Raw genomic sequence first — 144179 nt, 5'->3', positions numbered from 1 at the left:
CCAAGACAGAAGAGAATGGCAAGAAATAATCCAAGTAATGAGAACCAGAGGCCTGAAACCACGACTACTTTACCCAGCAAGGCTCTCAATCAACATAGAAGGCCAAATAAGAAGCTTCTCAGACAAAAGAAGTCTAAAAGAATACACCTCCACTAAACCAGCTCTGCAAGAGATGCTGAAGGGACTACTTTAAGGAAAGAAAGGAAAAGAGAGAGTGAGAGAGGATCACACGTACATAAAAGGCAATGAATAAGTACCTATCAATAATAACCTTAAACGTAAATGGATTAAACGCTCCAATCAAAAGACATAGAATAGCTGACTGGATAAGAAAACATGACCCACACATATGCTGTCTACAAGAGACCCACCTCAGGATAAAAGATCTGCAAAGGCTGAAAGTGAAGGGCTGGAAACAAATTTTCCAAGCAAATGGACAGGAAAAAAAAGCCAGGGTAGCAATACTCATATCTGACAAAATAGACTTCCAAAGAAGGACCATAAAGAGAGACCCAGAAGGTCATTTCATAATACTCAAGGGAAGAATCCATCAAGAAGACAGAAATATTGTAAATATATATGCACCCAATATAGTAGTACCCAAATACATAAAGAAAATCTTGGAGGACTTCAAGAAAGATATGGACAGCAACACAATTATTGTGGGGGATTTTAACACCCCACTATCAAAAATGGACAGATCTTCCAAACAAAATATCAACAAAGATATTGTGGCATTGAACAATACCCTAGATGAAATGGGCTTTACTGATATTTACAGAAGCCTCCATACCAAAGAAGCTAAATACACATTTCTTTCAAATGTACATGGAACATTTTCAAAGATTGACCACATGATAGGACATAAAACAAGCCTCAACAATTTCAAAAAAATGAAATCATACCAAGCATTTTCTCGGATCACAAGGGACTGAAACTAGAAATCACCCCGAAGGAAAAAAACCCAAAACACTCAAATTCATGGAGATTAAATAGCATGCTATTAAACAATGAATGGGTCAAGAATGATATTAGGGAAGAAATCAAAAGGTTCTGGAAACAAATGAAAACAAACTCATAACAACCCAAAACTTATGGGACGCAGCCAAGGCAGTCCTGAGAGGGAAGTTCATAGTGATACAGGCCCACCTAAAAAAGTTAGAAACATTTCAAACAAACAACCTAACCCTACATCTACAAGAACTCGAGGAACAACAACAAAGACAGCCCAGAGCAAGCAGAAGAAAGGAAATAACCAAGATCAGAGCAGAATTAAATGACATAGACACTAAAAGCACAATTCTAAAGATCAATGAATCCAAGAGTTGGTTCTTTGAAAAGATAAACAAAATCGACAAGCCTTTAAGCAGACTCATCAAGAAAAAAAAGAGAGAAAGCCCAAATAAACACAATCAGAAATGAAAGAGGAGAGATTACAACACATACCACAGAAATACAAAGGATTGTAAGAAATTACTACAAAGAGCTGTATGCCAAGAAATTTGAAAACCCAGATGAAATGGACAAATTTCTAGAAAAATATAATCTTCCAAAACTCAATAAAAAAGAAGCAGATAGCCTGAACAAACCAGTAACAGCAAAAGAAATTGAAGCAGCAATCAAAAAACTCCCAACACACAAAAGCCCGGGACCAGATGGTTTCACAGGAAAATTCTACAAAGCATTTAAGGAAGAGCTAACATCTATCCTTCACAGACTATTTTAAAAAATCCAGAAAGATGGAAGACTCCCAAACTCTTTTTATGAGGCCAACATCATCTTAATTCCAAAACCAGATAAAGTTGCAACACAGAAAGAAAACTACAGACCAATATCGCTGATGAACATTGACACTAAAATCCTCAACAAGATACTGGCAAACTGCATCCAACAGTACCTTAAGAAGATCATACACCATGACCAAGTGGGATTCATTCCAGCGATGCAAGGATCGTACAATATTCGCAAACCAGTAAATGTAATACATCACATAAACAAAAGCAAAGACAAAAACCACATGATCATATCAGTAGATGCAGAAAAAGCATTTGATAAGGTACAGCACCCATTTATGATAAAAACACTGTGTAAAGTGGGAATAGAAGGAGCATTCCTCAACATAATAAAGGCCATATATGAGAAACCTACAGCCAACATTATACTCAATGGGCAAAAATTAAAATCCTTTCCACTAAGATCAGGAACCAGACAAGGCTGTCCACTTTCACCACTTCTATTCAATATAATACTGGAAGTTTTAGCCACAGCAATCAGACAAGAAAAAGAAATAAAAGGAATCCAAATCGGAAAGGAGGAAACAAAACAGTCAATGTTTGCAGATGGCATGATAGTGTACATAGAAAATCTTATAGACTCCACCAAAGCTTGACCTAATAAATGAATTTGGCAAAACAGCGGGATACAAAGTCAACATCCAAAAATCAAAGGCATTTTTGTATACCAACAATGAAACAGCAGAAGCAGAAATCAAGACAAAAATCCCATTTGAAATAGCAAAAAGAAAAATAAAATACCTAGGAATAAACCTAACCAAAGAGGTAAAAGACCTATACTCAGAAAACAACACAACACTAAAGAAAGAATTCAAGGAGGACACAAACAAATGTAAACATATACCATGTTCATGGATTGGAAGAATTAATATCATCAAATGTCCATACTACCAAAAGCAATTTACACATTCAATACAATACCTATTAAAGTACCAGTGGCTTATTTCACAGACATAGAACAAACACTTCAACAATTTATATGGAACCATAAACGACCCCGAATAGCGGCTGCAAATTTGAGAAAGAAGAGTAAAGTAGGAGGGATCACAATACCCGACACTAAAGTATACTACAAGGCCACTGTAATCAAAACAGCCTGGTACTGGCATAAAAACAGGCACATGGACCAATGGAACAGAACAGAGAGCCCAGAAATAAACCCAAGTCTCTATGGTCAATTAATATTTGACAAAGGAAGCAGCAACATAAAATGGAATAAAAATAGTCTCTTCAACAAATGGTGTTGGGAGAACTGGACAGCTACGTGCAAAAAAATGAAACTCTAACACCAACTTACACCTTATACAAAAATAAATTCAAGGTGGATAAAAGACTTAAATATAAAATGTGACACCATTAAAGTCCTAGAAGAGAACGTAGGTAGAAAAATCTCAGATATTTTACACAGAAACTTTTTTACTGACTTGTCTCCTAGAGCAAGGGACATAAAGGAAAAAATAAACAAATGGGACCTCATCAAAATAAAAAGCTTTTGCACAGCTAAAGAAAACAGTATCAAAATAAAAGGAGAACCAACTGTATGGGAAAACATATTTGCCAATGATACCTCAGACAAGGGTTTAATCTCCAAAATATATAAAGAACTTACATGACTCCACTCTAAGAAGACAAGTAACCCAATTAAAAAATGGGCAAAGGACTTGAACAGACACTTCTCCAAGGAGGACCTACAGAAAAACCAAGACACATGAAATGATGCTCAATATTGCTAGCTATCAGAGAGATGCAGATTAAAACCACAGTGAGATATCACTTCACACCAGTCAGAATGCCCATCATCAACAAAGCAACAAACAGCAAGTGTTGGAGAGGTTGTGGAGAAAAGGAAACCCTAGTGCATTGTTGGTGGGTATGCAGACTGGTACAACCACTATGGAAAGCAGTTTGGAACTTCCTCAGAAAACTAAAAATGGATCTGCCTTTTGACCCGGCAATTCCACTACTGGGACTCTATCCTAAGAATACTAAAACACCACTTCAAAAGAACCTATGCATCCCAATGTTCATAGCAGCACAATTTACTATAGCTAAGTGCTGGAAGCAACCTAGGTGCCCATCAGTAGATGAATGGATCAAAAAACTATGGTACATTTACACAATGGAATTCTATGCAGCAGAAAGAAAGAAGGAGCTCCTGCCCTTTGCAACAGCTTGGATGGAGCTGGAAAGCATTATGCTAAGCAAAACAAGCCAGGCAGTGAAAGACAAATACCACATGATATCATCTTTAACAGGAACCTAATCAACAAAACAAAGAAGCAAGCAAAATATAACCAAAGACACTGAAATAGGGGACAGACTGACAGTGACCAGAGGGGAGAGAAGAGGGAATTTCAGTGGGGAATGGGTAGGGTTTACAGGAACAAATTTGGAAGACACATGGACAAAAACTAGGGGTGGGGGGTCATGGGGGGGAAGAGGTGAGGGATGGGTGGGTGGGCTGGAATGGGAGTAGGTGGGAGAAAACTGCACTTGAACAATGATTAAAATAAAACTTTAAAAAAAGTAGCTAAACAACATGATATTAAACAATGAATGGTTTAATAATAAGATCAAAGAAGAAATCAAAAGATACCATGAAATAAATGAATATAAGAACACCACAACCTAAAATCTCTGGGACTGCAAAAAAGTACTAAAAGGGAAATTCATAGCAATTTAGGCGGACCTCAAGAAACAAGAAAAAGTTCATGTAAACAGCTTAACTTTACACTTAAAGAACTAGAAAAAAGAACAATAAACAAAGACCAAACTGTGTAGAAGATAGAAAAGAATCAAGATCAGAATAAAAATAAATGAAAGAGTCTAACAACAATGCAAAAGATCATGAATCCAAGAGCTGTTTCTTTGAAAAGGTAAAGAAGATTGACAACCATTTAACCAGACTCATCAAGGAAAAAAAAAAAACAGGAAGGACCCAAATAAATAAATTCATAAAAGAAAAACAATCTCATTCACAATTACTTCAAAAAGAATAAAATACCTAGGAATAAATTTAACTGATAATTAAAACATTCTGTACTCAGAAAATTATAAGACATTGAAGTCAAAAATTAAAGAAGATACAAGTGGAAGCATTAATATCACTAAAATGTCCATATTAACGAAAACAATGTATAGATTCAATGCAATTTCTATCAAAATACCAAAGATGTATTTCATGAAAGTAGACCACATATTTTTTAAAATATATAGAATCACAAGAGGCCTCAGATAGCAACAGTGATCTAGAGAGAGAAGAACAAAGTTGGAGGAATCATGCTGCTTAATCTCAAACTATACTATAAGGCCATAGTAATCAAAACAGCATGGTACTGGAAAGAAAAAAATGGACACATAGATCAATGTAACAGAACAGAGGGCCCAGAAATAAACCCACACCTTTCCAGTCAGTTAATATTTGACAGAGGAAGCAAGTGCATACAATGGGCTAATGATAGTTTATTCAATAAAATGGTGGTAGTAAAACTGAACAGTTGCATGCAGGAAAATGAAACTAGACTACATTTTTATGCCACACACAAGAATACACTCAGAATGGGTTAAAGACTTAAATTTTAGACCTGAAGCCATAATCCTAGAAGAAAACATAGGCAGCCAAATCTCAAACATTACTCATAGCAGTATTTTTTCTGCCCTATCTCCTCAGGCAAGGAAAACAAAAGAATAAATAAACAAATGGTACTAGATCAAACTAAAAAGGTTTACAGAGCCATGGAAACCATCAACAAAATAATAACACAACCTACTGAATGGGAGAACATATTGCTGATACATCTAATGAGAGGTTAATATCCAAGATTTATAAAGAACTTATAAAATTCAATATCAAAAAAACAAACAATCCTGTTAACATATGGGCAAGAGACTTGAGTAGACACTTTTCTAAAGAGGACATACAGGTGGCCAACAGACATGTGAAAAGATGTTCAATGACACTAGTCCTCAGAGAAATGAAAATTGAAACTATAGTGAGGTCTCACCTCACACCTGTCAGAATGACCACCATCAATATCAGCAAACAAGTGCTAGTGAAGATGTGGAGAAAGGGAGAACCACAGTGCACTGTTGGTAGAAATGCAGATTATTGCAGCCACTGTGGAAAGCTGTGTGGAGTATCTCACGAAATTAAAGATCAAACTCCCTTATGACCCAGAGATTCCACTACTGGGAATTTATCTAAAGATGTGCAAAACACTAATTTGAAAAAATACATGCACCACTATATTGTTTGCAATGTTATTTACAATAGCAGCCCAAGTGATCATCAGTAGATGAGTAGATAAAACAGTTATGGTACATTGACATAATTGATTAGTACTTGCCTATAAAAAAGAAGTAAATTTTCCTCTTTGAGACAGCATGGTTGTAACTGGAGAACATTATGATAAAGGAAATAAGCCAATCACAGTAGGACAAGTACCATATACTTTCATTCATACGTGGATTCTAGTATACAAACTGAACTAACATGCAACATAGACACAAACTCATATACAGAGAGAAGGCTGACAGCTCTGTGGGGCAGGGAGTGATTTGGAGTTTGGGGGGATCGAGCCAAAAAAATAAAGAACTCATAGACATGGACAACAGTGTGGTGATTGCAGGGCCCGGGGCTGTGTAAGTTGAAGAGGGTGCAGGGAGATAAATACTAACTGAAATAAAATTAAAAATGAACTTAAAAAAATGCTTCCCTCACTCTTGCAACTAAGAGTGGCTAAAAAATGGAGTTATAATAAAGGTAACCCCTGGGGAGGACACTGTTTTTAAATAATAAATCAACTACTTTAAAAAATATATATTTCATGTTATTCCAAGAGTCTGAATATATTAACATTACAGAATAAATAATTGTATCAGAGACTTTGGAAATTGCTCTTCCCAAAGCATTCCTTCCTCGGCACATAAAATTGATACTCATTCATAAAAAGGAAATTCTGAAGATGACTAGCACAGTTCAGTGACAAGTGTGGGGTAGACAGAGAAATGGTGTAGATGCAATTCCTACCCATAGATACCTGTCATTCCACTTGGAAAGATAGAATGTAAATAAGAAAATTTGTGTGAAGAGTAGTATAATAAGGAAAGGCCACCAAGCTAGAAAACATCCAGCAGGGATCATAGAAAGTATCTCGTGCCATTGACAAATAAGTGAGACCTGAAGGATGTGCAGTAACAGGAGGAAGGAATGGGGAGAGAGGAAGACACAAAAGGTAAAGCAGGAAAAATAACACTGACAGTTTCCAAGAAGTCTGAGTTTAGTGTATGAGAAAGAAGTTTAAAAATGAGGCAAATGATGCTGGAGAAGTTAAAGATAAGTAATTATAAAGATTTTGAAGCATCTAATGAGAGCATTTGTGAGCCAATGAAAAGGAGAAAAGGGAATAAAAGGCCGATACATGATCAGATTTCCTTTTTTAAAAAGCCCTCAAGATGCAGTCACTGGATTGTATTCTACGGGGACCAGCATGGAAAAGCAAAGAAATAGGAGTTTGTTAAGATAGTTCAGACAACAGACAATGTTAAACTAGACATTAAAGATATGACAACATGCCCTGGCTGGTGTAGCTCAGTGGAATGAGTGCCCACCTGCAAACCAAAGGGCTGCTGGATCCATTCCCTCTCAGGGCACATGCCTGGGTTGCAGGCCTGGTCCCCAGTAGAGGGCACTCAAGAGTCAACTACACTTTGATGTTTCCCTCTCTTTGTCCCTCTCTTCTCCTCTCTAAAAATAAATAAATTAAACGCTTTAAAACATAAATGAAGATATGATGTCCCCAACTCTTATAATACCAACTTCATATTTATTTTCAACTAGAATATTTAATGTATATGAAACACTTAACCTATCTTTGGTACAAAGTGACACAGAAGTAACATAAAACTACTGTTATTATAGTTTTTTATTACTGTAAAGAATGTTATTAATAACCTAATATATATGACTATGATTCCTTATTTAATAGCAACTGGTTTCCAATCGATCAAGATTATATAGTCTATCAAAAGTCATAGAGAACATATATTGTGAAGAACTTAAATGTACATGTGTAAATAATTTGGTATTTACTAATACCAAGTGAAATTTTGGTATTGCTAATGAAATTTTATAAATGTTCAGAATCTTCTCCAGTCCACTAGCTTAAAGGGAAGACCATTCCTCAACAATATGAATGTGCACCCCAGCAACACTGGCAGCCAAACCCAAAGTTTACTTGCCTTCAGTACAGCATTTAAACAACTATTCATTGAGATCCCAGGAATTTTAGATTTCTAGCACATAAAAGACACTTTCTTATTACAGCAGGAGTTTTCTGCTATGAAAAAAGCTCCTATGAAATCTCAGTAGAGATCCATTGGTGAGATCCACAGAAATAGAGATCGCATAAAGACTCGTCAGTGGAAAGGGGGAGATGGAAGAACAGGGAGAGATACAAGGAATAATGAGCACAAATGGTAGGTATGAAATAGACAGGGGGAGGTTAAGAGTAGTATGGAAAATGGAGAAGCCAAAGAACTTATATGTATGACCTATGGACATGAACTAAGGTGGGGGAACAATGGTGGGAGAGGGTTATAGGGCTGAGGGAAATAAAGGGGAGAAATAAATGGGACAACTGTATGGCATAATCAATAAAATATATTAAAATTTTTTAAATCCCCTAGGGAACATGGTTCTTCCCATAGTAGCTGCCTGCCAAAATGATCAAAGAGAAAATGTACACTGCACATAAAATAACAGACATAAATTCCGTATATATAATAAAGTCAAAACAGTTTCTACCACTCCTTTCTGAACACTGTTCATAGTTTAAAAATGCAAAGAATTCTGTTAGTATATACTGTACAGTGTATTCTTTTTTTTTTATTTTAATCACTGTTCAAGTACAGTTTTCTCCCTTTTACTCCCATTCCAGCCCACCCACCCATCCCTCCCCACTTCCCTCCCATTACCACCATCCCCCTAGTTTTAGTCCATGTGTCCTTTATACTTGTTCCTGTAAACCCTTCCCATTCTCCCCTGAAATTTCCTATTCTCTCCCCTCTGGTCACTGTCAACCTGTCCTCTATTTCAGTGTCTTTGGTTATATTTTGCTTGTTTCTTTGTTTTGTTGATTAGGTTCCTGTTAAAGATGATATCATGTGGTATTTGTCTTTCACTGCCTGGCTTGTTTTGCTTAGCATAATGCTTTCCAGCTCCATCCAAGCTGTTGCAAAGGGCAGGAGCTCCTTCTTTCTTTCTGCTGCATAGAATTCCATTGTGCAAATGTACCATAGTTTTTTTGATCCATTCATTTATTGATGGGCACCTAGGTTGCTTCCAGCACTTAGCTATTGTAAATTGTGCTGCTATGAACATTGGGATGCAAAGGATCTTTTGTATTGGTGTTTTAGTGTTCTTAGGATACAGTCCCAGTAATGGAATTGCTGGGTCAAAAGGCAGATCCATTTTTAGTTTTCTGAGGAAGTTCCATACTGCTTTCCATAGTGGTTGTACCAGTCTGCAAACCCACCAACAATGCACTAGGGTTCCCTTTTCTCCACAACCTCTCCAACACTTGTTGTCTGTTGCTTTGTTTATGATGGCCATTCTGACTGGTGTGAAGTGGTATCTATTTGTGGTTTTAATTTGCATCTCTCTGGTAACTAGCAATATTGAACATCGTTTCATGTGTCTTTGGATCCTCTGTATGTCCTTTTTGGAGAAGTGTCTATTCCAGTCCTTTGCCTATTTTTTAATTGGGTTACTTGTCTTCTTAGAGTGGAGTCGTGTAAGTTCTTCATGTATTTTGGAGATTAAACCCTTGTCTGAGGTATCGTTGGCAACTATGTTTCCCCATACAGTTGGTTCACTTTTTATTTTGATACTGTTTTCTTTAGCTGTGCAGAAGCTTTTTATTTTGATGAGATCCCATTTGTTTATTCTTTCTTTTATGACCTTTGCTCTGGGGGAGGTATCAGTAAAAAAGTTTCTTCGTGAAATATCTGAGATTTTCCTACCTACGATCTCCTCTAGGACTTTAATGGTGTCACATTTTATATTTAAGTCTTTTATCCACCTTGAATTTATTTTTGTATAAGGTGTAAGTGGGTGCTCTAATTTATTTTTTTTGTACATAGCCCTCGAGTTCTCCCAAAACCATTTGTTGAAGAGGCTATTTTTATTCCATTTTATGTTGCTGCCCCCTTTGTCAAATATTAATTGACCATAGAGGCTTGGGTTTATTTCTGGGCTCTCTGTTCTGTTCCATTGGTCCATGTGCCTGTTTTTATGCCAGTACCAGGCAGTTTTGATTACAGTGGCCTTGTAGTATAGTTTAGTGTCAGGTATTGTGATCCCTCCTACTTTACTCTTCTTTCTCAAAATTGCAGCCGCTATTCGGGGTCATATATAGTTCCATATAAATTGTTGAAGTGTTTGTTCTATGTCTGTGAAATAAGCCATTGGTTCTTTAATAGGTATTTCAATTGAATCTGTCAATTGCTTTTGGTATTATGGACATTTTGGTGATATTAATTCTTCCAGTCCATGAACATGGTATATGTTTCCAATTGCTTGTGTCTTCCTTGATTTCTTTCCTTAGTGTTATGTAATTTTCTAAATACAGGTCTTTTACCTCTTTGGTTAGGTTTATTCCTAGGTATTTTATTTTTCTTTTTGCTATTTCAAATGGGATTTTTGTCTTGATTTCTGCTTCTGCTGTTTCATTGTTGGTGTACAGAAATGCCTTTGATTTCTGGATGTTGACTTTGTATCCCGCTGTTTTGCCAAATTCATTTATTAGGTCAAGCAGTTTTTTGGTGGAGTCTATAGGATTTTCTACATACACTGTCATGTCATCTGCAAACAGTTACTATTTTGTTTCCTCCTTTCCAATTTGGATGCCTTTTATTTCTTTTTCTTGTCTGATCACTATGGCTAAAACTTCCAATATTATATTGAATAGAAGTGGTGAAAGTGGACAGCCTTGTCTTGTTCCTGATCTTAGTGGAAAAGATGATAGTTTTTGCCCGTAGAGTATGTCGTTGACTGTAGGTCTCTCATATATGGCCTTTATTATGTTGAGAATGCTCCCTCTACTCATACTTTGCTGAGTGTTTTTATCATAAATGGGTGCTGTACCTTATCAAATGCCTTTTCTGCATCTATTGATATGATCCTGTGGTTTTTGTCTTTGCTTTTGTTTATGTGATGTATTACATTTACTGATTTGTGAATATTGTACCATCCTTGCATCGCTGGAATGAATCCCACTTGGTCATGGTGTATGATCTTTTTAATGTATTGTTGGATGCCGTTTGCCAATATTTTGTTGAGGATTTTAGCGTCAATGTTTATCAGTGATATTGGCCTGAAGTTTTCTTTCTTTGTTGTGTCTCTATCTGGTTTTGGAATTAAGATGATGTTGGCCTCTTAAAAAGAGTTTGGGAGTCTTCCATCTTTCTGGATTTTTTAAAATAGTCTGTGAAGGATAGGGGTTAGCTCTTCCTTAAATGCTTTGTAGAATTCTCCTGTGAAACCATCTGGTCCTGGGCTTTTGTGTGTTGGGAGTTTTTTGATTGCTGCTTCAATTTCTTTTGCTGTTACTGGTTTGTTCAGGCTTTCTGCTTCTTTTTTTTGAGTTTTGGAAGCTTATATTTTTCTAAAAATTTCTTCATTTAACCTAGGTTTTCAAGTGTCTTGGCATACATTTCTTCATAGTAATTTCTTACAATTCTTGTATCTTTGTGGTATCTGTTGTAATCTCTTCTCTTTCATTTCTGATTGTGTTTATTTGGGTCTTCTCTCTTTTTTTCTTGATGAGCCTGCTTAAAGGCTTGCGATTTTATCTTTTCAAAGAACCAGCTGTTGGATGCATTGATCCTTAGAATTGTGCTTTTAGTCTCTATGTCATTTAATTCTGCTCTGATCTTGGTTATTTCCTTTCTTCTGCTTGCTCTGGGCTGTCTTTATTGTTGTTCCTTGGGTTCTTGTAGATGTAGGGTTAGGTTATTTGTTTGAAAAATTTCTGTCTTTTTTAGGTAGGCCTGTATCCCTCTGAACTTCCCTCTCAGGACTGCCTTGGCTGTGTCCCATAAGTTTTGGGTTGTTGTGAGTTCCTTTTCATTTGTTTCCAGAAACCTTTTGATTTCTTCCCTAATTTCATTCTTGACCGATTCATTATTTAATAGCATGCTATTCAGTCTCCATGATTTTGAGTGTTTTGGGTTTTTTTACTTGGGGTTGGTTTCTAGCTTCAGTCCCTTTTGATCTGAGAAAATGCTTGGTATGATTTCAATTTTTTTTAAATTATTGAGGCTTGTTTTGTGTCCTATCATGTGGTCTATCTTTGAAAATGTTCTGTGTACATTTGAAAAGAATGTGTGTTTAGCTTTTTTGGAATGGAGGGCTCTGTATATATCTTAAGTGTATTTCATCTAGGTTATTGTTCAATGCCACAATATCTTTGTTGATATTTTGTTTGGAAGATCTGTCCATTTGATACTGGGGTGTTAAAATCCCCACTATAACTGTGTTGCTGTCCATATCTTTCTTGAAGTCCTCTAAGATTTTCTCTATGTATTTGGGTGCTCCTATGTTGGGTGCATACATATTTACAATATTTATGTCTTCTTGGTGGATTCTTCCCTTGAGTATTATGAAATGACCTTCTGGGTCTCTCTTTATGGTCCTTCTTTTGAAGTCTATTTTGTCTGATATGAGTATTGCTACCCTGGCTTTTTTTTCCTGTCCATTTGCTTAGCAACTTTATTTCCAGGCCTTCACTTTCAGCCTGTGCAGGTCTTTTATCCTGAGGTGGGTCTCTTGTAGGCAGCATATGTGTGGGTCATGTTTTCTTATCCATTCAGCTATTCTATGTTTTTTGATTGGAGCATTTAATGCATTTATGTTAAGGTTATTATTGATAGGTACTTATTCATTGTCATTTATGTACATTTGTTCCTCTCTCTCTCTCTAGTTTCCTTCCTTTCCTTAAAGCAGTCCCTTTAGCATCTCTTGCAGAGCTGGTTTGGTGTAGGTGTATTCTTTTAGACTTCTTTTGTCTGGGAAGCTTCTTATTTGGCCTTCTATCTTGACTGAGAGCCTTGCTGGGTAAAGTAGCCTTGGTTGCAGACCTCTGGTTCTCATGACTTGGGATATTTCTTGCCATTCTCTTCTGTCTTGGACTGTTTCCATTGAGAAGAAAGCTGCTTACCTTTTTGGGGTTCCCTTGCTTGTTACTTCCTGGTTCTCCCTGGCTGCCTTTAAGATTCTCTCTTTGTTTTGAAATTTTGCCATTTTAATGATGATATATCTTGACGTGGGCCTCTTTCAGTTCCTCTTGATTGGGACTCTGTGTTTCCTGGATTTGTGTGACTTTTTCTCTCATCAAATTAGGGAAGTTTTCCTTCATTACTTTTTCAAATAGGTTTTCTATCCCTTGCTCTTCTTCTTCTCTTTCTGGTATCCCTGTTATATGGATATTATTACGTTTCATATTGTTTTGCATTTCTCTTAATCCCTCTTCATTCCTTCTTTGCTTCTTTTCCTTTTCTTGCTCTTTCCGGGCGTTTTTTTTCTACTGTGTCCTCCAATTCGCTAATCCAGTCTTCTGCTTCATCATTTCTGCTTTTTATTCCTTCTACTGTGTTCTTCAGTTCAGAAATTATATTCTTCATTTCCTCTTGGCCCTTGTTGAGAGTTTCCATTTCCTTTTTCATGTCGATATAATTTGCAGTGAGATTTTTGTGGCTTCCCTGCAGTTTCTGGTAGCTCATTGTGAGTTCGTTGAGCTTCCTGATAATCATTGTTTTGAACTCAATATCTGATAGTTGAGTTGCCTCTATTTCATTTAGCACTTTTTTCTGAGCCTTCCTCGTTTCCCTTCATTTGGGGATTGTTTCTTTGTCTTCTCATTGCTCGTGAGACTCTTCTTGTTAGCCTCTGTTTCTTAAATTGATCTGTTCTGGTTCCCTGTGATTATGGTGTGAACTTCTGTAGTAGAATACCTGTGATATTCAGTGGTGCAGTCTCCTTCAGGTATCCTGGTGTTCACCGCTTCCCCCTACTCTTTTTTTGATCAGTTGGAGGGGGAAGGCAAAATGGTTTAAGACAGCAAGACAGTATTCTGTGATATTTACAGTAGCAGCCAGTAGAGAAGAGAAAGGAGGTCCTTTGGCTACATATAATGTTAACCATGATCTTCCACCCCACTAACCACATTTTAGAAAGGATAGAAGAAGACTCTTATTGGGGATGAAAGGATTGTTAGTTGGATCTAGAAAGCTGTGAGGCTGTGGGAGGTCAGATTCTGAGGTAGGGTGGGAATAAATATTAGTAAATAGGAGTAGTGTGTAAAAGAATAGAAACAACCCCCACAATAATTAGTTCAGGAAATTGTGAAGTGGGCTGAGATCAGGGAGGGGTGTTGAGTAGTATTTACAATTGTATGAACTAGGTCTTATTTACAGTAATATTAAAACAGCAATCATGTGGCAGAATCTATGAGATCTAGATAACAAGAATAAGGAGTATAGAACCTTGAGAGTTGTACTAATGGAACAGAAATGAAGGACAGTAAATTATCAACACACTGTGAGTGAGATAATGGGGGAACCTATCAAATGACAGTATAACCAGCCAAGCAAAGAAGATTATACAGAAAGAAAAAGAATAGCAAAATACTATTAAAATAAAAAATGTCAGAAAAGTGAGAAAAAGATAATAGAAGTTTGCAGTAACTTGCAGACTCAGAAAAAAAGGGGAAAAAGCAGAAGATGGAATGCAGGAGAGATAAATTTGGAGTGGAAGGAATAATACTAGGATGAAAGGAAGAGAAACATATGGAGTTGAGAGATATAAAAATAATAAGAATTAAAAAATAAAAAGTCACTTAAAAAACAAAGTCAATCAAACAACAACAACAGCAAACAAACAAACAAACAAAAAACCTCTTGTTGGTTTCTCACTGGCCAGACCAGTTTTTCTGGTCTTGAGGGGCGTTTGGAATGCTTTCACTCTTCCCACTCAGAACTCAGTCAGTCTCTTGGGTACTGTCCCCAGGGCCAGCAGGGCTCTCTCCCCAGAGGCAATCCAACGTCCCCCCACAGGACCCTGGGTGTGAGTATGGACGCTCCCAAGCACGCTCTCCAGAGCTCACTGCTGCGGTCTTCCGGGCTCCGGGACCCCACAGAGCTCCTGCGTCTTTTCCAGGTTCACAGTGCAAGCTCTGGGAATGGAAAGGGGTCTCGCCCTTCCCCCAAATTTCACTGAGGCGGGCTCTATGTTCTCAGGAAGCACCTCCATCTTTTCTGGATTCATGGTGCAAGCTCCAGGGATAGCAAAGGGGCTCGCCCTTCTACCAGTTTCCCGGCTGCAGCCTCCAGGAACCCGGGAAGCGCTGCATCCCTTCCTGGTTCACAGTGCGAGAGTCAGGAATCCCAAAGGGGTGCGTGCTCCCCTGAGTTCACTACCACAGGCTCCAGAAACCCGAGAACACCTGTGCTCTTTCCTTGTTCAGGGCTGCGGGGTCTGGGTCTTCCACAGAACTGCACTGCCACCGGGCTGGTGGCGCGGGCTCACGTCCAGGCCGCTCCTGGTCTCACAGGCTGGGGGCACTCACCCCTCCCAGGGCTGTGCGTCGTTGCCTGCAGCCCCTGTGTGACTGTCTCCCAGTCCAACTCCCCTCTCTGTGCCTTCAAGCAACAAGGCCTCCCCTGGTGCTGCTCAATCCCTGTTGTCCAGGGAAGGAGCGGTGACTCTGCTCTCCCTGGTGCCCTGAGGCAGACCCGAGAGCACCGGGCCTGGGGCTGCAACCACCCTGGTCCCGGAGCTGGTCCCTGGGTCCCTATTATCCTGAAGAACTCTCCTTACCATCTGGTTTTTGAATGTCCACTATGATTTTTGGTGCCCTGTTTTCATAAATGTTGCGATAATCTAGGCCCCTTGCTCTATTCCTCCACAGATCCGAAAGTGTCTTTCCCCTGCATAGAGGAAAGGGATTACGCTCCCTCCAACAAAGCCGCCAACTTCCTTCTCCAGGGTGTATTCTTGTGAGAGAAAAAAATCTATATGCTTTAAACCAATAAATAATTAAATATTTACTTTCTAACTTTCACCACCTCCTCTTGTCAACAGGATTCTGCCTATGCAGCCTCTCTCTTGTACGGAGCTCCTAGCCTCAAGTTCTCAGAAAGAGAGAAGGAAACAGTGAAGAGACTTTTTAGTAATAGATGATTGTTTTCATACATTATCAGTGGGGAAAACAGAAGGATTTACCCACTATCTATCTATCTATTATGATAGATAAATGATGATGATGATAGATGATAGATAGATAGATAATGGATATCAATATAAAATGACTTTTCTGTGAATCAAATTGGTTAGGGTAGTGTGTGGTTCCCAAAATTTTCTGCATGTTAGAACCACCTTGGGTACTTTGAACAATACTAATGTGATGCCCAGTTCCATACAAACAAAAGCAGAATTTCTAGAGTCTGGGCCAAAATTTAACATTTGTGAGTACTTCCTAGGTGATTCCAATAAGCAGTGGAGTGTGGGAAACACTGATTAAGGTCCGGATGAGCAGAGAATATGGTTATCACTTTACTCAAGAGGCATAATTTATAGAAAAATCTGGGGAATGGTTTAGTCAATCAAGCATCAGGTATTCTGTTGGTGTCTAAACTAAATATCAACTCCCTGTGACTTTAAAACCTACTAATAAGTTTAACTAAATTTGTGAAAATAAGTAACATTTTATAGAGACTACTTCCAAAGTATTATTACTGTGCAAAAGAGTGGCACCACCTTGCTTCCATGTCATTAATTGGTACAAATGAATTCAGCTACACTCTTGTTTCCTCATTCACTGGGCCTGATTTTGTTCATCTTATCTAGTCCAACCACGGCACCTATTGACCAGTGCAGGAATGAGTTTACTTAATATTTCTTTCTAAGAAACAACTTTCTGTGATAAGTAGAGGTAAGAATATTTCACCTCTGTAGTCTTTTCTACATTTCAAACAATCTTATTCGTGAGTGACCAGTGTCTCTTTAAAATCTATCTGGGTTTTCCCCATTTTCTGCTTTCTGGAAAAACAATAGCACTACTAAGTTTCAGCATTATTATTCCTTCTTTTAACTTCATTTTCTACAAATGTGCTACTAATACTATATTAGTGATTTAATAATAGCTATCATTTCATATACACTGTAATTTACCAGGAAAAATGTTACATGAATTTCATACACTAAATTATAATTGTAAGTAATTCCATATGATTGATATTGTCATTGCTCATTATAAATAACATTAATAAGCTCAAATGTCCTTGGAACATGCTAACCTGGGATTTCAATTAGCATATCAGCATATTAATCATTAAAAAAATTACATAGGAAAAACTTAGGCCTTATACTTGGATATCAAAAGCAGCTTTTCTACACTGCCTACAATTGAATTCTGCATCAATTTCAAGTATAGTCTTTTTAAAAATAATTTTAAGATATATTATTCTGCAATTTTGTTTAATCACTTATTTAAATCTGCAGCTACACTGTTTTCTACAATCCTTCAATAATTACATATTGAAATTTCACAATAGTATCACTTAGGCAAATATTTATAGAACAAGTTGTTGCTATAAAAAAAGAGTCTAAATTCCAGACTGCTAATATATAAACAAACTTTTTGGCCATGTCCACATCAGCTGCTAGCTGAAAAACAGAAACTGACAAGTGTTGACAGGTATGTGGATGTAAAGGAACCCTATTTACTGTGATCAGGAATGTAAAATGAGTCAGACTCTATGGAAAACTAATTGGAGGTTCTCCCAAATATTAAAAATAGAATTGCCATATGATCTGGCATTTCCACTTATGTGAGTTTATAGTCAAAAGAATTGAAAGCAGAATACTGAAGAAGTATTTGCACACTCATGCCCCTTGAAGCAACATTTATAATAGCTGAGAGGAGAAAATAACCCAAATCTCTATGAACAGATGAATAGATGAAGACAATAGGGGCAGGTACATATATAAGAACGTTTTTCTGCCTGAAGAAAGAAGAAAATTATGTCATTTTCTATAACCATCATATATATATATATATATATATATATATATATATATATATATATATATATAAAGAACCATCAAGAGCTAATACTGCCCTGGCTGGCGTAGCTCAGTGGATTGAGCGCGGGCTGGGAACCAAAGTGTCCCAGGTTCGATTCCCAGCCAGGGTACATTCCTGGGTTGCAGGCCATAACCCCCAGCAACCGCACATTGATGTTTCTCTCTCTCTTTCTCTCTTTCTCCCTCCCTTCCCTCTCTAAAAATAAATAAATAAAATCTTAGAAGGGATGAGTGTCTCATTATAAAAAAAAAAAAGAGCTAATACTAAGCGAAATAGACAAGTCACAAAAAAGTCAGTAGTAAATTAGAGTATGATTCTTCAAAGAATACATCTACCATAACCCCAATATTAAGAAAACACAATGAGAGAAAATATTCTGCTTAAATAAACATTCATATAATCTAAAAAATGAAGAATCCTAACCATCATATTTAAACATGAAAGGCATGGTGGTGGGCTTTTTTTATACCCAATTAGAATTACTTTTACTTGTGTTTAACTTGAAGCACTTAAATTCCAATCTTCGAAATGTAGCTTTTAGAAAATGCTGGGGTGCTCAAAGACAAATACCATATGGTATCACCGTTAATAGGAACCTAAACAACAAAGAAAACAAACAAACAAAATATAAACAAAGACACTGAAATAGAGAACAGGCTGACAGTGACCAGAGGGGAGAAGAGAAAGAATTTCAGGGGAATTTCAAGGGAAAAGGGGAAGGGTTTACAGGAACAAATGTAAAGGACACATGGACAAAAACTAGGGGGGTGGAAATGGCAGGGAGGTGGGGAGGGATGGGAAGGTGGGCTGGGATGGGAGTAAAAGACAGAAAACTGTACTTGAATAATGATTAAAATAATATTTTTTAAAAAAGAAAGAAAATGCTGCGTAGCTTGAGCTGCGTTGTTCAATATTATTGGCCTTTAATATCAAAGCAGCTACACTCAGTCTCAAACACTGCTACTGGCAGGCCGTCCAAAGTTCAGCCTCGTTAACTATCAACTGGATGAGAGGTCAAAGCATGAAATACACTTATCATAACTCTGGAATCTGAGCTTCCTGTGCTTGGGCAGAGCTCAGGTTTAGTTACATCAAGATCTTTTCAAAAGAAAAACTAAACTGACTTGAGAGCTTCCACTGGGATGTAATCTAATAGGGTCATGACAAATGTTAGATAACAACTCCTAGGGTATAAATGGAAACACCCACTCATATAATGTTATACTCATACTTCAGAATGTCTATACTTAAGAGTATTAAAGTAATTATAACAATAGAGGTATTGTATAATATATTATATCAATACCAACCTACAGGAGGAAGACCTGAAAACCTCAATTTTTATAATAAGTTTCACATTGTTGGTTATTTCTCATTCAGTAAATTGTGGAGGAAAGAAGAGATTTATATTATAGTAATAATGTTTCTCTTTGAAAAAAACAACAAAATTGTCCTGCTAAGTCTTAAACAGAACTGTTTCCAATTTTTTCCTACCCAGAAACTACTACTGGCATCATGTACATAAAGATTGATCTTCTTTATTCAAACCACGAAAATCTCACAAATTGCTTAACAACAAAAATATACCTACACTGATAGCTTTTCTCTGAATGCATTCTGTAACATAACTTTGTAATAGATAAGCTTCAAACTTCAATCACCAACACATTTTATTTATTATAAAGTTTCATATAGCTTCACCATATCTGAAATAAATTCTCACTTCAGCTTTTCTTTGCTGCAAGAAATTCTGATCTCAAAAGATCTCTGGTTTTCAATATAATTCTTCATTGTAACACTTAAAATTTGAAATTATGTTGTAGCTAGAGTTTGCTCAATACAGAATAGAATAGACTATTGTTTGATAAATTAAGGAATAATCTATCTTAGAGACTTGGTTCAAATTTTGTAGTTATTAAAATATTGAGAGCTAGGCAGGTGATGTCAGCAATTAAGATAGCCGAATAAGAGATCCCTCACTTGTATCTACCCACAGCAACAATAATTTGACAGCCATCGAAGGACAAAAGTTTTGGGTTGTTGTTTTGTTTTTTTTTTTTTTTTGCAAGTTTTGGGAACCAATATGAAGCCTGTGAAACCCAAGAGTGGATGGAGCCCAAGACTGAGAAGAACCATTTTTAAAAGGCAGGCCTGCACCAAGACTGACCAACCATGATCCTAACTACAGATCTCATATGCTGGTGGATGTGACTAGAGCCCTGACTGGCCCTGGTTCTGCCTCCAGAATCAGTTACAAAGGAACCTCAGAGGAACCACACCTGCCCATGCCTTGGGAAACAGACCTGCTGACCTTGGTCTCTGAAGGGGATCTAGAAGCAGCCCTATAACTTAGCTCCAACCCTCTCTGCTGTGGTCCAAGAGCACTCCTGCCAGCATAGGAGTCCAGAGGGAAACATGCCCATTTGTACCCCTGGAGGCAGGTTCAAGGACCTCGGTATGACTGCAGGCCCTAAAGCAACCCTTTGATTCTGATCCACCCGTTCCTAGCCACAGTCCCGGAGCTGGTCTGCCTTCCAAAAGATCTGGCTGAAAGACATCTATCATGTCCCCGAGGCAGGCCTGCAGACCTGGGACATGTCTCTGGACCTTCAGCAGTGCTAGGACTTGATTCTAGCCACTCAGCTGTGTTCCAAATCTAGTCCTGCCTGCCCAAGGACCCACCAGTGACCCAGTGGGAGTCCTCCCAGGGACCTGGGGAAGGACATGCTCATGCAACACCTGAAAACCAGTCTGAGGACCCAACTGTGACACGTTATAAAACTATAACATTTAGGACAATATGATATCACAGCAACTACAGGCAGATTAAGCAACAGAACCAAATGCAAGACCCAGAAAAATACTTATGCACGTATAGATGTTTTCTCTCTGATAGAGCTTGTTGGAGGCATCAAAGGGGGAAGTCTACACATTTCATTGGAACCATTGCTTACCTATGTAGAGGGGAAAAACTGCCTGGCCTCTGGCCGTTTGGTCACAGCATACACAAGAATCAACCCCCAACATACTAAAGATAAAAATTAGAAAAGAAAACTACTCACTATTTTTAAAATACATTATAGATCAACGTTTTCATAATCTCAACATAAGAAAAAACTTTGAAAACAAGACAGTCACAGTGCTAATAATAAAAATGATAAATTTAAGCATGTTAAAATGCAGAACTTCTACTCATTAAAGACACCATAGAAAGAGTGAGTAGATGAGGCATAGGGGAGCACAGAAATTTGCAGTGGGTTTTTCACTCAGAAGTAGCTTCCCAGTTGAAAGGTAGAATGGCTTACTGATGACTAAGTTACAACAACACCTGGGAGGCAAGATCCTGAAAGGATGGGGTATATGATGCTAGGTCCCCATAGCCAGAATACATGGGTGTAGGATCAAGGTGTAGAAGTATAATTACACTATTACACATATAGAATGTTTACTTCCCATTTGGAAATGTATCTTAATCTTCAGTGGAAATGCTTCTAATGGGGACACTATAATGGTTCCATGGAACTGGAAGATGAAACTACCTCCTTGGCATTTTGAGCTTCGTATGTCACTGAACTAACAGGCAAAAAAAAAAGTTAATCTAGGTATCCAGGTGAATCTACTGTGTGGAGTGATCATTCTGATCACTGAAAAGTTTAGTTGTTACTACACAATGAAGCTGATAGAACTATGTCTAGAACCCAGGGGATTCCCTGGAACGCCTCTTTTACTTTCATGCCACATTGTAAATGTTAATGGAATACTAACAGCAACCAGAAAAAGGCAGGATGACTAAACACAGACCTCTCAGGATTGGAGACTTGGGTCATTCCACCAGGTGAAGAACTGTGATGTATTATAAAACTATAACATTTAGGACAATACGATATGACAGCAACTACAGGCAGATTAAGCAACAGAACCAAATGCAAGACCCAGAAAAATAGAAGTAACTGGTTCAAAGCAAGGGAAGTATGATGGGTCTAACAAAGGAAGCCATAGGTTCAACTATGACGTGGCCAATTTACAGAAATGAGGACTCCATTGGCTTTGATATTTTCTCTTTGTTCATCATATGCACATGTTATTTATATACACTGATTATTTTCTTCTTCTTCTTCCATTTTATTTCATGCAGAAGTACTTAGAGCTTAACTCACAATTCAATCTTTGGATAACAGAATATTTGTTGGGAGTATGGCTAAATTTTTGGAGGTTTTTTGGTGACTGCAGTTGAAGGGTATTTTTTAAATGTCAATTTGGGGAAATTTATACCTTCAGAAGACAACTATTTATATACATTTGAATGTAAAATTTAAGTGAACAGAAGCTACTGTGCAGAATAAATAGAACAAGAACAGTATACGCTGAATAAGCCTAATTTAAAAAAAGCTGTTACCTCTAATGATTAATTATCTTGGTCACACATATCCATTTTGGAATCAGATGATCCAACTTGTAACAAGTTCTCCGATTTTAGGCAGGATACTTATTAGTACCTATAAAATATGCATGGCTTAGCATTGTTATGATGATAAAGTGAGATGATGTACACAAAGAACTCAATTCAGTGAAATGTGTAAATACTCAATAAATGTTATTTTTTGCAATTTATCCAATAATTAATGTATTCATTTAATTAATTTATCATGCACTTACACTGGGGTAGACAGTATGGTAGGTACCAATGCCTCTTTTAATGGAAACTAAGACTATTGGGGAGGGGATGACATATATTTAACTCCCATTTCAATGGTTTTTACTAAACTTCTCCCACTTCTCCAACTCTGTTTAAGGCACTTGTGATCATTTTTGCTTTGGGTTTTGCTTGTTTACTTTTTTCATCTTCCCCTGAGACAGTGAACTCAAAGAGAGAAAGCCTCCTTCCTGACTTGTGTTCTCCTATCACCACAGTACAGAGCATATTATAAATACTATCAGCAATTAAAGTACTTAATATCGAGATTTGAAAATAAACAAATGATCATTCTAATACATAAGTATAAATTTTAATTACTACTCTAAAAGCTAATAACTAGATACTCTAAAAAATAATCACCAACAGAAGCAACAAATGAGAAAGAAAAGGAATAAAAGAAGATACTGATTTTCCAGCCCAAGGGGGAAGTTGGAAGAACCAGTTTTAGAGTTCAGGTCTCCCAGAGGAGCTATTACTCAAGCAATGGCAAGGCTAAATACAAATGTCTTGAAGGTTCATGGAAGTGCTGTGTGCAGCTTCACTATGGAAAATCTCCTGCTGTTCTATGAACACATCTAATGGTTGTTCCTACCAGTGCCCAAATGTGGCCTTTGTTACATGTCCCATCTCTCTGGTTGGGCACTTCTTCACTGTATATAAATTGAAGGAACAACCACAGCCAGTGTCCAAGCAAAATAGGCCTGGAGTGAATAACCAACAGGAGAACAAACCCAGGCACAAAGACAGAGCATCTGATGCTATGGTGTCAGACAGTAAGTGCAAAACATGTAGAAAAAGTTTTGTAGATAAATCTTCTTAAATATTCACATGTGGACACATGACATGGCTGTGTTTAAATCCAAAAGAATGAGTTCAGCTCAGAAATGCCTACTGATGTCCATAAGGAAACCTCTATTCACATTGGAATGAAAATTTTAAAAAAAACAATTTTGTTACAAAATGTTGGCAGCATAACAGAGTTAACAGTACTATGTAGGATGTTGCAGTATATTCTTTCAGCATATCTTCATCTGATACATGTCTTAGATGAACATTAAAAGAATATTTGGGGTTAAAAGAGCTTATATATTGTATATCATTAATGAATAATTTTCTATACTCTTTGTTACATATTCATGTCACGATTTAGTAGAAAATGTTTTCAAGGTTCTTTTTGTTAACTGTGTGTTTACAACATAGTCCTTAATAACAAGAGCAGTTCCTAAATTCAAATAAACCAATTTTCATGTTACAGATATTAATGAGTGAAGTAGTTGTAGGCTAAGAAAATGCCTTTGTTAGTGTTTTTAAGTTTTAGAATGCGCTACATAAATTATAGGTGCCCATGCATCTCAAAAACTGCACAACTTTTAATTACCTGAGCACGGCCCTCACTGTGCACAAAGCAAGAGAGTGCACATTTCAGACACAACCACAGTATTAAGTTCCTCACACTTGCTTTCAGGCCAGAGCAGTGTTTAAGCAACTTTGCAAGTAGTTTCTTTCCCAGGGTTAAATAAAAAGTTAGGCCCTGAATCTAGTAATGAATGTGGATTTCTTTAACTATGCTCTCTTATATCCGACTATCTTCCTCACTTCTGTCATAGTGCTGTCTTTTTAAGGTGACATGAGAAGACACCACTACTTCTCTTTGGTACACTATTTTATCAAATTGGGGACATTTCGTAGTACATGTAATTTTTATCTGTGTATATACAGAATTTCTATATACAAAATTTCTTTTTTAAAAGTCATAACAACTTTCTGCATACACCAAGGCCCAGCAAGGGAGATAAAGCTGAGGCTACTGATAGCTCCAAACAATTTGTCCACTGCCAGTCAAAGCAGCATCAAACATAGGTTTGCATCACTGTCCCTCCAAAGAGGCCAGAACAAAGAGACCCAGGGGTCAGCTTCAGACAACAACATAACAAAATCCAAAACTCTTCACAAACAACATGTCCACAGGGGGATCTCAGCAGGCACCAAATCCTGCTGAGGCTCATTGTGCTTGTGTGGTCAGCATCTGCTGCACAACAGCTTGCACACTGTGTTGGGACTTGAGCCTCATAGCCAGCCTGGGGCTTAATCCCATGCACAGAAGGGCCAATAGCAATCAAGACTCAATTAAAGTAAGACAGCCCACATAACATGCACAAGGGACATTCCTAGAACACCCAGCTCAGATGATCAGGGAGATTGCAGCACTGGGTCCCACATGATGCCTACTACATAAGACTATCCTGCCGGAACTGGGATTCATAGCAGGTCTACCTAATACATACAAACAAACACAAAGAAGCGGCCAATATGGAGAGACAAAGAAATATGCCCCAAATGAATAAAACAAGAGAATCCTCCAGAAAAAGAGCTAAATGAAATAAACACAATAATTCATCAGATATAAAGTTCAAAGTAATTATTACAAGGATGTGCAACAGCATAAGAGGACACAGAGAGCAAAAAAGACAAGTCAGAAATGAAGAATGCAATATCTGAAATAAAGAATACATTGGAAGGTTAAATGTAGCAGAAAGAAAAATCAGAAATTTGGAAGACAAAGTAGAAAAAACCCAACCGATCAAAACAGAAAATTGAAAAAAGAATTTTAAAAAATGAGTATAGCTTAAGGCCCATTGGGACAACATGAAGCATAACAACATCATCATAGAGGTATCAAAAGGAAAAGACAGATAGCATGCAATCAGGAAACTCTTGAAGAAATATGGACCAAAAACTTCCCTAACCTGGTGAAGAAAAATGACACACAAGTCAAAGAAATACAGAGAGTCCAAACAAAGAGGCAACACAAAGGCATATCATAGTTAAATGCTCCAATCAAAAGACATATGGTAGCTGAATGGATAAGAAAACAAGACCCATGTATATATTGTCTTTAAGAAGCCCATCTTAGAATAAAAGGTACAAACAGACTAAAAGTAAACAGATGAAAAAGATGTTTCATGAAAAAAGAAAGAAAAAGAATCTGGGGTAGCAATACTTATATCTGACAAAATGGTACTAAAACCAACACTGTAGTAAGAGACAAAGAAGACACTACATAGTGATAAAGGGAACAATATAACAAGACAATATAACTTATAAATATTTATGCACCCAACATTAGAACACCTACTATGTAAATCAAATCTTGATGAACATAAAAAGAGGAATTGACAGCAATACAGTCGTAGGAGGGAATTTTAACACCCCACTGATGTAAATGGATAGCTCTTCCAGACAGAAAATCAACAAGGGGACATGGCCTTAAATGACATGCTAGATCTAATGGATTTAACTGATCTCTTCAGAGCATTTCACCCCAAAGCAGCTTAATATTCATTCTCTTGATGTACACATAGCACTTTTTCTAGGACAGGCCATGTGTTAGGTCACAACAAAAGTCTCCATAAGTTTAAGAAGATTGAAATCATATTAAGCATCTTCTCTGACTATAATGCTATAATACCAGAAATAAATCACAAGAAATAAGACTGAAGAACACAGAAAGACATGGATGCTAAATAACATGTTACTAAACAATGAATGGATTAACAATGAGGTCAAGGAAGAAATCAAAAGATACCTTGCAACAAATGAAAATGAGACCACAACAACTCAAAATCAGTGGCACAGAGCAAAAGTAGTCCCACAAGGGAAATCCATGGCATTAGTAGCCTATCTCAAGAAACAATAGCAACAACAACAGCAACAAAAAGCTCAAATAAGTAGCCTAACTTTACACTTAAAGTAACTTGAAAAAATACAGCAACAACCCAAACCCAAAGTGTATAGAAGAAAGGATATCATATAGATCAGAGCAGAAATAAACTAAATGATCTAAACAGAAAATACAAATGATAGATGAAACCCAGTTGGTTCTTTGAAAAGATGAACAAGTTTGGAAAACCTTTAATCAGAGTCATCAAGACAAAAAAAAGAGGGCACAGTTCAATAAAATCAGAAACAAAAGAACAGAAGTAACAACTGCCACCAAAGATATATAAAGAATTGTAAGATGAATTCCTTTAACTTAACCTTATCTGGGAAGCACTTTATCTCCCCTTCCATTCTAAATGATGACTTTGTTGGATAGAGCAATCTTGGATGTAGGTCCTCACTTTTCATGACTTAGAATACTGCCTTCCAGCCCCTTCATGCTGGATTGTTTCTTTTGAGAAATCAACTGTTAAGCACATTTTAATATCCCTGTGGGCCATTTTATGTATTCTATAAAAAATGTTTATTCAATTCCTCTTCCCATTTTGAATCCAATTCTTTCTTGCTATTGAGTTGTATTAGTTCTTATTTTGGACATTAACACCTTATCACATATAAAATTCGCAAATAGTTCCTCTTATTCTGTAGATTGCCTTTTCATTTTGTTGATTATTTGTCTTGCTGTACAGAATTTATTACCATATTTCTCAGATGATAAGATGCACTTTCCCCCACAATTTGGGAGGAAATTGGGGTGCATTTTATAGTCCAAATGTAGCTTTACATTTACATTGGTGAAATATTATGTTATTTATGTTATTAAATATTTTACCACATTTTCTGTTTCAAATTTTTTTTCTTATTTTTCTCCTCTAAAACCTAGATGCGTCTTATGGTCTGAAAAATATGATAGTTCGATATGGTCTTTGTTTATTTTTAGTTCTGTTACCTGTACTTCTGGTGTCATTTCCAAGAATATTACCAGCAAGACCAATACCAAGAAGCTTTCACTATGTTTTCTCTAGAAATGTTATGGATTTGGTGTTATGCGTAGGCTTTTTCCATTTTCTGTTCATTTTTATGAATGCTGCAGTATAGGGGTCAAGTTTGATTCTTCTTCATGTGGTTATCCAGTGTTCCGACCCCATTCATTGAAGATATACTATCCCTTCTCCATTGAGTATTCTTACCTCCTCTGTCAATTTGACTGAATATTTGAGGCTTTTTTCCTGAATTCTCTATTCTGATTCATTGGTCTATGTGACCATTTTTATGTCAATATTATAATTTTGATCATGACAGTTTTGTGATAGAGATTGAAATCAGGAAGTGTGATGCCTTCAGCTTTGTTCTTTTTTAAAAGATTGTTTGGGCTATTCAAGTTTATTGTGTCTCTATATAAATTTTAGGGTTGTTTTTCCTATTTCTGTAAAAGGCCTTTAAATATGTATTTGGTTTGTATTTAACATAGTTGGCTTTGGGTAGTATGGACATTCTAACAATATTTTTCCCAAATGTCATCAGTTTATTGTTACCATGTTTTCATTTACAATTTTTATTAAATATTATTTTGTATAAGTTTCAGGTGTACAGCATAGTGGCTAGACAATCACGTAATTTACCATGTTGCCTTTAATATTTCCAGTACTCAACTAGCACCTCATGTAGTTATTACAATATTATTAACTACATTCCCTATGCCTTCTTTTATATCCCAATGACTATTTTGTAACTACCAATCTTATGTTTTTCACCTCCTTATATTTTTTACCCCCTCACCTAGCCAGCTTCCTGTCTAGTAACCACCAGTCTATTCTTTGTATCTGCAAGTCTGTTTTGATTTGTTTATTCATTTATTTTATTCTTTAGATTCCACATATAAGTGAAATCATATGGTGTTTGTCTTTCTCTGATGACTTAATTTACTTAGCATAATATCCTCTAGGACCATCCATGCTGTTGCAAATCATAAGATTCCATTATCTTTGATGGCCAAATAATATTCAATTGTTCATATGTACCAATGCTTTTTATCCACTCTTCTGTTGGTGGCTACAAAAGTTGTTTCCAGATCTTCACTATTGTAAATAATGCTGCAGAGCACATAGACGAGCATATGTTTTTCAAATTAGTGTTTTGTGTTTCTTTGCATATAGAGTCAAAAGTGGAATCACTGAGTCATAAGGCAAATCATTCATTTTTAATTGTTTTAATAAGTTCATACAGATTTCAAAGTGGCTGCACCAATATGCATTCCCACCAACAGCGCACCAGGGTTCCCTTTTCTCCACATCCTTGCCAGCACTTGTCATTTATTGTTTCATTAATGAGAACCATTCTGACAGGTGTGAGGTGATATCTCATTGTGGTTTTAGTTTGCATTTCTTTCATGATTTGTGACATTAAGCATTTTTTCATCTGTCTATTAGCCATCTGTATGTCCTCTTTAGAGAACTGTCTACTCAGGTCCTTTTCCAATTTATTATTATTTGGATTGCTGAATTTTACGAGTTCTTCATACATTGTGGATACTAACCCCTTATCAGATACATACTTGGTGAATTAAGTGGGTTTTCATTTTATTTTGTTGATAGTCTATTTTTCTGTGCAGAATGTTTTAGCTTGATATGGATGCATTTGTATGTTATTTCTATTGTTTCCCTTGCCCAAGGATATATATCAGACATGATATTATCCTAAAATATCTGTGATTTCACTATCTATATTTTCATTTAGGAGTTTAATGGATTTGCATCTTACAATTAAGTCTTTAATACATTTTTACTTTATTTTTGTATATGATATAACTATGATCTAGTTTCACTTTTTGCATGTATCTGTCCAGTTTTCCCTGTACACTTTATAAAATATAGTTTCTTTACTCCATTTTATGTTCTTGCCTCCTTTGTTAAATATTAATGACCATAAATGTTTGGATTTATTTCTTGGCTCTCTATTCTGTTTCATTAGCCTATATGTCATTGTTTGTGCCACTACGATGCTGTTTCAATTACTATGACCTTGTAGGATAATCTGATTATCAGGTAGTGTGTTTCCTCCAAATTTGTTCTTCTCTCTCAATATTGCTGTGGATATTTGAAGGGTTTTGCAGCTCCATATAAATTTTGGAATACTCATTCTAGTTCTGTTAAATATGCCATTGACATTTTGATAAGAATTGTGTTGAACCTGTAAGTTGCTTTGGGGAGTATGGACATTTTAACAATGTTCTTCTTATCCATGAGCCCACAACATGCTTCCATGTGTTTGCATTTTATTCAGTGTCTTTCTTCACTGTCTAATAATATTCTGAGTGCAAGTCTTTGACCTTCTTGGTTATATGTATTCTAAGAATTTTTTAATGCACTCATAAATGTGATTGTTTTCTTAGTTTCTTTTTCTGATAGTTCATTATTGGTGTAGGGGACCAGTTTGTTTCTGTCTGGCAAATGTGACTCAGCTATGTATGGAAAACCTACAGAAGTGAAGTGGTAGGCAAGAGCCAGACCTTCAAACTGAGTTTTCCCATGGGAATCAGGCCTAGAAAATGCATACTGACTGTTATGGCTTGCTCTTGCTAAAACTTCATCACCCTGTTCTAAAAGAGCAAATGTGTATTGTCTATCTTCAGGGTAATTTCCAAAGCCTGTGTGAATTTTCCCAAGGACAGAGCTAAGCAGCTCATCATCATTCCCCTCTGCATGTTATTTTCATTTCCTTGATTGTACCTAAAATATAGACAACAATATTCTATGTAATATAGATAATAAATCTTTCTCTGATGTAAGCCCGAGAAAAACAATAAAAGCCTGTCTAGGCAAAGGTCGGAGCTCTCCTCTTGAGAGAGTGGCCAAGGTACTCATAGACACTCTACTCTCCCTTTGAGAGAAAAATAATGCCATTCCCCTATTCTCCACCAGATTGCCGTCACCTGTGCATTTATTTTCTCTTTCAGCCACAACAGGCGGACTCTGCTGACAGGCAGAGTATTGGTGTATAAAAATGCAACCAACTTCTGAATATTTATTTTATATCCTGCTCTTTTACTGAGTTCATTTATCAGTTCTAGTAGTTTGTTGTTGGAAATTTTAGGGTTCTTTATATATAGGATGAAGTCATTTTCAAATAATGATAGTTTCACTTCTTTTCCAATTAGAATGCCTTTTCATTCTTTTACTTGCCTAACTTGTCATTAAGACTTCAGTCCTATGTTAAATAAGAGTAGTAAAAGTGAACATCTCTCTCTTGTTTCTGATCTAAAAGAAAATGTTTTAGTTTTCCACTATTAAGTATGATGTCAGCTTTGGAATTGTCATATATGGCCTTTAAAGTGTTGAGATGTGTTCCCTTTATTTCCATTTTGCTACATGTTTTTATCAAAATGGGTACTGTTTTGTCCAAAAATATTTTTGTATCTATTGATATAATCATATGTTTTTATCCTTCATTTTCTTTATTTGGTGCATCATGTTTATTAATGTGCAGATATTGTACTGTACAAACCTTGCAATTTAGGAGTAAATCCCACATGATCATGGTGTGTGATCTTTTAATGTATTTGTGGATTTGGTTTGCTAATATTTTGTTGAGGATTTTTGCATGTAAGTTCATGAGGGATATAGATCTATAATTTTGTTTCTTTACAGTGTCTTTATTCAGTTTTGAAGTTAGGGTAATGCTAGCCTTGTTAAATGAACTTGAAGCATTCCCTCCTCTTGAAATTCTTGGAATACTTTGGGAAGGATAAATGTTAGTTGTTCTTGGAGTTTTTCCTAAAATTCACCTGTGAAACCGCCCAGTCCAGGAATTTTAACTTTTTTATTACTATTTGAATTTCATTAGTTGTAATCTGTCTGTTCAGATTTTCTGATTCTTCTTGACTCAGTTTTGAGAGATTTTATGTTTTTAAAATTTATTCATTTCATCCAAGTTGTTCAATTTGTTGTCATATAGTAGTTTTTGGTATATTCTTATAATCCTTTGTAATTTTGTGGTGTATCAGTTATCTTCTCCATTTTCATTTCTGGTTTTATTTTTCAGGGTCCTCTCTTTTTTTTTCTTGATGTGTGAAAAGTTTCTCAATCTTCTTTATCTATTTAAAGAACCAAGACTTGATTTAATTGATTTTTTGTTTTGGTTTTTCATCTCCATTTCATTTATTTCTGCTCTGATCTTTATCATTTTCTTTTCTTCTACTCACTTTGGGTTTTGTATGCTGTTCTTTTTTAGTTCCTTTAAGTATAAAGTTAGGTTGCTTATTAGAAATTTTTCTTGTTTCTTTAGTTAGGCCTATAATGCTATATTTTCCTCTTGGGGGGCATTCGCTTTATCTCATAGATTTTGGGCTATTCTCATTTTCATGTTTTAAGATATCTTTTGATTGCCTCCTTGACCTCACTGATAACCATTTGTTGTTTAGTTATGTAATTTAGGATCCATATCTTTGTGTGTTGTTCAGCTTTTTTTCTGTGATTGAGTTCTAATTTCTTACCACTGTGATCAGAAAAGATGCTTAATATGATTTCAATCTTAAATTTATTGAAACTTGTTTTGTGTCCTAATATGTGGACTTACCCAGATAATGTCCCACATGGACTTCAAAAGAATGTATATATATTCTGCTGCTGTGGGGTGAAATGCTCTGAAGTTTTCAGTGAAATCCATGTCATCTAGTGTGTTACTTACATCCACTGTTTACTTATTGATTTTCTATATGAAATATCTATTCATTGATGTCAAAGGGGTGTTAAAATACCTTACTATAGCTGTATTACTGATGATCTTTCCCTTTATGTCCATTTCTCCTTCAATTTTAAGTGAGAGCACTGCTGGGAAGATTAGTCTTGTTTGTAGGTACTTGCTTTTTATCACTTTGAATATATTCTGCCAATCACATCTGGCTTGAAAAGTTTCTATTAAGAAATCAGCTGACAGTCTTATTGGAGTACCCTTGTAAGTAACTAACTGTCATTGTCTCCCTGCTTTTAAGATTCACTCTTCGTCTCTACTCTTTACCACTTTAATTATGATATGTCTTAGCGAGGGCCTTTTTGAGTTTCACTTTTCTTCAGACCTCTCTGTACTCTCTGGACTTGTGTATCTTTTTCCTTCACCAGGTGAGTGTAGTTTTCAGTCATTACTCCTTCAAATAGGTTCTCTATCCCTTGCTCTCTTTTTCTCCTAGTACCTATATAATGTGGATGTTCTTCCATAGGTACCTTAAATTGTACTCTTATTTTGAAACACTCATTGTCAAAGTATATTTTCTTATGTTTCTCAGTTATCCTATTCTTCTTTCTCCCCTTTATGCCCTTCTTCCCAGTACAGCCACTCCCTCCAGCATTCCCCTCTCTTAGTTCATGTCCATGGGTCATACATATAAGTTCTTTGGCTTCCCTATTTCCTATACTACTTTTAGCCTTTCCTTTTCTAGTTTGTACCTACCAATTATGCTTCTTATTCACAGTACCTTTTTTTTCATTCTCTTCCTTCTCCCTCCCTGCTGATATTCCTCCATGTGATCTCCATTTCTGTGATTCTGTTCCTATTCTAGTTATTTGCTTAGTTTGCTTGTTTTTAAAGTTCAATTGTTGACAGTTGTGGGTTTGTTGTCAGTTGTACATTTGTTGTCATTGTACTGTTCACAATTTTGATCTTCTTCTTTGTCTTAGATAAGTCCCCTTAACATTTCATATAATAAAAGCTTGGTGATGTTGCACTCCTTTAACTTTACCTTATCTGGGAAATACTTTATTTGCCTTTCCATTCTAAATGACAGCTTCAGTTGATAGAGTAAATTTGGATGTAGGTCCTTGCCTTTCATGATGTTAAATACTTCTTTCCAGTCCCTTCTTGCCTGAGATGTTTCTTTGGAAATCAGCTAGTGGTCTTATCGGAACTCCTTTGTAAGAAATTCTCTCCTTTTTTCTTGCTGCTTTTAAGTTTCTCTCCTTACCTTTAATCTTGGGTAAGTTAATTATGGTGTGTCTTGGTGTGTTCCTCATTGGGCCCAATGTCTTTGGGACTATCTGAGCTTCCTGGACTTCATAGAAGTCTATATTTTTCTCCAGATTGAGGAAGTTTTCCTTCATTATTTTTTCAAATAAGCTTTTAACTACTTGCTCTTCCTCTTCTCCTTCTGGCACCCCTATGATTCAGATGTTGAAACATTTGAAGTTGTCCCAGAGGTTCCTGAGCCTCTCCTCATTTTTTCTGAATCCTTGTTTCTTCATTGTGTTCCAGTTGAAAGTTTACTTCTTCCTTTTGTTCCAACTCATTGACTTGAGTCCCAGTGTCTTTTTCTTGACTGTTAGTTCCCTGTATATTTTTCTTTATTTTAGTCTGTATAACTTTCATTTCTTCCTTTATTTGGTGCCCATACTCAACCATTTCTGTGAGAATCTTAATTAACAGTGTTTTGAACTCTGCATGTGTAATAGGTTGGCTATCACCTTGTCACTTGGTTCTTTGTCTGGAGGTATGATCATTCTTTCATTTGGGCCATATTTCTTTGTCTTGGCACACCTATTACATTACAGAGGGTGGAGCCTTAGGTATTCCCAGGGCAGAGGCAACCCACTTCTCTGTGTTGTGGTGCTATATGTGTGGGAGGGGTCAGGGAGGGAATAATGCCCCTTGCTCAGGTCTCCTTCTCACCACATTTCACTTTCAAGTAACTTGCAGTTTCTCCTGCCACCACAACCCCCACATATTTTTACAGCCAGAGGCTCTGAGGCTTTATTTTCCTGATGCTGGGCTCTGGGTTGCATGATCTGTCCCACTCCCCAGTTGTTCCTCCTGGTTTATCTGCATGTGAATGTGAGACCACTCAGTGTGCCAGCTGCCACCTCACACCCTGGTCCACCAGACATCACTTTGCCACACATCCTCTCTGCCCTGGTTGCCCATCTCCACCCTGCCTACCAGTCTGAATGAATATTTCTTCTTTAACTCCTTGGTTGTTGGACTCCCATACAGTTTGGTTTTCTGGCAGTTGATTGTTTTTTTGTTTTTACATTGGTTGTTTCCTTCTTTTGGTTGTGTGAGGAGGTGAAGCATATCTACCTACACCTCCATCTTGGCTTGAACACCAAAATGTGAAATTCTGTTTTCTTATTGTTGTTCTGATTTGGCATTTTTTGCTACTCTGTTTTCCAACTCTTGATTTTATCCTCTTCTTTATCTAGTATGCTGTTGAGTTGTTTTAGTGTATGCTTCATTTAAGTTATTTTTCATTTCTGACTAGTTATTTTTTATGGTTTTTATGTCCTTTATTATGCTGTTGATCATTCTGTGGAAGCTTTCACTGGGTTTCTCTACTCCCCTCAGCTGTTTGAGCATCCTTATAACCATTGCTTTGAACTTTGTACCTGAAAGATTGCTTGCCTCCTTTTCATTTAGTGTTTAGTGTTCTTTCTCTTTCTTTTTTCCTCCCTCCCTTCCTCCCTTCCTTCCTTCTTTCCTTCCTTCCTTCCTTCCTTCCCTCCTTCCTTCCTTCTTTGATCCCTCCTTTTCTTTTATCCAAGACACATTTCTTTGTTTTCCTATTTTGACTGCCTAAAACTCAAGCCTTAAAACAGCAACCATATATTTTGTTCACTACCCTGCAGATAGGCAATTTGGGTTAGGCTCAGACCATCTTTCCTCTTTGGGACTTGCCTGAGCTCGTTTCTTATTAGGCTACAGTTAGCTGTCAGCTTGGTTGGGGCATAATAGTCCAAGAAAGACTCACATCCATGTCAGGTTTGCCAGATTAGCAGGACACTGATTCTCACTTCAGGTGAGCTCTCTAATAGGCAAGTTTGGACTTTTTCATGTGATAACAGAATTCCAGAAGAGTTTCTGTGAAAGTTCTAGGCCTAGGTTTAGAAGTTACACAGTATAACTTCAGTTCTCTTCTACTAGTAAAACAGGTCATGAGGAAAGCCCAAATTCAAAGAATGAAGAAATAGACCTCTTGAACATAGGAGTTGCTAAGACTATACAGCCATTTTCAATATGCTACAGAAAGAAATTTTATTTAATATAGTTATAAAATCAAGTGAAAGTCAGTGATGAAGAAATAAAATTTTCAAACCTGGCTCTGTATAAGAAATTATGATGCTTTGTGAACACTTTATATTTATTTGCCTTCAAAATTAAGTCTATGAGCTCACTGGTAAGGTTTATTTTGAATTTCAGAATGAAAGTCTCTAATATCTCTCTTCTAGATTCAACCATTCCTCTAGTCTAATATGTCTATAATCTGATATCTCTATTAAGGAGGAAAATTGGATCCTGTCTGGTGTGGCTCAGTGGAATGAGTGCTGGCCTTTGAAGTAAAGGGTCACTGGTTTGATGCCCAGTCAGGGTATATACCTGGGTTGCAGGCCAAGACTGCAGTCAGGGGTGTGCAAGAGGCAATTACACATTGATGTTTCTCTCCCTCTCTTCTTCCCTTCCCCTCTCTCTAAAAATCAATAAATAAAATCTTTAAAAAATATAAGGAAGGAAAATTACTTATCTGTAAATGAGTTTTCTCTGGCCGTTATCTAGTATTACTCCTTTGTTCTTAATGTATTAAAAGTCATCCACTAAGTAAACCTAAAATTTACTTAGAACCAGAAAGCAGAATTATCAGGGTCTGTTTTCTGATTCTGCAATCACTACTGCTGCTAGGATTAAAAATGAAGCAAAATGTGGAAGTCTAGTGTGTTCTTCATAATTGAATAATTTCTAATCTTGATACTGTAACCACACTTATTCAATTTCAATACAAATATTTCATGAGCATGTTCTACATTTCTTATTTGCAGGAGGCAGAAGGATACTAGTAAACATTTAGTGAAAATTTACTCTGTTCCAGAAAATCTTCTAAGTCTTTTATCACACAGAGATCCTTTTTATAGTCACTATTATCCTCCTCATTTTATGACTGTGGAAACTAAAGTATAAGAATTTTAGGTAACCTGCCAAAGTTTTCATTAGGAAGAAGTAATGAAGTTGGGATTGAAACATAGCAGTCTGGCACCTGGACCTATCTACTTTGTATGTGGCATTACTTGAAAGAGAAGAGAGAGACACTAATTTCAAAACTCCACATATTATTTGGAGGGACACTATGCTAAGCACAAAATTTACTAAAATATAGAAAACCAAGAAAATTAGTTTTTCTTTATCTGAGTAGTCTTTTAAACAGACACTTTCCATAACCAAAATATGTGTATTTTGCTCAACTAGCCAACTTATCTTAGGCAAAGTGATGTTTCTTTATTACCATCTACTCATATATATAAAACATTTTTATGTCACTATTGTAAAAAATTCAAAAACATAAAAAAATATATCCTTTTCACATGGAACTTAACTATTCTTAGAAGAAATGTCAGAATTAGTCTCAAGGGCTAGGAAAGGTTAAAGGTTAATTTAAGATTATAGAGGAAATAAATTTTTGAGTTATAAAAACAATCTTTATATATGTAAATTTTATATTTATATACATTATACATAAAGAATAATATATATAACATGTGTATATATTTTATACACATAGACAAGGGCAAAAGCAGGAAGTAGCTTAAAAATGAAACCAAGACCAAAGTCTCAAAAATAAATCTGTTAAAAATTAATATAATAAAAAATAACCTCTTAATTTAAGTATTCAAGATACAACATGAAGGTAAACGGGGCATCAAATGGCAAATAGGAAAAGTACAAAGCTGGTTGGTGAGTGAAGGGGGATGGTGAGTAGGTCTTTCCAGAATAAGATTAGATACATAATCCAAAGACCAATGTTTCTAAGATAATAATGTTAATAATTAATCAGAAGTCATAGCTCATAGAAAATAAGCTCTTAGATGAGATGGCATCACAAAGGGTATGAAAGGTAACATGAAGAAAATAAGGCATCAAAGTGGCAAACGATCAGAGCAGAGAGCTGGAGAGTAGGTAGGGGTGGGTGGTGCATAGGTCTGTGGCAAATGAAAGCCTAAACCAGTAATCTAAGAACAAGTTTTTACTGAATCTGCTAAAATTGATCAAGAATGATAGGTGATAAAAAATAAAGCCTTAGATGAGATAACACAGTAAGCATGTGCACTGTGATGTGCAAAGAAGGCATGAACTGGCAAACAAAGTAGAAAGTCAGGCAGACAATGGGGTAGGTGGGTGGGTTGGTGGGTCTGTGGAAATATAACACTAAACAAATCATCCAAAGTCACAAAGAAGCTTAGGATCCATTTTAGGTAAAGAATGCAACAGAAGTGCAAGAGATGGATGCAAATAGACTTTTATAACAAAGTCCATTTTCCATCTTGACTTTCTCCAAGTTACTCATCACAGCATTGCTGCTTTATTCTAGAGATAAACTGACAAAGATCCCTTGGCCAATTTATAGAGAATTTTCAGCTTTTGCTAGTAAATCTCCCTTACCATTTCCCACACATTTTGGAATAGGTTAGTGTTTCTAATATTTATAACATTTTGGAGACCAGATACACAAATTTAAGTATGGGGAAACACCTGAGGGACTGAATTATGGTATAGTTCCTCATGTCCCCATTCTTCCCAATCAGTTAATCAAGCTGCCTTCCTTTTACATTCTATTGTCATAGTCAATGTTTCAGAATGTTTCAAATTTACTAGGACAAAGAAAAATGACATGGAGATGGTGGTAAAGAGATATTATACTCTGGCCGGTGTGACTCAGTGGATTTAGTGCTGGCCTGCAAACCAAAGGGTCACTGGTTCAATTCTCAGTCAGGTCTCATGTCTGGGTTGGGGGCCAGGTCCCCAGTGGGGGAAGGTGCAAGAGGCAACCACACATTGATATTTCCATACTTCTCTTTCACCCTCCCTTCCCCTCTCTGTGAAAATAGATAAATAAAAATCCTTAAAAAATGCTAACATGTCTCTCTCTGGCCCCAGAGAAGCTGTAGCAATGAGTGTCACATCACAGAGCACAGCAGCTGCAGCCCTGAGAACTGGGGAGGCAGAAGCAGTCCTTCCTCAGCCACAGGCACTCACACTGCAGCTAATCCCTCTAACAGGGGTGGGCATTCAGAGGCGTGTTAGCTGAGGTCTGGCAGCTGCCATTACTGGGAGGAGAACAAAGGCACAAACACAGGAGCCAGCTTCTCTTAACCCACTCTGCCCATTGTTAAACTTTCTCTCCTTTATTGAATTGGTTTTAATGGACCCGCTAAAAACTTTAGGGAGACTCACTCCAGTACTTATTAAGTGAAAGGCCACTCATCAGACCTGTGGAATCTGGGCAAGAGCCTGATGTAATCATGATATTCTTTTCCTCCAGAACATTTTGAACTATTGATCCCAAACTAAATATTACAACACCATCCTCTCCAAAGCTATTATTTATATGTACATAAATGAGAACCCTCAATTTATAATCTGCAACTTTTTCCTGGTATTTTTTAAAAGATTTTATTTATTTATTTTTACACAGAGAGGCAGAGAGGGAGAAAGAGAGGGAAAGAAACATCAATGTGTGATTGCCTCTCACATGCCCCACAGTAGGGAACCTGGCCCCACAACCCAAGGCATGTGCCCTACTGGGAATCAAACCAGTGATCCTTTGCTTCACAGTCCAGTGCTCAATCCACTGAAGCATACCAGCCATTAACTGATATTTCTCATTCCTAGAACTGACAGGCTTCCTAACCTTAAGCTTAAGCTATGGCTCTGTTCTATTAACTTTTTCCTGGTGACATTACATTTATTAACTAAGACAAAAGTTTCAAACACACAATGACTTATTAAAATAATTTTTCTTTTCTTAAAGTTGTATGTCCTTTTTCTTTGTGCCACATGCTCTGATAATATTGGTATGTATATCAATCTCATCTCTATTACTGAAATAGTTTTTCAAAACTCTCTGTAGTTTATTTCTTCCAATTTTCATAGAAAAAAAAAGTCCTGATAAAATTACCATGACATGTATTACCATTATTTTTATGCAAAATACTTAAATCTTCAGTATTTGATTCCACTTCTGATCTTGACCCAGATATTTTAAGGAAGCTAAAGTCGTGATTAAAAATAAATGTGACACATTTTGCCTGTAAACTCTGTATCTTAGGTGGATTCTACTCCATGAGAGTGTGATGTATTAGGTAAAACAGCTGATAAATCCACCATATTTTCTGTTTGAATGACCTATCCATAGCTATCAATGGGGTACTTAGGTCCCTTGCTATAATTGTGTTTTTGTGAGTTTCTCCCTTTAGTTTGTTAGTGATTGCTTTATATTTTTGATACTCCCAGGTTGGGTACATATTTATTAATAAGAATTATGTACTATTGATGTACTGTTCCCTTGATTTTAATAAGATGTCTGTCTTTGTCACATTATCACTTTTATCTTAAAATCTATTTTGTTATATAAGGAGGGACCCCCAAATAAACAGAATTTATTTCTAAAAATTATATATTTATTTTTACATGTTTAAACTTCAGTCACCTTCATTTGATTCAATACATTTATTGAGACTTTTTCCCACTGTTCAGAACAGTTTTTGAACTCATTACTTTGATGCCTTTTAGTGTTTCTGCTATTTTTGCTTTTATCTCTTCACATCAGCAAAACACTTCCCTTTCAGGACTTTTTTCATCCAGGGAAACAACAACAAAAAATGTCATTTAGGATGAGATTGGGTGAGTAGGGAGGGTGGGACACAGGGGTCAGGCAGTTTTTGGTCAAAAACTTCTGAACACTTAGTGAGGTGTGAGCAAGTGTGTTCCTAAACCACCCATCATAAAATGGGCAAACATGCTGAAAGAGTCTTCAAAAAAAATTCACTGAAGCCAAACACAGCATCACACAACACCAGCTGGTACATTGATACAGATGGGGTCCTAGAACCCTTACCTAGTGGGGAAATCCTGGACTATAGGGGGCCAGCCTTCCAGAAGATAATTCCATTTTGGGGTGTTCCCCCTCATGTATGTAGTATGACCACACCTGCTTTTCTCTAGATGCCATTTGCTTTGAGTGCCATTTTCCACCCTTTCATTTTGAGTCTATGTTTGTCCTTTCTGAGATGTGTCCCTGAAGCAGTAAGTGCTTGGGTTTTGTTTTTTGATGCAATCCACTACCCTGTGCTTTTTATAAGTGAGTTTCATCTATTTTCATTTAGGATGAATATTAATATGTGAGTATTTCCTTTTCAGGTAGTCCTCTGTCTTCATTTTTTCTCTTACCCCTGTATTTCCACTATTTAATTTGGCAGTATTTTCTGATTTTTTTCCCCTAATTTTCTCTTTCTTGTTATATATCTCAGTTCTCAATTATTTTTTCATGGTTACCATTAGGTTTACACAAAAGAAAGTTTACATACAGTAGTCTTTTTTTCTTCTGAATGGGTCTTTATTCCTCTGTGCATATTCAGACCTATGCCCCACCCCTTTCATGGTTTTCTTGTCACATTTTATCCTTTTTTATGTTGTGTTCATTTCCAAACTGCTGTGACTATGGTCTTCTTTTTAAAAAAGAAATGTTCTTACTGTGTTTAATCTTTATGTGATATGTAAGTGTTTAATAAACTATCCCAAATGAGAGTGGCATCTTCTTGTTTCTACTTGTCTGTCATTCATCTTACTTACAGTTTTGTGTCCTTTTCTTTTTCTTTCATGTAGCAAAGTACCTTTAAGTATTTCTTATCATTCAGGTCTTGTGCTGGTACAGTCCCTCAATGTCTGTATGTCTGGAAAAGCCTGTATTTCTCCTTCATATAAAGGATAACTTCATTGGATAGATTATTCATGGCTTGTGATCTCTCTCTTTCAATAGTTTGAGTATTTAATTCCACTCTTTTCTAGCTTGTAGGATTTCTGCCAAAAAATCCAATGATATTCTAATGGGGTTTGCTTTATAGGTTACCATCATTCTTTCCTTGTCTGCCTTGAGAATTCTTTCTTTATTGTAATTTTTTACAGTTTTTTATTTTTCTTCAAGTTCAGTTGTCTGCATTTTCTCCCAACTCCCCCCACCTCAGCCATCCTCACTTCCCACCCTTGATCTTACCCCTCTTTGGTTTTGTCCATGTGTCCTTTATACTTTTGACAGTTTCGATGTAATGTGCTTGGAGGGTCCTTGTGCATTGAGTTAATTAGGTGTCCAGTTAGTTTCTTGGATTTGAGGATCCTGTTCTTAGCACAGATATGGGAAGTTCTCACTGATTATTTGCCATATGTGTTCTCTGTTCCTCTTTTCCTCTGTTCTTTCTTGTGTATCCATTATTCTTATTTTGATTAGAGACAGAGTTCTCATAGTGTTCCTTCGTTTACCTTTTTGACTCTCAGTTGTCTCTGTTATTCCACCTGAATCATTTCTAAATTTCTGTCTTCTAAGATGTCACTAATTCTTTCATCCATCTGGTCTGCTCTGCTTTCTAAGCCTGCTAGCTCACTCTTCACCTCTTTTATTGAGTTCTTCAACTCCAGAATTTCTGTCCAGCTCTTTTTTATAGTTTCAGTGTATTTGGTGAAGTACTTCTTTTGCTCATCAACTTTACTTCTGAGATTGTTGAATTGTCTTTCTGAGTTGTTTTTCTGAGTCTTTCTGAGTCTTTCTCAGAAAATGCAGTCTAGAATTCTCCATCATTTAAGTCACATATTTCCATGTCTTTAATTTTATTTTTGGAGATTTTTTGTTTGTTTTCTTTCTGAATTCCCTTGTTATATACATTGTGTTCCTGAAACTTCTGGATCTCTGGGGGGCTTTGTTGCTTTGGCAATAGAAAATGCTCTTACTCTCCAAGAAGTGGGTGCCCCCTTCACAAGCTGGTCACTTCGGTCTAAAAGCACAACTCCTGTGATTTGGAAGGGGCACACTATTGTTCTCCCATATGTCACTAGTGCTGCCTTCTTTCCTATGGCCAGAAGTCAGGGCTGTTCCAGGTTGACCCAGCTGCTTTTGCACAGCTATGCCTGCAGAGTGGGCAGGGGGAAGTGACTTCACACATCCATGGTTCTGCCCTTACTTGTGCTTTTAGCCATGATGAGTTCAGGCCACTTAGGCTGAAGAGCTCTTTTTCTGCCCTTTTGCCATCTGCTGAGTGAGGATTTTACTGTCCTAGGGAGGCAAAGAGAGAGGTGCTGGGCAGATTCCCCAACTGTGGAATCCTTGGTCCATTGCTGGCAGCTTAGAAGCACTGTGATTTTTTTTTCCAGTTTCTCTGCTCCTGGCGCTGGGCCCAGCCTCCATGTGTGCCAGCCAACCAGGCCCATTTGCTGTCTCTGCCCCTCCAATCTGGTCTGTCCAGTGAGGGGTGCACACCAGTCCTTCACTGCTACCATGTCCACTGAGGCTGTAGTCAGCACAGGGCTATATGTGGCTTCTTTCACTGTCCTTCTCCCTCCTTGTCTCCTTGTTCAGACCTATATGCCCACCTTGAGATATCTCTCTGCACAATGTTTCACACACATTTGTGTGTTGAGTAGGAAATTCTCTGTTAAGTTATAGCTGTCCAACTTCCTGTAACTTGAAGAGGATAGATATGGTGGTCCCCTTATGCCACCATGCTGCTGACATCACTCCAAAATGGAATTTTGAAAAAGCCTGAGTTGGTGTGTAAAGATTCAGAATCTCCCTTCAGCTCCTTCTCCCTCTTTTCCCGTGATGAAAACAGTATGTATCTTAAAACTACTCTTCTAAAAAAAGACCAAGAGAGAACCCTGGGCCTCCCTGATTCTATTTGATGTGGAACTGTGGAAGGAACTAAAGAGCAGGCCCACATGTTCCAGGCTTTGTTTCCTGTTACAGCAGAAAGGGTGGTAGGAAGGAAGGGACACAACAAGCTTCGACTTCAGGGGCTCCTAGTCCTAACCATTCAGTAACCTGGTCCAGTCTGTATACTGTTCTGCCCAATTGCTTTATAAACTACATTGTCAGGGATGGGGAAGAAGGGAAAAGTAAAAAACTAGAAGGTGTAGGTAGATTTAGATTTTGCAGAAAAAATGTAGAGAAGTTTTCCCTTACATAAAACTTGTGAAATTATAAGGTCAATCTGAGCTCTCTCACTAGTTGTGAACTACTTACTACTTTTAGGCATGACCTAAACTACCCTCAAACAACCCCGACTACTTTTATCTCTGAAAGCCTGGGTTCAGGCTAGCACTGACAGGCTATAGACAGCCACCCACCATTTAAAAAATATTACTCCACTAACCTGGGATTCCTTGGAATTTCATCCCATTGAGAAGTGAAATTTTCAGCATCAGTCACTACTTAGGACTGGATATAGCATCTTTGATGCATGAGTCATTCCAAAATTTAGTATTTTCTACTTAATAAAATGAAATTAGATCTCTTAACAGCACAGACTGATAGCTTTTCTATTTTAGCATACTTTGGTCAATAAAAATTAATATGGCATTCTTAATTTTTTAAATTTTGTTACTTGTAATATTATCAATTCTGCGATTCCTAGCTTTATATAAACATATGCAAAACTATGTATGAATACTGATGCCTTTAGGAGAAAAGTACCAAGATAATGTCTTAGAAAATTTCTACTTAAAAGCTTTTAGGTATTCAGCATTTAAAAAAGAATGAAATGTTGGGATTTGCAACATGGACCTAGAGGGCATCATGCTGAGTGAAATAAGTCAGAGAGAGGAAGATATATAACATATGACTTCATTTATATGTGGAATTAAAATAAAGAAAAACAAACAATAAACAAAAACTGGCTGATGGAAACAGAACAAACTGTGTTTGCCAGAGGGGAGGATGGATAAATGGGTAAAAAAGGTGAAGGAGAAAAGTAGGTACAGACTTCCAGGTATAAAATAAGTAAGCCACAGAGATGTAGTACAGAGAACAGGGAATATAATGAATAATATAATAAGAACTTTGCACAGGGACAGAGTGTTACTAGACTTAGTGTGAACCACACTGTAAGGATATAAATGTTCAATTGTTATTCTTTATACTTGAAGCTAATATAATACTGTAGGTCAATAGTGCTTTATTAAAGATTTTTAGCCCTGGCTGGCATAGCTCAGTGGATTGAGCTCGGGCTGGGAACCAAAGTGTCCCAGGTTCGATTCCCAGCCAGGGTACATTCCTGGGTTGCAGGCCATAACCCCCAGCAACCGCACATTGATGTTTCTCTCTCTCTCTCTCCCTCCCTTCCTTCCCTCTCTAAAAATAAATAAATAAAATCTTTAAAAAAAAAAGGACATGTTTTGGAAAAAAAAAAGATTTTTTAAGATTATATGTAATTTAAAACAATTTCTAGTCCCCTATAAGAAGAAATTTTATCCCTTTGCTCCAAGTAGAAGTATAATATTTCCAACAATATAAAATAGATATAAATTTTTATCAAAATGTTTTATGGAGAAGGTGAACAAGCAAATTCTCACATATTCCTTTCAGAAAATGTTGAGCAAGCAAATTTTTTTCTAGATTAAATCTACAAGTTCATTATACAAGATAGCTGCATGAAATAAAATTGCAAAAATTTCTGTTAACTTTGTGTTTACATTAGTTCTGATGGGTTTGTGAGGCTTTTAGCTATTAAATATGTCATTTACAAACTATTTTCTCAACTCTTTAGAACTAATAATAATGTGTTGTAATATGCTCTATAAAAGATAGTTGACAAATAGGTACCAACACTTTTGGTACTTAAATTTTTTTTAAACTATTCAATACCGCTCATTTAGTATTTCTTGTCAGGAATGCCCAATCTGTTAATTGGAGGAAGCTGGGCAAGACGACTTTTTGAGATTTTTTTTTAATGTTCTTCATGGAGAAAAACATTCCTTTTATCTTTATAGATGCTATGGGGATTTAGTAGAATGTGACCTGATATAATATGACCCTGTACACAACTCTTTAAGTAGTTCTCACAGAATAATCTTCGTAAGATTGTGGCAAACAAATAATAAAATTCTAAGAGAAAGTCTGAGGAAAAACAGTGGAACTATAATGTAATATAATATTTGCTTTTGAAAACATCAACTCCCAGCGCTAATTATTTCTCACCTGTAAATGTTCTGTAGCTTCTTGGTTTGTCTCCTTCTGTCCATGCTCTTCTCTCTCAGATATGTCTCTCACTGTTGTTACAGTGCTTTTCTCTAACATGAGATAGAAAAATACTACTTTTTTTGAACTTTCAGTGACTCACATTGCCTGATAAACGCATCCAAGAGAATACAAAATATTTTGTTTCAATACATCTATTATTTGTCCTTTATTTCCAAAATCCCATGAGATACTCCATGTATTACCAGAATGAATACTCTCTATACTCTTAAAACACAACATTTCTGCACCTCTGTTATTTTGAACATGATGCTCTTTGAATCTGGATTCACTCCCGCACTTGTCTACTAGACAAAACAACCCCACACTAACATCACCCCTTATGTAAAGCTTTCTCTCATTTCTTCAAACAGACTTACTTTTGAAAGCCACAAATGTTCATATGATTCATGAGCAAAGGAATACTATTCAGAAAATATTGCCTTCTTTATTGGTCTACACTGCCCACTTCTATTTTCAACAATGGATTCAAGATTCATTATTTTCACTGATCTCTTTTGTAGGTCACCCCAAAACCAACTTTATCACTCATGGTGGTGGGAATGGCATCTATGAAACCATTTACCATGGAATTCCCACAGTGAAACCTGTTGTGTTCATTGATCACCCTGATGACATTGCTTACATGGAGGCCAAGGGACCACCTGTTAGACTGGACTTGAACACTATGTCAAGTATTGATTTTCCCAATGCACTGAAGACTTTCATGAATATAACATTCTTTGCCAGGTAGTAACTATAGGTAAGGTCTCTTTAGAAAACTGATTGTGAGTTTTGTCTCATTATTATGAAGCCAACTTTGAAATAATAAAAATGACATGATCAATATAAAATTCACTTTAATATTCAACCAGTTATTTTAAAGTTGCATTTTAATCCCATAGATATAATGGGGAACCAACTAGTGAAACAATTTTCTATGCAAAAACTATTTGAAGTTATATATAGCTTACTGTAAGGAGCAAAATTTGAAAGTGTGACTAAATCCACAGAAAGACTGATGAACATGAAAGCAATGCCAGAAAAATATTTTAACTCAATACTTAAAATTTCTGAAACTATACAAATATTTTGTTAAAACTTATTTTCATTAATATCATTATTTTAATGGGGTATATAGTGAGATAACTTACTAAAAATTCATCTCTTTAGAGTATAAAATTTCAACATATTTAGTGTTTACAGTCATGAAACCCTCACCAAATTATCATAATTTAATTTTAGAATGTTTTTGTCACTCTCAACATACATTTCATATCATTAGAATTCACTTTCCATGCCCCTTCATAGCCTTAGGCAAGCTAGATTGATAGATAGGTACAAAACTGAGAATACACATTTCTCAAAAGCATATATCATAAAATACCAACATTGACCACATGGTTACCACCCATAAACCAAGACTCAGCAAATTTGAAAAGTTAAATAATTTTTTGATAAATAAGTCAGAGTCAATGAAGATATCATCATGGACATTTTAACACATTTAATTGATGATCATAAAAATTAAATGTATCAAGGTTTGTGCTGTATTTCAAAGGAAATTTAGAGCCTAAAATGCACATAGATTTAAAAAGTAAAAAGACTAAAACACAGTGAACTAAGCTGGCATTTTAAGACCTTAGAAAAACAACAGCAAATTTAACCAAAGTAAAAGGAATTAATATTAAAGGGGAAATGAATTGATATAATACAAACACAATGAAGATGATCCACGAGTCCAAACACTGTCTCTAAACAGACCAAATAAATAAACTCCTGACAAACTGGATCAAGAAAGAAATAGATCAGTGCAAATTACCAACATCAGAAATAAAGAAATAGCAGAGCCATCAGGCACTAAAGCTTTTGTTATCAGTGTATTAGGTGTAATGACATAAACAAAATTCTCTATAAAGAAAAAATTAGTATAAAACACAATTTATACAAAATGACACAATAATAAGCAGAAATAGAAATTTTAAATTGCCAAATAATACCCATTAAAGAAATTGAATCTTTGTGAAAAACTATTAAAACTTTCAATTGAGTCCTTGTTAAAACTACTAGAACTACCAATAAAGAAAACTCCTAGCACAGATGCTTTCACCAGTGAATATTTACAAATACTTTAAAAAGAAATACCCCAATCTTCCACATACTCTTCTAGATAGTGTGGACAAAAAGAGGGTCCACACCCTAAACCTGACAAGCTCAGGGAAGGCCTGTGTGGAAGGCCTTACCAACCCAGTGACCAAAAATAACCACATAGGATGGTCTGAAAGGAACACTTCCTAACTAAAGAGGGTCATGGCAAATAGTCATGTCCTAGTCCATTATCTTTCTTGACAAAGGCCAGTCTTTACCTTAACTGAGACTGTCTATGGTCCTTTTCCATCTATGGTAACATACCTTTGAGATGTCAGTTTAATTTCCTTTTTTGAGACCCTGCAGGGAACAATCACTGCTCCAGAGCAGAAGCCACAGAATCCCATCATTGGCATTGCTGTCATGTTCATTGTAAACTGTTAACACCCTAGACCCACCAATGTAAAAGTAGTATGTGTCACTCTGGCCAGGTGGCCCAGCTGGTTTGAACATTGTAATTGTTTATTACATTCTAAACATTCATTTTAAGCATTCTAATTGTTTATTATTGGCATATAGAAATGCAATAGATTTTTATGTAATAATTCTTCTGTATTCTGTAACTTCACAAAATGCATTTATTAGTTTTAGTAGTTTTGTGCTGGTGTCTTTAGGGTTTTATATATATATAGCATCTAGTCACTTGCAAACAATGAGATTTTTATTTGGATTCCTCTTATTTCTTTTTCTTACAATTGCTGTGCTAGTGCTTTCAATGTTACGTTAAGTAGAAGTGGTGATGGGGGGGCATCCTTGTCTTGTTCTTAATCTTTTAGGAAAAGCTTTCACCTTTTCACCATTGAGTATGATGTTAGCTGGGGGTTTGTCATCTATGGCCTTTATTATGTTGAGATATGTGCCTTATATGCCCACTTTGCCGAGAGTTTTAATCATAAAAGGATGTTGAATTTTGTCAAATGCTTTATCTGCATCTATTGAGATGATCATATGATTCTTTTCTTTTCTTATTATTAATGAGGTGTATCACACTTATTGATTTATCATAGTTGAATCATCCTTGCATCCCTGAGATAAATCCCACTTGGTCATGGTGTATAGTCCTTCTGAAACTAATTTTGTTAAGAATTTTTGCATCTATGTCCGTTAAGGAATTTGGCCTCTAATTGTATTTCTTTGTAAAGTTTTGTCTGTTTTTTTTGTATCAGGATAATGCTGGCTTCATAGTATGAGATTGGAAGCATTCTTCCCTCTTCAATTTTTAAAAGAATTTAAGAACAAGTATTAATTCTTCTTTAAAAGTTTGGTAGAATAACCTGTGAAGTCAGCTGGTCATGGGCTTTTGTTCATACAGAACATTTATTACTGCTTAAATTTCTTTCTTTTTCTGACAATAATTTTTCTTTTGTAATTACAGTTGACACACAATATTGTATTAGTTTCATATGTACAACCTCCAGTAATTAGATATTATGTAACTTACCAAATGATAATCCTAATAAATCTCATACCCATCTGACATGATACATATTTATTAGAATATTGACTATATTGCTTCTGCTCTGTTTTACATTTCCATGACTATTCTGTAACTACAAGTTTGTACTTCTTAATCCCTTCAGCTTTTAAACTCATCCCCTCAAGCCCATCCCGCCAGACAAGCATCAATTTGTTCTCAGTATCTATGAGTCTGTTTCTGTTCTGCTTGTTTGTTTATTTTGTTTATTAGACTCAATTGTTCATACACATACTTTGCCATCTTATTGTTCATACTTTATCTTTTTCTCTTCTTTTTTTTTAAAGAAGACTATTTAACATTCATGTGATACTGTTTGGGTGGTAATTAACTCTTTTATCTTCTTCTTGTCTGGAAATATCTTTATACCTCCTTTGATTCTAAATGATAGTTTAGTTGTGTGGAGTACTCTATCATGTAAATGTTTGTGTGCTTGAAACTGTCCCAGATCTTCCTTATACTACTCTCATTTTTGAAATTCTTTTTCCTTTTTTGCTGTTCTTATAGGGTGTTTTCTTCTTTCTTGTTTTCCAAACCTCTGATTTGATCCTCTGCTTAATCATTTCCACTCTTAATTTCCTATAAAGTATTCTGCATTTTAGTATAGTCTTGATTTATGACTGGTTATTTTTTTAATTTTATTTTGATCATTGTTCAAGTACAGTTTTCTCCTTTTTACTCCCAAACCAGCCCCCCTCCCAACCCTCCCCACTTCCCTCCCATTACCACCCTCCCCCTAGTTTTTGTCCATGTGTCCTTTAAGTTTGTTCCCGTGAACCCTTCCCAATGTCCCCTGAAATTCCCTCTTCTCTCCCCTGTGGTCACTGTCAACCTGTTCTCTAAGTTTTTCACTTAGCATAATGCTTTCCAGCTCCATCCAAGCTGTTGCAAAGGGTAGGAGCTCCTTCTTTCTTTCTGCTGCATAGAATTCCATTGTGTCAATGTGCCATAGCTTTTTGATCCGTTCATTTACTGATGGGCATCTAGGTTGCTTCCAGCATCTAGCCATTGTAAATTGTGCTGCTATAAACATTGGGATGCATAGGTTCTTTTGGATTGGTGTTTTAGTATTCTTAGGATAGAGTCCCAGCAGTGGAATTGCTGGGTCAAAAGGAAGATTCCAGTTTTTAGTTTTCTGAGGACGTTCCATACTGCTTTCCATAGTGTGTTGTACCAGTCTGCAGTCCCACCAACAGTGCACTAGGGTCCCCTTTTCTCCACAACCTCTCCAACACTTGTTGTTTGTTGCTTCGTTTATGATGGCCATTCTGTCTGGTGTGAAGTGGTATCTCATTATGGTTTTAATTTGCATCTCTCTGATAGCTAGCGATATTGAACATCGTTTCATGTGTCTTTGGATTTCTGTATGTCCTCCTTGGAGAAGTGTCTGTTCAAGTCTTTTGCCCATTTTTTTAATTGGGTTGCTTGTCTTCTTAGAGTGGAGTCATGTAACTTCTTTATATATTTGGAGATAAACCCTTGTATGACTGGTTCTTTTTTATGTGTCCTATTTCTATTTTAATGTTTCCTATGTCTTCTTTGAAGTTCCCACTAAGTTTGTGTAGTCTTCCCCTAAGTTCACTGAGCATCTGTATAAATAATATTTTGAACTCTGCATCTAGTAAATTCTTTGCCTCCATTTTCTTTAGTACATTTTTGGTCACTTTTTCAGTTCTTTCATTGGGACATGTTTCTTTGTCTCCTCATTAAGTCCACCAAGCTCAGAGAATCCAAAAGAAGTTGGACCCAAGGAGGAACACACCAAAGGCACATCATAATTACATTTCCAAGATTACAGGTAAGCAGAAGATCTTAAAAGCAGCAAGTGAAAAAGGATACAGTTACTACAAAGGAGTTCCCATAAGACTATCAGCTGATATCTCAAAAGAAACCTTACAGGCAAGACTGGGCTGGAAGAAGTATTCAAAGTCATGAAAGGCAAGGACTTACATCCAAGATTACTGTATCTGGCACAAGCTATCATTAGAATGGAAGGGCAGATAAAGTGCTCCCCAGATAAGTTAAAGTTAAGGGATTCATCATCACCAAGCCCTTATTGTTGAAATGTTAAGGGGACTTGTCTAAGAAAAGAAGAAGATCAAAAATACAACCAGTAAAAATGACAGCAAACTCACAACCATCAACAACCAAACCCAAAAAGCAGAAACAAAAATTATCTAAGCAAACAACTAGAACAGGAGCAGATTCACAGCAATAGAGATCACATGGAGGTTATCAGCAGAGAGAAGGATGGGGAGAATGGGGGAAAAGGTACGGGGAAGAAAAAACTAACTTAGAGGTACAAAATGGATAGGAAAAGGTTAAGAATAGTTTGAAAATAGAGAAAGCCAAGGAACTCATATGAATGACCCATGGACATGAAATAAGGTGGGGGAATGATGGTGCAAGGGGAGATACAGGGTGGAGGGGATAAAGGGAAGAAAAAAATGGGACAACTGTAATAGGTATAATCAATAAAATACATTAAAATAACATTTTTTGTTTTTAAAGTCTTTTTATCTGATAAAGCATTGCTACCTCAGCTTTCTTTTTATTTCTTTTTGCATAGATACATTTTTACATGTGTCCTTTTTCTCACTATGTGTCTTTGAATTTGCAGTGTCTCTTGTAAGCAGCACATTAATGAAGCAAGTTTTTAAAAATCTATTTAGTTGCCCTATGTCTTTTTAAAAATGTTTTTATCCTCACCAAAGGACATTTTTTCATTGCTTTTAGAGAGACAGGTAGGAAGAGAAAAGGGAGAGAGAGGAGAAACATCAATGTGAGGGAGAAAACATTGGCCAGTGCCTTCTCATATGTGCCTCTACTGAGGATCAATACTGCAACCTGGGTAAGTGCCATGATTAGGAATCAAACCCATGAACTTTTTGGTCTATGGTACAATGCTCCAATCAACATAGCCACACCAGCCAGGGCACCCTATCTCACTTCAATGGACCATTAAATACATTACATTTAAATTAATAATGTATAGCTATGTACCTATTGCCATTTTGTTAATCATTTTTGTTGCTGTTATAGTAATCTGTTATTTCTTCTCTTAATCTCTTCCTTTGTGGTTTTCGGCTTTTCTGTATTGCTTTGCAGTGATTCATTCCTCTTTATTCTTTGTATACCGTTTTTAGGGTTTTGTTTGTAGTCATCGTAAAGTTTATATATTCCTTCTATATCTATGACAGTTCATTTAAGCTAATATACATTTAAGTTCAAATATATCTATAAGAATTATTTTTTTTACTTTCCCTTCCACATTTTGTTATTGAAGTCATGTTTACATAGTTCTGGGTTGTGTATCCACTAATTACTTATCATATTTTGAGTTGGGTTATTACATTTATTCTTTTGACCTTCATAGTTTTTAGATATTGGATTTGCTGTATTTATTAAATATACTTGTGATTTTTTTTCATATTTCTTTATTTCTGGTTATGCCTTTTCCTTTTCTACTTTAAGAGCCTTTGACTAGAAATAAGACAGACTTACACACACAAGGTCATCGCTAACACTTATAATCATAGAACAGACATTAAATCCACTTATTTACAAACAAGATCATCTACATTAGCTTTACAACTTCTCTGTGAATACTCTGATTATTTATATGAGGTTACTATATTTACTTTGAGGTGTAGAACTTAGTATTTTAACTCCTAATTGATTTCTCCTTCAATAAACTGGAGCAATGAGGAAAGAGATCATCAGTTCAGAAAGAAGCATGTGTTCCAGTAGGATGTCTATGAAATGGATTTTGATTCTTCTGCTGCTACAGCTGAGTTGTCAGTTCAGCCCTGGAGGTTGTGGGAAGGTGCTGGTGTGGCCCATAGAATATAGTTATTGGATCAATATGAAGACCATCCTGGATGAACTTGTTCCAGAGAGGTCATGAAGTGACTGTTCTGACATCTTCGGCATCAATTCTTGTTAATCCCAATAAACCATCTGCTATTAAATTTGTGATTTATCCTACACCTTTAAAAAAAGATGATTTTGAGAATTTTTGCAAGCAGCTGACCTCTAAATGGATGTACACACCAAAAGATAGACTTTGGACTTATTCTTCACTAATGGAAAAAAATTATTTTGGAATATACTCATTTTTTTCTGAAGCTCTTGTAAAGATGCAATTTTGAACAAGGAACTTATGACAAAACTACAGCAAGAAAAATGTGATGTGTTCTTGCAGATGCTGTGGGACCCTGTGGTGAACTGCTGGCTGAGCTACGTAACATACCTCTTGTGTACAGTCTCCACTTCTTTCCTGGCTTTGCAGTTGAAAAGCAGAGTGGAGGACTTCCATTCCCTCCATCCTATGTATCTATTATCTTGTCAGAATTAAGTGATCAAATGACATTCATCGAGAGGGTAAAAAATATGTTGTATGTGCTTTATTTTGACTTCTGGTTTCAAATGTTTCATGAGGACTGGGATCAATTTTATAGTGAAATACTAGGTAAGTTTATGTTTTTTATTTGGTAGTATGAAATTCTAACTTTCTTAGTGCCTTGGAAGGTGAGTCGCATAAATATTAAGTGTTATATAAGTAAAATGTGGAAATAAAATTATAAATTCATCTCTCATTTTCACAAATATTATGGAAATACTTAAATTAAAGGGTCATTGAAGAATTCCTTCCTCTAATATATTTTTATTTAATTTAAAAACTGGTAATATTTTGCCATATTACCTAAGGATTCTTTCATGATATAGTAGCTCTATCTCAGACTCAGGAACCTATAATATGGAGTTTCTAATGATTTCACATCCCTTCACTAACTACTTACAATTATTCCATTTAAACATCCAAAAACTTGTTGAAGGTGGGCATGTTAAGTCAGTAAAATATTGGGTTGGCCAAAACGTTTGTCTGGATTAAAGTAAAAATAAGAGACACATTTTTCAATTCGCCAATATTTTATTTTTTTTCTCTTTTTTTTTATTGTTATTCAAGTATGCTTGTCTCCATTTTTCCCCCATCAATTCCCCAACACCCAGCCATCACCACCTCCCACCTTCAATCCTATTCCCTTTGGTTTTGTCCATGTGTCCTTTTATACATGTTCCTTGATAATCCTTCCCCCTTTTCCCATGTTATCTCCTCCCACCTCCTCTCTACTTACTGTCAGTTTGTTCTATATTTCAATGTCTCTGGTATATTTTGCTTGCTGGTTTGTCCTGTTGATTAGATTCCACTTATAAGTGAGATCATGTGGTATTTCTCTTTCACTGCCTGGCTTGCTTCACTTAGCATAATGCTCTCCAGATCCATCCATGCTATCACAAAGGATAGGAGCTCCTTATTTCATTCTGCCCAGATAGTATTCCATTGTGTAACTGTACCACAGTTTTTGGATCCACTCATTTACTGATGGGCACTTAGGCTGCTTCCAGTACTTGGCTATTGTAAATTGTGCTGCTATGAACATGTGGGTGCCTAGGTTTTTCTGAATTGGTGTTTTAGGATTCTTAGGGTATAACCACAGCAGTAGAATTGCATGATCGAAAAAGTTTCATTTTTAGTTTTCTGAGGAAATTCCATATTGTTTCCACAGTCGTTGTACCAGTCTGCATTCCCACCACAGTGCCCCAGGGTTCCCTCTTCCTCCACAACCTCACTAGCTCTTGTTTGTTTGCTGATTTGGTTATGATGGCCATTCTGACTGGTGTGAAGTGGTATCTCATTGTGGTTTTAATTTGAATCTCTCTAATGGCTAGTGAGGCTCAGCATCCTTTCATATGTCCCTGGTCCCTCTGTATGTCCTGCTTGGAGAAATGTCTGTTCAGGTCCTTTGCCCATATCTTTAATTGGGTTTTTGTGTTACTGAAGTAGAGTCATGTGAGTTCTTTATATATTTTGGAGATCAAACCTTTGTCCAAGGTATAATTTGCAAATATATTTTCCCATACAGTTGGTTCCCTTTTCATTTTTCTGATGTTTTCTTTAGCCATGCAGAAACATTTTATTTTGATGAAGTCCCATTTGTTTTTTCTTTCCTTTATGTCCTTTGTTCTAGGGGACATATCAGTGAAAATATTACTGCATGGAATATTTAAGATTTTTCCTCCTAATGTTCTTCCTTAGGACTTTTATGGGGTCATGACTTACATTTAAGTCTTTTATCCATCTTGTGTTATTTTTTGGATATAGTGTAAGTTGTGGTCGAATTTCATTTTTTTTTTTTTTTTGCATTTAGCTGTTCAGATCTCCCAACACCATTTGTTGAAGAGGCTATTTTTAGTCCATTTTATGCTTCTTCCCCATTTGTCAAATATTAATTGAGCATAGACACTTGAGTTTATTTTTGGGCTCTCTATTCTGTTCCATTGACCTATGTGTCTGTTATTATGCCAGTACCAGACTTTTTGGTTATTGTAGCTTTGTAATATAGTTTTATACCAGGTATTGTGATCCCTCCTACTTGGTTCTTCTTTCTCAACATTCCTAAAGCTTAAAATTTTTTCAGCCTTCTTTTGTCCAGTAAACTCTTTATTTGGCCTTCCATTTTGAGAGCCTTGCTGGGTAGAGTAGTCTTGGTTGCAGGCCTTTGCCTTTCATTGTTTGGAATATTTCTTGTCATTCTCTTCTGGCTTGTAATGTTTCTATTGACAAGTAAACTGCTACCCTTATTGGTCCTCCTTTGTATGGTACTTCCTGTTTCTCTCTTGCTTCCTTTAAAATTCTCTCTTTGTCTTTTAATTTTACCATTTTAATTATGGTGTATCTTAGAGTAGGTCTCTTTAGGTTCCTGTTGATTGGGACTATCTCTACTCTCTGGATCTGTGTGACTTTTTCTCTCATCAAATTAGGGAAGTTTTCCATCATTACTTTTTCAAACAGGTTTTCTATCCCTTGCTCCTCTTCTCCTCCTTCTGGTATCTTCATTATACAGATATTATTCTGTTACATGTTATCCTGTATTTTCTTTAACCCTCTTCATTCTTTTTTATTTTTTTTTTCCTTTCTTGCTCTTTCTGGGAGTTTTTATCTATCTTGTTATCCAGCTCACTGATTTGATCCTCTGCTTCATATAGCCTGATTTTGATTCCTTCTACTGTGTTCTTCAATTCAGAAATTGTATTCTTCATTTCTTCTTGGCCCTTGTTGATAGTTTCTATGTCCTTTTTCATGATAGTGTAATTTGCAGCACATTGAATGTAGCTTCCCTATAGTTTCTAGTAATTCTCACTAAGCTCATTGAGTTTCCTCATAACCATTGTTTTGAACTCAACATCTGATAGTTGACTTGCCTCTATTTCATTTAGTATATTTTCTGAAGATTTCTCCTTTCCTTTCATTTGGGGATTGTTTCTTAGTCTTCTCATTATTTGTGAGACTCTTCTTATTTGCCTTTGATTCTTAAATTGATCTGTTTTGACTCCCTGAGTTTACGGTATGAATTTCTATGATAGGAGACCAATTAAAATCAGTGGTGCTGTCTCCTTGATTTCTTGAACTTGATGCTCTTAGGATGCCTTTATGCCATTTATTTTGGCTCCCTGGATATAGTTGGGTTTTGATTGTTGTTGAGTCAGTCTTTGGTGGGTCCTTCCCTCCAGCTGGTTGAAAGAAGGTCATTCTACCCACTATGTCTTGTATAATGTGTTGGGAACCACCCTGCCTGGTATCAGAAGCTGGAACCTCCACCAAGGCTAAGGATGAGGGAATGACCTTGGACCATTAGCCACCAAGGAGACAAAAGCTTATCTTCCTGGCAGGAGCGCCACTTCTGCCCCTTTTACTTCACCCTGCCTGGCCCCCAATCCTTGGTCAGTTAGCCAATGATGGGTAAGATTCCCTAAGGGGGAAACGATCTAAGACAGGCACAATCACGTGGGAAGACCTCAAGGAAGGACTTTGGAGGCTACAGCAAAAGGGGGTGATGGACTCTCACCCCTTGGCTTTGACATAGCCTGAGTCTTCATTGTCTGTGAGAAAATCTCCTAATCTCTTGGCTGCCTCACTTCCCTTGCTCCACCTAAGCCTGAAACAATGACACAGGGTGGTGCAGCCCTGTGCTGGAAAAGGCGGGTTCCCTGGATGATCAGGCCTAAGAAAGAATATGTAAAATCCTGTGAAACCTGCTTTGTTTAGAATGCTCTCAATTCAATGATAAGGGTACAAGGAAGAAGTAAGTTTTGTTCCTTAAAGTTTTTTACAACTCTTGACCCTGACTCAAAATAGGCCCTCCGAGTTCCTTGTTATCTATTGTTTGAGCCTTACTTCCTGGCAATGAGTAATGAGCTTTACTTCAATTCTTATGCAAACGAGCCCAATAAAAAGCCTGCTCGGGTGGGGGAATGAGGTGCTCTCCCTTAGAGGTGCTCTCCCCTAGAGAGGGTAGCCATGGTTCTTCCCACTAGAGAGAGTAGCCATTTCATACCTATTTCTCCACAGGACTCTGTTGTCTCTGTGTATGTTTTTCTAGTGTTTCAATGAGCCATCCACAGCATTCTGCAGTCACTGCCAGTCGGTGGCCATGTCAATGATGTGGCAGACTTCAGCCAACAGAGTCTGTGTGTTGTGGCTGAAGTCGAAAACAAATGCACACAGACTATAATAGTCCTGTGGAGAAAAAAGAGACAGCACAGTTACTCTCTTAAGATGAGAGTCCAGCAGCCACTTCTCTCAAGGAGAGAGCACCTTGGCCACTCTCTCAAGGGGAAAGCTCTCTGACCCTTTCCTGGACAGGCTTTTATTATTTTTCTCAGGTCTTATATCAGAGAAGGATTTATTTATCTATTACATAGAATGCTGTTGTCTACATTTTAGGTACAATCAAGGAAATGAAAATAACAAATGCAGAAGAAAAAGGTGATGAGCTGATTATACTCCATCCTTGGGAAAATTCATACATACTTTGGAAATTACCTTGAAGATAGGCAATAAACACTGTTTCAGACAAGGGTAAAGGAGTTTTAGCAAGAGCAAACCATAACAGTCTGGATGCATTTTCTAGGCCTGATTCCCATGGGAAAACCCAGTTTGAGGGTCCGGATCCTGCCCACCACTTCACTCCTGTCAGTTTTCCATACAGAGCCGAGTCACATTTGCCAGATTTAAAACAAACCAGTTCCCTACAGTATGCAGGTGCTGTCTAACAAAACCGCAAAGCCCAGGGAATAAACCCACATCCCCCAAAATATCTCCCCCCACCACAATCCCACTATCAACAGCAAGTGAACCAGTATTAATAAGGATGTAAAAAGATTAAGATATTATAAGAAAGGAGAGAAATGACTGTAGTATAAAATCTAGTGACTTAATATGCAAAACTTGATGGACAAGAATGAATGTTAAGAAGCTATGCAGAGAAGAAAATATTGCTAATCATGGAGAAGACCACCCTGGATTTCCTCTCAGTAGCCTCTAGTATTTACCACTGCTTTCCCTTTCTGGATCCATCTCTTGTGATGTCAGACATTGACCTGGTCTGACCTTAGGCAGCCTGCTCTGAGACTGCCAGGAATCTGCTGTCTGTTGCTGTCTCCTTCAACTGTTAATCTAGTCACTCTACACTCAGCAGTCAGGCTTAATCCCCACAGGGCAAGGCAGAATCTCTCGTGATGCTGGGGCTATTGTTTCTCTGCAGGCTGCTACTGCGTTGGGGTATTGGTCTACCTGAGAAGGATGACTGCTGCCATAGGGGCAATGACTCAGATTGAAGATCCCAGCTACTACTCCCTCAGTTCTTTCCCCAAAACTTCTGTCCTCAGTCTCTCCTCAATCATCTCTAGTCCACTCTGCTCCCCCTTTTCCAGGGATTGACTGTCTGTGGCTGTCTTCTTCAGTTGTTAATCTAGTCACTCTGCACTCAGAAGTCAGGCTTAAAGCACTACAAAGCCAAGAAAGAGTCCTCCTGGGGTTACGCTGTTGTTTCCCCTCAGGCTTCTACAGCTGGTAGGGTAGCAGTCTGCCTGAGCAGGATGTCTGTGTTGTATGTGGCATTACTCAGCACCAGGATCCCTGCTACTCTCTCAGATCTCTACCCAAAGATTCTGCCCCCAGTCTCTCCTCAGGTGTCTCCAATCCACTCTGCCCCTGCCTTTGCCAGAGCCCTCAGTACATGGTGCCAAATAAAAATTTGTGTGCTGACTCTTTAAATGCTTTTTGCATCTCCAACCATCCATCTATAGCAGAGAGCAACCCTGCTGCTTTTCACTGTCAGTTGTTATCTGTGTAATATTTGGGCTCTGGAGCTCTAGGCTGGGATCCCAACTTAGGGTTTAGGTCCCATTCTTCTCAAGAGGATCCAACCGGCTGCTTAATTATCCCTCCACCACTGCCACCTGTGGTGTCGCAGCCAGACCTCTCAAGTCTATACCACACTCCTTACCAGTCACTTAGTGCTGAAGAAGATTCTTTTGTCAGTCGAAGGTGACAAGCTTCTCTTTCACTACTGTTCAGTTGTTTTGTTCCAGGTGGTTTCTCCACAACTCAGTTGTAATTCCAGATTGGTCCTGGAGGATGCTGGTGTGGCTTCAGTTCACATCCTCTGCCACCATGCCTCTACCTCATTCATAATGTTATTGAATAGTGTATTCACCATTTTGTTCCACTACCTTCTGCCATTTTCAGGCAACTTCATAATTCCATCTCCCCAAAACTTCTTATCTTTTTGAGCAAAGAACTGTTTCAGGTGCCTTATGCAGTCTTCCAGGGAACTGAAACTTTTTCCATTAATAGAATTTTGTGAAGACCTAAATAAATGGAAATCTGAAAGTGTAATATGTGGTGAATATGGCAGATGAATCAGAACTTCCCAGCCAAACTGTAAAGTTTCTGCCTGGTCATCAAAGAAACATGTGTTCTTGAATTATTCTGATGAAAGATTTTGCGTTCTCTTTTGACTAATTCTGGATGCTTTTTGTTAAGTGCTGCTTTCAGTTGATCTAACTGGGAGCAGTACTTGTTGGAATTAATCATTTGGTTTTCTGGAAGGAGCTCACAATAGAGGATTCCTTTCCCAATCTCACCATATACATAACTCACCTTCTTGCATGAAGACTGGCCTTTGGTGTGGTGGGTGGTTCATTTTGGTTGCCCCGTGGTCTCTTCCATCACATATTATTGTAAAGTATCCACTTTTCATCATCCATCACAATTTGTTTTAAAAATGGAATGTTTTCATTATGCTTAACTAAGGATCACACTGCAGAAATATGACCAAGAAGGCTTTTCCTCAATTAACTTAGTGTGGAATCCAAACAACCAAAGTAACTAACACAACCAAGCTGGTGCAAATGATTTAAATGCTTGATTTGGATATTTTGAGTATGTCATCTATCTCCCATGTGGTATAAGTGTACTTGTCCTCCATTAATGTTTTGATTAGGTTGCTATCAGCTTCAAGCAGTCTACTCTACCATGGAGCATTGTCCATTGAGAACACCCAGCATGAAATTTTAAACCACTTTTGACACACTTGATCACTCACAGCACCTTCCCCATACACTTCACAATTTTATTGTGTTTCAGTTGCATTTTTACCTCTCTTGAAATAACAATGAATGATATGCCAAATGTTGCTTATTTTCTTCCATCTTCAATATTAAAAGGGCTACACAAGAATTCACCAATTTTGACTTTTTAAAAAATGCATGTTGATATGACGGCTGTCAAAATACTATCTACATAACTGTTTCAATGAAGTTAAAGACAACTAAGCACTACTGGAGCCATCTTAAGGGGGGAAAAAAACCTTGGGCCAAACCATATATTTTGTGAAAACTCTCCCTTTAAAGACAAAATGAGCCAAGATTGAAGACATCTATTATTATATTTTATGAAACTACTCCAGCAGTTATTTGCAAATATTTTTTATTTATGTACAAGAATTATTAAGCTCCTAAAATAAACCAAATGCGTTATAGTACCAGTAAATTGCTTACTAAATTATAAAAACCACACAAAATAATCTAGGGAAAAGTGTTTCCATGGCTATGGTAGAATTAATTGATTGAGGAGTTGAAATCATTGTTTACATTTGCATCTATTACTGTTGCAGCTTTATAGAGTAACCAAAGACATGTTTAGTCTATAATTGCTCAAGTTTAATCATCTGCTGTGATTCTGAATGTACTGATGTGACATTAGAGAAGAAAAACTATTACACTTTATCATAAGTATAGTTCATATATATAAACAACATAATATAAAGTATGTATATTATATAATTATGTTTGCTTATAAAACCACCAACAATTTAAAGATCTTGGCTACATTAGTCCAAGCTCCTTTCAGGAAATTTCCAGGCACATTAAACTGCTCTCATTTTATCTAATTTTTTTTTGCAATTTTTACATGAAGGAAGACCCACACATTATCTGAGTTGATGGGGAAAGCTGAAATGTGGCTCATTCGAACCTATTGGGATTTTGGATTTCCTAGCCCACTCTTGCCACATTTTGAATTTGTTGGAGAACTCCACTGCAAGCCTGTCAAAACCTCTGCCTAAGGTAAAACTATCCATGTTTAATTCTTTGTTTACTTTGCATTTTTAGTAGTAATGATTCTGTGTTCTTCATTTAGAATGTCTGATCACACTGAGAAAGATATGGGAATATAAGGAGAGTAACATGACAATTAGAAACTCAGATATTTCTATATTATTACAAGTGTCCTGGATGTCATTATCATTACAGAATAAAGAGTTATACTTGGGTGACTTTGGAAACAGGTCAGTTAAAATAAGGCCTTCTTAATTCAGTACATAAGAAAGTATAAGTCATAATTCAAAGACTAATTTTAATGTCACTAGCATAGTGCAAGGATAAGTGATGGGAATGTATAGGAGCAGACACAATTTTTGCTCTCACACAAAAGATATTCCACTTGAAAAGAAATAAACGAGTAACAAAAAGTGTGTGAACATTGTTATAATAAAGAAAGAACACAATGCTACTATAATGTTAGAGAATATCCCATAAGAATGGATCACACTGCATCAGGAGTGATAACAGCAATCAAGCATAAGTGAGCATAAGAGATCCCTTTTTCGGTTCCCTTCAAGAACAAAAAAGTTTTATCTATCCATGGACAAAAAATGTCTCTGTGAAAGGTGGGATCCAGCATTACATGCCAAGGGACCTGTAAAGAATCTCACCCACTTGTACATCAGGTAATAGGCAGAGAGACCACCAGTACTGGCTGTGATGACTACAGGATATTGTGAATTATTGCAGGCCCTCCTGGCTACAGTCCAGGAGTACCTAAAGACCTGATATGGGCAGTCATCTATGGCTTAGAGAACTGTTGGGGAAGGTCCAGATTTCCAGGGGAGAAGTTCCAACACAGTATTAGAGCACAAAATATATTCATTTAAATGCTTTGGTGTGAGGTAGAGGGAAGATTGACTTTGCCAGCATCACTCCTCCTCAAAGGCACCACAGTTTAAAGCTAAGAGAAAGCCTGTGATTTCTCCAACAGGGGATAGGATGAGTGAGTGAGTTGAGGCAGAGTTTTCCCTAATGTGTAAATCAACCCTTTTGAAATGAGCTTCCAAGTTAGAAATTTCTCTAGTACAGAAGGTAATAAAATCTGAAAACTGATAAGGATTGGGGAACACAGAGTAATTCTGAAACAATTTTGGTGAACATGACTTTACCAGGAACTTCATATACATTGAACTGAGCTACTCAAGAAGGTGACCAGATCTCTGCTGCAGACAGCCCAGCTGTACCTCTCCCACCATGGGGCAAGCAATCCTTTGGAGACCCAGTGAGGGTGATGATGAAGGTCCCTCACAGCTACTTGCATGTAGCACATTCTAATAAACCATCCATTTTAAATATGATTTCAGAACAAAAGGTGGGCATTCATAAATAAGCCAGAAACATAGTAACTTAAATACATAGTAACTTAAGTTACATAGTAACTTAATTGTACCCTGAAAGTACAATTCTGGATTATGAATAAGAACCTTACAGTTATTCCATGGAAATTTCAGACAATTATACCCAGACTTATGAGCTATACTGATTATCCAGCTTGCAGAGAGTGATTTAGGGAGAGAGGTCCAAAACTGATGTGGACACAGGAAGATCCTGAACTCACACTCATGCATGAACACACTGAATATACACCTACATGTAGAGTAAACTCTCCTGAAAAATAACTGAGGGTCAAGGGAATAGCTTGTGCACAACAAAAGCAGAGAGATTCCATAGAAAAGATTGAGAAACTGAGAGAACTCTTTGGATTTTGTGGAAACACTGGAATTAGAGATGCCAGTAAGTTCTATTGTTTACATTCTCTTTCCACAGATAACATGGGCAGAAATTTAATTCAAGTGGTATAGTCCATGTGCAAGGCCACCATAGTGTGCTGTAGCCTGCTCAGCCCACACCCACTCTAAGCTCAGACAGCCGAACTGCCATAACAGTGCTGCAACCACATGCCCCTGGCAGCTCCCAACCCAGCCAGCCAGCCTAGCAGGGTGCCCCCAGGGTGTGCACTCTGGGACTCTGCCTATGCATGCCTTCACTGTGGCTAGCCTGTGTGCTTTAAGCAACCACTTCAAAAGCCACTCCATCAGGACAGGTAGCTCTTTATCTAATCCTTAAAAACAAACACAGAAAATAAAACAAATGAGGAAACACAGAAATATGTTCCAAATGAAAGTATAAAAAAACTCAGGGATAAAACCTCTAAAGAAACACAGATAAGTAATTTTCCTGATTAAGTATTCAATATAATGGTCATAAGGATACTCATCAAACATGACAGAAGAATAAAAGACCACAATGAGAACATTAACAAATACAAACTACAGTTACAAAACAGTTAAACAGTTACAAAATACAAATACAACCATCTGAACTGAAGAATACAATAACTAAAATGAAAAAAATATATGCAAGAGGAATCAACAGATTAAAAAATAAAGAAGACTATGGTAGCAACTTGAAAGACAAAATAGTGAAAATCAGGAGAGCAAAAACAAGAAAGAATTTTTTAAAAAAACAAGAATAGTTTAAAAGTCCTCTGGAACATCAAGAATACAACCATTCACATGAGAGGAGTCCAGAAGGACAAGAGAGAGAGAAAGGGTCAGAAAGACTATTTGAAAAAAATGGCTAAAAGCTTTCCTAACCTGGAGAAGGAAACAGATATCCAGCTCTAGGAAGTTCACAGAGTCTAAAACAAGAGGAACACAAAAACATTCTCACTAAGATTTGTCATAATTAAAATGACAAAAGCTAATAATAAAGAGAGGATCTTGAAGGTAGCAAGAGAAAAATAGTTAGTTACATACAAGGGAAACATCATAAAACTATCAGTTGATTTCTAAGGAGAAGGTACATGCCAGAAGGTTGTAGCAGAACATATATCAAGTGCTAAAAGAATAGAACTTACAACCTAGAATACTCTGCCAGACAAGCTTGTCATTGAACATGAAAGGGAATTAAAAAAATTTTCCAGACAAACACAAATTAAAGTTCATCACCTACCAGCTTTATAAGAAATATTAAAAGGCCTTCTTTAAACAGAAATAAAATGCCCATAACCAGGAATAAATAAAATTTCACTGGTAAAGCCAAGCCTATAATAAATACAATAGACCAGCCATTTAAAAACCTAGTATTGAGGAAAAACGGGGACAATTATAATTGAACAACAACAAAAAAGAATTAGGCACCTAAGCAGAAATAAATAAGTAATAAATAATAAACAAACACCATGGGAAATATGGTCAAAAATATAATAACTATGCATGGTAGAGGATGGTACTAGAAATGATGGGGGATCATTTTACAAGTTATATAATTATGCAACCACTATGCTGCACACCTGAAACTAATGAAAATAATATTGAATGTCAACAGTTGTTTAAAAATAAAATAATATTTTTAAAAGCTAGTATGAAGGCTCACATATAATAGTAGCAATATAATAATAAGTACATAGAGTATGTACAATAATAAAAGGTTATAAAATATGATGTCAGAAACAAGACATAGAGGGATAGTAAAATATAGCTCTTCTGTAATGTTTGGAACACTACAAAAATGCATGTTGGTTTAAAATAGACTGTTATAGATATAGATCAATATATATGAACCCCATGGTAACAACAAACCATAAATCTACAAAACATAGCCCCCCAAAACAAAGAAAAAGAACCCCTTCCAAAAAGAAAAACAACAAACCAGCAGGCCAAAATGGAAGATCAGTAAAGGAAGAAAGAAACAGAAAACAACAACAAAAAAAATACTAAAAGCAATTACCAAAATGGCAAAAGTACACCTATCACTAATTACTTTCAATGTAAATGGAATAAATTCTCTAATAAAAATACATAGTGTGGGGACTCAAGTTGGCTGCAGAATAGGTGAAGATACACACACCTCCACTTTGTGTGAAAAAGCATTTACAGCTAAATTAAAGAGCAATCAACTTTGAACGACCCACTGAAAGACAGCTGAACAGAAGTGTTATATCCAAAGATTTCTAGCAAACCGTACACAGGGACTGATAATCAGGGCAGAGACGCAGAGAGGGCTGGCCCCTGCACCCAGGTGGGCAGCTGAGAAGCTGGAAAGAATGCTTGGTGGCTGCAAAAGTCTCCCCTAGGGAGTGTGGGGGTCTCAACCACATGTCAGGACCCCAAACCAGGGAAGCAGGGCCAGGAAGAGAGGCCTGCATAGAACCAGGCAGTGACAATCAGCAGGGACTCTATTCTGTCTGCTGGAAGGAGAAGGGAGAGTCTGTTAGCATCCCAGGTGCTCTGCTAAAGGTCAACACACAGGAGCTCACTCTGGCACTCACCCAGGTCTCTGGTAGTCTTAAGCCAAATCAAGGCATATGGAAGCCATAAAGAGAAGATCTGAGTGGTGAGGTTCCAGAGAAAGATCCAGAGGGTCCACTACTGAGGTCCATCCTAAGTCAACATCCTGCATGGTTCTCAGTAGCCATGGTCAAGGGTCAGGCCCCCCTGTTCTTACAGCACAAACTAGGGCAGGGGGCAAGCACTAACCTGATCCCTAAAATACTAGCAATACCATCCTGCCACGCTGGAGTCAAGCAGAAAGGATTGTCGGCTGCACCCACAGGGACATGAGGCATATTCTTTTCCTGGAGAAACATAGGCAGACTCTCAGAAGGCCGATGAATCTTTCCCCCTACTCGCAGGTTAAGCAGGTGCCCTGAACAGAAGGTGCCCTCAACAGAATACGCCCTTGTCAGGGTCTCTGGCAGCATGGCTGTGGAACCAAGGGAAAAGGAGCAGCTCACTCCCTTGCCATTGGCCTGTGCCAGCCCCTATGAAGACCTGCCTTGATCTGCACCTCCCAATCTCACCGGGCCCATTCTGTGGAGCAGAGTTCAGTGGGGTGGAAGAAGGCACAGTTCAGAGCTGGGAGATGTGGCATAACACCCTCAAAACCTCTCATAAGGGTCTTTGGCAGTTTAGCTGCAGAGCTAGGAGAGTCTCCCTGGCCCCATTTCAATGGGTTCAGTTCCTTGAAGAGAAGGGTTCAGGGGTTCCTTGGGTTCCAAGGGTTCCTTGGAGCCAGGAACTTCAAAGTGCAGCTCCCTTGGGGTCTCTGCAATCACCACTGCGGAGCTAGGGCAAGGCATGCAGCTTGCTCTCTGCCTGTGCGCCAGCACCATCCACAATGGAAGACTAACTAGATCTGTTTTTATAAATACCACCGGACCCCTCCTGCTGGGCTCAGTTCCTTGCAGGGTGGGCAGCTCAGATCAAGCTGAGACATTCAGAGTGAACTGCTTTCAGAGGCTACAGTCTGGGGCTTCAGCAGTCGTGGGATCCTGTGGCCCAGCCAGTGCCACACACACACATGTGTACAAATACATGAAACAAAAAAATTCAAACTCATCAATCATGTCCTCCAAAGGAACTAAGGGAATAGGTTTGTTAAAAACAGCCACTGGTTGAAAAAAAATGGAGGTGCCTCAAAAAATTAAAAACAATGACCACTTGGTTTGGATGTATATCCAAAACAATGGCCAAAGAATCCTGATATTTCCACACCCAAGTTCATAACAACACTATTCACAAGAACCAAAAGGTGCAAACAACACAAGGGTCCATTGATGGATAAATCAATAAACAAAATAGGGTATTTACACAGACAGGAGTACTGTATGTTGTGTGCCCTTGAGTCACCTCCTACGCCTGATGACCTTATGAATGAGTGATGTCCACAAAATCCTAGCCTGAGCAGCCCTCACAGCTCCTGTAGCCTAATGCCTATGGCTTCATTTATGGAGTCATCAATCTCACATTTCATCTTCCTCTTTCCTGCTGCCTTCTGTTTTCCCAGCATCATTAGCTTCTCAGAAGAACCCTGGCTTCTCATCATGTGCCCAAAGAATGGAAGTCTCAGTTTTGTGATTTTTGCTTTCAGAGATACTTCAGGATGAATTTGCCCTAAGACCCACTTGTTCATCTTTCTGGTGGATCAGAGTTATCTGTAGAGGAATATTATTAACCCTTAAAGTTGGAGGAGATTCTAACAAATGCTGGAACATATCTGAATCTTAAGGACATTTTGCTGAGGGAAATAGGCCACTCGCAGAAGACAAATCCTATATTCCACTTATATAAGGTATCTAGACTACTCAAACTCACAGAAACAGGAAGCAAAATAATATTTGTCAGGGATGGGTGAGATGTGAAGAAAATGGAGAATTACAGTATAAGAAAGACAGTTCCCATATGCAAGATGAAAAAGTTCCAGATATGGATTGAATAACAACAAGAATACAAATGCTACTCCACTGTACATATAGAAATAAATAGGTAAGATGGTCACTTTGTATTATGTGTATTTTATCACAATCTTAAAACACAGGCACTACACTAGTAACTACTTACAATAACTAATTTTCTCTCTTTAGTTATTTGTAGCAATGCTTTCACTAGTGTTCACTCTGTTGTTGCTCTTTTCTGATGGGAAAATTTCTTCCTTCACAGGAAATGGAACAGTTTGTCCAGAGCTCTGGAGAAGATGGTATTGTAGTGTTTAGCCTGGGGTCAATGGTCACTAACTTGACTGAAGAAAATGCCAATATGATTGCATCAGTCCTGGCCTAGATTCCTCAAAAGGTTAGACAAAGTACCTTAGAGTGGAAAAATAATGAGTGTGTTAAACTCTCTAAGGGGTCTGATTACAGAAATTCCTACATGAAAGGTAAATTCTTATGATAGCTCCAATTTATCACAGATAGCAATTTAAAAACAAAATGCCCATGGCAGGTGCTAAAGTGATGCAGAGAGTGTTTCATTTGGCAATAATTTGGCATTAACATGGTGACCACAGAGAAGTGTATTTCAGAGGTACAGTGTGAGGTCTGGTATTATAACAGCGCTATAGACAGGTCTAGATATGGACAAATTCTACCCTGTCAGTTGCTCCTTTTTGTTTCTTTCTTTTTTAAATATATTTTATTGATTATGCTATTGCAGTTGTCCCATTTCCCCCCTTTATTCCCCTCCACCCTGTATACCCTCTTCCACTCACTTTTCCCCCCCGTAGTTCATGTCCGTGTGTCATAAGTTCTTTAGCTTCTACATTTCCCATACTATTCTTGCCTTCCCCCTGTCTATTTTCTACCTACCATCTATGCTACTTATTCTCTGTACCTTTTCCCCCTCTCTCCTCCTCCCACTCCCCTGTTGCTACCCCTCCATGTGATCTCTATTCCTGCGATTCTGTTCCTGTTCTAGTTGTTTGCTTAGTTTGTTTTTGTTTTTGTTTTAGGTGTGGTTGTTAATTGTGAGTTTGCTGTCATTTTACTATACATATTTTTTTATTTTCTTTTTCTTAGATAAGTCCCTTTAACATTTCATAAAATAAGGGCTTGGTGATGATGAACTCCTTTAACTTGACCTTATCTGAGAAGTGCTTTCTCTGCCCTTACATTTTAAATGAAAGCTTTGCTGGATAGAGCAATCTTGGATGCCCATCCTTGCTTTTCATGACTTGGAAAGCATGACTTTCATGCTTTTCTTTCCAGCCCCTTCTTGCCTGCAAGGTCTCTTTTGAAAAATCAGCTGACAGTCTGATGGGAACTCCTTTGTAGGTAACTGTCTCCTTATCTCTTGCTGCTTCTAGGATTCTCTCCTTCATTTTAATCTTGAGTAATGCAATTATGATGTGTCTTGGTGTGTTCCTCCTTGGATCCAACTTCTTTGGGACTCTCTGACCTTCATGGACTTCCTGGAAGTCTATTTCCTTAGCTAGAATGAGGGAAGTTCTCCTTTATTATTTGTTCAAATAACTTTTTCACTTTTTGTTCTTCCTCTTCTTCTGGTACCTCTATAATTCAGATGTTGGAATGTTTAAAGGTGTACTGGAGGTTCCCAAGCCTCTCCTTATTTTTTTTTTGAATTCTTATTTCTTCATTCTCTTCAGGTTGGATGTTTTTTTCTTCCTTCTGGTCCACTCCATTGATTTGAGTCCCAGTTTCTTTCCCATCACTATTGGTTTCCTGTGCATTTTCCTTCATTTCACTTATTGTAGCCTTCATTTTTTCATCTCATTTGCAACTAAATTCAACCAACTGTGTGAGCATCCTGATTATCCTTGGTGGTTTTCTTAAGCAACTGACTCTTTCTGCAGTGTCCCAAGTGGCTCAACCTCTGCACAGAATTTCCCTTTCCCACATTCATCTCCTGTCAAGCTTAAGGCTTCTACAGGCCAATGAGTCACCTGCCATCCAGAGGGGACCACTGGCTTGGAAAGAGGCTTTGTAGCTCTTTCCATGTTCATACCCACCTCCAGGAAAGCAGGACCCATTTTTCCCAGGTTCTCTGCATATTCCCTTCTCTCTGAGGAACTTGGATTCTTGTCTCTGGTGCACATAAGGCCCAAAATGACACCAATATGTAGATTGTTAAACACCTGTGAGTCTTAAAGGACCACAGGATTTTCTTCAGCTTTTTACTAGCATTTGCCAGCTCCCATGCCTGCACTGATTTAAAAACTTTTTTCTCCCTCTGCCTCCCTTTCCTGCCTTCCCTAGCCCTTGGAAGGATTGGATTTTGTAATTCTAGCTGTTGTACTTTGTGGACCTGTTATTTTTGTTGTTTTCTGTGAAGCACATACATTGGATGTGGGAGGTAAAGAACTATCTCAGTTGTTCCTGGTGGCTCCCTTCATATCCGTCACTGTCTTCTTTCTTGTAACTCAGGTTAGATTTTGGCTTCTCTTGCCCCACTGCAGAAAGAATAAACTGGAAGATATGGGACAGAATGGAAGACCTCACAATCAGATCTGCTGGGTTTTGGAGAGTCATTTTTCTTTTCCACCGAAGAGGAAAAGCTTCTTCAACTGGCACTTGCCCAACCTCAAGGAGGTACTGATTTTGGATAAGTGCTACTGCAACACAAAATGGGCAGAGAATCTGAACTTTTAAACTCTGGAGGTCTGAAATTTACTGTTGGTCACTGTCAAGTTTGTCTGGTGTTTCAAAGGCATACAATATTGGATGCTGCAAATAGGAACTAAGGGCATCAACATTTTATTAATCTTATTAAACCTGTGACTGGTTGGTGTTTACCCCCCATTTTAAAATGTCACAATTAAACATTAGCTGGCTTAAATAAATAAATAAATAAACAAACAAACAAACCCTGTGTGGGGAACCATTAGATTCCTCATTAGATTGTCATGGGGAATCTAATAACTATGAGCAGAATGAGATGTTTATGTGTTATCATCATTGCCTAAGTATTCAGCTACCTTTTTCTTTTTCCACTTGTAATACAAATGTTATCGTATTTTCACTTTGAGTTGTAGGAGTTGTATATTAACTTACTGATTGATTTCTTCTTGGATAAACATGAGCAGTGAGGAAAGAGATCATCAGTTTGGAAGGAAGCATGTGTTCCAGCAGAATGTCTATGAAATGGATTTCGGTTCTTCTGCTGCTACAGCTGAGTTGTCAGTTCAGCCCTGGGGACTGTGGAAAGGTGCTGGTGTGGCCCACCGAATACAGCCATTGGATCAATATGAAGATCATCCTAGATGAACTTGTCCAGAGAGGTCACGAAGTGACTGTTCTGACATCTACAGCTTCAATTCTTGTTAGCGCTAATACACAATCTGCTATTAAATTTGAGATTTATCCTACATCCCTTACAAAAGATGATATGGAATTGTCATTCATTAACCTAATCAGTAAATGGACAAATGATCTGCCAAAGGATACATTTTGGAGATATTTTTCACTAATTCAAGAAATGCTTTGGGAAGGTTTTGATATGTGGGAAAAGGTCTGTAAAGATGTTGTTTTTAATAGGAAACTTATGACAAAACTACAGCAAGAAAAGTTTGATGTCGTTCTTGCAGATGCCATTGGACCCTGTGGTGAACTGCTGGCTGAGCTACTTAACATACCTTTTGTGTACAGTCTCCGCTTCTATCCTGGCTATGCAGCTGAAAAGCAGAGTGGAGGACTTCCATTCCCTCCATCCTACGTACCTATTGCCTTGTCAGAATTAAGTGATCAAATGACGTTCATGGAAAGGGTAAAAAATATGATATATGTGCTTTACTTTGACTTCTGGTTCCAAACATATAATCAGAAGAAGTGGGATCAGTTCTACAGTGACGTACTAGGTAAGTTATGTTTTTACTTGGTACCATGAAGTCCTACTTTTCCTAGTGCCTTGGGAGGTGAGATTGTATAAATATTAAGTCAGAGAAATGTGTCTTTTATAAGTAAAATGATTAAGTAATATATAATGTCCTTAGTCTTACAAATATTATAGTAATGCTTAAAATAAGGTTAGTTTCAACCTTGTGCTCCATTAGTAGAGAACACTCCAGGAAGTCAGAGACCCCAGATTGAAGCACTGAGAGTTCTTCAAATGATTGCATATCCATCTTGTTTATTTGTGTGTTTGCAATAACTTTTATTTTAGAGAAAAATTTTAGGTCCACCACAATGTTAAATAGAGATTTCCCAAATATGCCCTACCTCCTCACAGGCATCGTCTCCTTTATTGTCAATATCCTCCATCAAAGAAGTACATTTGTTACAACTGATGGAAATACATTGATATATCATTATCATATGTCCAAATGTGTGTGTACATTATGTTTACATCGTAAGTCCATAGTTTACATTAGGGTTCACTCCTGGTGTATATTCTGTGATTTTGGACAAATTTATAATTTCATGTATGTACCATTATAGCATTGTACAGAGTAGTATAACTGCCTAAAAATCTTGTGTGCTCTATTTACCCTAAAAATCAATTTTAGTATAATTTTTTCATCTTCAATAAAGGCATTAGAAATTTCACTAACTGTCTCATCAAAGCACAGAAGATTGAAGGGTTATTTCTAGCACACTGTTTATGGATGATTGAAGAAATTGTTTCCACTTGTTTCTCCTTGGTTTCCATATTTAAAATTTAAATGGATTTGCCATATTACCTAAAGGAATATTTGACAATGGAGAAATATAATAGCTTTATCCCAGATTCAGGAACCTATAATTTGAGGTTTCTAGTGATTATATTCCATCACTAAGTACTTATAAGTCATCTCTTGAAGGGTGGGTAATCAAGTTATATGTCTATGGGTTTTTTTTAAATTATATCTCCCCCCAAAAGGCAAGATGAACAAAGTTAATGACAAGGACTTCTATTTTAATATTTCATAAATATTTTCTAGCTTTTTGCAAATACTTTTATTTAATAGACAAATATTGTGAAGCTTCTAACATGAACCAAATGCAATAGTCGCCATAATTAAAACCTCACCATTTACTTGCAAAATCTAGAAACAAAGGAATAGCTTGCTAAACTGTAGAATCTATACAGAGTATTCTAGGGAATGGCATTTCATGTATATGGTAGGATTAACGTCTTGAGGAGTCAAAGTCACCATTTACCCTTACATTAGTTAATTTTGAAGCTTTATCGAGACAACAAATAAATATGCACTGCTTTAGTGCTTAGACTAATAATTGTTTATGATTCTGAATGTACTGATTTCACAGAGATAAAAGTCTATTATAACATATATAATGTATGTGTATACATATTTATGTTTTCAAACCAATGACTTTTAAACATTTTTGGCTACATTAGTCCAAGCTCCTTTCAGGAAATTTCCAAGTACATTAAACTACTCTCATTTTATCTACTTCTTTTTTTTTTTTTTTTTTGCTATTTTTACCTTAAGGAAGACCCACAACATTATCTGAGCTGATGGGGAAAGCTGAAATGTGGCTCATTCGAACCTATTGGGATTTTGAATTTCCTCGCCCACTCTTGCCACATTTTGAATTTGTTGGAGGACTCCACTGCAAGCCTGCCAAACCTTTGCCTAAGGTAAACCTATCCGTGTTTGTTGTACTTTACACTCTCCATAGGAATGACTCTGTGTCCTTCACTTAGAATGTCATATCACACTGAGACAGATGTGGAAATCTTGGAAAAGTGACCTGCTCATTAGAAACTCATATATTATAAGGGGGGCAAAGTAGGTGGAAGCTACACTAACCTCTTCCCAGGGCCAATCTGAAATTACAAACTGAATTATAAAACAATCATCCTGAATAACCAACTGAAGACAAGCTGAAGAGAAAGCTTATAGCTAAGGAATTACAAAAGAAACAGAGTCACCACACTGAGACTGGTGGGAAGTACAGAGGTTTGAGAGAGCTGGCTGGGCTCCCCAGGGTGGCAGCTGAAGTTCTGGAGGGATATTTCAGCAACCAGGGGATCCCTTGAGAAGTGTGGGGTCTAAACCCTAAGGCAGGCATGCCAGCCTGTAACATCAGAACTGGAAAAGACACCCACATAAGATCCCCCTGTGAAAAGTAGCAGGGTTTCTGTCTGCCGAGGAGAGACAGCTAGAGATGCAGCCACTTTATTTTTTAAGTATATTTTATTAATTATATTATTACAGTTGTCTCATTTTTCTCCCCTTTAACCCCCTCTGCCCTGTACCCCCCCCCAACCCCAGCATTCCCTATCCCCTTAGTTCATGTGCATGGGTTGTATATATAAGTTCTTTGGCTTCTCCATTTTCTATACTATTCTTAACATCCCCCTATCTATTTTGTATTTACCACTTATGCTTCTTATTCCCTGCACCTTTTCCTCCATTGTCCCTTGTCCCCCTCCTCACTGATAGCCCTCTATGTGATCTCCATTCGTGCAATGGAGATCACATGGAGTGAATGTTCATAGTTTTGATCTTCTTTTTCTTAAGTTTCTTTAACATTTCATAAGGGCTTGGTAATGATGAACTCCTTTAATTTAAACTTACCTGGGAAGTACTTTATCTGCCCTTGCATTCTAAATGATACCTTTATTGGATACAATAATGGATGTCGGTTTTTGTTTTTCTTGACTTTGAATACTTCTTTCCAGCTCCTTCTCTCAAGCAAGGTTTCTTTTGAGAAACCAGCTGGTAGTCTTATGGGAATTCCATTGTAAGTAACTCTCTCCTTTTCTCTTGTTGCTTTTAAGATTCTCTCCTTATCTTTAATCTTGGGTAATTTAATTAAGATGTATTTTGGTGTGTTCCTCTTTGGGTCCAACTTCTTTGGGGCTGTCTGAGCTTCCTGGACTTGTATGTCTATTTCCTTCACAAGATTAGGTAAATTTTCTTTCATTGTTTTTTCAAATAGGTTTTCAATTTCTTTCTCTTCCTCTTCTCCTTCAGGTACCCTTATGATTTGGATGTTGGAATGTTTAAAGTTGTTCCAGAGCTTCCTAAGCCTCTCCTCATTTTTTTTTTAAATCTTGTGTTTTTCATTCTGTTCTAATTGAAGGTTTATTTCTTCCTTTTTTCTCAAATCATTCATTTGAATCTGGTTTCCTCCCCTGCATTGTTGGTTCCCTGTATATTTTACTTTATTTCACTTTGTATATCCTTCACTTCTTCCTTTATTTTTCATCTGGTTTGTACTCAATCATTTTTATGAGCATCCTGATTACCAGTGGTTTCAATTCTGCATCTGATAAGTTGGCTATCTGTTTGTCACTTAGTTCTTTTTTTGGAGTCTTGATCTGTTCTTTCATTTGGGCCATATTTCTGGGGTTTTTTTATTATATTTTAATCATTGTTCAAATACAGTTTTCCCCTTTTTACTCCCAATCCAGTCCCCCCTCCCACCCTCCCCACTTCCCTCCCATTAACACCCTCCCCTTAGTTTATGACCATGTGTCCTTAAAGTTTGTTCCTGTGAACCCGTCCCACTGACCCCTTAAATTCCCTCTTCTCTCCCCTCTGGTCACCATGAGCCTGTCCTCTATTTCAGTGTCTTTGGTTATATTTTGCTTGTTTCTTTGTTTTGTTATTTAGGTTCCTGTTAAAGGTGAGATCATATGGTATTTGTCTTTCACTGCCTGGCTTGTTTCGCTAAGCATGTTTTCCAGCTCCATCCACGCTGTTGCAAAGGGTAGGAGCTCCTTCTTTCTTTCTGCTGCATAGAATTCCATTGTGTTAATGTACCATAGGTTTTTGATCCATTCATTTACTGATGGGCATCTTGGTTGCTTCCAGCATCTAACTATTGTAAATTGTGCTGCTATGAACATTTGGATGCATAGGTTCTTTTGAATTGGTGTTTTAGTATTCTTAGGATAGAGTCCCAGCAGTGGAATTGCTGGGTCAAAAGGCAGATCCATTTTAGGTTTTCTGAGGAAGTTCCATACTGCTTTCCATAGTGGTTGTACCAGTCTGCAGTCCCACCAACAGTGCACTAGGGTCTCCTTTTCTCCACAACCTCTCCAACACTTGTTGTTTGTTGCTTTGTTTATGATGGCCATTCTGTCTGGTGTGAAGTGGTATCTCATTGTGGTTTTAATTTGCATCTCTCTGATAGCTAGCGATATTGAACATCGTTTCATGTGTCTTTGGATTTTCTGTATGTCCTCCTTGGAGAATTGTCTGTTCAAGTCCTTTGCCCACTTTTTAATTGGATTCCTTGTCTTCTTAGAGTGCAGTCATGTAAGTTCTTTATATATTTTGGAGATTAAACCCTTGTCTGAGGTATCATTGGCAAATATGTTTCCCCATACAGTTGGTTCACTTTTTATTTTGATACTGTTTTCTTTAGCTGTGCAGAAGCGTTTAATTTTGATGAGGTCCCATTTGTTTATTCTTTCCTTTATGTCCCTTGTTCTAGGGGACACATCAGTAAAAAAGTTTCTTCGTGAAATATCTGAGATTTTCCTACCTACGTTCTCCTCTAGGACTTTAAATGGTGTCGCGTTTCATATTTAAGTCTTTTATCCACCTTGAATTTATTTTTGTATATGTTGTAAGTTGGTGCTCAAGTTTCATTTTTTTGCACGTGGCTGTCCAGTTCTCCCAACACCATTTGTTGAAGAGGCTATTTTTATTCCATTTTATGTTTCTGCCCCCTTTGTCAAATATTAATTGACCATAGAGACTTGGGGTTATTTCTGGGCTCTCTGTTCCATTCCATTAATCTATGTGCCTGTTTTTATGCCAGTACCAGGCTGTTTTGATTACAGTGGCCTTGTAGTATACTTTAGTGTCGGGTATTGTGATCCCTCCTACTTTACTCTTCTTTCTCAAAATTGCAGCTGCTATTCGGGGTCGTTTATAATTCCATATAAATTTCTGAAGTGTTTGTTCTATGTCTGTGAAATAAGCCATTGGTACTTTAATAGGTATTGCATTGAATGTGTAAATTGCTTTGGGTAGTATGGACATTTTGATTATATTAATTCTTCCAATCCATGAACACGGTATATGTTTCCATTTGTTTGTGTCTTCCTTGATTTCTTTCTTTAGTGTTGTGTAGTTTTCTGAATACAGATCTTTTACCTCTTTGGTTTATTCCTAGATATTTTATTTTTCTTTTTGCTATTTCAAATGGGATTTTTTCCTTGATCTCTGTTTCTGCTGTTTCATTGTTGGTGTACAGAAATGCCTTTGATTTCTGGATATTGACTTTGTATCCCGCTGTTTTGCCAAATTTACTTATTAGGTCAAGCAGTTTTTTGGTAGAGTCTATAGGATTTTCTATATATACTATCATGTCATCTGCAAACAGTGAAAGTTTTGTTTCCTCCTTTCCGATTTGGATGCCTTTTATTTCTCTTTCTTGTCTGATTGCTGTGGCTAAAACTTCCAGTACTATATTGAATAGAAGTGGTGAAAGTGGACAGCCTTGTCTTGTTCCTGATCTTAGTGGAAAACATTTTAATTTTTGCCCATTGAGTATGATGTTGGCTGAAGGTCTCTCATATATGGCCTTTATTATGTTGAGGAATGCTCCCTCTATTCCCACTTTGCCGAGTGTTTTTATCATGAATGGGTGCTGTACCTTATCAAACGCTTTTCCTGCATCAATTGATATGATCATGTGGTTTTTGTCTTTGCTTTTGTTTATGTGATGTATTACATTTACTGACTTGCGAATATTGTACCATCCTTGCATCGCTGGAATGAATCCCACTTGGTCATGGTGTATGATCTTTTTAATGTATTGTTGGATGCCGTTTGCCAGTATTTTGTTGAGGATTTTAGCGTCAATGTTCATCAGTGATATTGGCCTAAAGTTTTCTTTCTTTGTTGTGTCTTTATCTGGTTTTGGAATTAGGATGATGTTCGCCTCATAAAAAGAGTTTGGGAGACTCCCATCTTTTTGGATTTTTTGGAATAGTCTGTGAAGAATAGGGGTTAGCTCTTCCTTAAATGCTTTGTAGAATTCTCCTGTGAAACCATCTGGTCCAGGGCTTTTGTGTGTTGGGAGTTTTTTGATTACTGCTTCAATTTCTTTTGCTGTTATTGGTCTGTTCAGGCTTTCTGCTTCTTTTTCATTGAGTTTTGGAAGCTTATATTTTTCTAGAAAGTTGTTCATTTCACCTAGGTTTTCAAAATTTCTTGGCATACAATTCATTGTAGTAATTTCTTACAGTCCTTTGTATTTCTGTGGTATGTGTTGTAATCTCTCCTCTTTCATTTCTGATTGTGTTTATTTGGGTCGTCTCTCTTTTTTTCTTGATGAGTCTGCTTAAAGGCTTCTCGATTTTGTTTATCTTTTCAAAGAACCAGCTCTTGGATTCATTGATCCTTCGAATTGTGCTTTTAGTCTCTATGTCATTTAATTCTGCTCTGATCTTGGTGATTTCCTTCCTTCTGCGTGCTCTGGGCTGCCTTTGTTGTTGTTCCTCAAGTTCTTGTAGACATAGGGTTAGGTTGTTTGTTTGGAATGTTTCTAACATTTTTAGATGGGCCTGTATCGCTATGAGCTTCCCTCTCAGGACTGCCTTGGCTGTGTCCCATAAGTTTTGGGTTGTTGTGAGTTCATTTTCATTTGTTTCCAGAAACCTTTTGATTTCTTCCCTAATTTCATTCTTGACCCATTCATTGTTTAATAGCGTGCTATTTAATCTCCATGATTTTGAGTGTTTTGGGTTTTTTTCCTTGGGGCTGGTTTCTAGCTTCAGACCCTTGTGGTCTGAGAAAATGCTTGGTATGATTTCAATTTTCTTGAATTTCTTGAGGCTTGTTTTGTGTCCTATCATGTGGTCTATCTTTGAGAATGTTCCATGTACATTTGAAAAGAATGTATATTTAGCTTCTTTTGGGTGGAGGGCTCTGTATATATCAGTAAAGTCCATTTCCTCAAGGGTATTGTTCAATGCGACAATATCTTTGTTGATATTTTGTTTAGAAGATCTGTCCATTTTTGATAGTGGGGTGTTAAAATCTCCCACTATAATTGTTTTGCTGTCCATATCTGTCTTGAAGTCCTCTAAGATATTCTTTATGTATTTGGGTGCTCCTATGTTGGGTGCATATATATTTACAATATTTATGTCTTCTTGGTGGATTCTTCCCTTGAGTATTATGAAGTGACCTTCTGGGTCTCTCTTTATGGACCTTTTTTGGAAGTCTATTTTGTCTGATATGAGTATTGCTACCCCGGCTTTTTTTTCCTGTCCATTTGCTTGGAAGATTTGTTTCCAGCCCTTCATTTTCAGCCTGTGTAGGTCTTTTATCCTGAGGTGGGTCTCTTGTAGGCAGCAGATATGTGGGTCATTTTTTCTTATCCAATCAGCTATTCTATGTCTTTTGATTGGAGCATTTAATCCATTTACGTTTAAGGTTATTACTGATAGGTACTTATTCATTGTCTTTTATGTACATGTGTTCCTCTCTCTCTCTCTCTCCCTTTACCCTCCCTTTCTTAAAGCAGTCCTTTTAGAATCTCTTGCAGAGCGGTGGAGGTGTATTCTTTTAGACTTCTTTTGTCTGGGAAGCTTCTTATTTGGCCTTCTATCTTGATCGAGAGCCTTGCTAGATATAGTAGCCTTGGTTGCAGCCCTCTGGTTCTCATTACCTGGAGTATTACTTGCCATTCTCTTCTGGCTTGAAGTGTTTCCATTGAGAAGTCAGCTGTTAGCCTTATTGGGGCTCCCTCGTATGTTACTTCCTTTTTCTCCCTTGCTGCCTTTAAGATTCTCTCTTTGTCTTGAAATTTTGTCATTTTAATTATGATGTGCCTTGGGGTGGGTCTCTTTGGGTTCCTCTTGATTGGGACTCTGAGTTTCCTGGATTTGTGTGACTTTTTCTCTCATCAAATTAGGGAAGTTCTCCTTCATTACTTGTTCAGCTAGGTTTTCAATCCCTTGCTTTTCTTCTTCTCCTTCTGGTATCCCTATTATACGGATATTATTATGTTTCGTATTGTCTTGCATTTCTCTTAATCCATCTTCATTCTTTCTGAGCCTCTTTACCTTTTCTTGCTCTTTCTGGATGCTGTTTTCTACTTTGTCCTCCAGCTCACTAATCCAATCTTCTGCTTCCTCAAGCCTGCTTTTCATTTCTTCTACTGTGTTCTTCAGTTCAGAAATTGTATTCTTCATTTCCCCTTGACCTTTGTTGAGAGTTTCTATTTCCTTTTTCATGTTTATATAGTTTGCAATGAGATTGATGTAGTTTCCCTCTAATTTCTGAAAGCTCATTGTGAGCTCATTGAACTTCCTGGTAGTCATTGTTTTGAACTCACTATCTGATAGTTGAGTTGCCTCTATTTCATTTAGCATTTTTTCCTGAGGCTTCCTCATTTCCCTTCAATTGGGGGTTGTTTCTTTGTTTTCTCATTGTTCGTGGGTATCTTCTTTTTTCTTCTTGTTTGTTAATTTGATCTGTTCTAATTCCCTTTAATTATGGTGTGAACTTCTGTGGTAGAATATTTGTGAGATTCAGTGGTACCATCTCCTTCACATATCCTGGTGCTCACAGCTTCCCCCTATTCTTTTTTTGTGATCAGTTGGAGGAGTAAGGCAAAATGGTTTAAAACAGCAAGACAGTATATCTATATATTTACTTTAGCAGCCAGTAGAGAAGAGAAGGTTATCCTTTGGCTCCTTATAGTGTTAACCGTGATCCTCCACCCCACTATCCACGTTTTAGAAAGGATGGAAAGAAGGTAAGACTCTTATTGGGGATGAGAGGATTGTTAGTTGGATCTAGAAAGCTGTGAGGCTATGGGAGGTCAGATTCTAAGGTAGGGTTGGACTAAAGATTAGTATATAGAAGTAGTGAGTAAAAGAATAGAGACAACCCCCACAATATTATAGTTCAGAAAATTGCAAAGTGGGGTGAGATCAGGTAGGGGTATTGAGAAGCATTTACAATTGTATAGACTAGGTCTTACCAGCAGTAATAGTAAAGTGACAGTCTTGTGGCAGAATCGAGGAGGTCTAGATAACAAGAATAAAGAGTATAGAACCTTCAGAGGTGTATTAATGGAACACAGATGAAGGATAGTAACTTCTCAACACCTTGTGACTGAGATACCAGGGGGAACCTATCAAATGACACTATAACCAGCCAAGCAAAGAAGATTATACAGAAAGAAAAAGAATACCAAAATATTATTAAAATAAAAAATGTTGGAAGAGTGAGAAAAAGATAATACAAATTTACAGTAACTTGCAAGATTAAAAAAAAAGGAAAGAAAGCAGAAGATGGTAGTGCAGGATAGATAAATTTGGAGTGGAAAGAATAATATTAGGATGAATGGAAGAGAAACATAAGGATTGTGAGATAAAAATAATAAGAATTGAAAAATAAAATGTCACGTAAAACACAAGATAAAATCAACCAACCAACAACAGCCAGAGAAACCAAACAAAGCCAAAAAAAAACCAACAGACAAACAAACAAACAAAAACAAAACAAAAAAAACCTTCTTGTTGGTTTTCTAACTGGCCAGACCAGTTTTTCTGATCATGCTTGCTTCAGCTGGCTGAGGGACCTTTGAAATGCTTCTCTCTCTCCCGGCCAGACCTCAGCTGGTTTGTCAGAAGCCTGGGCGCTCCTGCACACACTGGCTCTCTGGATCTCACTTCCTCATTCTTCCGGACTCTGAGGTCCTGTAGGTTTCCAGGTCTATGATCTCAGGAGGCACCTGCGATGTTTGGGATTCACTGCGCCCCTTCCTGGGGATCGGAAAAGGGCGCGCCCCTCCCCCAAACTTTTGAGATTCGGGGTCTAGGATTGCCCTAAGCGCCTCGCCAAGACCCTTCGGGCATCAAAGCGTGCGAGAGTCAGTCATCCTGACGGGGCTCACGCCAAGCCATTTCCAGCTCCGTGTTCCCCGCCGAACCGCACTCCGACCCTCCGACCGGGTGTGGGCACCTTTCCCTGCTCCCCGGGTCCGGCAGGCTGGAAATCTCTGAGCCACCACTGTAGGAACGCACCAAGTGCCATGTCCCTCCCAGGATCGCAGCGCATGATTCAGGCCTCCCTATGAAGCGTGAGCAGAGCTCGGCCACCGATCTGCACTTCCACCGGGCTAGGGTTGCAGGCGCCCTTCTAGGCTGCCCCTGGTCCTGTCAGCTAGTGTCCCTCACTCCTCCCAGGCCTCTGGGTGGGTGTTCATAGTCCCTGGCTAGTTTTTTCCCAGTCCAACTGTCCAATCTGTTCCTTTTAGCAACACCTTCTCCCCTGAGTTGCTCACCCCCAGGATCCAGGGGAGGAGCAGCAACGTCCCTCTCCCGGGCGCCCTGGGCAGACCCCAAAGCACCCCAGGCGGGCCTGGAGTCTGCACACCCCCTAGACCCCGTGCTGATCCCTGGGCCCCTTTTTTTCCTGTAGCAGACTTCTTACCATCGGTTTCCAGTGAGTGCAATAATTTTTGATGTCCTGCTTTCAAAAGTGATTCAGGTAACTAGCCCACTTGCTCTGTTTCGGCCACCAATCCGTGAGTTTCCCCCCTCTTCACAGAAGCCGAGAAAAAACTCTGGCTAGAGTAAAGCCGCCATCATTAGACCACCCCTGGGCCATATTTTCTTTGTCTTGGTGCCCTGTTTACATTGTAATTGGCAAGACTTCGGTATCACATATGGTGGGGCAACCCACTTCTCTGCAGTGTGGCACTGTATTTGTGGGTAGGAATCAGAGGAGAAACAATGCCCACCTGCTTGCTCTCACATTGCTTTCAGTTGTTTCCCCCACTACCCATGAAGAAACTGCACCCTTTGGGTACTTATTCCTGGTTTGGTGGGTTTTATATGTTCTAGGATCATGTGGGCCCCTTCAACAGACCCTCCTATGAGCCTGGCATTTTCTCCTACTGCCACAACCCCCACAAGATTTTACAGCTAGGAATTTTAAGCTTTCTTTTCCTCTTACTGGAACTTGGGTTGCACAGTTTCACTTGCTCCCCAGTTGTTCCTCCCAGTTTATCTGCACAGGAATGTGTTACCACCTGGTACACCCACTGCTGCCTTACATGCCCAGTCTTCCAGCTGCTGCCTTGTGCCGCATCAACCCTCCTGTCCCAGAGGTTTACATGAAGGAGAGGTTCAAATCAGCAATTTGGAAGAAAAGATAGAAAAAAGCACCCAAATCAGAGCTGCAAACAAAATAATTCTTTTAAATAAGGATAGTTTAAGGAACATTTGGGATGACACATAACATAAAAATATCCATATCATAAGGATACCAGAAGGAAGAGAGAGAGAGCAAGAGATCAAGAACCTATCTGAAGAACCAATGATTCAAATCTTCCATAAGCTGGTGAAGAACAAAGCACACAAGTCCAGGAAGTGGAGACTGTCATGAACAAGATGGATCCAAAGAGGTCTAACAAGATACATCATAACTGAATTGGCAAAGGTTAAAGACAAAGAGAGATTCTTAAAAGCCCCTAAGAAAAGCAGTTAGTTGCCTATAAGAGAGCTTTCAGAGACAATCACATGATTTCTCAACAACTCTGTTGGCTAGAGACATTGGCATGAAAATACTCAAAGACCACAACAGAGGCTACTTTACCAGCAAGGCTATCATTGAAAATTGAGGGAAAAATATAGTTTCCAGAAAAGAAAAGCTAAAGGACTTTGCTACCATCAAACCAGTATTACCAGGGAATGTGAAATGGCTTGTTAAGAAGCTCAAAGAAAGAAGGAGAAGAAAGCTAAGTGAAGAAGAAGTAGGATGAAGAAAAAGAGAGGATGAGGAAGGAGGAAGAGGTAGAAGAAGAGGAAGACGAACAACAACAATGACGATGACAACCAAAACGTATGGAACACAGTAATAAAAACTAAATGGCAAATAAATATGTACCCATCAATAATCACTTTAGGTAAATGGCTTAAAATGTTCCCATCAAAAAAGACATAGGGTAGATGGAATAGAAAGAAAATAGGACCCATGGTACATGTTGTCTTTAAGGAGCCAACCTTAGAATAAAAGATACACACAGTCCACAAGTAAAGGATGAAAAAAATGTTTCATGGAAAAGGAAAGAAAATAGCTGGTTAGCAATACTTAAATCTGACACAATAGACTTTTAAAACCAAGCTACAGTGGCAGACAAAAAAAGGACACTACCTAATGATAAAGGGAACAATCCAATAGTAGAATATAATGTTAGTAAACATTTATGCACCCAACATAGGAGCACCTAAATAAGTAAAACAAATCTTGATGTACATAAAAGGAGAGACTGACACAAATACAGTCATAGTAGGGGATTTAAAAAACCACACTGACTTCAATGAATACATCTTCCAGGCAAAATTTCAACAAGGAGATGGCAGCTCTAAATGGCATACTAGATCAAAAGGATTTAATGGATAGTTTCAGAACATTTCATCTCAAAACTGCAGAATATATATTTTTCTCAAGCACACTTGGAAAGTTTTCTAGGATAGATCACATCTTATAAAACAAAACAAGTCTCAATAAATTAAACAAGATTGAAATTATATCAAGTATCTTCTCTGACTAACATTTTATGACAATGGAATCAATCACAAGAAGAAAACTGAAAAATACAGAGACATGGAAGCTAAATAACATGTTATTAAACAATAAATGGGTTAATAATAAGACCAAAGAAGAATCAAAAGATACTGTGAAACAAATGAAAATAAGAACACAGTAACCTAAAATCTGTGGACTGCAAAGCAGTTCTAAGAGCAAAATTCATAGCAATACAGGACTATCTCAAGAAACAAGAAAAAGCTCAAGTAAACAGCTTAACTTTACTCTTAAAGGAACTAGGAAAAAAACAACAAAGTTCAAACTGAGCAGAAGATAGGAAAGAATGAAGATCAGAATAAAAATAAATGAAACAGAGTTTAAAACAATACAAAAAAAATCAGTGAATCCAAGAGTTGTTTCTCTGAAAATATAAATAAGATCGACATGCATTTAACCAGACTCATCAAGGAAAAAAAAACAGGAAGGACCCAAATAAATAATTCAGAAAAGAAAACAATCTCATTCATAATTACTTCAAAAAGAATAAAATACCTAGGAATAAATTTAACTGATAATTAAAAGATTCTGTACTCAGAAAATTATAAGACACTGAAGAAAAAAAATAAAGATGATAGAAATAAGGGAGAGCATTAATATCATTAAAATTTCCATATTACCCAAAGCAATCTATACAGTCAATGCAATTTCTATCAAAATACCAAAGATGTATTTACAAAAGTAGACCAAATTTTTTTTAAATATATGGAACCACAAGAGGCCTCAGATAGCAACAGTGATCTAGAGAGAGAAGAACAAAGTTGGAGGAATCATGCTGCTTAACCTCAAACTATACTGTAAGGCCATAGTAATCAAAACAGCATGGTACTGGCAAGAAAAAAAATGGACACATAGATCAATATAACAGAACAGAGGGTCCAGAAATAAACCCACACCTTTCTAGTCAATTAATACTTGACAGAGGAAGCAAGTGCATACAATGGGCTAATGAGTATCACAAAAAATTAAAAATCCAACTGCCTTATGACCCAGCAATTACACACCTGGGAATTTATCTGAAGAAATCCAAAACACTAATTTGAAAAAATACATGCACCACTATATTGTTTGCAATGTTATTTGCAATAGCAGTCCAAGTGATCATCAGTAGATGAGTAGATAAAAAAGTTATGGTACATTCACATAATGGATTAGTACTTGGCTATAAAAAAGAAACAAAATTTCCTCTTTGAGACAGCATGGCTGTAACTGGAGAACATTATGCTAAGGGAAATAAGCCAGTCACAGTAGGACAAGTATCATATACTTTCACTCATACATGGATTCTAATATACAAACTGAACTAACAAGCAACATAAACACTAACGAGCAACATAGACACAGGCTCATATACAGAGAGAAGACTGACAGCTCTGTGGAGCGGGGAGTGATTTGCAGTTTGGGGTGACTGAGATAAAAAAGTAAAGAACTCATAGATATGGACAACACTGTGGTGATTGCAGAGCTAGTGGAGTGTGTAAGTGGAAAAGGGATAGGGGGATAAAAAGTAATGGAAATAAAATTAAATTAAAATGATTTATTAAAAAGAAACCATTTGCCCCACACTTGCAGCTAAGAGTGGCCAATAAATGGAGTTCCAATATAAGGTAATCCCTGGAGAGAGCAACGTTTTTAAGTAATATGCTCAACTACTTAAAAAAAAACATGTTTTATATTATTTCAAGAGTCTGAATATTATTAACATTACAGAATAAATAATCATACTTGGGAGACTTTTGTAATAGTTCTTTCCAAAGCATTCTTTTTCAGCGCATAAAGTTGATAATCATTCATAAAAAGAAAATTCTTAAGATGACTAGCACAGTTCAGTGATAAGTGGTGGGTAGACAGAGAAATGGTATAGACACAATTTCTATCCATAGATACCTGTCATTCTACTCAGAGAGACAGACTGTAAGTAAGAAAATTTGTGTGAAGAGTAGTATAATAAGGAAAGACCACCAAGCTAGAAAACATCCAGCAGGGATCATAGAAAGTGTCTCATGTCATTGACAAGTAAGTGAAACCTGAAGGATGTGCAGTAACAGGAGGAAGGAATGGGGAGAAAGGAAGACACAAAGGTAAAGCAGGAAAAATAACACTGACAGTTTCCAAGAAGTCCGAGTTTAGTGTATGAGGAAGAATCTGAAAAAGGAGGCAGATGATGCTGGAGCAGTTAAAAATAAGTAATTATAAAGATTTTGAAGCATCTAATGAAAGCATTTGTGAGCCAATGAGGAGGAGAAAAGGGAATAAAAAGGCAGATATATGATCAGATTTCTTTTTTTAAGAAAGCCCTCAAGAAGCAGTCACTGGACGGAATTGCACAGGGACCACAGTGGAAAGGCAAAGAAATAGGAGTTTGTTAAGAGAGTTCAGAAAACAGACAATGTAAAACTAGACATTAAAGATATGACAACATTCCCTGGCTGGTGTAGCTCAGTGGAATGAGTGCCCACCTGCAAACCAAGGGGTTGCTGGTTCCATTCCCTCTCAGGGCACATGCCTGGGTTGTGGGCCAACTCCCCAGTAGAGGGTGCTCAAGAGGCAACCACACATTGATGTTTCCCTCTTCTCCCATCCATCCTCTTCTCTAAAATAAATAAATAAAATCATTAAAAAATAAGGATATGATAATACCAACACTATATATCAACCTCATATTTCTTTTCAATAGAAATAATTTAATATATATACAAAATATTTAAAATATTTTTGGCACATAGTGAGGCAGAAGTAATATAAACTACTGTTACTATTGTTTTCATTACTGTAAAGACTATTATTAATAACCTAATATATACATGCCTATGATTCCTTACTTAATATCAACTTGTACAATAGATTCTATGACATTCTACCAAAGTCATAGAGAAAACATATCCTGTGAAGTATTTAAAAGTACATGTGTAAACAATTTGGTATTCAGATGAGTAAGTTGAAATACTAATGAATTTTTATAACTGTTGAGGACCTTCACCAGTCCTCTAGTTTAAAGGGAAGACCATTCCTCAGCAATATGAATGTGCACCCCAGCAACACTGGCAGCCAAACCCAAAGTTTACTTGCTTTCAGTAGAGCATTTAAACAACTATCCATTTGAGATCCCTAGAGCTTAAAGGAGATTTGCATATTACAGCAGGTGTATTCTGCCATAAATGAAACCCTTATGAAATTTCAGTAAATATCCCCTGGTGAACATGTTTCTTACCATTGTAGCTGCCTGACAAAATTATCAAAGAGAAAATGTACACTGCACATAAAATAACAACCATAAATTCTGTATATATAATAAAGTCCAAACAGTTTCTACCACTCCTATCTGAACACTGTTTACAGTTTAAAAATGCAAAGAATTCTGTTAGTACATACTGTAGGATGTATTCTTATGAGAGAAAGAATCTGTATGTTTTAAACTGATGCCATACTTTTAAGACATAAGTAGAAAGCAATCATCCTCTACTAAACTAGCAAAAGACTGTTAAGAGACCTTTGCCTGCCATTTGAAAGCAGCAACCTAAAAAAGATCTTATTCAATGGTTAATGTAATGTTTCTTTTGATTGCACATTATTTAAGGTATATGTCGAAACTTTCCCAAGGGCAATGGCTGAGGTAAGATTAGTGAAAGTTCTATTCAATCTCACCTATTTTGAAAAATGTGCCCCTTCACATTAAGGGACAGTGGCAATGTCAGTAGGAGTGGAGAAAGAGAATGAGGAGATCAGGATAAGCAGAAGGATGAATAGAAGTGTAATCAAAATAATTAGTAACAGTAGCTCTTGTTAGCAGTTGCAAAAACAAGACTTGAATTCTAGTCAATGATTAGTGAAACCTGCCCTCATTCTTTATTATATAAATACTTTCTCCAAACTACTGCATTTCCATTAGTTATTAGGATCCCAGGTAATTTCTCTACTTTCCTTTTAAGAAATAAGAATTAGACAAGTTGTAACAAGATTCAAAAAATGCCTGTGGAGCCCTGGCTGGTGGGCTTCAGTGGATTGAGTGCTGGCCTATGAACCAAAAGTTCACTGGTTCAATTCTTAGTCAAGACACATGCCCAGGTTGCGGGCCAGGTCCCCAGTTGGGGGCACAAGAGGCAACCACACACTGACATTTCTCTCCATCACTTTCTCCCTCCCTTCCCTTCTCTCTAAAAGTAAATAAATACAATCTTTTTAAAAAATTCTTCTAGACTTTTTGACTTCACAGCATAATACTGTGAAACTATACAGGGGGGGAAATCAAAATGTGCAAAATTGCATACAAACTCCACACAGGTGATATACATGGATAGAGAGAAAGGGTGAATCTTACTTCTTTTTTAATCTTTTCTTGCTTTTCCAGATGTCCTATTGACAAGCATGTGCTATTTTTATAAGGATGCCACAGAATGACCACTCCATGTTAGTGATTAATCTCTAAAGACAGGCTGTATTATATCACTACAATACCATACAGAACCATCTTCCACAGCATGATAGAAGAAGGCTATTGGCAGAGAGCTAATTAAAGGAAACATTAAACATAATAGATTAACATATATTGAGTGTATGTATTTGCAATAAAGCTAAAGAAAAGAAAATGTCAAGGAAATATATGGAAAATATGCTTAGAATATTTCTTGAAAATATCCATGCATAAGTGGACCCACACAGTTCAAACCAATGTTGTTCAAGGACCAACTGTACAGTTTGATCTGAGCCACTCAAGAGGGTGAGCAGATCTCTGCTGCAGAAAGCCCAGCTGTACCTCTCCCATGGTGGGGCAGGTGATCCCTGAGGCACTCATTGGTGGTGAGGGCTCCTCACAGCTAGTTACATGTAGCTCATTCTCCTAGAACATCATTTTACAATATGATTTCTGAGCAAAGGTGTCATACAAAATCAAGACAGAAATATGATCGCTTAAATAAGTAATTATTTGTATATTTATGAGTCATACTTACTTGAATAAGTCTACTTATGAATCTTAGGGCTATATCATGGAAATTCTAAACAGTAATACTAGAATCATGAGTGATAGTAACCCTGAACCTCCAGCCTTTAGAGATTGATTTAGGGGGAGAACCTGGGAAGTGCTGAAAACAGTTAAGGTAAGATCATAATACACTTTTTCTTTGTGCTAATAGTCAAAGAAATAAACTACTAATGACAAAACAAAAATAATTCTAAAAAAACCTGCTTAGAATAAACACAAGTGATTTAGTACAACTATAACAAATAATTAAAGGTGAATTAATATCCTCCTGTTTGGCCTCCTCCCAAAAACCTATGTAAGTAATTAATGACATTCTAAATGAAGAATTTGGATGTAATACAGTCTAAGAGCCTTTCCTGCTCAGTACTGTGTACTTGCTGTACTTCATTTCTTGCATGTACACGTTTGCACAGTAGACCTAGTAAAGGAAACCAGTCCATTTCAACTGTATACTCCCAAGAGAAACAAGAGATCAGGTCTGTGACAAACAGCCACTGATGAAAAAAATGGAGGTTACCCAAAAGTTAAACACAGAATAACTATTTGGTCCAGCAATGCCACTTATGGTTAAATATTCAAAAGAATTAAAATTAGGATCCTGATGAGACATTTAAATACCTAACCTCATAGCAGCATTATTCATAAGACCCAAAATATGGAAACAAACCAAGTGTCCATCAATAGATGAAACAATAAACAAAAATGTGTTATACACACAGAAGAGAATGTTCTCAACCTTAAAATAGAAGGAAATTCTAATGCATGCTACAACATGGATAAAATTAAGGACGTTCTGCTAAGCAAAAACGACTAATCACAAAAAGACAAATACCGTATGATTTCAGTTATGAGGTATCTGGCCTGGTCACATGCATATGAATAGAAAGCGAATGACATTTGTCAGGGATGGGTAAAATGGAAACAAAATAGAGAATTAGAGTATAAGAAAGTTCCGATTTATAATATGAAAAAGCTCTAGAGATGGATTGCACAACAAGAATATATATGCTACTCAACTGTACACTCATAAATAGTCAAGATGGTAACTGTATTACGTGTATTTTAACAAATTTATAAAAAGGCAGTACACTAAAAACTCCTTATAACTAATTTTCTTTCTTTAGTTATTTGTAGCAATGCTTTCACTAGTGCTCACTCTGCTGTTGCTCTTTTGTGATGGGAAAATTTCTTCCTTCACAGGAAATGGAACAGTTTGTCCAGAGCTCTGGAGAAAATGGTATTGTGGTATTCAGCTTGGGGTCAATGGTCACTAACTTGACTGAAGAAAATGCCAATATGATTGCATCAGTCCTGGCCCAGATTCCTCAAAAGGTTAGACAAAGTACCTTAGAGTGGAAAAATAATGAGTGTGTTAATCTCTGTAAAGTGTCTGATTGCAGAAATTCCTATGTGAAAGGTCAACTCCAATGATAGCTCCAATTTATCACAGATAGCAATTTAAAAACAAAGTGCCCATGGCAGGTGCTAAAGTGATGCAGAGGGTGTTTTGTTTGGCAATAACGTTGGCATTAACATGGTCACCACAGAAAAGTGTATTTCAGAGGTACAGTGTGAGGTTGGTATTATAATAGCGCTATAGACAGGTCCAGATATCACCAAATTCAACCCTGTGGGTTGCTCCCTTTTCTTGCAGGAATCCTAGGGAACTGTGCACAGGATAGATATTCTCAGAGCAGCTGCATTTTAACAGTAACATAAAGTAGGGATGATAACAGTATGAAAGGCATCATGCAGTTTAGTCTTGCCAGGTAATCCAGGCTTCCCTTATTTTCTCTGAATTTTGTAACTGGCCTATTCAATGTGTTCTTCAATGTGATGTTCAGATGAAAGCATGTCCAGGGTTCACCAGTGCATCCAGATACCCAAGTCAGCCACAATGAGTTAGAGAATGAGAAAAAAACAACCTATAAAAAAGAAAAAGAAAAACTCCCTGGTGACCTGGGCCTTGCTAAATTCTAAAGCAGGAGACATAAAAGAAAGGATAGAGGCTGGTCCAGCCCTCAAGGTGGCCCTGTGTTTTATAAACTGTGGCCCAGAAACAACCCATCAGAATGATAACCTCCTGACTGAAGAAGTAAACAAGCAAATAAAAAAGTGTCAACCAAAAGCAAGCATGGCATACGACAGGTTCACATGTTCCTACTTCTCCAAAAAATACAGTAGTAAATCATCCTAATACATCAAATACTCAAACTCTCTGGGTATTTGTGAAGTGCTCTTAGTTTCCTAAATAATGGAGCTTTCTCCCTATCACCTATGCTAATTTGCTGAGAACCTGAAGTTGCTGTAACACACACAACACAAATGGGTGTTAACTAGTTATAAACTAGAATCCACCTCTTGAGGCTTTCTTAGAAATTTCAAAACAACCTTATTTAGCTACCAGACTTGGAAATTGCTTGGCCATTTATGATTAATTAACCACATTAGTCAATGCTGTCTGTGCATGGCAGCACACTGTGAGGTGTTAACAGTCAGTTGCATAAAACTTAAATCATCATCATATTTGAAGTGCCAATGGGTTTTTCAAAAACTCTTCTACATTTTAGAGAATTTTCAGTCCTAGCTAAAATTTTCAATCCTATTTTGTGATAACACAAAATTCATGTAAAAATTACCACTTGAAATTTTTCTTAGAGGAAATAGTGATTCATAATTAATTATTTAAAAGAAGCTAAACATACTCTTAAAGCAGAAATTATTTATTACTATTAATAAATTATTAAACATCAGAATGATTTAATTTTCACAAACAGCTGAATACATTGACTTTGTAAATCAAATTATATAAGACTCTAATACAATAACTCATGAAACTAGTGAAAATAAGTAAACCACATCCCATGATTCAAAAAGAAATAAACAAGGTAACATTAAATCTGGAAGATGAGAGCTGGTATAATAGTTAAAACAAAATAAGTGTGCAGACAATGAGAAATTTCCTTGAAAAAGTCATTGTTAATCTCATTTGTCTAACCCCTGACATCATGATTGCACTCATACCTGACTGAATATAAAAACAAGTACATGTAATAGGAGCATCTACTCCTATTCTGTCAGTGTTTTATTGGTTCTCATTATCTAACATGTCTTGTCCTCATTACCTTATCTGTAAGATGGAGGGGTTGAACTAGATGTCCCTGAATCTATTTGTGATTTAACATGCCATAATTTTGAAATTTGACTCATGGAAAGTTGATTTTCTTTACCCCAACAGGTTATATGGAGATATGAAGGCAAAAAACCAGACACTTTAGGACCAAATACTCGCCTGTATAAATGGATCCCCCAGAATGACCTTCTTGGTGAGACTCTGGAAAACACTGAAATCAGTGTTTGACCAGGGTGATGAAGAGTTCACTAGGAAGGAAATGTATTGAACATTTCTTATTGAAAACCTCAGAAATAACAATTAACCTCCTTATATGTATTTCACAGTCCTAGGGGAAATGAATAAGACATAAGAGTTGGCATCTTATTTTACACAGTCACATTCCTTACAGCCACAAAGAAAACACCTTCATTGTATGTGTCATTTCCTCTCACACAGAATGTCTCAACAAGTTCTGGGTTATCACCCTGTCTCCTAACTTTCCTCTTACACCAAGCCTTTAACCCACTTAAGGGTATACAAATGACCCTGAAAAACATCAGCCCATCTTTTGATATCAGTGACTCTCCATTTGCTCTTGGAAAAAAAGTCAAAATCTCTTTCTAAAGTAGTAACATATGTCTTTATAATGTGTAACAGAAACAGAATTTCTTTCTCTGACCCTGTGCCACCACCATCACTTCACGTGCTGCCTTGACACCCTACATATCAGACTCGGTGACTGCACCATTGTATTTAGAGAACATGTTCTAACATGCCTCACCACTTTTGTTTATGCACTTTTTAAATTTTTATCCAGATTATTCTCGTCCAACTTGTCCACTGGCAACTTGTATTCATTTTCAAGTCATCAGAAACACACCAGTCTTCTGCATAAGCCTTCACTCTCTCTCCGGAAGATTTAGCTGCCTCTTCCTTTCAATTTTGAAAGACATTTTAATAGAGTCTGAAGTGCATACTAATCTCTTACTAAATATACCTTTATTTCCAAACACTCATTTTATTCCAAGATTTATAATTCATAATTTACTTAAATTCACTGAATCCTAGGTCATCCAAAAACCAAAGCCTTTATAACTCATGGTGGAGCCAATGGTATCTATGAGGCCATCTACCACGGGATCCCAATGGTGGGCCTCCCTTTGTTTGCGGAACAACCTGATAACATCGTTCGCATGAAGAAAAAGGGAGCTGCTGTCAGACTGGACATCAGCACAATGTCTAGTGCAGATTTTCTCAATGCATTGAAGACAGTCATTAATGACCCTTCGTAAGTATCACATTTTTAAATAGATAATATTTATTAAAAGGTTCTTTTGTCAGAGGTGCATATGAGTTTCATCTCATTTTGAAGAGGCTAATTTTGACATTATTATCATAATTTAACTCATTTTAAACCTACTTTTATTTTAACCACTCTTTTATTTCAAAGTTGAATTTCAGCTCCATTTTTAAATGGGTACCCAACTAGTGAAACAGTTTTCTCCTCCAATAATATAAAGTAATAGATAACCATAAGAATACATTTTATAAAAACACATGACAGAATACATAGAAAAATAATGATGAACTAGAAAAAAATCATAACATCTTTCAATTGAATATATAACATTTCTGATACTATAAATTTCTCTACACTCAAAAAATTATTTCCTTATGATCATTTTAACAGATTTTATGACATATTATTTACATACTATAAAATGTACCTGTTTACATTATTAAATATAAATATATGTAGTATGTTTACAGAGCTATGAATCCATTGCCATTATATAAATTTAGGATATTTTCATCATCCCCAAAAGATAGGTCATGTACCTTACAAGTCACTCCCATCCCTGTCTTCCACGGAACCATAAATCCACTTTCAGTCCCTATACATTAGTTATTTTGGACCTTTCAAAATAAGAGAATCATGCAGGGACTTGCTCCCTTCACATTATGTTGTTTAACTTTGTCATTGTTGTAGATTTGCACTGCTGAATAATATTCTATGATATTGATATAACACATTTTATTTATCCATTTATCACTTTGTGGACATTTTGCTTGTTTCTAAATTTGGCTGTTATGAATATTCCTATCTAAGATTTTGTGTGAATATATGAAAGATGTCAGTAGTTACAGCCAATGTAAACAGACTAAATCATTTAAACACAAGTAATGTCTGAGTCAGAGTGGATTTTAAAATTTTTATATACTACTTAGAAGGCATCCTTAAGTTGCAGTGTACAAGATTTTTATTAGGTAGGAAAATGATCTATTTTGATAGTGACCATAAAAAAGACTTAGCTCTACCATTATCAGACACAGTAGATCAGAAGCACTTCTAAAAATAAAGATAAAAATGTTAATAATAATGAATAGGTTAATCTTTCAAAGCAATACAAATTATTAATTGGTAACACCTACTAATAAATCCCAAATTAAAAAAAAATTAAAAGTGGACAAAAGGAAAGATCAAAATACAAACCTTTAATCATAATAATATTTTCAAAGATCATTGTCTATACTATAAAAAACATGACAAAATAAATAAATTAAATAAAAGATTTTACACACATTTTAAAAGGAAACCTCTTTGACATATATACAACAGTGGAGAACACATATATTTAACAACAATAAGAATAGAAATGTATTTGAACATCCATACTGGGAAAATCCACAACTCAGTATATGAAATTTTTCAAATTGTAAAGAGTATATATGTCCAAGCAGATACAAATAAAAGAGAAACCTAAACTAAAAGTATCTCTAAATCTTTAAAATTAAGCAATACATTCTTCTCAATAGTTCCCTATTTTGGTATATACAGCACAGAAATGTATAAATATGTAAACCAAAAGCCATGTACAAAAATGTTTGCATCAGCATTAGTAGAAATAGCTAAAAAAAATGTTAACAATCCAAATGCCCACCAAACATTGTGATGCTATAATCTGTGATACTGTCATATATTGGATACTATACAGCAATGGATTAATTAACAAGTGCTACAGAAAAGACAAAATCTAGTACTATAATATGATTCTAATAAGAAAAATTAATCTATGATGTTTAAAGTAATGTCATTAGTTAATTTGTGGAAGGGATTACTGACTAAAGGTTCAAGAAAATAAGGAGTGTCTAGTAGCTTGGGTACTCTATGTCAGTATCAAGCTAGTAGATACATTGAGGTATTTACTTCATGACTGTTGACTAGGTATTATGAAATTTTGAGCTATCTATTTAGGATATGTGCATTTTTTCTATGTTTTTATGCCAAAATTAAGGGTATACTTTACAAAATATATTGTTTTGTTTTCTTGTGCTTTGTTCTGTTTATGGGGATGACAAGTTATACACAAAAACTGATTTCTATCTTTGTTAGGAATGTATATAGCACACATTCATGTGGAAATTATAATTTCACAAGCCAATAGCATATGAGATAATATCTATTAATAGTCCAAATAAAGAAATAACATCTCATTACTGGTTAATTGCACTATTGCTACAAGCAAGCGGAGATGAAGGAATGAAGTCAAATTTAATAAAGAATGAATGACCAACCAAGAGCTGATTTGCAACTGCCAGTCCAAAAATAAAAGTCCCCTGTTACTAGAGCATGTTGCTAGGGAGCAAGGTAACAGGTTGGAAGGCTGGCTGATCTCTTTCAAGGGCCACTTCGAGGGTTATCACCACTGTCTAAGAGAACTATGATGCCAAGACAGGAAGGAATGCCCAAGGGTCTCTGGAGAGAGTTTTGGTTAGTAAGAGTCACCCTACCCAAACCAAATTGATCAAATAGTCCTAACAAACTCTCAGTATTTATAGCCTAGATGTTTCGTTGCCATAGTCGCTTCACTACACCTTCTCATCAATAAGCCCCCAGGTTAGGGGCAAGAGCCTCTGTTTATGAACAAATGTATATAGAATGACATCCCAACAGAAATATCTTCATTCTTACATCAAAGCAAACATTGTAGTCTTTGTAATAAACAAGTGAATTAAAGTGACTTCGCTTAACTCATAAATAAGTGGATTTGAAATCACATAAATCAATGTGAATGTATTTAAAGATCTATGAATCAAATAGTGAAACAAATCAAAACCATAGAAGAAATGCCCTGGGTGGTATTAGTGTGGTCAGTAAAAGCTTCTCTGACACTTTACATTAACCCCAAGGCTTCTGCCAGAAGTTAAATGTAGCCTTGGGTGTTGCAGGGAAGCCTGCTCTAAGAGGGGAACAGAGGAGACAGAAAGTGCAAAAGCGCTGAGGTGGAAACACACTTGACAGCTTCAGTGACCAGCCTGAAGGCCGAAGTGCCAGCAAGACAGTGTGCATAGGGAAAAGTGAAAGAGAGGTGGTTGCCAAGGGTCTGTCCATTGTTACACTGAAAAATTCAACCAAGTAAATTTAAAGATCCAATGGACTGCATTAAGCAATTCATGAATTCATGAAATACCATTAGCAACTAGAAAGGTTCTCAGAGGTTTTGTACAAAATGGAAGGTTTGTACAAGCAGAAGAATGTAGTGCGGGAATTATTAGCAAAATGAAAAAAACAATCATTTTTAATTTTTTTAGATTTATTTATTAACTTTTAGAGAGAGGGAAAGGGAGGTAGAAAGATGGAGAGAAACCTCCATATGTGGCTGCCTCTCAGATGCCCCCAACTGGGGACCTAGCCCACAAGCCAGGCATGTGCCCTGACAGAAATCAAACTGGTAACCCTTTGGTTTGCAGGCCAGCATTCAATCCACTTGGCCACACCAGCCAGGACAAAAAATATATTATTTTTAGACTGGGCATCATTTTCCAGGAAAGGAATGGCAGGGGTTTATCATGCAGATTGCCTCTTCTTCCAATGGAAGACACAGAGGTGCCAAGTGACAAATTAACTCATTGCTAGTGATCAGAAAATTCCAGACTGGTTGATAATGATTCTATTTCTGGGAGAAGTTAAAATTTCAAATAAATCAGGTATTAAATCTATTTTGACATCATGATCTTTCAGCAAAAGTAATGTCATTTAGGGTGTACTGTTTTCTTGTAAACAACATGTAGGATCCTTTAGGCCAAAAAAAGACTTGTAATTTATTCTAAATGGGCTGAGAAACCAAATGGAAACTTTGAGCAAGAGAATGTGATAATCTTCTGTGTTTTAAAACAATATCATTCTGGGAGGGAAACAGACAATAGATTTATGAAGAGAAAAGTAGAAGCCCATAGACCACCAGTAAGGAGGTAGTCTTGGACCATGGTAAAATTCACTTAAAAAACATTAAAGGCATCATCTTAAAACTTCATTTTGCCATCTGATTTATGTCTAGGAAAGAAAGTCCAAAACCATCAAAACAATTTTATAAAAGTTTATTTGAGCTAATAAGCGAGGACCAGCACAGAAGCAAGATAAACAAATGAGAAAATGCTGTGGAGAAGGGCAGTATGACAGTTCTTTTTATGCACTTAGAATCAAAGGAGAGAATGAAAGAAGAGTTACATGAAATCCACCTGTATTAGGTTAAAGAAGCATGAAAGCAAAGTAGAGGTGGGTGGGTAGGTCCCACTACCTACTAGGATTGGATAAAAAGTGATATAGAAAGGTACTTCTTTCACATTGGTAGGTACAGAATAGTTAACATTTTATATTTATAGTAAATGCAGCTGACATGTGGGCAAACAAAAGATGTTTGAGGTCATTGTGCTCTGCTGCCAGAAGTCATGCGTTTGAGAAATTACTCAGGCATTTCAAAGGTATATTTTCCTTGATGCATAAGAACAAAGGACTGGCTCTTTTACAGTACAGATTAACCTTTTACTAAGGATGCTGTTGGTCTGGGATGAGACTACTCACCAGGACCCACCCAGTTAGAAATTTATGATCAGATCATCCTACATGGTGACCTTGTATCACTGAATTGTCCAGCCCACCATGTGGCCCCTTTTTCATTCACACGAATAGTAGCCATTACAATGGTTCCTATGATTCCTCTGCTAAAAAGAGGTGACTCTCCCACTTTATCTTCCATCTTCACTTCGTAAAATATTTGTCATCAGAAAATGTCAACTTTAAAGCAAAACCATCTATGAAGACCCAAATAAAAATATCCCTCTTCTGCAATTCTATGACATTTATTTGAAGCACATGTATGACACTTCAGAAACCTTTCATGGGAGTAATTCACTTAGGCAAATTAATTCCTTTCAATGTTGGTACCTTTGTTTCTCCTTCAGATATAAGGAGAATGCCATGAAATTGTCAAGGATTCACCACGATCAACCTATAAAGCCCCTGGATCGAGCAGTCTTCTGGATCGAGTTTGTCATGCGCCACAAGGGAGCCAAACACCTGCGGCCAGCCTCCTATGACCTCAACTGGTTCCAGTACCACTCTTTGGACGTGATTGGGTTCCTGCTGGCCTGTGTGGCAACTGCTATACTTGTCATCACAAAATGTGTTCTGTTTTGTTGCCGGAAGTTTGCCAAAACAGGAAAGAAGGGGAAAAGGGAGTAGTGTTCTGAAGCCTGAAGCTGATATACCTAATAAATGGGACTCCTCCAGTTTATTCCAGCAAGAAGTAGTTGTTCCTCCTATGACAAAATGACTTTTCACAATTTAGCTTCTCATTTCATAATCTGTCTTCAAATGATTTATACCTGTTTAAGAGTTATAAATATGTCATGCCAAAGATAAAAACTGGTAAATATAAAACAATAATAAACCCGTATGAATTTATATTTAAATTTGTATTCAAATTCCATTTTATACAGAAATAATAAACCTATCTGTATCTCAAGCATTACACAAGGACACAAGAACTGTAAGTAGTCTGTCCACATGTCAATAGTATTTCACAAATATTCAGAATATTTTTACAGTACTTTGGTGCAAAATTCTGTAGTTTTGTCTTTTGCTAAAGGAACTATTCAATAGTTAGAAATGTGTAGAATGATTAAAGCTTCCATTTGATTTTTGGAAGACCAGTAATGCTCCTTGGTTTTGCTGTATGTTCAGACTCAGCATCACTTCTGACAAAAAGACATGGCAGGTCATTTGCTTTCATCTAATTTAATTTAATTTACCATCAAAACGTACATGGATTTAGAAATACAACAGCTAACTGCTTCCTGTTTTGGATGACTTTGGTTTCAGTAGCTAATTCTCTTTGCTTCAGAGCCCCTTAATGAGTCACCTGATTGCTTTCACTCTCATTTCAGCCTTTGATAATGTAGAACGCATATTCTAAAAGGACTTACTGAATCTGTGTTCCCTCCAGAAGTGTGTGTACATACATATGTCCTCCTCATGCAAAACAAGGCACAGCATCATTTAGCTACTTACAGAAACGGGGAATATTCAATGTGTCAGTTGAAGGGAGTTTGAAATAATGATTATTATTCCACATAACCACACTAGATATCCATGTCTCATTTCTTCTCTTTCCTCAGAAGCCTGCTGTTCCACCCCTCTCATTAACCTGGTATAAAAACATTCAATACTTTGACGTGACAAAAATACAATACAATCACTCTTTCTTTTAAACATAGACACACTATGACTGACCATAATCAATAGCAATGCAAAGAATACAAAAATCATGTAAATTTTATTGAAATAGGAAAATCAAAACACAAGGATTCTCAAAGCCCTCCTGAAACAGATGCTCCATGTGTGACGTGGTCCAGGCCAGCAAATCATTCCTTTCTTTTTTGATCAAGAACAACATTTAAGTCTCACCATAAACATTCTCCAGGCTAAGGCATGAATTTATTTTTAAAACAAGCTAAAACTTCAATGATGGGGGACATATAGGACAATGTTATCACTGATTTTTCCATGTAACTCTTCTATACATTTGAAACAATTTTAAAGAAAAATAGAAGTAACATAGTTCCATAATAGATTATAATGTTAAATCATCCATATAGGCTTAAGTTTCCTCAAATTTATTTTGTAACGCACATAACAGAGAAAGGTTAGTAATCAATGTATAGTGAGAAATCTTACAAATCACAAACAAAAAAACAAACATTCCAAGATAAAAATAAATATAAACAGGGAATTCACAGAAGTAAAAATGACCAATAATATATAAAAGATAGCGAAGGTACTGATTTTAGTAAAATATAACTTGAGTCAATAAATTGTTGCCCACAAGATATTTATCAAATGTAAGAATCCATGTGGAAGAGGCCCCTGTGGCTGCCAGAAAGCACTCACCTTGAGGGCCAAAGCTGCCCAGCCTGAAGAGCCCCTGAGAACCTGGAAGCAGAGGCTGACAGTGGCTCTTCCAGCACAGCAGGACCCAGAGCAGCTGGTTCCTGTGTCACCTCTGCCACCCAAAACCTCCAAGTTCCAAGATGAGATTCTGTGCTCAGGCAGCACTAAGTGCTGGGCCTGCAACCACAGATGTGTCTGGTAATTGGGTGTTTGATAGTCATTGGCTGCCGTGGGCTCAGCTGCCCATTGCTTAACACCTGGCAGCAGCCTGTGGAGGCCATTGGCCTTGTGGACTATGACGTGCTAGAAAGCAGCAAATTGGTCCTCTCAGTGTACATGTCATGGCACAAGTCCACCAGTCCTGGGTCTTCATGGCACCACCTCACTGTGCCTGTTCAGTTCTGCCTGGAGTGCATGCCCCACACTTCTGCACTTAGATGTTGGTCACTGCCCAGATGTGCTAGCTGATTGCATGGACAATAGGCCTTCTCACTACATGGTTAACGGTGCCTAGGTGCTGGCCTACCAGCCTCTCCTGTTAACCAAGGCCAGGACTTCAAGGACCAAAATGAAGTCTACCACTATTAATACTGATAGACATGCTGTCCAGACCACTGGGAGCAGGCAAGAAGCAGGGACTGCCAGAGCAGATTGAGAACTTCCCAGGGCCATGAAAGGCAGTGCCAGGTTCCTCTGGGTGAGCCATGTTTCTTCGGTAACCAAGGGCATGCTTCCCTATCTCTGGGCAAGTGTCAGGGGGAGGAAGTTCTTAACTGAGCACCGGCAAGTCTAGCAAGTTAATTGGATCAGTGAGGAAAAATCCTCTTACCTGCTTCTGTATAAGATTGGGGGTGGGACCAATGGAAGGCAGTCACAAGAACAACAGAGGTTAAAATGGCAGGGCATGATTCTAGACCAAAGAGGCCTGCCAATATAGCCAGGGGAAAGCAGGGATTGGTTGGGAGGTGGACCCATCTAAAGACATGAAAGTTCAGTAAGTTAATCATCATTCTGAGAAAGCTCCTGGTCCATCCCACACCCAAAGCTAATATACCCCAGGGGATCCAAGAGATCTCTCTCTGGCTTGTGGCTTGCTGCTCAAGACATGCTCTCACAGGATGTACTGGACTGTCCTCTCCATGGGCCATGTGACCTTAGCAGTTACATAGCCCATGGCCTCCAAGAGGGAGTGTCTCTCACCTGCCAGCCTGGTGGAGCAGGTGCCAGTGTGTTCACATGCTCTCTGGCCCTTTGACTCAGAATATAGGACCTTGGTGTCACAGAAGACACATGGCTATTGTGGGCACTGGCATAACACACAGCCTCCACGAGGGAGCCTCAAGCCAGATATAGCTTGGTGCAAGCTAAGATACCTGGATCACCACTTAGCAGCCACTTGGCATTCAAAAGCATGGTACTTTCAATGGAGCAGGAATTTTGGGTGCTGCCATTTGTTTTGGTCTTGTTAAGTAGAGTTGGGTTTTGTATGGACTTAGCAGAGGAGATGAGCTTTCAGATGGGGAGTTCCCCATTTTCCCAGGTCATTCAGCATTCACATAACTTTTTTCTTTCTCACCAGCATCTGCCTCTTGAATTTGCCATTTGGTGGCAGCAGGCAGCTGAACCACACTTTGGGTCAGAAATATTATGACATTGGGCCTTGCTGTCACTGCCTCCAGCTGCATGGATGGCAGGGTGCTCGCTTGTAAGTGTGGCCCTGGGCTGCCTGCAGAGGCTGAAATTATTGAAGAGCATTCCAGCTCTGGACCCCTGGTACAATTGCAGCCTATTGCCTTTGGATGCCTTCAGAGGGCATTTCTGCTGTATTCACCTGTGGAACCACATCTCAACTGTACAATTGTAAGGAGTGGCCCATGGTGACTAACTTGCAGAACTGTGAACAACACCTTCTGTGTAACCTCAGCCACTGATAAGTGCCACTCCCTGCAGTTGCTTAGTACAAGAGAGCCAGTTTCTGTCACTCATTAAACCTCAGTAAGCTATTTCTGGATTCAGGGTACTGCATACATTCAGGCCTCAAGTGAAGGTTGACATGTGTTTTTTGACTCCTCTCTATGCATACCTTTGAAATATATGGACCCACTCAATGCAGGGAGCCTGAATCACTGAGGACAGGCAATCCCAGAATGTGTGAAGGTACCACTGTCCTGCCAGCAGTCAAGAGTAAGACTCTTTAACAGTCTGGTATGTTGTGGGGGCCTCCTGGCCTGGGCTGCAAAATTGATGGCACATTTCTAAAGGACTGGGTGGTTGGTAAAGTCTGAGCTGAGAAAGATGTGGATTGCCATATTCTAAATTATATTTTTTGAAGATTCTTCAAGATTATAGAGAAGATCCTGGGAATGATTCTACAATACCTGTGAATACCTGAACTCCATTTCATAAGAGGCTTTTCTCTTGTAATTTGGTGGATGACAGAAGCTATTACTCGGTTCAAGTAGCATTTCTGAGAATGGCCTTGTGTTTTCAGCACTTGGGTGTCTTCAACATGTGTCCTGTAACATAAGTCACAGGATTTAGTGACAGTTTTTCTTTCACCTCCCCCAATCAAAATCTTTCTAACTTGGTCAATCTTGCCTGGAATTAAAGAGTAGTAAACTTAGTCTTCCAAATTAATTACAGATGTTCATCTGTACTTAATACTTAAGTACAGATTTAAGTATCTGTAATTAATCTGTAAGTATCTGTACTTTATACTTAAATGACCTCAAGTATAACATGACCTATACTTGAGGTAATTTTATTGTTTACTAAGACATTCTTTGGGTATTATTTATACCTCAAATGATAACATATATTCTACAGAAATAAGTGTTTAAAATGTAAATTTGTTTCATTACTAGAAGTGCTCATTCTATTAAATATTTTGAATGTCAAAGTGAGATATTTGCAGTTCAGCAAGCTAAGGCAAACCACCTTTGTAGTATGTTAGTTTCTCTTACAAATTTCTGATTTTTTCTTAAAGTCAGCTTTCAACTCTACTTTATGTTGTACACATACAACATTTTCTAAACTATGGCTTGGCTTGAATTGGGCTCCAACCAACTCCAAGTCCCAAACTTCTGTTACCTTCCTGCCCTTTTCCTCCAAATAATGCTATCTTTATTTTTGCCTTTACAGTATGCCAGGAACCCACATTTAATATTGACTAAAGCAGCATTGTTCACATTCTTATATACCTTCCCATCTTAGGTGGAAAACTTTGACTCTTGGACCCATACTGCTTATTATTGCTTTGCTGTAGGTAAATACCATTTATCAGGTTAAAGAAATGTTCTTCTATTAAAAATAAATCTGAGACTTCTGGCCAAGATGGAGGCATATGTAGTCTCACTGTGCCTCCTCATGCAACCAAAACTAAGGACAACAAGAATTTAGAAACAAAAAAAACAACCAGAACTGAGAGAAATGAACCCACGGGAAGTCTGACTACCATTCATACAGACCGGTAAGGAGGGGCAGAGTTGGAGAGATCGAGGGCTCCCAGCAGGAAAAAGCAGTGGCTGGCAGACTCGGGCACTCAGGGCACAGACAGCAGTTGGGGGCAGCTGATGGACCAGTGGCAGACCCTGGGAAGGGAGGCAACGAGCAGACCCAGTGAGGCGCGCAAGGCAGCTGGCTATCTGCATGCAGACAAACTAAGCGAAAACAGGCAGCAACACAGATCGTCCAACCCAGGGACCCAGCACTGGGAAACAAAGCCTGAAGGCACCGATTGAAAACACCTGTGGGAGTTGAGGCTGGGAGATTCTCTCAGCCTCACAGGAGGCTCCTTGGGGAAACCCACAGAGTCTGAGAAAGTACACAAGCCCACCCGCCTGGGAGCCAGCACCAGAGGGGACCAATTTGCTTATGAGAAGCGGCAAAGGGGACTGAAGTCCTAGAGAGAGCGGAGCAGGTGCCATTGTTCCCTATCGGACCCCGCACCCATATACAATGTCACAACCCAGCAACTGAGGTGCCCAGCCCTGGTGAACGCTTAAGGCTCTGCCCCTCATATGTAATAGGTGCGACCAGGCCAAAAAATAAAAAATAAAAATAAAATTTAAAAGATGTCTCAAACAGAATTAAAAGCCCCGGAGACAGTTTTTTTGAAGTGACTAAGAGATAGCCAACCAATCAGATGCACTGTTCAAAGCACTGGTGATCAGGATGCTCACAGAATTCGTTGACTTTGGTCATAAATTAGATGAACAGATGCAGACTACGATAAGAGAAATGAAGGAGAATGCACAGGGAACCAATAGTGATGGAAAGAAAACTGGGTTTCAAATCAATGAAAGGGACCAGAAGGAAGAAAGGAACAACCAAACAGAAAAGAATGAAGAAACAAGAATTCAGAAAAAATGAGGAGAGGCTTAGGAACTTCCAGGACATCTTTAAACTTTCCAACATCTGAATTATAAGTGTACTAGAAGGGGAAAAGGAAAAACAACAAGTGGAAAAGTTATTTGAACAAATAATAAAGGAGAACTTCCCTAATCTGGTAAGGGAAATAGACTTCCAGGAAGTCCATGAAGCTCAGAGAGTCTCAAAGAAGTTGGACCCAAGGAGGAACACACCAAGTCACATCATAATTATATTACCCAAGGTAAAAATGAAGGAGAGAATTCTAGAAGCAGCAAGAGATAAGGGGACAGTTACCTACAAAGGAGTTCCCATCAGAATGTCAGCTGATTTCTCAAAAGAGACCTTGCAGGCAAGAAGGGGCTGGAAAGAAGTATTCCAAGTCATGAAAGGCAGGGACCTCCATCCAAGATTGCTCTATCCAGCAAAACTTTCATTTAGAATGGAAGGGCAGATAAAGTGCTTCTTAGATAAGGCCAAGTTAAAGGAGTTCATTCTCACCAAGCCCTTATTGTATGAAATGTTAAAGGGACTTATCTAAGAAAAAGAAGATAAATATGAACAGTAAAAAAAGACATCAAACTCACAGTTAGTAACAACCATACCTAAAACAAAAGCGAACTAAGCAAACAACTAGAATAGGAACAAAATCACAGAAATGGAGATCACATGGAGGTTTAGCAACAGGGAAGTGGGAGGAGGAGAGAGGGGGAAAAGATATAGAGAATAAGTAGCATAGACAATAGGTAGAAAATAGACAGGTGAGGGCAAGAATAGTATGGGAGATGTAGAAGCTAAAGAACTTATGACACATGGACATGAACTAAAGGAGGGGAATGTGGGTGGGAGAGGGTGTGCAGGGTGGAGGGGAGTGAAAGGGGAAAATGGGACAACTGTAATAGCATAATCAATAAAATATATTTTTAAAAAATCTGTAAAAACTATTTTAGGGAGTATAATGTAGAATGAGGTTTTTAAACAAATTTTAAACATATCATTTAAACTTGTAATTCTACCCCTAATACCTGTCATATAAAAACTTACACTGACACATATGTATATATAGTATGTTTCTTCAGGTACCTAAATACCTATCAGTCAATGAACACACTTACCTCCAATGAGAGGGATGAGGTACATGATAATTACAGAGAATATTAGATTATAGGCAATATCATTGCATATTCTCCATATCACATTGCAAAATAAATAAGCTCCAAGGATAAAAACATAAGTATGATTGATATTCTTCTTTGGAAATAAAATATATGTAAATTTGTATAAACGCAGAGAAAACATTCTGAAAGAATACAGCAAGTTGCCAATGATGGTCACTTAAATGTTTATATATATCATCTTTGTCTGACATTTCACAACATGGCTTTCATGTATTGCATGAAATAATAAATTTATTAGTGAAGTAAACATATTGACTCAAATTAACAAGTTCTAAGATTTTAAGATTGTCTGATTAATTTTTAAGGGTTACTCAGAATATTTGACTTGAACAAAAATCTGGTATGCAGTCTGCTGTGTCAAAATGGGGCTCCCTTTAATATTTTAACATGCCTCTCATTTAAAATATCTAGGAATACATATTTCAATGCTTATTAAAAATTTCAATTCATGACAAAAATCTAAACTCACTATTCTTAACAGTTTTATTATGTTGAATGTCAGTATTTTATGAATTTTACAGTAACTTGGAGACTTCTGCTGCCTTACATTGAAAATTTATATTTGTGGTGATTTTGAGATATGACTACAAATACTTTGATAGTCCTCCCAACCTATCTCCTTCCCTTGAACTTTGGCAGGCCTTGCAGTTGCCTCAACAAAACACATTCAGAGAAAGTGATATTAATTCCAAGGCTCTGATAGAAAAGGTAATATATTCTGTCTTTGTTTCTTTCTCTCTCACTCTTTCCCTCCATCTGGGGAATTTGTACCACCTCAATATTAGATACTCATCCATCCCTAGTGCCAGAAAATCATTGATAACACATTCTTCAACCTATTCCAAACTCTTTTCCTCATTCCGGGGATGTCTGTAAATATCTTCCCCATCCATGTTGTCAGTCTTCTGGTGAGTCTCCTATGTGTATGTACCTTATCTATCTACTATATTTCTTAAGTATTGCAGGTTCAATAATGGAATTGAAATGCATCAGTGGTTGTCAAACATAGAGAGGAATTGGCTTTACTCTTTGGGATTTGGTTTGCCCTTGGCTTTCATCTCTGCAGGCAGTCCTCATACATTTTAAGTGCCTACCTCTTCTCTATCCACTTTCCTCTGTTCATTATCAGTGCCAATGAAGCAAAGACCCATGGTTGAGCCCCTTCTCCTTGGTGGTCTTCTTTAGCAACAGACTCTTCCACAAGACAGTCCACCTGAAGTGTGCCCCGAGTGGCTCAACCTCTGCAAAGAATCTCCCTTCCCCGCATTCACCTCCTGCCAAGCTTAAGGCTTCTGCAGACCAATGAGTCACCTACCATCCAGAAGAAACCAGTGGTTTGGAAAGAGGCTTTGTAGCTCTTTCCTTGTTCATAGCCCCCTCCAGGAAAGCAGGGTTCATTTTACCAGGCCCCTCTGCATATTCCCTTCTCTCTGAGGAACTTGGATTCTTGTCTCTGGTGCACATGAGGCCCCAAATTCCTGACACTATATGTAGATTTTTGAACACTTGTGAGTCTTAGAGGATCACATGTTTTTCTGTAGCTTTTTATTAGCATTTGCCAGCTCCCATGCCTGGACTGATTTGAATACTTTTTTCCCTGTACCATTTACCATCCCACCTCCCCTTCCTGTCTTCCACCATCCTTGGATGAATGGATTTGTAATTCTAGGTGTATTTTGTGGACCTGTTATTTTTATGGATATGGGAGGTAAAGGAGTGTATCATTCATTCCTTGTCACTCTCTTTATAGCCATCACTGTCTTGCTTCTTGTAACTCAGGTTAGGTTTTGGTCTTTCTTGCTCCACTGCAAAAGAAAACAAAACAAAACCAAAAATGCTACCAGAAGAAAGGCCTTATAGCCAGATCTGAGTTTTGAGGAGTGATTTTTCTTCCCTTCAGAGGGAAAAATCTTCTTCCACTGGTACGTTTGAAGTTGCCCAACTGCAATAAGCTACTGATTTTGGACGAGTGCTACTGCAACACAGAGTGCTCAGAGAACCTGGACTTTTAAACTCTGGAGGTCTGAAATTTGCTGTTGGTCACTATTGAGTCCCTCAGTGTTTCAAAAAAATTTAGGTTCTCCAAATAGAAAATGAAGGTGTCGACTTATTAAACACATTAAACCTGTGATTTTTTAGCTTTTTTCCTGCCATTTTAAAGAGACTAATGTGGAGAAAGAAGGTAGATGTCACATCACTTGTAATTTTAATGTGTTTTACAGCTAAACATTAGTTGATATCATAAATCAATACATAAATATAAATTTATATATTGCATGTGTACCCTCCTGTGGAATCTATTAACTGTGGCAAGGTCAATATGAAATGTTTGTATGTCATCATCATCACCTAAGTGTGCATCTACATTTTGTTTTTTCTACTTATATACCAAATGCTATGACTGTTACCATCTTAACCATTTCTGTTTCTATGGATTGAACTAGATACTGCACAATCCTGAAATCATATGTACTTGTCTTTTATTTGTATTGGTCCTTTCTCTTAGTATAATGTTCTTAAATTTCATCCATGTTGTAAAATGTGTTAGAATTTCCTCATATTTAAAGGTTAAGAATATTCTGTGATTACAGCACACTTTGTATATTGATTCATCTATGGACACCTGGGTTGTTTCCACATTTTGGAGGAAAAGTTTATTTTATATAATAAAGAATGAGGGCAGGTTTCACTAATCATTGACTAGAATCCAAGTCTGTTTTTGCAATTTCATAACAAGAGCTACTGCTACTAATTATTATGATTACACTTCTATTCATCCTTCTGCTTATCCTGATCTCCTCATCCTCTTTCTCCACTCCTACTGACATTGCCACTGTCCCTTAATGTGAAAGGGCACATTTTTCAATACAGGTTTAGACTGAATAGAACTTTCACTAATCTTACCTCAGCCTTTCCTCTTGGGAAAGCTTCAATATATAGCTTAAATAATTTGCAATTAAAGGAAATATTACATTAACATTTAATAAGATCTTTTTTATGTTGCTGCTTTCAAATGGCAGGGAAGGATCTTTTAATAGATCAGTTAACTAGTTCAGTAAGTGATTATTGCTTTCTAATAAAGGCATGGTATCAATTTAAAACATAGATTCTTTCCCTCACAAGAATATATCTTATAGACTAACAGAATTCTTTGCATTTTCAAACTATGAACAGTGTTCAGATAGAAGTGGTAGAAACAATTTGGACTTTGTTAAATTCAAAGAATTTATGGTTGTTATTTTATATGCATTGTACATTTTTTTCTTTAATCATTTTGACGGGCAGCTATGATGGCAAAAATGGCATTCATTGAGGGGTCTTTACTGAGGTTTCCTACGGGCTGTATTTATGGCAGAAAACACCTGCTGTAATAAGCAAATCTCTTTTATGCTCTAGGGGTCTCAAATTCCTAGGATCTCAAATGAGTAGTTGTTTAAATGCTGTACTGAAGGCAAGTAAACTTTGGGTTTGGCTGCCAGTGTTGTTGGGGTGCACATTCATATCACTGAGGAATGGTCTTGCCTTTAAACTAGAGGACTGGTGAAGATCCTCACACTTATAAGAACACAAAATTTGATGCAGATTCATTATTCTGCTCACTTAGTCATTTTTAATGAGATGGCCACACAGTACACATGCTCATTCAACAGTGTCTACCACAACCACTGACTGGTACAGTGAAGTCATCATTGTTCATGCATATGCATTCCAATCCACTCTCCTTAGCTGCCAGGTTACATCAATGTCATGCAAATTATTTGCATTATATTAAAAATGGCTGGCCTTTTTCCAGACAGATCTCATCATATTCATATACTTGTTATAATAGACTTTTATCTCTACTGTCACATTAGTACATTCAGAATTATAAACAGTTATTAATCTCAGAAATAAAGAATTAAACCTGCATTTGTTTACTCTGTAGAGTTTCAAAATTAATTAATTCAATGCAGTGACTTCAACTCCTCAGTTAACCCTACTGTACACACAGAAATGCATTTCCCTAGAATACTCTGTCTAGATTATACATTTTACCAAGCTGTTCTCTTGTTTATAGATTTTGCAAGTAAACTATGAAGTTTTTGAGAATGGCTACTATTGTATCTGCTTCATGTTAAAAGCTTAATAATATTTGTATTTTAAATAGAAGTATTTTTTAAAAACAGCCAAAAAGATTTACGAGAATATAGAAATGCTCAACCTTAATTTCAGCTCATTTTGTTTTCAATGGAGAGATATAACTTTACAAAAATATAGACATATAACTTGTCTACCCACTCTTCAATAAGATTTTAGGCCTATAAAAGATTATTTATAAGCACTTAGTGAAGAAATGTAAGTAATCATGAGATACCTCAAACAATAGCTTCCTGAATCTGGAATAGAGCCTTTACATTTCTCTACTGTCAAAGATTTCTTCAGATAATATGGCAAAACAATTTAATTATTAAGTAAGGAAACTGAGGAGAAACAGGTGGAAACAACTGTCTCGGTGCTCCTCAGCATTGTGCTAGATATGCAACTGCGCACTCTATTTCACTTATTTTGGCAATGATCTTAATTATTCCCTCCTTCTATTTATTTGGGGTTTTATCAGGCTTTTTCTAGTTTCAATAAATGTAAAGTTAGATTTTTTATTTGGGATTTTTCTTGTGTCTTGAGATAGGCCTCTATACCCATGAACTTTCCTCTTAGAACTTCTTTTGCTGTATCCCATAAATATTGAAAAGCTGTGTTTTCATTTTTATTTGTTATAAGGTACTATTGATTTGGGGGGTTGATTTGCTCTTGCTCTGTGGGGGATGGTGAAGGCTGGCATAACACCAAAGGTTGAGTGCTTAACAAAGCACACTTGACTGCTTGCATCTGCAAGGTGGATCCAAGCTGGCAGGCAGCAGCCAAAACCTGCAGGGGTTGAGAATGAAATAGATACCATGAGTTTCAGCTGAATGCGACTGTAACTTTTGCAGAACACGTATGTATCGGTTAGATAGCCTGGGAACTGAGCAATATGTGTCTGCAGCATCTCCCTAAGTTTGCAAAATGTCCTTGAGCTCTATCTAACCAATCCCTATAAAATAAACGTGGACACCATGTTCATGGTTCATTGTCTCTCCATCAGAGGATACATGCAATGACTTGCAGGTTCTCTGTAATAGCAGAGTGAAATTTGTCTCACTGTCACAGCTGTTGTGATGCCCCTTCTGTGGGTTCAACTCTGGTCTTTTCACAGATCCAGGTTTTTGTCTCTCTTATAGATATTAAAAAAAAACAAACATAAAAAAGGCAGACGAAGGAAGGAAGAAGAGATAAAATTTAAGGAAAGAAAGGAGGAAGAACTAAAACAAGAAAGCAGGAAAGAGAGGAAAAAGAAATTAAAAGAGAATAAAAATAATAAAATTTAAAAATTAAGAATTGTTAAAAAGTAGAATAAAACTGAAAAGTCTCTTGGTTTCAAAGTGGCCAAACCGATTTTTCTGGTCTTGCTGGCTGCGGCAGGCCTGAGGGGTGTGGTAAGGCTTTTCTTCCTTCCGATCTGCATCTGCACTCGGTCAGCGGCCCGCACTGTCTGGGAAGCTATAGCGGCTCCTTGGCCCGCACCCTGGGTGTGGGAATCGGGCCTTTCCCCAAGGTCACTGCAGTGGACTGGATTGTAGACCCAGCCCCTCCGGTGTCTACAGACTCCGAGGGTGGTCACAGCCCAAGGGTGTTTGCTAGCAACTGGGTTCCTGCCGATGCCGCTCGGACCTTAATTGGCTGGGGAGGAAGCAGTTGCCTCGCCTCTCTCCCAAGGACTTGGTGGCAAACCCGGCAGCGGGCGCTGGGCCTGGGGCTGCAGGCCCCCCAAACTCGGAGCTGGTCCCTGGAATCCTACCGTGTTGCAGCACTCCTCTCACCGCCTGGTTTTTCGGTTCCGCCACAATCCTTGGTCCCCTATTTTCACATATGCTGAGGTATGTTGGTTGCTTGCTCCTGTACTCCATAGATCCGCCAGGATTTTCTCCCTTGTGCAGGGGGAAGCTGAATCCGATGCCATCTTCCTTCTCCTTCCTATAAGAATTATTTTTTATTTTCCCCTCCACAGTTAATGTTATCGATGTCATGTTTTAGAAATTTTTATGTTGTGTACCCCCTAACTACTTGTATTTTGAGTTGGGTTACATACATTTTTTCTTTTGACCTTTATACTTACTGTATTTATTAAATATACCTGTGATTTTTTCCTTTCTTATGTTTCCTTATTACTGGTTATGCCCTTTTGTTTCAACTGAGATAAGATAAGAGACTTGCACATGCAAGACCACTGATAGCACTTATAATCATAGAACAGATGCAAGGTTATCTACATTAGCTTTTCCCAGTTCCATCCAAATACTCTGTTTATACAATGCATTTACTTTGAGGTGTGGGAGTTAAATTTTAACTTTCTGATTGATTTCTCCTTCAATAAGCATGAGCAGTGAGGAAAGAGATCATCAGTTTGGAAGGAAGCGTGTGTTCCAGCAGAATGTCTATGAAATGGATTTCGGTTCTTCTGCTGTTACAGCTGAGTTGTCAGTTCAGCCCTGGGGGTTGTGGAAAGGTGCTGGTGTGGCCCACCGAATACAGCCATTGGATCAATATGAAGATCATCCTAGATGAACTTGTCCAGAGAGGTCATGAAGTGACTGTTCTGACACATGCAGCTTCAATTTTTGTTGATCCCAATAAACCGTCTGCTATTAAATTTGAGGTTTACCCTACATCTTTTGAAAAAGATGAATTGGAGAACATTTTCATGCAGATGGTCTCCAAATGGGCATATGAACCTAAAGATACATTTTGGAATTATTTTTCACTAATGAAAGACATCCTTGTCCTACATGCTGATTGTATTCAAAAGACCTGTAAAGATGCAGTCTCCAACAAGAAATTTATGACAAAACTACAAGAATCAAGGTTTGATGTCATTCTCGCAGATGCCATTGGACTCTGTGGGGAGCTGCTGGCTGAGCTCCTTGAAATCCCTCTTGTATACAGTCTCCGCTTCTCTCCTGGATATGCATACGAAAAGTTTGCCGGAGGACTTCCACTCCCTCCATCCTACGTACCTGTTATCTTCTCAGAACTAAGTGATCAAATGACATTCATGGAGAGGGTAAAAAATATGATGTATATGCTTTATTTTGACTTTTGGTTCCAAACATATAATCAGCAGAAGTGGGATCAGTTTTACAGTGACATACTAGGTAAGTCTTGTTTTAATTAGTGGCTTAATGCCCTGACTTTGCTCATGCCATGGGGGGTAAGTTTGTATAAATATAATGTTAGAGGAATTTGTCTTTCTTAAATGATGTGTCTAAATAATAATATATAATGATTTTTCAATCTCACAAATATTACAGAAGTCTTTAAATTACAAGATTATTTTTAAACCTATGGTCCATTATTAATACAGGGTCCTTCTAAAATCAGAGACCCCAAACTGAAGCACTGAGAAGTTCTAGAAGCAATTACATATCCATTCTTTTTTTGTTTGTAATATAATTTAGTTTTTATTCTTTTTATGGAAAGTGTTTTAGTCTGTCTTTGTTGTTTCTTAAATAAAGTGTCAAAATATTGGTCATCCTATACTTATTATTAGGGCTCTTCTAAGTTCACAGCAATATTGCATAAGATCTCCCACATAACCCCTGTCCCCCAAATGTGCATATCACCAGAGCAATAGATACATTTGTTACAATTGTTGAACCTATATTGACACATCATTATCATCCAAAGTGCAGTTTATGTTGGAGTTCACGCATGGCATTATATTAATATATTCCACGGGTTTTGACAAATTTATACTGACATGTATTATAAGGAGTAGTTTCACTGCCCTAAAAATTCCCTGTGCTGCACCTACTTCTAATAAATCCATTTTACTATATATTTTTTTATCTTTAAAAAACAGCATTAGAAATTTCACTATCTTGATCAAAGCAGAAATGTAGATTAAGTTACTTTATTTGTAACACAGCTAGAAATTTGTTTCCATTTATTTGTCCTCAGTTTCCTTATTTAAAATTAAAAATTAAATTAATCTTATTTAAAATTACTCTTTTTGCCATGTTGCCTAAATATTCTTTTACAATTGACAGATATTCTATCCTGGGCTCAAGAACCTATAATTCAAGGTTTCTAATGATTACACATTGAGTCACTAAGCGCTTACCAATCATTTGTTTTAAAAGCCAAGAATCTTGTTCCAAGGTAAACAATCAAGTTTTTATCCTATATTTTTTAAAATTATATCTCTCCAGTACAGACAAAAATGAGCCAAAATTAAGGGGGAGGAACTCTATTTCTATATCTTATGAAAATGTTCCATTATTTTTAAATTTATTATTAAATATATATGAATATTATTAAGCTCCTAGAATGAACCAAATGTAATTGTGGGTATAAGTAATTGAGGTATAATTTCAAAAACCTCACAGCTCTTGTTAAATTAGTATAAAGAGATTAGCTTGCTACATTATAGAAACTAAGCTGAGTACACCAGGAAAACATGTTTCCATTGGTTAATTGATTAGAGAGCTCACATAATGTCTGCATTTGCACCTGTTACTTCTATAGCTTTACAGAGTAAACAAATACATTTAGTTCTATAGTGATTTGCATTTAATATTTTTTTATTATTGAGAATGTACTGATGTTACATTAGAGAGTATCTCTAGCACTTTGTCTTATATATATGAAAATAAACATAAAGCATGCAAATTTTATATATTTGGGTCAATATATATGGATATATATGAGTATATTCATATACATGAATTTATAAAACCACAGACACTTTAAAACATTTTGGCTACATTATTTCAAGCGCCTTTCAGAAAATTTCCTAGTATAGTTTTTACATTAAAATACTCTCATTTCCTATATTTTCTGTCTTTTTCCTTTAGAAAGACCCACTACATTGTATGAGTTAATGGGGAAAGCTGAAATGTGGCTCATTCGAACCTCGTGGGACTTTGAATTTCCTCACCCAGTCTTACCACATTTTGATTTTATTGGAGGACACCACTGCAAGCCTGCCAAACCCCTGCCTAAGGTTATTTATTTATTTATTTATTTCAATTTTATTTTATTTTGTATTTACTTCTGTTTGTTTTTTCTTTTGAGGATCTTCACTAGTATTCCACCTTAGAAGGAAGACAGTCCTCAACAATGTGGGTTTGTGTTCCAACAGTATTTGCTGTGAAACCTAACATTTACTTGCTGTCACTCCAGCATTTATAAAGTTCCCCTTTTGAGATTTTAGGATTTAACATCTTGGCATAGAAAAGGATTGCATAATCTACCAAAGCAGGTGTTTCCTGCCACACACCACGCCTGTGCAACATTTCAGTAAAGACCCCTGGGGGGCATGGTTCCCAACGTCACAACAGACTGACAAAAAGAGCACAAAAATATGTGCACTACATGTATAATGTGGACCAAAAATTTGCTTGTTTAGTAGTCAAAATAATTTCTACCAATGTATCTGCAAATAGCCCATAGTACAAAATTGCAAAGGAATTGTTAGATTATAGGATAGTCCTTATGAAGGAAAATAATAATCTAATATGTTTTCATTGCTGTCATATCTTTAAGACATTTACAAAACAAGCATCCTTTACTGAATTATTTTGTTATCTCTTAAGACATCTTGTTTGTCTACCATTTGGCAGCAACATAAAACAAAAATCTTATTCAATATCTATTTAGACTTAAATGTTTAGCTGTATATAGTAACTTTCACAAGGCCTAAACTTGAGGTAAAATTAGTAAAAGTCAATGTAACCCTATTCTTTAGCTCTAATGATGTATAATTGACATGTAAAATTATAAGATATATAAAGTGTGCATAGTGATTTGATATGTATATACACTGTGAAGGGATTCTGCACATGTAGTTAATTAACACATCCATCACCTTACATATTTATCCTTTTTGTGTGAGAGAAAACATATAAGCCCTGCTCTCAGCAAATTTCAGTGATACAATGCCGGGTTATCAGCACTAGTCACCAGGTTATACATTAAACCTTCAGACTTTATTCACGTGCTAGATAAAAGCTGAGGCTCTTATACCAGCATTTCCCTATTTCCTCCACCTACAACCTCTGGCAATCACTTCTCTATTCTTTTTCTAGATTTGCTTTTTTTTTAATTCCATATATGATAGTATGCACTACTTGTCTTTCTCTGTCTCGCTTATTTGGCTTATCATGATGCCCTCCTAGTCCATTTATATTGTAACCAATGGCATAATTCCTCCTTTCTCGTGACTGAATAATATGCTATGTCTTACCTATTGTGAATAACTGCAATAAACAATGGATTATAGATATCTTTTCAATATCCTGTTTTAATTTCCTTTTTATCTATATATCTATATCTTAGTATACCTAAGACAGGGATTACTGGATCATATGATAGTTCTATTTTGATTTTTTTTAGTTATGTTTTATTGATTATTCTATTACAGTTGTCCTGATTTTCCTCCTTTGCCCCCTCCACCCAGTGCCCTGCATTCCCTCAGGCAATCCCCCCACCACTGTTCATGTCCATGGGTCATGTGTAGAAGTTCTTTGGCTGCTCCATTTCCTATACTGTACTTTACATCCCCATGGCTATTCTGTGACTACCTATTGGGTATTTTTTTTCTTTAAATATATGTTATTGATTATGCTATTACAGTTGTCCCATTCCCCCCTTTATTCCTCTCTTCCCTGCACCCCACTCCCACCCACATCTCCCCCACCCTTAGTTCATGTCCATGGGTCACACATATACATTCTTGGGCTTCTCCATTTCTTATACTATTCTTAGCCTCCTCCCCCTCTTTTGTACCTACCATTTATGCTTCTTATTCCCTATACCTTTTCCCCCGTTCTCCCCCCTCCACCCCGCCACTGATAACCCTCTATGTGATCTCCATTTCTGTGATTCTGTTCCTGTTCTAGTTGTTTGCTTAGTTTGTTTTTGTTTTTTAGGGGGTTTTTTTAGGTTTGGTTGTTAATAGTTGTAAGTTTGTTGTCATTTTACTGTTCATAGTTTTGATCATCTTCTTTTTCTTAGATTAGTCCCTTTAACTACCTATTTGTATTTCTTAATTCCCTCACCTCTTCATCCATTCCCCCCCACCCCCCACCCTGCCATCCAGCAACCATCAAAACATTCTCTGTATCCATAATTCTGTCCTTGTTTTTCTTGTTTGCTTAGTTTGGTTTTTAGATTTAATTGTTGATAGATATGTATTCATTGCCATTTCATTATTCATAGTTTTGATCTTTTTCATAAATAAGTCCATGTTATAAACCATTTCAAATAATAATGGTTTGGTGATGATGAACTCCTTTAGTTTTTTCTTATCTGGCAAGCTCTTTTTCTGCCCTTCCATTATAAATGACAGCTTTGCTGGGTGGAGCAATCTTGGCCATAGGTCCTTGCTTTTCATGTCTTTGAGTATTTCTTGCCAATCCCTTCTAGCCTGCAAAGTTTTTTTTGGTAAATCAGCTGACAGTCTTATGGGAACTCCCCTGTGGGTAACTAACTTCTTTTCTCTTGCTGTTTTTAAAATTCTTTCTGTATCTTTAACCTTTGGCATTTTAATTATGATATGTCTTGCAGTGGGTGTCTCTGCATCCATGTTGTTTGGAACTCTCTGTGCTTCCTGGATTTGCATGTCTATTTCCTTCACCAAATTAGGAAACTTCTTTCATATTTTCAAATAGATTTCCAATTTCTTGCTCTTTCTCTTCCCCTACCGGCACCCCTATGATGCGAATGTTGGACTGCTCAAAGTTGTCCCAGAGGCTGCTTACACTGTTCTCTCTCTCTTTTTTTTTTTATTCTTTTTTCTTCTTCTTGTTCTGATTGGTTGTTTTTTGCTTCCTTATGTTCCAAATCATTGATCTGAGTCTCGGTTTCATTCACTGCACTGTTGTTTCCCTGTAAATCATTCTTTATTTCAATCAGTGTATCCTTTGTTTCTGACTGGATCTTTTTTATGCTGTTGAGGTCCTTAGTATATTCCTTGATCATCCCTATAACCAATGTTTTGAACTCTGCAACCAGTTAGATTGCTTCTCTCCATTTAATTTAACTCTTTTTCTGGAGCTTTTTTCTGTTCTTTCATTTCGGTCATGTTTCTTTGTTTCTTCCTTTTGGCAGCCTCCCAGTTTTTGTTTCTACATATTAGGTAGAGCTACTTTGACTCCTTGTCTTGGTAGTGTGGCCTAATGTAGTAGGAATCATGTACAGTCCAGTAGCACAGACTCCCCTATTACTCAGGCTGGGTACTGAAGCTGTGCCTTTCATGTGGACTGAGTACATCCTCCTCTTGTAGATGAGCCTTGATTGCTGTTGGCAGGTCAATTGGAGGGATTTATGCAGGCCACTCAGCTTCAAGGACTGGCTGTGACCACTGACCACTACCCTCTGCCCTCTGTGGAGGACCAGCTATGTAGGGGCAGGGTAGTTTTGCTCCATTGTGGTCTGTAGCTGTCCACTGCATGTGCAGGCTCCAGGGTTTCCTGAGTGGTACAGCATAAGGTCACCCCCCACCTATGTTTTGCCCCGGGCCACCCTGCCTGAGCTGTAAATCAATCTGAGCTGGCTGCTACTTGTGCTGGGCTTGGAGATTCCCAAGCTGTGAATCTAGGCTGTCTGTTGCTAACAGCAGGTTGTGGCTCACTGAAGCCAGCTGTTGCTTGTTTGAGAGTATTTAGGAATTTTAAAGCATGAGCCAAGGCTAGCCATTCATATGGAAAAGTAGCTTAGGTGAGCCCATAAATTTTGTGTGGCACAATCTCAGGAGTTGTCCAGGTCAGGGAAAATGGTGTTAACCAGGTTTATAGAGTCTCAGATATGGCACCAGCCTACCGGTTCTGTGCGGGGAGGGCTCAGCAAAGGGACAATGGCCTGTGCTAGCCCTGATGCCAGACACTTCAATGTCTCCCTGTATGCCACTGGTACCTTTCAAGCTGCTACCCTGCAGCTGGAGCTCAGAGGGAGTGAGTCTAAGTAGGTGAGTCCATATGGGGGCTCTTTAAGGGAAACTCTTTGAGGCTCCATCAGTTTCCTCCACTGATTGAATCCCTGCTGGTTTTTGCATCCAGAAGTGGTGGAGACTTATCTTTCTGGCACTGGAACCCTGGGCTGGGGGGCCTGGTGTGGGGCTGGAACTCTTCACTCCCAAGACATCCCTCCCAAATTTTTGCCCACTACACATGGATGTGGGAACACCCCATTCCACATTGGCACCCTTCCTACAGGTCAGAATGAGTGTGGTTTCTTTAATTCCATAGTTGTCAGACTTGCATTCAACTCAGTTTCCAATGGTTCTAAGTGTGGTTGTTCTATATTTTAGTTGTAATTTTGATGTGGTTGTGGGAAGAGGCAAGCCATATCTGCCTATACTGCCATCTTGACTGGAAGTCCCTATTTTTAATTTTTTGAGGAAACCACACTTTTTTCCATAGTGGCTGTATCAATTTACATTTTTACCCTACTCTTTGTGTCCCCTTTTCTCCAAATACTAGCCAAATTTGTTATCTCTTGTTCTTTTGATGATAGGCGTTCTATCAGGTGTTAGGTGGTATTTCATTGTAGTTTTGACTTGCTTTTCCCTGATAATGAGTGATGCTGAACCCCTTTTTCGTGTACCCATTTTCCATTTGTATGTTTTCTTTGGGAAATGGCTCTTTAGAGCTCTTCCCATTTTTTATGCCCATGTTTTAGTGAGTGGTATTTTTGCTACTGAGATGTGTAAGTTCTCTATATGTTTTGGATATTCACCCCTTATCAGATATATAATTTCCAAATATTTTCTCCCATTAAGTTGCCTTTTAATTTCATTTCACTTTCCTTTGTTGTACAGAAGATTTTAGTGTGAGCTTATTTTCACTTTTCTGTGCTTTTTATGTCATATCCAAAAAAAAATCATAGCCAAAACACATATCCAGAATTTTTTTTCTGAGAGTTTGTTGCTAGCGTATAAATATGTAACTTATTTTTATATATTGATTTTGAATCCTGGAACTTTACTTGTTTATTAATTCTAACAGTTTTTAATGAAGTCTTTAATATATATATATATATATATACTATACCAACTGTATACTATACCAACTGTAAATAGGGACCATTTTACTTCTTCCTTTCCAATATGGATGACTTTTTTTTTTTTTTTACTTTGTTGCCTAATTGCTCTGGCAAGGGCTACAGGTAATATGTGAAATAAAATTAACAAGAGTGGTTATCCTTACCTTATTCCTGATCTTACCAAAAAGCTTTCAACTTTTCATCTTGAGTATTTTAGCTGTGTGTTTGTCATAGAAGGCCTTTATTTTGTTGTATTCTTCCTCTCTCTGCCTATGTTGTTGAAAGTTTTCATAGTGAATGGATGCTGAATTTTTGTCAGATGCCTGTCCTGCATCTGTTGAGATAATCATATGATTTTTATCTTTCATTCTATTAAATTGATAAATTGATAAATTTGTAGATTTTGAACCATCCTTGCATCACTAGAATAAAACCCACTTAATCATGGTGTATGATTTTTTTAATGTATCATTTTATTCTCTTTGCTGTTATTTTGTCAAGGCTTTTTACATACATGTTCAACAGAAATATTGACCTGTAATTTTCTTATGGTGTCCTTGTCTGGTTTTGGTATCAGAGTATTGTTGGGCTAATAAAATTAATTTGGAAGTGTTCCCTCCTCTTTTATTTTTGGGAAGAATTTGAGAAGAATCAGTATTCTTATTAAAATATTTGGTGGACTTTGCCCATGAAGCCACCTAGTTCTGTACTTTTCCTTGTTCAGACATATTTGACTACTAAGTCAATCACCTTAATAGTAATTACTCTTTTCAAATTTTCTATTTCCTCATTATTCGGTCTTGATAGGATATATCTTTCTAGGAATTTATCAGTTTATTCTAAGTTGGCCCTGGCTGGTGTGGCTCAGTGGATTGAGTGCCAGCCTGCGAACCAAAGGGGTGCCAGCTGGATTCCCAGTTAGTGCACATGCCTAGCTTTCAGGCCAGGCCCCCAGTAGAGGGCATGTGAGAGGCAAATACACATTGATCTCTCTCTCCTTCTCTTTCTCCTTCCCCTCCCCTCTCTCTAAAAATAAATAAATAAATCATTTTTAAAAAGTTTTTCATTTATTCTAGTTTGCCAAGTGTTTTGGTGTATAATTGATAATAGTAGCCTCTTATGGCTCCAACTCTTTCTGTTTCTGTGGTATTAGTTGAAACATCTCTGCTTGCCTTTCTAATTTTTTTTGAGTCCTATCTATTTCTTGTTAAGTCTATCTAAGTTTTGTTTTGTTCATTTAAAAAAACAGCTGTTAGAGTCATAAATCCTTCTATTTTAGTTTCAATTTCATTTATTTCTGCTCTAGTCTTTGTCATTTCCTTCCTCCTACTAACTTTGGCTTAGTTTACTCTTCTTTTTCTAGTTTCTTGAAGTGTGAAGGTAGGTAGTCAATATAGCTATCTTTTTTTCTTATTGTACGCATTTACCCTGTTAACCTTTCTCTTTGAACTACTTTTTCTGCATCCTGCACATGTTGGTATGTTGTATTTGCATTTTTATTTGACTCAGGATATTTTTATTTCCCTTTGATTTCTTTTTTGACATATCGGTTGTTTAGCAGTATGTTTGATTCACATATATTTGGGGAATTTTCCAGTTTTCTCACTGTAATTGATTTCTAGTCTCACATCATTGTGATTAGAAAAGATACTTGGGACTATTTCAATCTTCTTAAATTGGTTAAGACTTGTTTTGTAACTAATTAATGACCTATCCTGGAGAATGTTTCATGTGTGCTTGAGGAGAATGTTTATTCTGCTATCATTGGATAAAATATTCTATAAATATCTGTTAAGTCCTCGTTCACTAAAATGTAGTATAATTTCGATGTTTCCATACTGATCTTTTGTTTGGATGATCTACCCCTTGTTGAAAGTGAGGTATAGAGATTGTATTGCTGTCTATCTCTCTTCGGGTTTGTTAATATTTACTTTTTACTTAGCTGCTCCCTAAGTTGGGTGTGTAAATATTTACAAATGCAATCTTTCTTGTTGGATTGACCCTTTTATCATTACATTTGACTTTGTCCATTGTGACCACTATTAGCTTTTTTAAGATTTTACTTCTTTATTTTTAGAGAGAGGGGCAGGGAAGGAGAAAGAGAGAGAGAGAAATATCAGTGCATGGTTGCCTCTCCTGCACCCCTTCCTAAGGACCTGGCCTGTCTTTAAGATTCTCTCCTTGTCTTTAACTTTTGACAGTTATAGTGTGTCTTGATGTGAGTCTCTTTGGATTCCTCTTATTTGGAACTCTATGGGCTGTCTAGAAATAAATTCCTGTTTCTTTTCCCAAGTTAAGAAAGTTTTCAGATATCATTTCTTTGAATAACTTATCTTCCCCTCTCCTTTTTCTGGGAACTATCTACTATATATATATTGTTGCAGTTGACAGTATTCTGTAAGTCCCTTAAGCTACCTTCACTTTTCATCATTTTTTTCCCTTTGGTTCACATGATTGGATGAACTGCACTGCCGATTCTGCAAGTTTGCTTATTCTTTTCTACTGATCTATTTAATTTTGAACCCCTCTATTGAATTTTTCGGTGCATGTAACACATTCTTCAGCTCTGTGATTTCTATTTGATACTTTCTAGCTCTGTGAAATTCCCACTTAGTTCATGCATTATTTTCCTGATTTTGATTAGCATCTTTATGACCATTATTTTGAACTCTTTATCAGGTAAGTCAATTATCCCCATTTCATTAAGGTTATGTTTCTGAAGGTTTCTCTAGCTCTTCAGTTTGGAACATAACATTTGCCTTTATTTCTCCATTTTTCTTGACTTTCTGAGCATTTATTCCTGCACATAATAAGATAAAAGAGCCACCTCTCCCAGTCTTGACAAAATGGTCTCATGTGGGAGATGAACTTTATTCAACAGCCCAGCCAGAGCTCTTGGCTGTGTCTCAAACCTTTGTGGTTGCCCAATCTACCTTCTTTACTCTTAGTGTCTCCCAGTCACTAAAGGTGTGCCAAGGCCTCTCAGTATCCCAAAGAGGGTAACTACCATCATCACCTAGGTGTAGGCTGACTAGAAACTGGACCCTCAGGCAGCAACCAGGAAAGTGTGTAGTTAGGTTACTTCCAGGGAGAAACTGGGAGTTGTTTTGCCTGCTCCTTCTGCACTGCTATAGCCTTGGAGGGAGCTACTGCACAGTTAATAACTTGTTCTTTGTTTGCTACAGTCCTGTGGGACTCATGAATAAAAGCCTCATTGGCTACCAAAAGCTGTTCATTTAGATATGTATCCCCTCAATGGCAGGGGCAAAAGTGGCCTGCCAGATGTGTATACAAGTACCTTTGAAGGGGATATTTGTAATTAAGGTGAGCTCAAGGGAGAGGCCACTGGTGGTGCCTGCTGGCTTCCCCTGACTTTAAAGAGGTGTATGTACTAAGAGTGATATAGTTTCATGTTTTCCCAATGTGTAAGAGTCATTCTTTTAGCTTCTGGAATTCTCTCAAAGGGAGCTGCTCTCTATGTAGCTGCAATTTTGGTGTTTACATGGGAGGAGATGAGTTCAGGAGGCTCCTGTGTTACCTTGGACTGGAACCAATCTAACCCTATTCTTGAAAGCGTTTACCCTTCACATTAAGGAAAAACAAATGTCAATGGGACTTGGAAAAAGAGGAGGAGGATAGGAAGATAGCAGCATTATCACAATAATTAGAGCTAGTAGCTACTGTGCAAAACAAGACTTGAATCTAAGTCAATGATTGCAAAACTTGTCACAGAATGAGTACGACTAGTCTAAGTCAGTGATTAATCTGAAAAGACCAGTTGTATCATTACAGTCCTATAGGGATCTATCTTCCACAGCACGAATTAAGAAAGCCAATGGCAGTCAGCTAATCAGACAAAGCATTGAACAAAAGTGACTTTACTTGTTGCTACAAGTCACTGGAATCCCGCAGCTTAGCTAGATGCACCATGTGAGTCATAGGAAAGCTCAGTGACCTTCAGATCGAAACTAACATCATCATAGTAAAAGTATAATTTTAAAGAATGCCCTACATATTATATAGTCTGCATGGGCAAAGTTTTCAACATTTTACCCTTTTTTTCTCTTATCTGTAAAAGCACAGTTTCAAAAAAACTTTGTGACAATGATTAGAAATGGAAAATAAATTTTTATTTTGGAAAGTTTTAGTCATTTTTAAGAGAGAAAAAATAATAAATTTAAAACAAAAAGGAGCAGAAAAGATATGAATGTGCAGTTTTAACAAAATATCCAGAAATATTTGGCTCATGTACATTTCGCTCTTTTATAAGAGTACATTGAACAAGGAGGAATTACACCAGTATTCAAAATAATAAAATTATAAATATTGGCAATAATTAGGGATAACAAGTCAAAATTATTTTCAAACAATTTCAGTAAAACCTGACTTTAACAGAAACTTACAGAGGTGAAAGTGAGCTACTCAAGAGGGCTTCAGCCCTGGTGTGCCTCTCTCACGGTAGTTAATGTGCCCTGCGGAGGGCTCGGCATCATGATAGCGAGAGTCCCTCAGAGCTAGTTACACACAACAGTTTCTAATGGGACATTAATTTTACTGTATGATTTCAGGGTAAATGGTATCATATGTTAGTAAGCCCAGAAATATGATCAATCAAATATGTAACTATAAATATAGAATTCTGCACTATATATGGGACTTTTAGGACTATTTCAAGGAAATTCCAAACATTTATACCAAACTCCTGAATATCAACTATACTTAACCTCCAACCATTAAGAAGTGACTTAGAGGAGGTATTTGGGAAATTCTGATAAATATGTAAAAGAAAAAGATATATAGTGATTTTGATCATAATTCTTAAGGAAATAAGGCACTAATGACTAAACTAAAGTGATTCTACAGGAGACCTACCTGAAATAAACACAATTGATTTAACAGAACTAAAATGATAAAAAGTTAAAGGAGCATTCAGAACAACTGTGTGGCCTCCTTCCAAGAATCCATATTAGTAATTAATAACATTATAAATGAAGAGTCTTACATAATATTGTCTAACAGTATTTCTTCCTTACTACTGTGTACTGGTTCTATTTTATTTATTGGTTCTATACACATGTACACTTGAAAAATATACATGATAAAGGAAATCGATCTTATATAACATGCATCCTTCCACAGGAATGGAAGGATTGAGTCTGTTTTAAAAAAGAAAAAAGCAACTACTAAAAACAGAATGGGGATTTCTCCTCAAAAATGAAACTAGGATTACCATATGTTTGGCATTCCCATTTCTTGATATATATCCAAAAGTATTAAAATCACAATATGTCAATAAAATATTTGCACACCCACCCAAATTCAAAGCACTATTCACAGCAGTCAAAAGTGAAAGCAACCCAAATGTGTAATAACACAAAAATCAATAAACAGAATGTGGTATTTACATACGATGCAATTTTACTCAGCCTTAAAATTGAAGGAAACTAACACGTGCTACAACATGGATGAAACCTGAGGATATCATGTTCAGTGATATGGACCACTGACAAAAAGACAAATACTGTATAACTCCACTTATAGGAGTTACCTAGACTGGTCTAATTCATGGAAACAGAAAGCATAATCATGCTTGTCAGGAACTGGTGAAGGGGGAATTATTATTGCATAATGGGTACAGTTCCAGTTTTGCAAGATGAAAATGTTCTGCAGTTTGGTTGCAGGACAATGTGAAGATACATGCTACAATGTGAACAAGTCAGTAGTATGTTAAGATGGTAAGTATTATGTTATGTGTAGTTTACCACAATTTTCTTAAAAGAAGTACTCATAATTCCAACTAACGCTTGATTTCTCTCTTAGTTGTTTGAAGTATTCCTTTCAATGGCATTTGCTATGCATTGCTCTTTCATGATGGATCAAATATTTTCTTTACAGGAAATGGAAGAGTTTGCCCAAAGCTCTGGAGAAAACGGTATTGTCGTGTTTACTTTGGGGTCAGCTGTCAGGAACATCTCAGAAGAAAGAGCCAATGTGATTGCATCAGCCCTTGCCCAGATTCCACAAAAGGTTAGACTAAGTACAGTAATAGTGGACAATTCTGTGAAGGGTCTAATTAAATAAATTTCCTGTGTAACATGTAAGCCATTATGATACCTCTCATTTATCTCAGCTATGAATTCAACCCAAAATATACAAGGCAGGTGCTAAAATAATAGTACAAAGGGTATATTTGAAAGTAACTTTGGCATTAACATTGTGATCATAATGAAATGTTTTTAAGAGGTACAGTGTTAAGTTTGGTGTTATAATGGTATTGGAGGTAGGTACCAAAGTCACCAAACTCTGCCTTTTCATTGAAGGTTCCTGAAGGCATTGTACACACTACAGATGTTCTCAGAAAGGAGTCAAATTCTAACAGTAATGTTAAGCAGGCATTGATAATAGCATGAACTTTAGGCTTGCCAGGTAATCCAGGCCAGTCTTCCCTCATTTTTGAAATAGGCCTATTCAGTGTGCATTTCAAGGTGCTATCCAGGGAAAAAATAGCCAGGACTCACTGCACTCTGTCCAGGTACCTCAGCCAGCCACAGTGATTAAGAGAAAGAAAAACTGGCATGCCCTGGTAGACTAGGTCCTTTAAAATTGGAGGAAGATACATTAGAAAGGAGGGAGATGGGCCCACCCCTTAAGGTGACCCTGTGTTTTATAAAATGTGACTCCCAAAAATCTCTGCTTCTAACCAACCAGAATAATAACTCTTCCTGGTTGAGGAAGAAGTAGGGAATATAATAAGGAAATCAGCAAGAAGTAAGCCCATTACAGGAAAGTTTCAGATGCACTCTTCTCCATAAAACAGAGTAGTAAATTATTTTCTGATATATAGAATAAGCATGTAGTCTTTGGGTATTTGTGAACTACTTTTTAGTTTCCTAATTGATGTAATTTCTTCTTAGAACCTATGCTAATTTTTTACTGAGAATCTGATGCTGTTTTAATATTCACATAGCAAATAAGTGTTAAGCATGTGTAAATTATAATCCAGTTTATGAGAATTGCGGGGAAATTCTAAATCAGAATCTGTTTTGGTCCTGGGTATGAATATTGCTTGGCCACAGGTCCCATAGTAGTCAGTGATGTCCATGCTTTGTAGTGTATCGTTGAAGTGTTAACAGTTCACTGAAAAAAACTTCAGCATCATCAAAACTTTGGATTTTTCAACAGCTATACTGTTATTTATGAAGTACCAACAAGCTCTTCTTTTCTACATTTAAAAAAAACTCTGAATCTTTGCCCTGGCTGGCATAGCTCAGTGGATTGAACGCGGACTGCGAACCAAAGTGTCGCAGGTTTGATTCCCAGTCAGGGTACATGCCTGGGTTGCAGGCCATGACCTGCAGCAACCGCATATTGATGTTTCTCTCTCTCTCTTTCTCCCTCCCTTCCCTCTCTAAAAATAAATAAATAAAATCTTTTAAAAAAAAATCTCTGAATCTAGATAAAGTAATCTTTGGTTCATAGGGGCAAAAATTATTTCTTTAAATTTTTCTTAGAAACAATACCTAATAATTAGTAATAAGTAAAGAAATTAAATATACTTACTAAACAGAAACTATATTACTACAAATTATTAAAAAGCAGAATTCTTAATTCCTTACAAGTAGTTGGTTACATAGATTAGTCCTTTGTAAATCAAAAAATGTAAAATTCTAATAAATTAACTTATGAAATAAGTGGATATAAGGAAACTCCCTTCAGTAACACTTAAAAAATTAGGTTAAGATTACATTTTATAAGGACAGCAATTATAATAAATAGATAAATGTATAGTAATTGTCTACTTTTTTGCACTAGAATTATAATGAATAGACCTAAAAATTTATTAAATACTTCAATTCATCGTTGATAATCTCATTCGTATACTTGTATGTGTTCCATATCATGATTATATTAACACTTGTTTGAATATAAAAATAAGTATATAAAATATAGGTATTTCTATTATACCAGTGTTATAATAGTTATTTTTAATATCTCTTGTCTTTATTACTTATCTGTCTATGAAGGAGTTAACTAGATTATCTCTTAATTTCTTTAGAATTTGAAATTATGCTATAATTTTGAAATATACTATAATGCTATAGCTTTACTTCAGTTCATGGAATAAAATATTTTCTTCACCCTAACAGGTTATATGGAGATATGATGGCAAGGAACCAGATACCTTAGGGCCAAATACTCGGCTGTATAAGTGGATCCCCCAGAATGACCTACTTGGTGAGATTCTGGAAAACAAATACTAAAAATGACAGTAACTCCAAACAAAGTGATAATAGTTCAAAAGGAAACCAATTTGTTAAACATTTATTATTGAAAATTTCAAAAATAAAACTGAACTTCCTTATATTTATTTTACAGTCCTGGGGTAAAGGGTAAGATACATAATTTAACATTTTATTATACATAGCCTCCTTTCTTATATGTAGAATCAAATACCTTTACTTCAGGTGTAATTACTTCTCATGAAGATTTTTTCAATAACTACCTGGTTCATCACTCTTTCTCCTAGCTCTCCCTTCTCATTTCTATTCTTTTCCCTTCTTTATGGGCATTCACTGCCATTAAAAATAAAGCATCTCTTTTCTGATCAGTGACTCTCCATTTTCTGTGGAGAAAGATCCATAATCTTTTCCATGAAGTTATAACACAGTTCACGCTAAAGTGTGCTCTTTTCTTTCTTCAGTTTCAGAGTCACCCCAGTCGCATTTCCTGCTGCCTTGACACCCTACATGTAATACAATCTGACTTCGCTATTTCTTAGAGAATATGTTCTAACATGCCATCTTCTTTTTCTTTTCACACATGCAATTTTTTTTATCCAGAATGTTCTTTTTCCATTTGTCCATGCAGCAATCTAATATTCATTTTTCAAGTCACAATGCCACACCAATATCCATTTACCTCTTCAGCAACTAAAGAGCTTCTTGCTCTGAGATCTAAAATACATTTTAGTGCCATTTTGTGTGTGTATTTTTTTAAAATATTTTATTTATTTATTTTAGAGAGGGAAGGGAGGGAGGGAGGGAGAGAGAGAGAGAGAGAAACAGAGAGAGAGAAACATCAATGTGCGGTTGTTGGGGGTTATGGCCTGCAACCCAGGAATGTATCCTAGCTGGGAATCGAACCTGGGACACTTTGGTTCCCAGCCCGCGCTCAATCCACTGAGCTATGCCAGCCAGGGCTTCGTGTGTGTATTAATCTGTCATCTAGAATACGCTGCCTCTGTCAGTGCTCTTCTTGCCCAACTCTCATTTTATTTCTAACACTTACAATTAATAACTTGCTGAATTCACCCATACCTAGGTCATCCAAAAACCAAAGCCTTTATAACTCATGGTGGAACCAACGGCGTCTATGAGGCCATCTACCACGGGATCCCAGTGGTGGGCCTCCCTTTGTTTCTGGATCAACCCGATAACATTATTCGCATGAAGGCCAAGGGAGCAGCTGTCAGATTGGACATCGACACAATGTCTAGTGCAGATTTGCTCAATGCATTGAAGACAGTCATTAATGACCCTTCGTAAGTATCTCATTTTTTAATAGTATTTATAGAAAGGTTCTTTCGTTAATGGTGAAATGAATTTCATCCCATTTTAAGAGGCTAATTTTGACATTATTAACAAATTAAGCCATCTTATATCTACTTTTATTTTCAATCAGACATTTATTTCAAAGTTACATTTTAAATTTAATTAAATTAACTTTAATTAAAACCATTAATTTAATAGGTAACTAGTATAAACAGTTTCTACACACAAAAAATGCAAAGTTGCCCTGGCTGGTATGGCTCAGTGGTTTGAGTGCCGGCCTGTGAACCAAAGGGTGACTGGTTCAATTCATAGTCAGGGCACATGCCTGGGTTGGAGGCCAGGTCCCCAGTAGGGGGCACATGAGAGGCAACCACACCTTGATGTTTCTCCCTTTCTCTCTCCTTTCTGCTCTAAAAATAAATAAATAAAATCTTTTAAAAGAATGTAAAGTTGTGTAGGTAATTACAAAAAAAGACACGTTTAAAAATATATGCTAGAACCATCAAAGGAAATAATGATGAACTAGAAGAAGCATCATAAATTATTCCATTATGTAAAAGTTCTGAAATTATAAATCTCTTTTTGCTCACAAATTGACCTTATTGTCACTATTTTAACATATTTAGTAATAAAATATAATTTATATACCATAAAATTCCCCTATTTAAAATATAAAATTCAAATATATGTAATTTACTTACAGAGCTATGAAACCATCACCTTGGTATAAATTTGGGACATTTTTGTCACTCCAAAATGTAAATGCCATATGCCTTAGAAGTCACTTTTCACCTTCTCCACCTGCCCATCCCCCACTCCAGCAACCATTAATCAACTTTCTGTCTCTATAGATGAGCTCTTCTGGATACTTCATAGAGATAGAATCACATAATATATGGACTTTCATAACTGGCTTCTTTCATGTACTATAACGTTTTTTAGTTTCTTCCCTATTATAGCTTTGCATTGCTGAATAATATTTCATTGTATCAATATAGCACATTTTATTTATCAGTCTATCAGTTCAGTTTCCTTTTAATTGCTTCCACATTGAGCTATTATGAATACTGCATTATGTTTTTATGTGAACCTCTGTTTTCACTCATTTTGGGGTAGATATCTACACGTGGATTCTGGGTCATATGGTAATATTATGACAAACTTCCAAACTGATGACCAAAGAGATTGCACCATTTTATACTGCTATCAACTATGTTTGAGGATTCCAATAAGTATTGTAAATACTTATTATCATCAGTCTTTTTAAATTTTTATTGAATTTATTGAGGCAACATTGGTTAATAAAATTATATAGGTTTCAAGTACAATTTTATAATACATCATCTTGATATTGTATTCTGTGTTCACCCTCCAAAGTTAAGTCTCCTTCCATGACCTTTTATCTCACCTTTACCCTCTTCAATTTCCCCCTACCTCTTTCTCCTCTGGTAACCACCATATTGTAGTCTGTGTCTATGAGGTTTTGGTTTGGGGTTTTGGTTTTGGTTTGTTTTTGTTTTTGTTTTTGTTTTGTTTTTTTTGCTTAATCCCTGCAGCATTTTCACAAAGCCTCCCAACTCCCCTCCCCTCTGACAGCTGTCAGTTTGTTATGTGTATCTATGAGTCTGTTTCTATTTTGCTTGTTTATTTTGTTCATTAGATTCTACATACAGTAGAACCTCAAGTTCTTAAACTTAATTCATTCTGGAGGGCTGTTCAAGATGCGATTTGCTAAAAAACTGAATAATTTTTTCCCACTAGAAATAATGTAAATTGAATTAATTTGTTTCAGGTCCCCAGTGACTCCTTCTTTAACCTTTCCTATATACAGTACATGTCTAATGTACTATTTAACTTATAAATAAATACTTCAAAAACAAAAGGACATGAAATGTGAATAAAATTTAATAAAAAGGAAATGAAATATACAGTAAAAATGAATATTTATGTACACACTGGAACTTACCTTTAATGTTGAAAGCTACTGATGACTGAATATGGAGAGGAGGAATGGAGGGATGTTATAGTTTGGAAGGGGAATCCTCTTACATAAAAATGTCAGGTCGCTGTTCTTCTGGGGTTCTTTGTTTTTGTCTCCTCGGTCTACTGGAACTTGATTCAGGATCACTAGGCCTCTATCTCACTAAAACCTATCCAATGATGCTTGTTTATGTTTGTGTGTCTTCTTTTTTAAGATTGTATTTATTTATTTTTAGAGAGGAGAAGGGAGGGAGAAAGACAGGGAGAGAAATATCAACGTGTGGTTGCCTCTCACAAGCCCTCTACTGGGGACCTGGCCTGCAACTCAGGCATGTGCCCTGACTGGGATTCAAACCAGTGACCCTTTGGGTCACAAGCTGGCATTCAATCCACTGAGCCACACCAGCCAGGACATTGTCTGTGTTTTGATACTTGACTGAAGTGAAACACTGCATTGTCATTGAACAAGTTTATCAAATGGTTTACCACTTCTTTGTCAGGATGATATTTTGCAATAAAACTTTGCATTTCTCCCCATTTCCCAAACATTTTCTTGATTAGTGAAATAGGAATATCCTCCCTTCCCTCCCACTCCTCTGAAAAGAGCTCCTCGGCCGCTGTCTGTTGCTATTCCCTCTGAAGGTCATGGTGTTCCTCAGTGATTATCTCAGTGTTGTGGGCCTCTACCAACTCCTCCACATCATCCTCATCTACCTGCAAGCCCATGGACTTGCCCAGAGACACAGTATCCTCCACAATAGACATGGGCTCATCCTCAAAGCCCTTGAAGTCTTTTTCAGCAACAGACTCTGGCCATAATGTATTCCAGGCTGATTGCATGGTCCTGGGAGACAGTGCCCCCCATGCTTTGTCTATGAGCCTCAAGCAAGTGAGGATAGTAAAATGTTCCTTCCAAAATTCCCTGAGGGTTAAATTAGTTTCAGAGGTCACCTCAAAACACCTCTGAAATAGTGCCTTTGTGTAGAGTTTTTTTTTTTATTAGAATGACCTGCTTTTCCATGGACTGGATGAGAGGAGCTGTGTTATGCAGCAAAAACCTAAATGACAAAGGTGTACACCTCCACCAACTGAGCCTTCAGACCTGGAGGGTGGGCAGGAGCATTATCCATTACAAGAAGGAATTCCCAGAGGTATTTCTTCACACTTGGGACAAACACTTCATGAATCCACTCAATTAAAAATTGCCTGGTTACCCATGTTTTGCTATTAGCCCTCTACATCACATTCAACTTGTTTCCCATGACATTATTTTTCTTGAAAACTTATGGGGTTTTAGAATGGTAGGCCAGTAGAGGCTTCAATATAAGTCCCCACTTGCATTTCCATACAACAATGTCAGGCTGTCCTTCATTGGCTTGTGTCCTGTCAATGACTTCTCCTCCTACATCAGTGGGTCCTCTTTGGCATTTTCTTCTAAAAGAGGCCTGTCTCATCACAATTGAACACTTGTGGAACAAATCCCTCAGCCTCTACATATTCTTAAAACTCATCACAAAATCATCAGCAGCCACATTGTTAGAATGGGCAGCCTCCCCATGCCTCACTACTGTATGAATGCTGCTTCTTTTAAATTTATTGAACCAGCCCCTAGTAGCCTTAAATGAACCACTTTCAACACTTGTTCCAGGGGTATCTTTCAGGGAGTCAGCATGCAGTGTCTTCACTTTTTCACACATCATTGCCTCCAAAATGCTACTACTAGCTGTTTTTCATTTATCCAAATGAATGCTTTTCCTGCCTCTTCCAATGCCTGTGGTCACATTTTAGGAGCACTTTCACACCCTTAGCAACATGAGCAATCTTGATGGCCTCTTCATGTTTTAAATATTGTGCTAATCAGTGATTTCGCCATGCCATACTCAGTAGCCAGGTCAGACAGGCAAACACCTGTATCAGACTTAGCAATTATTTCTTTTTTTAAGCTCTGTCATTGTTGTCACAACTTTCCTTTTCACTTTGCTGCTGTCACTAACCTTCTTAGGACTCATGGTGACTTAACTGTATGTATTTAATAATAAGCAGCAGCAAAAGCAGAAAAAACATGCAAATATTCACAGCACAATTTCCTAAGATGCTAACAATGCAAGATTTAGTAGTAAACTGGCTCATGCTCATGCATTCTCTCATTTGTCACCTAAGATATCAACCCCTTATCAGACATATCATTGATGAATACATTCTCCCATTCAGTGGGTTGTCTTCATTTTGTTGATGGTTTTCTTTGTTGTGAAAAAACTTTTATTTTGATGTCATCTCATCTGTTTATTTTTTTTGTTTCCTTTTCCAGAAAGACACTGCAGAAAAAATATTGCTGCAAAAATGTTTGAGATTTTACTGCCTATGTTCTTTCCTAAGATTTTTATTGTTTTTGAGTCTTACATTTAAGTTTTTAATCCATTTGAGTTTATTCTTATGTATGGTGTAAGTTGGTGGTCTAATTTCAATTTTTTGCACAGATTTGTCCAATTTTGCCAACAACATTTATTGAATAGACTGTCTATCTTATTATGTGTTCTTGCTTCCTTTGTTGAATATTAATTGGCCATAAAGACATGGATATATTTCTGGGCTCTCTATTCTGTTCCATTGATCTGTATGTCTGTTTTATGCCACTACCATGCTATTTTAAGAAATCTTGAGGAAGAACAACAAAGCAGAAAGACTCACACTACTTGATACCAACTTATACTATAAGGCCCTTGACTGCAAAAGACATTGACCAGATCTCAACATGTCAGAGTCCGTTTAAGCCCAGGATAATTTTTCTGTCAATTTCCATGGCATTCCAACATATCAGCGATGTTGGGTGGAGTGTCTTTCACTCATCTGTGTATAGTCAACTTTATTGATAATAAGTCCTAATTTTACTAAAATTAGCTTAATCATTCTGGTCATATCTAAGCTCTCTCCAAAATATAAAATGACCCAGTATCCCCTGATGGTAGTAGCATTTTGTAAAAGATAGTACATCATCACAACCAGGAAACTGAAACTGAAATAGTCAAATACAGTACATTTCCATCACCACAAAGATTCCTCTAGTTGTCCTTTCATAGTCACACCCACTTTCGTCTCACTCACCTCACCCTCATCTTTGTCTAAAATCTTGTAACTTCAATCCTTACATTCCTTAGGACTCCCCAAGGGTTTCAAATTATGGAGGTACACAGGTTTTTATTTCCTTTATGGGGAAATAAAGTTACTATGATTTTGACACTAGATCTGTTTTTTCAAGGCTTTGAAAATTTAAAATATTAAGTGCTTTCCCTGGGACTAGGATGGGGTTAGAAGAAGCAAGGATGGTAAATGGACCAAGCATGCATCAGGGGAAGAAAATTGTCATATGATTGAACATATGTAAGCTATCTCTGCTACATCTGTGTCATAGTTCCAGGGAATTATATAGACAACTGTCAGGGAATCTAAGATAATTTTCAGAATGATGCAGGGCAGAGATAAATAAAAGGAAAAAAGAAAGGGAGGGAATAGGGGAAAAAGCCTCCTGCCTTAGAAAAGTAAGTTTGCAACTATAATAGTGGTGTTAGAGTATTACTAGTTTCAACTGAAATTCTAAATTGTCCTTAAAACAGTTTGTTAAAATTATTTTACAAAGGTGAAGATTTCTGTAATCAAATCAATTCCAATACTATTTACTTTTTATAACTGAATTGAATGTTTAGTTTTGCCAAGAGAATTAAAGCAAAAGGTAAGGATGTTTTTAGCCACCAAAAACATTTCTATGTGAATAGTTCACAGGCCTGGGTATTAATTACAATTTGAGTTAATCTTGCAATAATTCATGCTTGGAGTTTAGTGCTACTCACGCCATAGTGGTCCAGGGGGGCAGGATGCTTGTTTTTGAAGGCAACATTTTTGACACAGTTCTGAAGAATTATAGAAAATTAATAGCACCGCTGAATAAAGGTCATATGGGTAAAATAAATAAACAAATAAAATACATGCTTAAATAGTAGTATACAAGATTGTACATACAAAGACAGAAAAAGATGTATTTCAACAGTATCCATAGAAAGATGTTATAGCTTTACTAATATCAGACACAATTAGATAAAAAGCACTACTAAAAATAAATACTGTAGAATAATAAATAGGTTAATCTTTCAAAACAAGGCAAATTGTTCATTAGTAACACCTACTACCTACTAATACACTTACATATAGATAGATTATATATATTACATATATATTATCTGTATATGTAGAATATTCTGTATTCTGTAGAATATTATCTGTATATGTAGATAATACATATTTATATGTAAATACACACATATATGTTCTATATACAGATATTTATTATTATATATATTCTATATGCATGTTATATATTCCACAAACTACATAGAGCACCCCATTCCTGGACCCTTTCACTACTGTTTTCCCCAAATATAAAACAATGGGAAAACACATTGTTTCAAGACCATATTAATTTATTAATGAAATTGACTGTGTGTGCTATAGCATAAACCAAGATGCAGTATTTTTAAAATTTTAGGTAATGAAGAGTATATTGTGTGGCCAAACTAGATTAAATTAGAAATGATTTTTTAAAAAGATAACTAAAAAAATCTCTAAATTTGGAAAATTAAGCAATATATTTCTAAATATTTCAGCATCAACAAAGAAATCATAATCATATATGCATCTTCTCATCAAAACCACTTCTAGGTTTATGTGCAACAGAAATGCATAAATATATAAACCAAAAGACATATTCAAAAATGTTTATAACAGCATTAGTATTAATGGCTGAAAATTTATTAATCTAAATTTCTATTTGTCATTAAATGAAGAAATAATTTGTGGTGTTGTCATATAATAAAATATTAATAGTAAAGGGATAAACCAGCAACTGCTACAGAAAATAATGACTATAAACTATAAGATTCTAATATACAAATAAGAAAAAATAATTTATGGAATTATAGGTCAGGAGACTAGGTAATTTGGAGATGGAAGTAGCAAAATGGTCCAGGAATTGGGTGCTTCTATGAAAAATGAATGGTTATATTGGTATGCTCATTTCATGATAATTTTCTTGATAATTTTGAGCTTATCAGAATATATATATTTTCTTATGTATTTCATACATAAATTGAAGGTATATTTTACAAAATATATTTAAAAATCTAGGGATTAAGTAGGGAGAAACAGACATGAAAGAATTGCCTAGGTATGGTATCATAGTGTGGCCAAGAAAAACCTCTTGGAGATGTGACCTGATCCCAGGTCTCCAGCAGCAGTAGAAGCAGCCTTGGGATTTCGCAGGAAAAACTGCTCTAGGAGAACAAAGGAGACACAAACTGTTGACATGAGAACACGTTTGGCAGTTTCCGTGAATGGACAGATCAGAGTGACTACAACAGAGTGTGCATAGGGCAAAATGATAGAAGAGGTAGCCAGAGGTCTGTGCATGCAAGGCCCTATAGGACAAAGAATAGATGGGGATTTTATTCTGGATGTCATGAGAAACCACATAGCAATTTTTAACAGGGTGAGTGTCTAATTCTGAAGGGTTTCAACAAAATTTATTTTGGCTACAGGGTTAAAAATAGTTAAGAAGAGAAGAGTAGAAGCACAGAGACATGTGAGGAAGCATTTCTGCCACCAGGACACAATTCCTCTTTAAAACTTCTAGAGCATTATTCCAAGTATGCATTTCCACTGTCCTACATAGCATATAGAATAGTTCCTATCATTTCCTCTGCAAAAAAAATTTAACTTTCCAACTTTCTCTTCCATCTTCATTGTCTAAAATATTTTTCAGTCAGAAAATTCCAATTTAGAAGTCAAACTTTCTTTGAGACCCAAATAAAAATATACTACTACTTCTGTATATATTTTTAAAAATTTGTTTGACAAAAACCTTTGATGGGTTTGAATTGTTTAGGTAAATTAATTCCTTTCAATGTTGGTATCTTTGTGTTTCTCCTTCAGATATAAGGAGAATGCTATGAAATTGTCAAGGATTCACCACGATCAACCTATAAAGCCCCTGGATCGAGCAGTCTTCTGGATCGAGTTTGTCATGCGCCACAAGGGAGCCAAACACCTGCGGCCAGCCTCCTATGACCTCAACTGGTTCCAGTACCACTCTTTGGATGTGATTGGGTTCCTGCTGGCCTGTGTGGCAACTGCTATACTTGTCATCACAAAATGTGTTCTGTTTTGTTGCCGGAAGTTTGCCAAAACAGGAAAGAAGGGGAAGAGGGAGTAGTTGTTTCTGAAGCCTGAAGCTGATATACCTAATAAATGGGACACCTCCAGTTTATTCCAGCAAGAAGTTAGGATGTGAGGATCCCTTCTTCCTGTAACAAAATGACTTCCCACAATTTAGCTTTTTAGGTTAAAATTTGTTTCCCAGTGATTTAGATCAAAATTTGTTTCCAAGTGATTTACTACCTGTTTGAGCTAAAAATATTTCATTTCAAAGAGAAAAACAACTTGGAAAAGTAAAAAGTAACAAACTGGCCCTGACTGGTATAGCTCAGTCGATTGAGCTAGAGCTGTGAACCAAAGGGTCACCAGTTCGATTCCCAGTCAGGGCACATGCCTGGGTTGTGGGCCAGGTCCCCATTGGGGGCCTGGTGAGAGGCAACCACACATTGATGTTTCTCTCCCTCTCTTTCTCCCTCCCTTTCCATCTCTCAATTAATAAATAAATAAAATCTTTTTTTAAAAACCTTGAAATTTTAAAAAAAATAACAAACTATGTGGGTTTATATTGAACTTTACTGCTTCAATGAACAAAACAGAAACAAAAAAGTTTTTAACAGTGTTTCACATATTGTGCATGGACACAAAAACATTAAGAATTCTACTCATAATATCCATATTATTTTGAGACAATTCAGAATATTTTAACTTCATTTAGGTGCAGAATTTTGTACCTTTAACTTTTGTTAAGGGAGCTCAATCATTGGACTCTGTAAAAAGATTCACCCTTCTATTTCATTTTGGAACACAGCAATGCTCCTTGGCTTTTACTGTGCATCCTGTCTCAACATTGTTTCTTACCTAAAGACATGGCAGGTTTTTTTGCCTTCAGATAGTATAATTTATTTCCCAGTTTGTTGAATTAGAAAAATAACAGCCCTGGCTGGTTTGGCTCAGTGGAATAAGCATAGGCCTGTAAACCGAAAGGTCACAGTTTGATTCCTAGTCAGGGCACATGTCTGGGTTGCAGGCCAGGTCCCCAGCAAGGGGTATGTGAGAGGCAACCACACATTGATGTTTCTCTCCCTCTCTCCCTCCCTTTCCCTCTCTCTAAAATAAAAAAATAAAATATATTTTTAAGAAGAAAATGAAACTGCTACCTGCTTTCTATTACAAAATTGAGCTATTTATGAAAATCTTTGATTTCACAAACTAAATTAAACTTTTCCTTGTGGCCTTCAAAATATTCACCTGGTTACTCTCACTCATATCAGCCTTTAATAATGGATGTAAAGTACCAGTTATAAATTAAGATAATATAGAATTGGTACTTTTCAAGAGACTTATTGAATTTTTATTCTCTCTAAATATATATGATTAAATACATAAATAATAAGTATATAAAAATATATAATACGTATATCATTCAGAATAAGAGGCATCACTTATCTACTGACATGGTGTGAAATTCAATATTTGTTGAATACAACTTGAAATGATGATGATTATTCTCTATAACCATGCTAGATCAGCATGTCTGTCTCATTCCTTTGTGTCTTCCCTCAGGACACTGTTGCCCCATTCTTCCTATAGCTCTTATATGCAAACATTCAATTCTTTGTCATTACCAAAAAATAATGTATTTATCATTTTCATTAAACCTAGGCACACCATGACTGACATAATCAGTAACATTGAGAAGAATACAAAAGTTACATAAATATTATCAAAAATTGGTAAATCAAACTAAAAGAATCTGAAGACATTCCTGAACCCTGTACATCAGGACAATAATTTATGAACAAATTGGTCCAAGATAGGAAAATCATTTATCTTTATTGATCAAGAAAACCCACATCAAAGTCTTACAACAAACATTCTCCAGCCTAAGGCATGAAATTTATTTTGAAAACGTTAAAACTTTGATGTGAGGAAATCATATTTTTTTAAAAACTTACCACATAGTTTTCTTTGCAACTCCTCTAGATAATTGACACATTTTAAACAATAAAACTAATATAGTACCATAGTAGGTAATATTAAATCATGCAACACAGGTAACAAAAAAAGTATTGGCATTCATTGTATAGCAAGGACTACTACAAATTTCCAACGACACCAACACAAAAAAAATCAAGCAATCCAAACTGCACCTGTGAAAATAGATGACGAATATGAATAGAATATTCACAAAAGTAACATAGTCAATAACACAAAAGATGACAAAAGCCACTGATGTTTTGGAAAACAAAAATCAAGTCATTAAATTATTTTTCCAGATAATTTGCCAAAAAAATTAATCTTGTAAAACTATTTTTGAGGCAGTATAATGTGGGAATACCCCACGTCTCAGCTTCCCCATCAGTGAAATGCAGATAAACTGGTATTAACTACCTCATGGAGTTGTGGAGAGGATAAATGTGTGAACACTGTAAAGCACTGAAAATAGTTTTCTATTACATAGAAAAATGTAATTTACATTATGCTTTAAATGCATGAAAAAACTTTCACAATGATTTTAGTCTTTGCATAAGTTACTTAATATATTTTTTCTCTGTAGCCTTAGCCAAGTGGGCAGTAGCACCGAGGTCTTTAAAGCAAGGAGGGTAAAGCAGGGTCACTGCTGACCCTAATATCTTAGGATTCTATGGTGATCCCCATGTTTTTGGGTGAGTACCCAAAAGGCATTCCCTTCCTTTTCATTTACAAAAAGGAAAAAGGGAATCTGATAATTAAGATGCATATGAGTAGGTGAGTTTATTGAGTTCTCCTTTAAGACTCTAAAGGCTATTTCATCCCATTCTACCCATAAGACTGGGTCAGGGCTGTCATTCTTTAATAAAGCATGTAAGGTTTTGGAATCCAGTTTTGGCAATAGCCAACCAACCCAAGAAGAACAGGAAACTCAAAACACCACGAAGCCTCTTTGGATCCAGGTATATAGTTCTTGTTCCAATATTAGATGTCTCAGATATTAGACCTGAGTTTGGACAAACTAAAAAATTCTTTATAGACTTTATGTCCCTTTAAGTCCATATGTTTCTAATGGGTGAATGCTGTCTTCCACTGAGGAGACCTGAGAAGAAAGGCAAAGAAATAAATTGGTCACATCTCACAGGGTAGAACCTGTAGGGAAAGTTATACCATCCAAATAAGTCTTTAAAATTTGTCAGAAATAAGAAGGGCTTTCAATAAAAGCCTAAGCCATTACTGCCAGGTAAATTGTTTTCCTTCCCAAGTGAAGGCAAAAAGGTATTGGTTAGCTTCATTAACTGAAATACTAAAGAATGTACTACATAAATCAATTACAGTAAAAAATTTACTTCTAATTCGCTTAGATGCTAACCGTGCATAAGAGTTAAGGACAACAGGGTGTGGAGGGACAACAATGTTGCTTAATTTTCAGAAGTTCTAGACACACCTCCACCCTTATCCTCAGCTTTCTCACAGATAAAATGGGAGCGTTACAATGACTAGTCTAAGAAATAATAAGACCCTGAGTTATACAATCTTCTATTATGGGCTTTATCTGCCAGTGTCAGATAAAGATTTTGCCCATAAAGAAGATGCAGTTGACTCAATAGGGAAAATTAATCAGTGGTCCGCATTCAGCTACTACACTAACAAAAACAGAACAAATAAAATATCTTGAAGAGCCATTTTAATTCTCCTTATTGGCAATTCTAGCAGTTACTGTCAAATTCTAAGATCATAAACCATAATCAAGTGGGATTTATTTCAGGGATGAAAGGTTGGTACAATATTTACAAATCAATTAATGTAATTGTGGGGTCTGCTGGACAGGGCTCCTCCAACCCCCATAAGAGAAGGCTGGCAGAAAGGCCCTTGGCCAAAAGGGATGTGTATGGCTTTGGAAATGGACTGTAATTCCCTCCTTATCTCCTTTTGGGAGTGGCTTCTTGTCTCGAGTGACTGTTTTTTGACATTTTCTCTTTGCACATACACACTGAGATAAAGTAGTTCAGGTTCACACATGAGACATGTGCCTGTCCCCCTGTCCCCTTTGTCTGGGATCCCTTAAAACAAGTCTTGTACTCAGGGAGGTGTGGTCCCACTTTGCTGACCTGCCACCTTGGGTACTCCCTGTAATGTGAGTCATAAAGGCTCTGTCTGCCTCAAGGAACATGTATAAAGGACCCATGGAAAAAAAACAAGGGGGAAAGGATTGAATGTGGGAGGTGGGGGGATGGCTAAGGCAGGGGAGAGTACTGGGGGAAAATGGGGACAACCTAATAAATAAATAAATAAATAAATAAATAAATAAATGCAGGCTGCATCTGTTCCATCCAGTCCTCCTGTGGTTTTCTCGGCTTATCTGAATGAGCAGTCAAGATGCCTGGGCTCGACCTCCTGTGTTACAGTAATACACCACTTAAACAAAAATAAAATATGCAAGGAAAAAATAAACAAACAAAATTAGAACAGACTCATAGATACAGAGAGAGAACTGGTGATTGTCAGAGAGGAGGGCAGGGTTGGGGCACTGGGTAACCAAGGTGAAGGAAGTAAGAAGCACAAATTGGTGGTTACAAAGTAGTCACAGGGAAGTAAAGCTTAGGAAATATAGTCAATGACATGGTCATAAATATGCATGCTGCCAGGTGGGATACTGGAAATATCAAAGGGAACACTATGTAAAGTGCATGTTATCCACTGAAATAGAGGACAGGCTGACGGTGACCGGAGGGGAGAGAAGAGGGAATTTAAGGGGACAGTGGGAAGGGTTCACAGGAACAAACTTAAAGGACACATGGTCATAAACTAAGGGGAGGGTGGTAATGGGAGGGAAGTGGGGAGGGTGGGAGGAGGGACTGGATTGGGAGTAAAAAGGAGAAAACTGCATTTGAACAATGATTATAATTAAAAAAATGAAAAAAAAAGTACATGTTATCTAACCACTAAGCTGTATACCTGGAACCAATACATAACAAATTTAAAAATTAAAAAAACGCCTGGCTGACGTAGCTCAGTGGATTGAGCGCGGGCTGGGAACCAAAGTGTCCCAGGTTCGATTCCCAGCCAGGGTACATTCCTGGGTTGCAGGCCAGAACCCCCAGCAACCGCACATTGATGTTTCTTTCTCTCTCTCTCCCTCTCCCTCTCCCTCTCTCTCTCTCTCTCTCCCCCCTTCCTTCCCTCCCTAAAAAAAAAATAAATAAAATCTTAAAAAAAAAAAAGAATTTGAAAAAAAAAATTAAAAAAACATATATGAAGGAGATTTTTTTAAATTTAATTTTTACTTTGCACTGGCTGGTGTAGCTCAGTGGATTGAGTGCTAGCCTGAGAACCAAAGAGCCACTGGTTCGATTCCCAGTCAGAGCACAGGCCCTGGCTGCTGGCCAGGTCCCCACTATGGGGCATGTGAGAGGCAACCACATACTGATGTTAAAAAAGAAAAAAAAATTACTTTTTATTTTATTTTTCCCATTACCTGAAAGAGATTTTTAACAGTAATTATTTTTGCTTCTCTGTCTCCTAATTTTATAGTCTCATTTAGGCCATTAGTTTTATTAAAATAGTTAAACAATTTAAACCTCTGTGGTTTAGACTTTTCATCTCAAATAGTGATTTGACTCTAGAGCTCTTTCCAGTTCTAAAATTCTATCACTCTGCCTATTTATTTATAATTACTAATGGTATTCATAATTATTAATACATTCCACAAGGGTTTAGATACATTTTGGTCTGTTCTTGGGTTTGGTTTAATCTGGAAGCCTAAATACCTTGCTATACATACCTGCTGTTATTACTTTTGCCCTATAGATACTTGTGTATAACTTTTCTGCAAGCATTTATTCAATAAAGTAGTAAAATGATTATCATGATTAATTAGATTATGTTCAGTTATGTTCAAAGTACATGAGTACAATTTTATTTTTTTAAATATTATTTTTATTTTAATTGCTGTTCAAGTACAGTTTCTGCCTTTTTCTCCCAGCCCAGCCCACCCCCCCAGCCCTCTCCATCTCGTTTCCACCCCTCCTTGTTTCCGTCCATGTGTCCCCCATACTTGTTCCTGCAAACCCTTCCCCTTTTCCCCTGAAATTCCCTCCCTTCTCCCCTCTGGTCACTGTTAGCCCACTCTCTATTTCAGTGTCTTTGGTTATATTTTGCTTGTCCATTTGTTCTGTTGATTAGGTTCCTGTTAAAGATGAGATCATATGGTATTTG

General features: G+C 37.0%; 1 protein-coding gene and 1 long non-coding RNA gene across 7 annotated transcripts; both read left to right on the top strand.

Annotated features, from left to right (window-relative positions):
• Positions 1 to 53223: 53223 nt before the first annotated feature.
• Positions 53224 to 68049, top strand: LOC114491862. The gene is made up of 3 exons (XR_004902134.1): positions 53224 to 53474; positions 61329 to 61477; positions 67960 to 68049. It is a non-coding gene; the product is annotated as an uncharacterized LOC114491862 (long non-coding RNA).
• Positions 68050 to 70831: 2782 nt separating this feature from the next.
• LOC114492296 (UDP-glucuronosyltransferase 2B31-like) lies at positions 70832 to 138263 on the top strand. Of its 6 annotated transcripts, none has more exons than XM_036021385.1 (6): positions 70832 to 71608; positions 73184 to 73332; positions 90450 to 90581; positions 92488 to 92575; positions 129580 to 129799; positions 137769 to 138111. In XM_036021385.1, exons 1-6 carry the CDS (start codon positions 70870 to 70872, stop codon positions 138046 to 138048), a joined length of 1608 nt encoding a protein of 535 aa, XP_035877278.1. In that variant the 5' UTR covers positions 70832 to 70869; the 3' UTR covers positions 138049 to 138111. The 6 variants fall into 6 exon arrangements, with proteins under 6 accessions (XP_035877278.1, XP_028362296.1, XP_035877290.1 ...); XM_028506495.2 differs by lacking the exons at positions 129580 to 129799; positions 137769 to 138111 and adding exons at positions 93433 to 93652; positions 98608 to 99357; XM_036021397.1 differs by lacking the exons at positions 129580 to 129799; positions 137769 to 138111 and adding exons at positions 93433 to 93652; positions 98029 to 98056.
• Positions 138264 to 144179: the final 5916 nt, after the last annotated feature.

Source organism: Phyllostomus discolor, chromosome 1 (assembly GCF_004126475.2).
Source record: "Phyllostomus discolor isolate MPI-MPIP mPhyDis1 chromosome 1, mPhyDis1.pri.v3, whole genome shotgun sequence".
Classification (NCBI taxonomy): Eukaryota; Metazoa; Chordata; class Mammalia; order Chiroptera; family Phyllostomidae; genus Phyllostomus; species Phyllostomus discolor.
Note: the sequence above shows the minus strand (reverse complement) of the source record. Positions and strands in the feature narration are given on the sequence as shown.

Coding starts and splice junctions, on each gene's coding strand:
- LOC114492296 (XM_036021385.1), top strand. CDS start 70,870: ATGTGTTCCAGCAGAATGTCTATGAAATGGATTTCGGTTCTTCTGCTG. Junction 92,576..129,579: donor CCCCCAGAATGACCTTCTTG/GTGAGACTCTGG, acceptor ACCCATACCTAG/GTCATCCAAAAACCAAAGCC. Junction 129,800..137,768: donor ACAGTCATTAATGACCCTTC/GTAAGTATCTCA, acceptor TTTCTCCTTCAG/ATATAAGGAGAATGCTATGA.